Below are 127,895 nucleotides of genomic sequence, written 5' to 3'. Positions count from 1 at the left end.
TCCCATTTCCATATCAGGAATCAGATGTAGGCTGCCTGGGAGAAAAACCAAGAATCTTGACCACTAGATCAGATGAAAGACACTGGCAATGGGAGACTTCATTCTTTCAAGGCTTTAGAAATGTTTTGCTCCATGAAAATGACCTTTACTAAGGCTCCGTGGTGGGTTGTGCTGGCCCTCCATTAGCTACCGTCACTTATGTGATAACCCTACTGGCCAACACTACTGTATGTATGTGGCTCCCAATAGCCTAAGCACAGTCTTTCCTCATACTCCATTAGCTACCATGATGTAGTTTTTACCCCCATGACATGTCTGTACAGTGTCTACTAACACCCCATTAGTTTATAGCAGTTCTTATCACTGCCACTAGTCAAGAGCACAATGTCTGCTAACCTACCGTTAGCTCACAATAGCTTGTCTTCTTCCACCTTTTGTTCCAGCAGAGTCTGCTCACTCCCTTTAGGTCATTTCATCATGTCTCGCAACCTCTTTTAGCTGCCATTACAATTTTTGCTGACCCCCATTTGCTCACAGCATACCATCTTTTCACTCCTTTTGCATACAGCTTAGTGACTGATGATCTACTATCACATCTTTTTGCCCTCCTTTAGACTCAGCATGGTGGCTACTAACCTCCCTTCCATTGGCTCCCAGCAGTGTATCTTATCACCTCCTTTAGATCTATTGCAGTGGCTGTTGTCTCCATGTTGATTTTCACCGTTTTGTCTGTTCATTCCCCATCAGCCACCGTACAGTATATTTAACCCAATGAGTTCTAATTGACATGTCTGCTCATCCTACATTAGATCTCCTCACTATATCTGCTGATTTTTTTAAAATTAGCCATCAGTACAGTGTCTTTGGGGCTTCCCTGGTGGCTCAGATGGTAAAGAATCTGCCTGCAATGCAGGAGACCCAGGTTCGATCCCTGGGATGGGAAGATCCCCTGGAGAAGGGAACAGCTACCCACTCCAGTATTATTGCCTGGAGAATTCCACGGACAGAGGGCTACAATCAATGGGGTCGAAAAGAGTTTGGCAGGACTGAGCGACTAACACTTTCACTTCACTTTCACAGTGTCTTTGACCTCATGAACCCACAATGGCAGCATAGTTGCACCAATACTTATCTGCTGTTCCCTAATTAGTCACCAATAGACTTTGATCCTCTTGACCCCCAGCACAATGCCTGTAGAACTTGACCTTGTCACTCTATCTTCTGATCCCCCATTTACCAAGTTCCAAGTTCTTTACCTAAAGACCCCTAAATAGCCCCCATCATCAGTGTATCTGCCGATCACACATTAGTCTTCTTACTTGTAGACACCCATACAGAGTATGACCTCCTTGAGGACCCATTACCATGTTTTTTGTTCTTACAGTAGCCAAATCCCTGTGTTTGCTGCTGAGTCCTCCTCCCCAACCTTTAACTGCAAGTATTGTGTCTTTGGAGCTTCCCAGGTGGCTCAGTGGTAAAGAATCCACCTGCCAGTGCAGCAGACATGAGTTTGATCCCTGGGTGGGGAAGATCCCCTGGAGAAGGAAATGGCAACCAACTCCAGTTATCTTGCCTGGAAAATCCCATGGATAGAGGAGTCTGAAGAGCTTCAGTACATGGGGTTGCAAAGAGGTGGATACGACTTAGCAACCGAGCAGCCACAGCAGCATTGTGTCTTTGATCCATTGAGGCCATAGAATTTGCTGACCCCACATTAGCGCCCATCACAGTGTCTGTTGATCTTCAATTAGGCAGCAGTGCAGTTTCTTCAGTATGCATGAAGTTCCAGCAATATAGTTGCTGATCCCCAATTAGCCGTAAGATCAGAGACTAACCTCCAGGAGCTTTCAGCACGGTATCTGCTGATTCCACACTAGTCTAACCTTTCTGACCATCCATTAGCAATGAGTACAATGTCTTTGACTTTCGTAAGTCACAATCAAAAATGTTGCTGATCCTGCATTAACCATCATCATATGTGCCAGTTGATTCCCCATTAGCCATTAATATAGTATCTGAATGCAGTGATGCCCCAGTTCAGTGCATGCTGACCACACGTTACAGCCCATCTCCATATTTGCTAACCCTATACTGGCCTCAACACTGGGACAAATGATTACCAGGCACTAGTTTAGAGTCTTTGCCTCATGTTTTTTCACAGTATCTGCTGCTCATCTTATATTAATGTGTTGTCACTGTGTCTGCTAATCTTGGTCACGAGTAGAGAGCGTCTTTGAGTCCTCATAAAAAAATCTGATTAGTGTCTGCTGATCTCATATTAGTACTTTATCACCCTGCTGATTAGCCATTAGCCACCACTAAAGTGATTTTTGTCTCCGTCTAAGCATCAGCTCATTTGCTACCCTCAATCCTGTGGATGCCAGTCCAGTTCTTCATCCTCTAATACAATGTATTATCCTCATGAGCCCTGGCATGATACCTGGGCCTCATTAGAGCCTTCCCTACCATTAGACCCTTCATGGTTTCTGATGAGCTTCTATTAGTCACCAGTACAGTGTCTGACTCCCATGAGCCCCCATAATGATATCTGCTGTTGCTATATTAGCTCCCATGACTGTGTCTGTTGAATCCTCACTAGTCATTAATATACTGTATTTGATTTCTGTGATTACTCCCCACAGTTTCTGATGACCCTATGTTAGGACCAGTAATCATTTCCTGATTTCTATAAATTGGTTTGTTGACTGTTTCAATCCCTGTAACTGTTCCTTGAACTCTGGTGGTTCCCTAGTCCTGCAGACTGCTTTTTAAATTTTTTTTATTCCCTGCACTTCAGAGACTCTTCCTTGATGTTATTGGCCTGATCCTCAGGGTTTAGTCCCTGTTGCTCTGGCTGTTTTGTTTCCCTTCTGACAGTCTTCCAAATACAAGGACTGTTTTGTGGTCTCTTTAGATATTTGATGATTCCCCCCCCACCTATTTCTCAGGTCCATACACTATCCCCTTGTCTGGCTAGCTGTTTCCTTGTTTCTCTGGCTGTGCTCTCAGCTTGAGATTGTTCTCTTATCTGTCTTGCTGTCTCCTAGGTATTTCTAGCTGTTGTATGACATTTAGGGGTATTTTCTCCTTCCATTTGACTGTTCTGGAGTGTCTCTGGCTGTCCTCTAATTACAAGGACTGTTTTCTGGTTCTTTGGCCATTTGATAGTTTCTCTGACTGGTCACATCGCTGCTGTGACTGTTTACTGGTCTGTATGGCTGTTTTCTAGTGTCTGGGGATTTTTCCTCAGCCCTGACCTATTGTCTGGAACCAGAGACTGCCTCTTCTAGCAGTTCCCCAGTATATGAAATAAATTACTTTACCTTCCCTGCTCTTACCTCAATTCTAGGTTTGTTCATACTTCCTATTGCCTATTTTCTGGTTTTGCCAATTATTTCTCAGCACCAAGGACTGTTGTATACACTGGATGTGAAAGTGTTGGTCGCACAGTCTTGTCTGACACTTTGTGACCCCATGGACTGTAGCCCACCAGACTCCTCTGTCCATGGAATTCTCCAGGCAAGAATACTGGAATGGGTTGCCATTCCCTTCTCCAGGGTATCTTCCCAACCCAGGGATTGAACCTGGGTCTCCCGCATTGCAGGTAGATTCTTTAGTATCTGGTCCTTAAACAGCAAGTTGTAGTTGCAGGCTCCAGAGGGAGCACCTTCCTTTCAGTAGATCCGTTTATCTGTAGCTTCCCTGGAGAAGCAGACCCTACAGAGAGTTTTAGTTCAGAGTCCTGATGTTTCTTCTCATTACCTTTCTAGAAAATCCATTAAGATAAGTAAAGTGAGTTATCCCTCACCCCCACATTCACGTGTCTGTGTGTGAATCTCTGATTGGAAGAGACTCTGATGGCTGAGAAGAAGCACGAAGAGGGTAGAAGTCCTGTGTGGTGTGCAGCATGCGGTCCAGCTCCGTGGGTAGCCTGGGAGCTGGCCCTCCCCTCACCCAAGTCTCAGTAGCTCTCCCTAAAAGATGGGCCTCGTAGTCCCTACCCAGGTTCCTTCTGAGGTCTGTGATAGCGTTGGAGGATGATTCATGGGTGTATCCACCCATTGGGTATTTTTTTCAGGTCAAAACAAAACTCTTTTAGTAAGTTCCTGTGTAATATTACTAAAGAGTGACTTAATTGCTAGATAGGCAGTGTAGTGTTATGATGGAAGTACATGAACACTGGAGCCAAATCTATATTAAAATTTTGAGCCTTAGTGGTTTCTTAGCTGTGACACCAAAAGCACATATTATAAAGGGAGTTCTTAGTCACTCAGTCCTGTCTGACTCTTTGTGACCCTGTGGACTGTTGCCGGCCAGGCCTCTCTGTCCATGGGATTCTCCAGATAAGAATATACAGGAGTGGGTTTCCATTTCCATTTCCAGGGGATCTTCCCAACCCAGGGATCAAATCCAGGTTTCCTGCATTGCAGGCAGATTCCCTTGTGGCTCAGCTGGTAAAGAATTCACCTGCAATGCGGGAGACCTGGGTTTGATCCCTGGGTTGGGAAGATCCCTTGGAGAAGGGAAAGTACCTACTCCAGTATTCTGGCCTGGAGAATTCTATGGACTGTATAGATTGCAAAGAGTTGGACACGACTATCCAACCAGTCCATTCTAAAGGAGATCAACCCTGGGTGTTCATTGGAAGGACTGATGCTAAAGCTGAAACTCCAATACTTTGGCCACCTCATGCAACGAGTTGACTCACTGGAAAAGACTCTGATGCTGGGAAAGATTGTGGGCAGGAGGAGAAGGGGACGACAATGGCTGGATGGCATCACCGACTCAATGGACATGAGTTTGAGTGAACTCTGGGAGTTGGTGATGGACAGGGAGGCCTGGTGTGTTGTGATTCAGCGGGTCGCAAGGAGTCAGACACGACTGAGCGACTGAACTGAACTGAACTGAGCAATTTTCACTTTCATTTTCACTTTCTTTACCATCTGAGCTATTAGGGAATCCCCACATACTATAAAACAAAGGAAATAAATTGGACTTCATCAAAATTAAAAACTTTTGTTCTTCAAATAATACTGTCAAAGTAAAAGGTCAACCCACAGAAATAGGAAAAAATGTTTGTAAATCATATATCTGATAAGGGATTTATATTTAGGCTGTATAAAGGATCTTATAACCCAATAATAAAAACATAAGTAAATAATCCAACTTAAAAATCGGCAAAGGGTTTGAATGGACATTTCTCCAAATGAGATAAACAAATGGCCTAAGCACATGAAAAGCCGTACAGCATCATTAAGCATTAGGGAAATGAAAATCAAAACCACAATGAGGTAACGCTGCACAACCACTAGTATGGTTAGAATAAAAAAGAAAAAACAACAAGTATTGACAAAGATGTAGAAAAATTGGATTCGTTTTACATTGCTGGTAAAATGTAAAGTGGTACAGCTGTTTTGGAAGAAAGTTTGGAAGTTTCTCAAAATGTTAAACAGAGTTACCACCTGATCTAGGAATGCCATTCCTGGTTATCCACCCAAGAGAAAATAAAACATATATCCATACAAAAACTTACACACAAATGTTCATAGCAGCATTATTTATAGTAGCCCCAAAGTGGAAACAACCTAAATATCCATCAGTTAATGAATGGGTGATCAAAATTTGGTATATGCATACCATAAAATATTATTCAGTAATAAAAAGGGATGATGTACTGATATATGCTACAAAATGGAGGAACTTTGAAAACCTGTTATTTGAAAGAAGCCAGTCACAAAAGACCACATATTGTATGATTCTATTTATATGAAATGTGCAGAATAGGTAAAACTATGGAGACAGAGTAGATTAGTGCTTGTCTGTGGCCAGGGTTGGGGGAGGAGGTGGGAGAAGTGGACAGTGAATGCTAATGGGCTTCTTTTGGGGATGATGAAAATATTTTAAAATTCTATTGGGATGATTGCACAACTTTGTGAATATACTAAAATTAATTGTCATATTGAGTAAATTTTATTGTATGTAAATTGTATCTCAATAGAATTTAAGAAATATTATAAAAATAAAAAATATTAACTAGGTCAGTATTTCTCAATTTGATTTAAAGAAAAACAATTCCTGCTTATGATTTTGAGAAAGAAATCCTGCCTTTTCCTAACTGTGTGTCCCTGGGGATATCATATTACTTCTCTATGCCTCAGTTTCTATATCTGTAAAATGGGGGTAAAAATAATGCCTAACTCATAAAGACAGTGTGAACATTAAATGGTATTATATATGTTATATTTTATATATTATATATATATTATATATTATACACATGCTAGGCACATAGCTCTCTGTACTAGTTATTATCAGTAATAGTAACGGTAAATGTAATTTATAACAGTAGTGATAAATCTTAGTAATGACTATTTACATTATTGCAAATAATGTTTTATTAGGAATGATAATTTACAATATTGGAAATAATATATAATGCTAGTAATAATACTTTCATGCCCTCTGGCACCTTTAACTCATGATTTTGACAAATCTCTCTTTAATATGCTCATTTGTAATATTTTTCTTATGATGATGCTCATATACTAATTTCTAATGTACAAATGCCCCCACTGAGAAATACCAACATTGTCAAAGACTTCTGAGGGCAGCCACCGCCCCCTCTAAGTGATATTGTTCCTGCTTTTATTTCCAAGTAAGTTCACAGTAAGGTCTGAGATGGTGAGGGTTATGTATGTTTTTGGAAGACACAATACAACCCATAATAGTTTCCCATTATGCAGTCCTCACTATGGGCAAATCCCCATGTTTATAAATCTCTACTACTGACAAGAACCTATGACAAATCCCCAAGCCCTGTATAAACAATTCCCTGTCCTTAGTGCGGCATATCTCCCTTCACAAATACCCAAGTGGCAAATACTGTATTAATGTTCTATCACTGTGTAACAGATTACCACTAACTTAGCAGCCTGAAACAACACCTATTTATGGTCTTACAGTTCTGTAGGTCAGAAGTCCAAGTAAGCTTGACTAGCTTCTCTACTTAATGGTCTCACAAAACCAATGTCAAAGTATTAGCTATACTGGTCTCTTCTAGGAGGCTCTTAGGAAGAATCAGTTTCAATCTTATTCATGTTATTGGCACAATTTAGTTCCTTGAAGTTTTAGTAATGAGGTTCCCATTTCTGTTAGCTGTCAGCCTGTGGTGGTTGTTCTGTGCTTCTAGAGGCCAACTGTATGCCTCACCATGTGGGCCTCTTTGTCTTCAAAGTCAATTAAGATGTGCCAACTGCTTCCCATGCTTACAATTTCTCCAGCATCTGTGTCACCAGCAGGAGAAAACTCTGCATTTCTGAAGGGCTAATGTACTTAATTAGATTAGGCTCACTTGGATAATCTCCCTATTTTAAAGCAGACTGATTAGTACCCTTAATTACATTTGCAATTAATTTGCTATATAGTTATAATCGAGAAATTGTATCTCATCACCCCTACCGGTTGACCCATAATCAAGGGAAGATGTTTATATAAGCTGAGAGGGATATTGGAGGCCATTCTTAGAATTCTGCCTCCTGCAATCACATTGTGCTATTTTCTTTTTTTTAAACATAAATTTTAATTTTATCTATTAAAATTTATTTATTTGCCTGCATTGTGTCTTCTTCATTGCAGCACATGGGATCTTCCTTGTGTCATGAGGGATCTTTTGTTGTGGCACATGGACTCAGTAGTTGCAGAGCACACCCTCTCTATCTGTGGTGCATGGGTTATGGAGTGTGCAAGATCCTGAGCTCAGTAGTTGTGGTGAGGGGGCTTAGTTGCTCTGCAACATGTGGGGTCTTAGTTCCCTGATCAGGGATCGAACCTGTGTCCTCTGCATTGCAAGACAGATTCTTAACCACTGGACCATGAGGAAAAGACCTCCATTCCCTTCTTATTCCCAAATAGTCCACTGTCATTGCTCCACTGATGATCCCCACTGGCAAATCTCTCATCTCATAAATATCTGTGTGTGCTCAGTAGCCCAGTTGTGTCCGACTCTTTGCGACCCCATGGACTGTAGCCCTTCAGGCTCTTCTGTCCATAGGATCGTCCTGGCAAGAATACTGGAGTGGGTTGTCATTTCTTTCTCCACATAAATATCTACTTATTGGAAAATCTTCATTCGTAAACCTATTAGGGAAAAAAAAAATCACCCCATTTAAAAAAAGGACCCTTAAAATATCTCCTTTCATTACCCCTCTTGACAAATCTCTTCACTGAGAAATAAAAACTATTGACATATTGATAGATGTCTGCCAGTGAAAAATCTTATGCATAAACATCCATTGGATTCTTTATTTATAATCCTTATTGAAAAATATTTTTATAAATAACCTCCATAATACATACTTCATTGTTGTTTGTCCATTGAAAAATCTCTATAGTCTTAAACACCCACCTGATGGTGTAATCTATTTATGACTTTTGACGACAAATTTCCCTGTTTTTTAAACACTTGCCTATTGGCATATGTCCTATTGCCCAGCTCATTTTACAAATATACCCATCATAAATACCTCTGTTGACATATACCCCAGACAATGTCTATTGTATATCTCTCTATTTCTATTCACCTACCAAAGTATCCTTAATTGGCAGTTCCATATTTACCAGGATTATATTCATAAAAACCTCCTCTCCTCACAACCAGGTATAACTTCATTAATGATTACTGGTGACAAATTGCTTTATTCTTAAATACTCACCAAAGGCACGTCATTCATTGACAACCCAATTTACAAATCTTCTGATTTGGAAATACCTGCCCATTGGAATTTTTATACATTGAAAATACCAGTTGAACGTAAATTTTCACCTACTGGAGAATGTCTTACATTAACAGCCTACATTGACATATCTCCCCTTTCTTATTAATAATATTTTCTTAATAAATACTTCTCAATCTATCCCACACTGATGAGCACTTAATAGATAACAAGTTCCCCATTTATAGATACAGCCTCATTGGCATTCTTGTCTCAAACTCAGGTTATAATATTCCTCACTCATAAAAATCACACCAACTCAAATATATCTCTTACTGATGATGTCCATGGACAAATCTCCATATTTATAAATTCCTGCCTGTCACTTCCAGCCAACATGGAGTCCCAGGGCCTGAATTTACCCTCATGCCAGGAACAAACAGAACAAAAACCAGACAAAGTACATTGAAAAAAAAAACTGTTCAAGACACTAGATCAGTTCAGTTCAGTTCAGTCACTCAGTCGTGTCCGACTCTCCGTGACCCCATGAATCACAGCACGCCAGGCCTCCCTGTCCATCACCAACTCCCCGAGTTCACTCAAACTCATGTCCACAGAGTCGGTGATGCCATCCAGCCATCTCATTCTCTGTCGTCCCCTTCTCCTCCCGCTCCCAACCTTTCCCAGCATCAGAGTCTTTTCCAGTGAGTCAACTCGTCGCATGAGGTAGCCAACGTATTGCAGTTTCAGCTTTAGCATCAGTCCTTCCAGTGAACACCCAGGATTGATCTCCTTTAGAATGGACTGATTGGATCTCCTTGCAGTCCAAGGGACTCTCAAGAGTCTTCTTCAACACCACAGTTCAAAAGCATCAATTCTTCGGCGATCAGCTTTCTTCACAGTCCAACTCTCACATCCCTACATGACCGCGGGAAAAACCATAGCCTTGACTAGACGGACCTTTGTTGGCAAAGTAATGTCTCTGCTTTTTAATATACTATCAAAGTTGGTCATAACTTTCCTTCCAAGGAGTAAGCGTCTTTTAATTTCATGGCCGCAATCAGCATCTGCAGTGATTTTTGGAGCCCCCCAAAATAAAGTCTGACACTGTTTCCACTGTTTCCCCATCTATTTCCCATGAAGTGATGGGACCAGATGCCATGATCTTTGTTTTCTGAATGTTGAACTAGAAGCCAACCTTTTCACGCTCTTCTTTCCCTTTCATCAAGAGGCCTTTGAGTTCCTCTTCACTTTCTGCCATAAGGGTAGTGTCATCTGCATATTTGAGGTTATTGATATTTCTCCCGGCAGTCTTGATTCCAGCTTGTGCTTCTTCCAGCCCAGCATTCCTCATGATGTACTCTGCATATAAGTTAAATAAGCAAGGTGACAATATACAGCCTTGATGTACTCCTTTTCCTATTTGGAACCAGTCGGTTGTTCCATGTCCAGTTCTGACTGTTGCTTCCTGACCTGCATACAGGTTTCTCAAGAGGCAGGTCAGGTGGTCTGGTATTCCCATCTCTTTCAGAATTTTCCACAGTTTATTGTGATCCACACAGTCAAAGGCTTTGGCATAGTCAATGAAGCAGAAATAGATGTTTTTCTGGAACTCTCTTGCTTTCTCCATGATCCAGCGGATGTTGGCAATTTGATCTCTGGTTCCTCTGCCTTTTCTAAAACTTGCTTGAACATCTGGGAGTTCACGGTTCACATATTGCTGAAGCCTGGCTTGGAGAATTTTGAGCATGACTTTACTAGCGTGTGGGATGAGTGCAATTGTGCGGTAGTTTGAGCATTCTTTGGCATTGCCTTTCTTTAAGACACTAGATATCAGGCAACAAAGAATAGTGATCCCTGAGAAAAGGGAAATAAGTGAGTCCTATGATTTGTCCAATATAGTTCCTAGAGAGTTGCCAGGGCACTGCACAGAGAAGGGAAACAGAGGAAGAGACTGGTGAATTCCCTGAGTTGAGAAGGAACTGAGAATCTAGGGAGAAAAAGGCAGCTAGAATTTGTAGGACATACCACCACAGTGGAGAAAACTGCACTGAAAGAAGATCCAGGTGATCTGCCTCGGGTCCTCCTTGAGTATTCTCTATTGAGGACCAATCAGCACATGTGTGTGAGGAAACTGAGGCCAAGAAGAGAACCATCTGAAAGAATAAGAAGTAATGATGTCTAATGCTCACACAGGGCTGGAAATAGTGCCTGTTCTCAATAGCTGGACAGGAAAAATAGGGTATTGTGTAGAGAATTCAGGAAGCTATTGCCTCAGTAATGGGGAATAATTAGCCCTAGGCTGAGCACTGCTCCGGGCTTCCCTCATAGCTCAGTTGGTATAGAGTCTGCCTCCAATGCAGGAGACCCTGGTTTGATTCCTGGGTTGGGAAGATCCCCAGGAGAAGGGAAAAGCTACCCACTTCAGTATTCTGGCCTGGAGAATTCCATGGACTGTATAGGCCATGGGGTCACAAAGAGTTGGACATGACTAAGCGGTCATGTATGGATGTGAGAGTTGGACTGTGAAGAAAGCTGATCGCTGAAGAATTGATGCTTTTTAACTGTGGTGCTGGAGAAGACTCTTGAGAGTCCCTTGGACTGCAGGAGATCCAACCAGTCCATTCTAAAGGAGATCAACCCTGGGTGTTCATTGGAAGGACTGATGCTAGAGCTGAAACTGCAATACTTTGGCCACCTCATGTGACGAGTTGACTCACTGGAAAAGACTCTGATGCTGGGAAGGATTGGGGGCTGGAGGAGAAGGGGGCGACAGAGAATGAGATGGCTGGATGGTATCTCCGACTCGATGGACATGAGTTTGAGTGAACTCCGGGAGTTGGTGATGGACAGGGAGGCCTGGCGTGCTGTGATTCAGAGGGTCGCAAAGAGTCGGACATGACTGAGTGACTGAACTGAACTGAACTGAACTGAAGCAACCTTCACTTTCACTTTGAGCACTGCTCCAGTTACACGTAAAAAATTATATTAGCAAGATCTTTCAAGGATCAAACTCCTTCCAAGAAACTGTGTCCCAAAACAAAACTCCAGGTGACTTCTAGAAACGCGTAAATATCTAGTACCCAACAAAATAATATTCACACCTGGCATTCAATTAAGTATTACCAGTGATGAAAAGAATTAAGAAAATAGGAAATGTAATGAGAATAATCAAGCAATCGACCAACCCAGAACTGACACAGAGGTTAGTATTAATAGACAAGGATATTTTAAAAGTTCTTGTAAATGTATTCCACATGCTCAGAAAGTAAGTAGAGACTTGGGAAAATATTTTAAAATATCCAATTACAAGACTTCCATTTCTGGGGAAAAGGAGCAGATGTATTTTTTTCCTATTCCTCCTGCTAAGTACAATGAAAAACTTTGAAAATGATGTTTATAAAACAAACATAAGCTGACTCAGAAAGGTGGAGTGAAGGTGGTAGACTAGGAACCTCAGGACCCCAAAGAAAAGAGCATATTAGGAGTATCCTGGTTGCCTAATGGTTAGAACTCAACACTTTTACTGCTGAGGCCTCGGTTCAGTCCCTGGTTGAGGAAGTGAGATCCTGCAAGCTGCACGGTGTGGCAAAAAACAAAAAACAGAACACACACACCCACCACCACAACAAACAAAAAACATTGGTTCCATGGGTTTTCTTTTTGCCTTATATATCTGACAGTGGTGAAGAACCTGGCAACCTAGAAATACCAATGGGCCCAGACAAGAAAAAAGACCCTGCAAAACCTGTTCTCTCTAGTAAAGGAACCAGGAAATGGGTAGCTTAACAATATGATAAACTTTCAGGAAATAGTTGCTTTTCTGCATCCCAAGAGTATAGAAAAAATGTGGCCAAATTCCCACCCATGCCAACAAATGCCAAGTGAGGATCTTATATTTTCCCCTCAACAAACTGTAAGAGTCATTCCAAACCCCTCCTGAGGTGGTGTCAGAAAAAATTGACTATGAAGCCAGGACTCTTATCCCCACTGGGTGGAACAAGTCCTCCCCTATATGGTATCAGTGGAGATCATATGGATAGCCTAGACTTCTTTCACTTGTCAGCATAAAGTCACCCCAACCTTTTTCCCCAGGATGGTGTCATCAGAGGCCATGTGGAAAGAAATAAGGAGGCACTGCTACCTCTTCCAGCCAGGGAAGTATCAGTGAAGCTCTACTTGTTTGTTTGCCTAGCAGTAGCAAGGAGCCTCTACCTTCTGTTTTCAACTGAAGTTGAGTGGGGAAACAAGATTTCTCCTCATAGCTGGCATTAGCAAACTGGCATCCTCCACTCCTTTTCCATTTGGAGTGGTATCAGAAAAAGCTACCTTAGTAGGAAAGCTTAGGGAATTTCCTTGTGGTCCTGTGGTTAGGACTTGGTGCTTTCACTGCTGTGGCCTAGGTTCAATCCCTGGTCAGGAAACAAAGATCCTGCAAGTCACATGGCTATATTTAAAATGGGTAACAAACTCAGTCCTACTGTATAGCACAGGGTGTGTTAAGTCACTTCAGTTATGTCTGACTCTTTGTGACCCTATGGACTGATCCTGCCAAGCTCCTCTGTCCAGGGGATTTTCCAGGCAAGAATACTTGAGTGGGTTTCTATGCCCTCCTCCAGAAGGTCCCCACAACCCAAGGATTAAACCCACATCTCCTGCAACTGCTGCATTACAGGTGGATTCTTTACTACTGAGCCACCAGGGAAGCCCTTATAGCACAGGGAACTCTGCTCAGTGTTATGTGGCAGCCTGGATGGGAGGGGAGTTTGGGGGAGAATGGATACATGTATCTGTATGGCTGAGTCCCTTTGCTCTCTACCTGAAACTATCACAACAGTTTTAATTGGGTATTCTCCAATATAAAATAAAAAGTTTAAAAAAGCAAAATAAGAAGTTTTAAAAAAAGAGAAAAGAAAGAATGCTTAAGAAAACCAGGATCTTATAATATCGAAAATGTTCATCTTTTCTTTTTTTGGCTGTGCAGGTTGTAGAATTTTAGTTCCCCAACCAAGGATTCAACCTGGGCCACAGCAGTGAGGACACAAAGTCCTAACCAATGGACTGCCAGGGAATTCCCTGAAAATGTTTATCTTTCAGTTGAAAATCACTTGTTATACCACAAACCAGGAATGAAAAAGACAATCAATACATGTGAACACCAAGATGATAGAGTTGTTAGAGTTAACTGACAAAGATTTTAAAGTAGCCATAATAAAAATGCTTCCACTTGAAACAAATGACAAAATAGAATCACAGAAAAAAAATAGAAAGACCCAACAAAGATATAGAACATATAAAATAAAAACCAAATGGAAATTTAGAACTGAAAAATAGAATGACCATAATAAAAAAAACCTCAAATGATGACCTCAGTGGAGAAACAGATGAAAGAAGCAGTGAATTGGAAGAGAGAAGAACAGAAGTTACTCAATTCAAATAACAGAAAACAGAATTTGAATATGAATGGATCTTCAGGGACTTGTGGGATTACAATAAAATATTCAATTCTCCTGGAGGAGAGGAGAAATAGGGCATGCCTGAAGAACTACTTAAAGAAATAATTGCTGAAGACTTCCTAAATTTGGTAAAAGACAAACCTACAGATTCAAGAAGTTGAGTAATCTGTGAGTGTGTTTATTCTTCCTTCATTTTTAAAAGAAATTTTTGCTTAATGTAAGATTCTTACCTGGTAGGTCTTTTCTTTTGGTACTTTGGGTATGTCATCCCATTGCCTTCTAGCCTTTGTTGTTTTTGAAGAGAAGTCAGTTGTGAATGTTATTGGGGTTTTCTTCTATGAGTCATTTTTCTCTTGCTACTTTCAAGATTTTCTCTTTGTATTTGCCTTTCTTCATTTTTATTATGAAGTATCTGGGCATGGATCTTTTATTTTTTAAAGATTTATTTATGTATTGCTTCACTGGGTCTTTATTACTGTGTGTGGCTTTCTCTAGTTGCTTTGAGCGTGAGCTACTCTTTCGCTGTGGCTTCTCATTGCAGCAGCTTCTCCTATTGCAGACCATAGGCTCTAGGCATGTGGGCTTCAGTAGTTATGTCACATGGGCTCAGTAGTTGTGGCTTGTGGGCTCTAGAGCACTGGTTTAGTAGTTGTGGCATTTGGACTTTTAGTTGCTCCATGGCACGTGGAATCTTCCTGGACCAGGGATTGAACCCATGTCCCCTGCATTGGCAGGCAGATTCTTAACCACTGGACCACCAGGAAAGCCCTGGATCTTTTTTAATTTATCCTACTTGGAGTTTGTTGAGCCCTTGGTTATGTTCAGTTCAGTTCAGTTCAGTCTCTCAGTCGTGTCCGACTCTTTGCGACCCCATGAATCACAGCACGCCAGGCTTCCCTGTCCATCACCAACTCCTGGAGTACACTCAAACTCATGTCCATTGAGTCGGTGGTGCCATCCAACCATCTCATTCTCTGTCACCCGCTTCTCCTGCCCCCAATCCCTCCCAGCATCAGAGTCTTTTCCAGTGAGTCAACTCTTCGCCTGAGGTGGCCAAAGTATTGGAGTTTCAGCTTCAGCATCAGTCCTTCCAATGAAAACCCAGGACTGATCTTCTTTAGGATGGACTGGTTGGATCTCCTTGCAGTCCAAGGGACTCTCAAGAGTCTTCTTCAACACCACAGTTCAAAAGCATCAATTCTTTGGCGCTCAGCTTTCTTTATAGTCCAACTCTCACATCCATACATGACCACTGGAAAAACCATAGCCTTGACTAGATGGACCTTTGTTGACAAAGTAATGTCTCTGCTTTTTAATATGCTGTCTAGGTTGGTCATAGCTTTTCTTCCAAGGAGTAAGCGTCTTTTAATTTAATGGCTGCAATCAGCATCCGCAGTGATCTTGGGGCCCCCAAAAATAAAGTCTGACACTGTTTCCACTGTTTCCCCATCTATTTGCCATAAGGTGATGGGACCAGATGCCATGATCTTAGTTTTCTGAATGTTGAGCTTTCAGTTCAGTTCAGGTCTGTCGTTCAGTCATGTCCGACTCTGCGACCCCATGAATCACAACACACCAGGCCTCCCTGTCCATCACCAACTCCTGGAGTTCACTCAGACTCATGTCCATCGAGTTGGTGATGCCATCCAGTCATCTTATTCTCTGTCATCCCCTTATCCTCCTGCCCCCAACCCCTCCCAGCATCAGAGTCTTTTCCAGTGAGTCAACTCTTCACATGAGGTGGCCAAAGTATTGGAGTTTCAGCTTTAGCATCAGCCAAACAAACTTTTTCACTCTCCTCTCTTTCACTTTCATCAAGAGGCTCTTTAGTTCTTCTTTACTTTCTGCCATAAGGGTGGTGTCATCTGCATATCTGAGGTTATTGATATTTCTTCCAGCAATCTTGATTCCAGCTTGTGCTTCCTCCATCCCAGCGTTTCACATGATGTACTCTGCATAGAAGTTAAATAAGCAGCGTGACAATATATAGCCTTGATGTACTCCTTTTCCTATTTGGAACCAGTCTGTTGTTCCACGTCCAGTTCTAACTGTTGCTTCCTGACCTGCATATATGTTTCTCAAGAGGCAGGTCAGGTGGTCTGGTATTCCCATCTCTTTCAGAATTTTCCACAGTTTATTGTGATCCACACAGTCAAAGGATGACTGTGATCCACACAGTCAAAAGCAAGTGAGTTTCAGAATAACATCTATTTCTGCTTTATTGACTATGCCGAAGCCTTCGACTGTGTGGATCACAATAAACTGTGGAAAATTCTGAAAGAGATGGGAATACCAGACCACCTGACCTGCCTCTTGAGAAATCTGTATGCAGGCCAGGAAGCAAGTTAGAACTGGACATGGAACAACAGACTAGTTCCAAATAGGAAAAGGAGTACGTCAAGGCTGTATATTGTCACGCTGCTTATTTAACTTCTATGCAGAGTACATCATGAGAAATGCTGGGCTGGATGAAACACAAGCTGGAATCAAGATTGCTGGGAGAAATATCAATCACCTCAGATATGCAGATGATACCATCCTTATAGCAGTAAGTGAAGAAGAACTAAAGAGCCACTTGATGAAAGTGAAAGAGGAAAGTGAAAAAATTGGCTTAAAGCTCAACATTCACAAAACTAAGATCATGGCATCTGGTCCCATCACTTCTTGGCAAATAGATGGGGAAACAGTGGCTGACTTTATTTTTGGGGGCTCCAAAATCACTGCATATGGTGACTGCACCCATGAAATTAAAAGATGCTCACTCCTTGGAAGGAAAGTTATGACCAACCTAAACAGCATATTAAAAAGCAGGGACATTACTTTGCCAACAAAGGTCCATCTAGTCAAGGCTATGGTTTTCCAGTAGTCATGTATGGATGTGAGAGTTGGACTATAAAGAAAGCTGAGTGCTGAAGAATTGATGCTTTTGAACTGTGGTGTTGGAGAACACTCTTGAGAGTCCCTTGGACTGCAAGGAGATCCAACCAGTCCATCCTAAAGGAAATCAGTCCTGGGTGTTCACTGGAACGACTGATGCTGAAGCTGATACTCCAATACTTTGGCCACCTCATGCGAAGAGTTGACTCACTGGAAAAGACTCTGACGCTGGGAGGGATTGGGGTCAGGAGGAGAAGGGGACAACAGAAAATAAGATGGTTGGATGGCATCACCAACTCAATGGACATGAGTTTGAGTGTACTCCGGGAGTTGGTGATGGACAGGGAGGCCTGGCTTGGTGCAGTGCATGGGGTCCAAAGAGTTCAGATGACTGAGTGACTGAAATGAACTGAACTGAACCTTTATGACCTCATTTAAACTGTAATTACTTCCTTGAAATATCTATCTCCAAATATAACCACACTGAGGGTCAGAGCTTCAAAATAAAAATTTTGTGGGAACACAATTCAGTCCACAATAATAATTCATAATGTGCAACAATGAACAAAGAGAAAGAGCAGTGCTTTGATAGAGAACAGGCAATTGAAACATTTGTTGTCTAAAACTGGGGGACTGGGACTTCCCTGGTGGTCCAGTGGTAAGACCCTGTGCTCCCAATGCAGGGGTGCCAGGTTCGATCCCTGGTCAGGGAACTAGATCCCACATGCCACATCGAAGAATTTGCATGTCACAACTAAAGATCCAGTATGCCACAACTAAGACCTGGTGCAGTCAAGTAAAAAAAAAAAATGATAGATATTAAAAAATAAAACTTGGAGAGATAAAAGCATGAAGGGCTGACTTTCATGTCTTCACAAGTGTATGCTCACACTCAACATGAGGATGGCCAAGGGAAGTTCTCCAGTAGATAGATTGCTTCACTTTTTGGAAGAATCTGGGGAAAAGGAGGTGGGGGAGGATGCCACTATGACCATACAGTTCTCCCTCCCTCCCCAACAGCAGCTCAATGTTGTTTTATTCCTACCTGATGCAGTGGTCCCAGGACCAGGGCCATAATTGCAGGGGCCAGAAGCAGGGATGATTCCTAAGCAAGAAACTTTCATTGTACTTTCAAACTTTAGTGTCAGAATTTGTAATGGCCTAATGTGATAGACTGTGCCTTCACCCAACTTGGAAAATTGGGGTTGATAGTGAATACAATTATATTACCGAGTGGTTGAGACAGACCATGAGTTCCACACCTATGCAATGATACCCTATCCAAATGGGAGTGGGCTGAAGGGGAAGCATTTGCTAGATTGATATTGCCAATGACCATCTGGACCAGCACAGTGGCTGAACCTATTGTCTCTTTCAAACATGGAAAAATTTGGGTCAAATTCAATGATAAATGGAGAGAACGAGGAATATAGCTGAAAGTAAAAACATGAATAAATAAGTTATGCAACAAGGGAAATCCATTACATTGGTGCCCTGAGAGGCTCGGAATAAGATAATATTGTCGCAACTCAATTAAACCAGATGCCAGAGAGAATGAAGCCACTTGTTGCCAAGACTACTCTTACTTTTGAAACCTGAGAAGGTCAAATGCAAGTCTGCAAACCTGAGCGATATTGTTCTGGGAGATGAACTGGACTAATTGTTGATGACCTAGTGGGACTCTAGTAATATGCCAGTATCTTTTGATATATTTTATTTTGGAAAAACACTTAACAGGACATCTACTCTTTTGAAAAAATTTAAATGTAGAGTATATAATGTTGATTATAGGTACAATGTTGTATGCAGGTTACACATATTATCAGTGTTGTATGCAGGTTACACCACTATCACGGTGTAACACTGGCATTGTTGCTAAGATTATATTTGTATTGATGGTCAAATATATGAGAAAATTGAGTTAAAGGATTTTTCAGGATATAATACTGAAGGCAAATGACTAGCTTGAGGAAGAACTGGATTTAGCTAATCATAAAATGGCAACCCACTCCAGTACTCTTGCCTTGAAAATCCCATGGACAGAGGAGCCTGGTAGGTTACAGTCCATGGGTCGCAAAGGGTCAGACACGACTGAGAGACTGAACTGAACTGAAGCTAAATAGTTCCACACAAGTTTATCATAAGGTACAAATAGAGGCAGATCAGAGAGGAAGAATAATCAAATTGGTATAAAATATGAAAATGTATTTAATGGCTTGACAGGATGGATTGGAACGATTAAAATTGAGGGTGTTCTTAGAGACCCTTGAACTTGCAGTTGGTGTTGGAAGTGAGGACAGTCTTATGTAGGGACTGTTCCCTCTAACTTCTGCCCAAGATAAGCATACAAACATCAGTTGCTTTTCTGCGTGTGTGCTAAGTCGCTTCAGTTTTGTTTGACTCTTTGCAACCCTATGGACTGTAGCCCGCCAGGCTCCTCTGTCCATGGGATTCTCTAGGCAAGAATACTGGAGTGGGTTTCCATGCCCTTCTTCAGGCAATTGCTTTTCTACATACTAGTAATTAACAATAAGTAATTGAAAAAAATGAATACAATAAAGTGGAAATAAAACATCAAGTAAAATAGCATCAAAATATGAAATCCTTAGGCAACAATTTGTCAGAAGATGTGAAAGACCTGTACACTGAAAACTACAAAATACTGTTGAGAGAAATTAAATGGAGAGAGATGCCTTATTTATCGGTCAGAAAACTCAATATTGTTAACATTTCAATTCTCCCCAAATTGATCTATAGATTCAAACCAATCTCAATAAAAATCACAGCAGCTTTTTATGTTGTTGAAATGAACAAACTTATTCTACTGTTTATATGGAAATGTTAAAGACCTAGAGAGCCAAAACAACTCTGAAAAAGAAACAACTTTATTGAAGTATAATTTAGGTTCCATATTTAAATTGTACAGTTCAATAACCTTTTAAAAAATGTTTATTTTTAAATGTACAACAGGCTCCAAGACAACACTTCATTCTAGATATGGGTGGCAATAGATGTTATGGCAGGGAACCCAGATGCTTAAACAGGAATGGAATTGAGGATCACTTCAATGACCTTCATTAAACTTAGCTAGTTGTGCAACCATCACCACAGTCAAGTTCTGCAACATTCTTATCTCCCCAATAAGATTCCTCTTAATAATTAACAGTTAGTGATGATTCCTATTCTTACCCCTATGGTCAGTAGCTCAGTCGTATCTTATTTGTGACCACATGGATTCCTCTGTCTACGGAATTTTCTAGGCAAGAATACTGGAGTAGGTTGCCATTTCCTTCTCCAGGGGATCTTCCAGACAACCATTGATCTACAGAGCTTTATGGATTTTACTTTTGTGGATATTTCATATAAATGCAATATTCAAATATAATACTAGATGTTTTGCATCTCACTTCTTTCACTTAGCATATTTTTGAAGTTCATCCATACTGTAGCATTTGTTCTTTTTTTATTGCTGAATATACCATATTTTGTCTATTTGTAAGTTGTTGGATATTTAGATTGTTTCTACTTTTCTGTCTTGTGTGAATAATGCTGTTATTAATATTCAAGTGCAATGTTTGTATGAACACGTGTTATATATCTTTTAGGTAGATTATAGAAGTGGCAGTACTGGGTCCTCTGGTAAATTTATGATCAACTTTTTAAGAAACTCCCAAACTTTTCCAAAATGGCTATGTCATTTTAATACAGTCACACCAGAAATGTAGGAAAGTTCCTGATTTTCCCTATCTGTGCCAACATTTGTTATAATTGTCTTTTCTTTATACCATTTTAGTACATATAAAGTGGTATTTCATTGTGGTTTTAGTTGCTGTTGTTTAGTCACTAAGTCATGTCTGACTCTTTCATGACCCCATGGACTAGCCCACCAGGCTCCTCTGTCCATGGGATTTTCCAGGCAAGAATACTGAAATGGGTTGCCATTTCCTTATTCAAGGGATCTTCTTGACCCAGGGATTGAACTCACATCTCTTACATTGGCAGGCAGATTCTTTACCACTGAAGCCACTAGGGAAGCTTGTGGTTTTAGTTAGAATTTCTCTAATGCCTAATGATGTTGGGCATCTCTTCACATGTTTATTCATGTATGTGTGTCTATATATATATATGCTGTGCTTAGTTGCTTAGTTTTGTCTGACTCTTTGTGACCCCATGGACTGTAGCCCACCCGGATTCTCTGTCCATGGGGATTCTCCAGGCAAGAATATTGGAGTGGGTTGCTATGCCCTCCTCCAGGGGATCTTCCCAACCCAGGGACTGAACCCAGGTCTCCTGCATTGCAGGCTGATTCTTTACCATCTGAGCCACCAGGGAAGTCCAGAAATACTGGGACCCAAGAATTGAACCAGGGTCTCTGGCATTGAAGACGGATTCTTTACCAGATGAGCTACCAGGGAAGCATATATAAAATCTTCTGCCTAATTGTAAACTGGGTTGTGTGTCTTCTTTTTATTGAGTTGTAAGAGTTCTTTATATATTCCAGATACAAGTTCTTTATCAGCTAAATGTTTGCTCCCAGTCTGTGCTTTATCTTTTCATTTTCTTAATGGAATCTTTTGAAGTTTGAACCCTTTTAGTTTTGATGAAGTCTAATTTAATCATTTTTTCTTTATGGATCATGCTCTTGGTGTTGTATTTAAGAATTCTTTGCCTAATACAAGATCACAGAGATTTTTCTCCTATGTTTTCTGCTAAACCTTTTATAGTTTTAGCTCTCATATTTACATCTCTGATCCATTTTTAGTTAATTTTTAGTATGGTGTGAAGTAAGATTTAAATTCATCTTTTTGCATATGGGTATGTAATCATTCATGCACCAAATGTTGAAAAGACTTTTCTTTTCCCAATGAATTGCCTTCACATTTTTGTAAAAAACTATGTTTACCATAGGTATCAGGGTTTATTCCTGGATTCTTTTCTATTCCACTGATCTCTGTCCCCACACTAGTACCATACTGTCTTGATTACTGTAATCAAGAAATTGGGAAGTTACTGTACTTCTGTTTTGCTTTTTGGCAAATACTTATTTGCTATTTTTGGTCTTTTCTATTTCTGTATAAATTTTAGGATTAGCTAATCAATTTCTGGGGAAGAAAGCCTGCTGGAAATTTGATAAAGTTGTATTCAATATGTAGATTATGTGCTTTATGTGATTTTTCTTTTACCCTGTATATATATAATACAGTAGATTGCATTGACAGATTTTTGAATGTTGAAGCAAGCAGTCTTGTATCACTGGAATAAATCCCACTTGTTCATGATGTATAATCCTTTTATATGTTGCTGGATTCAATTTGCTAATATTTTGATGCAGATTTTTACATCTATATTCACAAGGAATGTTGCTTGTAGTTTTCTTGTGATATGTTTGTATGGCTTAAGTATCAGGGTAATCCTGGCCTCATAGAGTTGGGGAGTGTTCCTTCCTCCTCTATTTTCTGAAAGATTTCTACTCAAATGTTTATTGCACTCAACCAGTCAAACCATCAAGCTTTGGGCATTTTTGTGTGGGAATATTTAAAGTTACTAATTGCTTACTATTGTTGGTGAGATGTAAAACGGTACAGTCACGTGGGAACCATGCTAAGTTTCAGATCTGAGATATCAGGCAACTGTCTTGGGAAGATACTATGGTGGGGCTGGAGAATAAGAAAATAAAAATTAAATTACACTGAGATATCACTATACATCCAGCATAATGGCTATAGTTTAAAAAAAAAAGATGGAAAATACCAAGTATCGACAAGGAGCAACTAGAACTCATATATTGTGCTTGTGGGAGTGTACACTGGTGCAGTCACTTTGGAAAACTAGTTTCATAAACTAGCTGAGCATATGGATACAATATAATCTGGCAGTTCAACTCCTAGATATATGCCTAACAGAGTTCATAAATATGTTCACCAATAGATAGGTACTAAAATATTTATACTAGCACTATTTCCAATAGCTCTAAGCTGCAAACAACACAAATGTCCATTAACAATAGAATGGATAAATATATTGTCGAATATTCACAGAGTGTAATTTAACATGACAATAAGAATGAATTATCTACAACTACATTTAACAATATGGACAAATCTCACATTTATAATGTGAATGAAAGAAGACAGATACTTAACAGTATATTACCAAAATATGAAATATAACTACTGAGTGAATTTATATAAAATACCAAGCAGACAAAACTATTTAAGTCAAGATACTGTTTACCTAGTGGGGGAGGTGGACAATAAGACCTGGAAGGGAGCACAGGGAGTTTTTCTGGGGTGCTAGTCATGTTCTGTTTCTTGATCTGAGTGTGTTCAGTTTGTTAGAATTCATTGAACTGTATGCTTATGATATATGCATTTTCAGTATGCATTATACTTTAATTAAAAAGTTTAAAAACAAAATAAAGCTACATGATAGAAAGCCCCTTTTCTTATGAGTATTGTAAAATTTTTTTTAATTAAAAACAAGAAAGTGTTTACATATCAGTGCTTAAAAAAAGCAGTGCTCTTTTTAGAGAAGTCTTCCGGTTATTCAACTATAATTATAATCATATCTTAGGCTAAATAACTAATGCAACATGACTTTCAATTCAGTTCAGTCGCTCAGTCGTGTCCGACTCTTTGTGACCCCATGAATCACAGGACGCCAGGCCTCCCTGTCCATCACCAACTCCTGGAGTTCACTCAAACTCATGTCCATCGAGTCAGTGATGCCATCCAGCCATCTCATTCTCTGTCGTCCCCTTCTCCTCCCGCCCCCAATCCTTCCCAGCATCAGAGTCTTTTCCAGTGAGTCAACTCGTCCCATAGCAATTCACATAAAATTACTCTTAATGTGCACATAAAAATGAATATATCAAATTAACTAACTTGGAAGAAAACCCACCATTTTATGTATTGAAACCCAATTTCTTAACTGTTGTTTTTCAAACAGGAATCCCAAAGAAAGCAGAAGCTTCAGTGGAAGTTGAGAGTGCTGTGGCTCAGTTTCATTGTCTTAGGTTCAGTTACTAAGGGGAGAAGAAGGGGGATAAGAAGTTTATGGTCTGCAGCTTACTTAAATGATAGCTTTGGGAGTACAGATTAGAAGGTATGCTCACTACTTTCAAGTGTGAATCACCTGCTGCCACAGCATGGAATTGATAAGGGAACAACTGCCACCTTTAGGCATATGTAACATTTAATAACTACATTCCTGTAACATAGGCTAGAGCTATGCTTAATTTGCCAATGCATAAAGTCAGAGATTAAATTTAAAAATTTTATTTCATGTTTTAAAAATATACCATGGTGATATCTCAAAGGGAAGAAAAATAGCGTTTCCTCAGGGCAATCTTTTCCGCGTCTTAAATGTCAATTATCATAAAAACTTCTGGCTTCTACTCATAGATCTATTAATATATTCCCAAATTGGTTTTTGCCTTGACTTCAGTGCCCTAGAAGAATGAATGCTCTTCTCCCCACCCTAGAAATTTGAAAAAAAATTGGTCAGTATTGAGTAGTTTTACATTTCAGGGTGTGAAGAACAAATCAGTGCTGAATTTATAAAGCCCTTTATCCAAAAAGTGAAGCATAAGAGATTGCAAGTCATCTCCTGGGGTCTCTATTTCTACCATTTGCAGAATGAGACTGTCTGTGTGTATCATGAAACCAACCAGGGCTATTGCTCAAATGCTTTACCAAAGTGGCTCCCTACACATATAATTGCATATCAACTTGTATTCCACCTGACTGAAGAATACTTTGCTTTGTTGACCTTCTGTTCACTTAAGCTACTTGTAATCTGTCATATCTATTCCCCCTGCACAATGATTGCAGCATCAGGCACTTCTTGTCACCACTGTGAGACAGCTGATGCACATCACATTATGATTTCCAGTTGAAGGTATTTTCAGTCAAAGGATTTATAGTTTTTCTTCACTATGAGTTTTCTGATGTTTAATAAGATTTGATCTGTCCGTGAAGGCCTTCTGACATTGTGTGCAAGCATAAGCTTTCTTTCTTGTGTGAATTATCTGATGCATACTTAGTGTTGCTTTCTGGACGAAAGCTTTCCCACATTTACTGCATTCATAGCGTCTGTCTCCAGTATGAGACTTCTGATGGATCGAGAGGCGTGACTTCCAGGTGAAGGTTTTTCCACAATCACTACATTTATAGGGTTTCTCTCTAGTATGGATTTTCTGGTGTGTTATGAGATTTGACCTGTCAGTGAAAGCCTTTCCACATTCAGCACATATGTTGGGTTTCTCTCCTGTGTGAATTTTTTGATGCACTCGGAGTTGTGACTTCTTTGTGAAGCATTTCCCACAGTCACTGCATTCATAAGGCTTCTCTCCAGTATGAATTCTATGGTGTGCAATGAAGTGTGATTTTTGGATGAAGGCCTTCCCACATTCAGGGCAAGCGTAGGGTTTTTCTCCTGTATGGATTCTCTGATGCACATTGAGTGTTGATTTCTGGATAAAAGCTTTTCCACATTCATTGCATTCATAGTGTCTCTCTCCAATATGAGATTTCTGATGTATTTTGAGGCGTGACTTCCATATGAAGGCCTTTCCGCAGCCATTGCATTTATAGGGTTTCTCTCCAGTGTGAGTTTTCTGGTGTTTAATGAGATTTGACTGATCACTGAAAGCCTTCCCACATTCGGCACACATATATGGCTTCTCTCCAGTATGAGTTTTCTGATGTGTAGTGAGATTTGTCCTATGAGTAAAGACCTTTCCACATTCTGTGCATATATAAGGTTTTTCTCCTGTATGAATTCTTTGATGCACATGCAGCTGTGATTTCTTAATGAATGATTTTCCACAGTCACTGCATTCATAAGGCTTTTCTCCAGTATGAATTCTCTGATGTGTATTGAAATGGGATTTCTGGATGAAGGCCTTTCCACATTCAGTGCATATATAGGGTTTTTCTCCTGTGTGAATTCTCTGATGCATCCTGAGTGCTGATTTTCTTGTGAAGGCTTTCCCGCATTCACTGCATGCATAGTGTTTCTCTCCAGTATGAGTTTTCTGATGTATACTGAGGTCAGAGTTCTGAGAAAATCCTCTTCCACATTCATTGCATTCATAAGGTTTTTCTCCTGTATGAATTCTCATATGTCTAAAGAGATATGATCTGTGGAAAAAGGCTTTTCCACATTCACTGCATTTATAGGGTTTCTGCCCAGTATGAATTTTCTGATGTGTAATGAGGTTTGACCTGAGGGTAAAAGCCTTCCCACATTGAATACATATAAAAGGTTTCTCTCTTGTGTAAACACTTTGAGGCACCTCAATTTGTGGCTTCTGAGTGAAGATATTCTCATCCTTATTGCATTCATGGGATTTTTCTCCAGCATGAATTCTCTGATGCTCAAAAAGGTGTGACTCCTGGGTAAAGGTCTTCACATATTCAGTACATACATAAAGTTTCTCTCCAGTATGAATTTTCTGATGGTGGGCGAGAACTTGTTTGTGGTCAAGATGTTTTTCACATTGATTAAGTTCATAGGAGTTTGCGCTTATATTAGCATTCTCATTCTTAGTTAAGGAAGAGCTATGTGCAAAACTGTTACCATTTCCAAAAATCTTATCAAAGTTCTTTGTTGCATTGCTTTTATTGTGGTTATGTAAATTTAAAGTATGCTTCAAACTTTTTCCAAATGTATCAAAGTTATGGAGTCTTTTAATTGAAGGAACAAGCCTGGTACTCACGTGAATTATTTCTTCAATGTTTTTATATTCATAGTCCCTCTCCTTAGTCAATACTTTCACATGACTTAAACGGTTATTTTGGTTTTCTTGATTTCTTTCTAGCTGGTCATTATCTTGCCACAGTTCTTCTAAAATGGAACACAATGAATCTTTTCCTATGGATTGACCAATTTTCTCACAGTGGAATGAAACTTCTCCAGAAATTGTCTGTTGTTGAGTTTGACAAATGTCCTCATCTAAAAAGAAAGAAACAAATGAAAATGACTCCAGAACAGTTATCATGAAGTTTGGACAGGATGAACAAAAAAATGGAAGAGTCCATATGACAATAATGAAAATTCTTCTAGAACACTTAATATATGCAAAACAATTATATACCATTTATGATGTACCAGGTACTATTTCCAAGTGTTTTACACAAAATAGCTCATTTAGTCTTCACTAAACCCTAATGGGTAGCTATTATTATCAATCATGTTTCACAGATGAGAGAACAGAAGCACAGAGAAGTTATGTAACTTACTGAAGATCAAATAGCTAAATAAGTAAGAGATGGGGTTTGAGCCTTGGGAATCCATATCCACTATGTAGGAAGTCAGAACAGTGAGTAGGGTAATCAGAAGAAGAAACTGAAGTCTGTTATGGGTGAAGCATGAAAGGAAGAAATATTTCAGAATGCATGTCCTTATTATACATTAGCTCTAAAAACTTAATACTCTCTCTGCTTCCTTTTGTTTTTCCCTCTGAACTATTATGAGCATCTCCATTAAATTTATAGTCCTCAGATACAAATTCCTCTATATCTATAGTAAAAATATATGCTTTCAACAAGTGTCAAATAAGGCAAGCCTATCTATCTATGGTAGAAACTGCAAGCCATCCACCAGTATCTATTCACCTCTTCTTTTACAGAAATAGAACATAGCTGGGCATTACCTTTATCAGTCTCACTTTGTTCTTACCAGTAGAGTGTGAGCAGAAGTGACATTTGCTGCACCTAGGCCAGGCCTTAAGACAGTGGGCAAATCTCCATTTCTCCCTTCCCCAGCCCAGAGGACTCAACAATGATCCAACAGCAACCACCCAGCTGACAACAATGGCCTAGGAGATGGCAGAACAATAACTTGGAACATGGTTCCCAAATAACCGAACAGGATCAGAGGTGATTTGTTGAATGGACCCATTCACCTGAGAATGCTTATGTAAGAGAGGATATAGCTATATTAAGCTTGTTGCTTTGCTCTTCTGTGCATATTCAAAACGTATTGCCCTTGATATCAGCTCTAATTTCAGTACACCTCTCAGTTCAGTTCAGTTCAGTCGCTCAGTCGTGTCCAACTCTTTGCGACCGCATGAATCACAGCACGCCAGGCCTCCCTGTCCATCACCAACTCCCGGAGTTCACTCAAACTCATGTCCATCGAGTTGGTGATGCCATCCAGCCATCTCATTCTCTGTCATCCCCTTCTCCTCCCGCCCCCAATCCTTCCCAGCATCAGAGTCTTTTCCAGTGAACCTCTAGGGAGGTGTATAAATGAATGTCTGTTATTAATATATAAAGCAGATATGGTACTGATACTCAATTTGGCACAATTCTGTTATAAAGAATTAACACACAAAGGCTGAAATTATTAACATTTCATGCAGTTATCTTCCCTTTCTAAATATAATCTATGGTCTTTTGAATTCCTCTGAGCATACACTTGAAGAATCCTTTTGAAAGAGAACAAAGTACCTTCCTCTGACTATCTCTCCAAATTCAATAAATTTAAGTTTAATAAATATTCTCCATGCTTTGCTTCCAAAAATTTGAAGAATAAATGCTCCAGTTATCAATTTATTACCTTTTAACCCTGAATCACACTTCCTTGCCCACTCTATAAAAATGGATCTGAGTCTCTTTTCTTTTGGTAGCTGGCATGATGTTGAACCTTGTCAATACAGGGTGATGGAGAAACACTGGAAGAAGGGGTTTTGCTTCCTGGTTCTAGTGAGCTCACTCAGCATGCTCCTCCAGCAAGGGCAGCTTGTTTAGCACCAGGCTCCAGAAGTGTGGTGGCGTCAGCAGCATCTGGCTCCTGATGCACATGCAGTTTCCCAGGCACCCAGATCTTGAAGTGCAGGTGACTTCTTTAGCACCCAACTCCTGCTGCTCCTATGGCTTCCCCAGAACCCAGCTTTTGCAATTCTTTGCAGTCAGAAGCACCCAGCACTTCTGGCACTCCTCTCAGATGATGTGCAGTAGAATATTTCCAATGAGACACTGCCCCATGATCAGCTTTTTCTGGAACCGAAGAGGACAGATTTCCAGCAAGTTCCACCAGTGCAGCACAACAGCAACTCTTCTGTCATGCCATAAGCCATGGATATGACCTCCTTATAAAGTCTGTATTCACCTCTGGGAAGCAGAGGAGGCTCTTCTTTGGGTGTTCCTTCACAGCCCTTGAGGAACTCTCACACACTAATCTGCTATTTCTTTATTCATTAGAGTTTTCTTTACTCTTACTGGCTAATCCCTTATTACTGCAATCCCACAACAGCCAATAATTAATGTTAAACTTTTCCTGTTTAAATTAGTATGTGGTTTCTTTCCCCGATTAGGCCCTAAGTTATACAATAAGAAACTGGCTTTCTTTCTTCAGTGTAAGAATGGATTTTTTTAAATTCTTTTTTCATTATGGTTTATCACAGGATATTGACTATAGTTCCATGTACTATATATACAGGAGGACCTTGCTGTTTTTCCATCCTATATATAATAGTTTGATCTGCTAATCCCAAACTCCCAGTTCACTGCTCCTCCACCTGGCAACCACAAGTATGTTCTCTATGTCTGTGAATCTGAGAAGTAGGCTCTTAATTCTGGGAGCTTTCTAAAAACATACAAGTAAAAGCCTTAGTTGGGAGCCTACCTGGTGGCTCAGATGTAAAGAATCCACCTGCAATGCAGGAGACCCAGGTTTGATCCTTGAGTTGGGAAGATCCCCTGGAGAAGGGAATGACTACCCACTCCAGTAGTTCTTACCTAGAGAACTCCATAGACAGAGAAGATTGGCGGGCTACAGTTCATGGGTTTGCAAAAAGTCAGACATGATTGAGCAACTAACACTTCACACAAAAGCCTCAGTTACCACACGGCCTAAAATCCTGTCTTCCCTGAGTTCCTGTGGGATGGAGGATGAGAAAAAAGAAATAGCCATACATTCTGGAGTACTTATGAGCCATTTCATGAAATAGTGAAATGTGATCACAAGGTGAAAATGTATCATCTGGATAGAGAGAGCACAGAGTAGGATCATATTAGTGAAACACTATCAAATATGGCAGATATCAAGAAGACATTAAAAATGTACAGCAAAAGAAACAATTATCAAAATGAAGAGGCAACCTCTGGAATGGTAGAAGATATTTACAAATCCTATATCTGATAAGGAGTTAATAGGCAAAATATATAAATACACACAGCTCAATAGCAAAAAAGCAAAAACAAAAAACCAAACAAACCAATTAAAATGGGCAGAGAAACTGAATAGACATTTTTTCCAAAGAATCTGTGCAAATGACCAATAGCTACATGAAAAGGTGCTCAATATTAGTAATCCTCAGGGAAATGAAAGTCAAAACCGCAATGGATATCACTTCACATCTATTAGAATGGCCATTATCAAAAAGACAAGCAATAGCAAGTGTTGGCAAAGAGGCAGAGAAAAGGGAACCCTTGTGCACTGTTGGTGGGAGTGTAAACTGGTGTAGCCACTGTGAAAAACAGTATGGAGGTTCCTCAAAAAATTCAAAGTAGACCCACAATTCCACTTCTGGGCATATATTCAAAGGAATTGAAATCAGGATCTTTTAGAGATATCTGCTCCCCCATGTTCATTGCAGCATTATTCACAACAGCAAGATATGAAAACAACCCAAGTGTCTATCAACACTGAATGGATAAAGATGTAGTGTACATATACAATGGAATATTACTAATATCATACATGAAAAAGAAGGACATTGTGCCATTTGCTACAACTTGGCTGAACGTTGAGGGCATCATGCTAAGTGAAATAAGTCAGACAAAGACAAATATTGCATGGTATTATAACTTGTATATGGAATCTATAAAAGCCAGACTCAGAGCAACAGAGTAGAGTAGTGGTTCTTGAGGACTGGAGGGTGGAGAAAATGGGGAGATATTGGTCAAAGAGCACCAACTTCCAGTTATGAAATGAACAAGTTCTGGGAACCTATTGTGCAGCATGGGGACTACAGATAATGATATTGCATCATAAACCTGAATGTTACCTAGAGAGTAGATCTTAAATGTTTTTACCACAAAAAAATAGTAACTGTGATAAGATGGAAGTGGTAGCTAACCTTATGGTGGTAATCAGTTTGCAATATATAAATATATCAAATCACTTATATATCTGAATTGAAAAAGTTGATAATATTAAGATGCTAATATGCAGATGACACTACCCTTATGGCAGAAAGTGAAGAGGAACTCAAAAGCCTCTTGATGAAAGTGAAAGAGGAGAGTGAAAAGGTTGGCTTGAAGCTCAACATTCAGAAAACAAAGATCATGGCATCTGGTCCCATCACTTCATGGGAAATAGATGGGGAAACAGTGGAAACAGTGTCAGACTTTATTTTTTTGGGCTCCAAAATCACTGCGGATGCTGATTGCAGTCATGAAATTAAAAGACGCTTACTCCCTGGAAGGAAAGTTATGACCAAACTTGATAGTATATTAAAAAGCAGAGACATTACTTTGCCAACAAAGGTCCGTCTAGTCAAGGCTATGGTTTTTCCCGTGGTCATGTATGGATGTGAGAGTTGGACTGTGAAGAAAGCTGATCGCCGAAGAATTGATGCTTTTGAACTGTGGTGTTGGAGAAGACTCTTGAGAGTCCCTTGTACTGCAAGGAGATCCAACCAGTCCATTCTAAAGGAGATCAATCCTGGGTGTTCATTGGAAGGACTGATGTTAAAGCTGAAACTGCAATACGTTGGCCACCTCATGCGACGAGTTGACTCACTGAAAAAGACTCTGATGCTGGGAAAGGTTGGGGGTGGGAGGAGAAGGGGACGACCGAGAATGAGATGGCTGGATGGCATCACCGACTCTGTGGACATGAGTTTGAGTGAACTCCTGGAGTTGGTGATAGACAGGGAGGCCTGGCGTGCTGTGATTCATGGGGTCGCGGAGAGTCGGACACAACTGAGCGACTGAACTGATCTGAATTGAACTGAATTCCCTCTAAACTGATTAAATTTAATCACAATCAAAACTTACTTTCACAGCAACAAAAAAAATGACTATAAAATTCAAATGGATACACAAAGTATTTACAGTAGACAAAAGAATTTGAAAGAGAAGAACAAACTTGGAGGATTAATACTACATGATTTAAAATTTATTACATAGCTACAGTAATCAAGACTGTGTGGGAATGGTGTAAATACAGATGAATACTTCAGTGGAACAGAATGAAGAGTCTAGTAAGAGACCCACACACATATGACAACTGATTATCAATAAAAGTGCAAAGGCATTTCAGTTGAAAGGATGTTTTTTTAAATAAATGATGCTGAAATGATTTAATAGCTATGTGCAAAAACAAAAAACAAAACTTTGATCCATACTTTAAACCACATACAAAAATTAATGCAAAATGAATCATAGAAGTAAATGTAAAACCTAATTTTTCTGTGACCTTGGATTAGGTGAAGATTTCTTAGATGCAATACCAAAAGTACAATCCATAAAACAAGAAAAAAGATAAATTAGACTTTGTTAAAATTTTAAATGCCCCATGAAAGATACTGATAAGCAAATAAAAAGAAAAAATTTGCAGAACACATATCTGATAAATAACTTGTGTCCTGAATATATAATGAACTTTAAAACTCAACAATAAGGAAACAATGTTTCCTATAGAAACTAGGCAAAAGATTTATAAAAACACTTCACCATTCTTTGGTGAAGATATATTCTTCTTGATATATAGATGTCAAATATTAGATATTATGGAAATACTAATTAAAACCTCAGTAAGATACAACTATCTTACTGTTAGAATGGCTAAAATTTTTTAAATGGACAATTCCAAGTGCTGGTGAGAATGTAGATCAACTGGAACTCTCATACATAGCTGGTTAGAATTTAAAATCGTATAGTCACTTTGGAAAACAATTTGGCAGTTTTTAATAAAGTTAACATATACTTACTATACAACCCAGCAGTTTGACTCATAGATATTTACCCAAGTGAATGAAATCTCATCATCACATAAAATATGTAAACATATTTATAGCACCTTTATTCATTATCACCCAAACTGGAAACGATCCAAATATCCTTCAGATTATTGAAGATGGCAGAGTAGAAGGGTGTATGCTCATCTCCTCCTGTGAGAGCACTGAAATCACAACTAGCTGTTAAACAATCATCAACAGGAGGACACTGGAATCCACCAAAAAAGATACTCCATGTCCAAAAACAAAGAAGCCACAACAAGATGGTAGGGGGACTGCAATCATGATAAAAATAAAATCTTATACCCACCAGGTGGGCAACCCACAAACTGGAGAACAATAATACCAAAGAAGCTCTCCCACCTCTGTGAAGGTTCTGAGCCCCATGTCAGGCTTTCCAGCCTGGGTATCTGGCAAAGGGACTAGGAATCCCCAGGGAATCTCACATTGAAGGGCAGTGGGATTTGATTGCAGGGCTTCCACAGGACTGGGGGAAACACTCCACTCTTGGAAGGCACACACAAAATCCTGTATACAGCAGGACTCAGGGGAAAGGAGCAGTGACCCCACAGGAGACTGAACCAGACATACCTGCTAGTGTTGGGGGATCTCCTCTGGAGGTGTGGGTCAGCAGTGGCTTTCTACAGGGATGGGGGCACTGGAAGTAGCAGTCCTGGGAGTTGCCCCTTGGTGTGAACCCTCTTGGGAGTTTGGCATTCGCCCTACCATAGAGCCTGCAGACTCTAGGGCTGGGTCGCCACAGGCCAAACTACCAGGAGGGGAGCACAGCCCCCACCCATCAGCAGGCAATCAGATTAAAGTTTTACTGAGCACAGCCTGCCCACCAGAGCAAGACACAGTTTTTCCCACCACCAGTCCTTCCCATCAGGAAGCTCACACAAGCCTTTTAGCCTCATCCACTGGAAGGCAGACAGAAGAAACAGAACTACAGTACTGAAGCCTCCAGAATGAGAACCACAATCACAGAAAGTTAATCAAAAATGAAAAGGTAGAGGATTATCTCCCAGATGAAGGAACGAGATAAAACACCAGAAAAACAAAATGGAGATAGGCAACCTTCCAGAAAACAAATTCAGAATAATGATAGTAAAGATGATCCAGGATCATCTAGAATTTTAGAAAAAAAATGGAGAAGATGAAAGAAATGTTTACCAAAGACCTAGAAGAACTAAAGAACAAACAGAGATGAACAATACACTAGAAGGAATCAATATAGAATAACTGAGACAGAAGAATGAATAGGTGACCTGGAAGACAGAATGGTGGAAATCACTGCCACAAATATAGAAATATAGAAAAACAATACAGAAAAAGAATGAAAAGAAATGAAGACAGTCTAAGAGACCTCTGGGACAATATTAAACTCACCAACATTCACAATACAGAGTCCCAGAAAGAGGAGAGAGAGAAAGAACCCACGAAAATATTTGAAGAGATAATAACTGAAAACTTCCCTAACACGGGAAAGGAAATAGTCAACAGAGTCCAGGAAGCACAGAGAATCCCAAGCAGGATAAACCCAAGGAGGAACACACCAAGACACATACTAATCAAACTGACAAATACCCTTCAGTTGGTGAATGGATGAACTGTGGTACATCCATGCTATGGAATACTACTCAGCAATAAAAAGGAATCAAGCTATGGAAAACACAACAGTAGAAGTAAGTTTTGAATGCATTATGCTAAGTAAAAGAAGCCAGGCCCAAAAAGCTTCATACTGTATGATTCCATTTATATGACATTCTGAAAAAGGCAAAACTACAGAGACAGAAAAGAAATCAGTATTTTCCAGGTCTGTAAGCAGTGGGAAGGAGTGACACAATAAAGGACCTGAGGTAATTTTTGTTCTATATCTTGATTATTGTGGTTGTTACATGACTGTATGCATTTGTCAAAACTCATAGAATTATTATTATTATTATTATTTTGTCCACACTCTGAGGCTTGTGGGATTTTTATTCCCTGACCAGGAATCGAACTCAGGCCTTCAGCAGTGAAAGCACTGGGTCCTAGCCACCGAACTGTCAGGGAATTCCCCAAAACTCATAGAATTATTAATAAAAATAAACCTCATAGAATCATAAGATATGTTAAAAGTGGAGTTGTGCAAAGGTTATACAAAACATACAGACACACGTTTGAATTGGAAATACATGGCCATGTTGTTTGTCTTTTTGAATGAACAGTTATATGTGAATAATTTTAGGTTTTTTTCATAAAGCTAATGTCAAAATAAATAAAAACATTTTAGGCAATGAAATCTGTCATTAGCGTTTGAAGTGAACTAATAAAAAGAATGGAATCAGCAACTATAATCAGTAATAGAAAAATTATAATCCAGGCATAAGAAAATATGGAGCTGGTTTTGGATGGAACTGAGAGGGTAACAGGCAGGAAGGCTAGGGGTCTCCAAACTGAGGACATAGGCTGCAAGTGTCAGACATTTTTTATCTCTGTCTTAAGCTGCAGGAGGAAACAAACTACAAGTGTCAGGTTTTTTTCCCTTTTCTATACAAATTTAAAGGGGGGTTTCTTTAAAAATTCTGTGCTGTCATGACAACACCTGGTTCCACCTGAACTTAACTTTTCTCAATCGTTCAGATTATGGAAATGTTTTTCTTAAGCTATGTTAATGAATGTATTTACCCTAGACTCTGTCTTTCTTCAAGTCAGTTCCACCTAAGACTCAGAACCGACTTGACAAACCAGTATGTTTTACTCATGCAAATGTTCTCTTAAGCTATGTTAATGAGACTATGTCTTTGCTTGGAAAACTGCCTTTCTTCAAGATTCATGTCAATTGTTTTATGGCCTGTTTTATGGCCCAGGACAACTCACCTTGTGCCAATATTATCTCAAAATGCATGTTGTGGGGGGCCTGGTGCCAGTCTCTGAGTTTTGAGACATTTCCTTTCTCTAATTAGCAGCCTGCTCAGTTCAGTTCAGTCTCTCAGTCGTGTCCGACTCTTTGCTAGTAGCTATATAACTTTCGGCTAAAGACCAGAAGCTTTCTCTATCTCTTTTATACATTAATAAAACTTTATCACACAAAAGCTCTGAGCAGTCAAGCCTCATCACTGGTCCTGGATTGAATTCCTCTCCTCCAGAGGCCAAGAATCCTGGTATCTTTAATGGTTCAGCAACAACCTTTCAGAACTAAGAAGATGGGAACTAAGAAGATGGATTGAGAACTAAAAATGATATTTGCAAAAATGAAAAAGCAGTAGGAACTGTAGAGTGATTAATTAAAAATGACTGAAAGATTTAAGAAACACTGACAATATGACAAAAGTTGGAAGGTGAGAAGGGCTTCTGATATATGAGGTAATGATTTCAATTTCTGATATATTGAGTAGTAAGAGAAACATCTCAAGGGAACTTTCTGAGTAGCTAAATATAGTACTAAAAACTACTAGGGAAAAACAGACTTGAGATGTCAAAAGCAGAGTCATCAGAATTTCAGGATGGATGAATCCTTGCATATATATAAGACTGGTGAACAGTAGATAGTCTCCGTAGGGCAGTCTCATTTATGAGGATAATAAGGAGATGCCTGGAAAAGAGGGAAAATAAAAATCTGGATGCAAATCAGTATGAACCAGAGTAAATTTAATCAAAACAAGGGGGAGATGAGCAAGGTCACTCAAAGGAGCGAAACTCAAGAGACCACAACAGGTCAGTGATGAAATGCTCAAACTAAGTACTGGAGAAATGAGAAATAAAAAATGAGATTCCACTTTATACCCATTGTTGGCCAAAAAATGAGAAACTTTGGTGCTATTAATTGTTGGCAGAAACTCGAGGAAAACAAGAACCCTGTGCCCTACTCTGGGAGTATAGATTAGTGTAGCCAATTCAAGAAGAATATAGTGGTGCTTGGTCAAATTCAGGATGAGAATATACAATGATCAGGCAAACCCTCTTTTCTATATACATCCCTGAGAACATTTGTGTAGAAATTTATTGTAGGATTGTTTGTCTTAGATGGGCATTAATTGTTTGTCTTAGATGGGCATTAATGAAAACCTAGATTCCACCACTGGATGAATGGTTCAATAAGATGTGGTACTGGCACACTGTGGAATACTACGCAGCATAGTATTCTATGTAAAAGACTCAGATGCTGGAAAAGATTGAAGGCAAAAGGAAAAAGGGGTGGCAGAGGATGAGATGGTTAGATAGCATCACCAACTCAATGGACATGAATCTGAGCAAACTCCAGGAGATAGTAAAGGACAGGAGAGCCTGGCATGCTACAGTCTATGGGGTCGCAAAGAGTTGGACATGACTTAGCAGCTGAGCAACAACCACAAGTAAACTCATACTTTAGGCTTTAAGAGAATACCACACAAATTCAAAGATCAAATACATTAGAACTGTTACCAGTAGGAGGAGGCATAAGGGATGGATATGAGGAATTAGTATAAAAGGGAAGAAAAATTAAAATACCTGAATGTACAAGGAAAGAACCTAAGATAAGAGGGTGGGAGTGGAGTAGGAAGAATAAAAGTTCCCAGGTAAAATAGTTTCCCAGGTAGCAATAGTGATAAAGAATCCACTTGCAATGCAGGAGACATAAGAGACACGGGTTCAATCCCTGGGTTGGGAAGATCCCCCAGAGAAGGAAATGGCAACCCACTCCAGTAAGATAGGGTACTATATATGTGCTGGTACAGAGGGTACAGAGGTTAGAGACAGCTCTTTTATCAAAAAGCAAAGAAGACAGTGGATATTGGCGAGGGTCATACTTGGGAGTTGGCCCTTGGGTATTAAAGGGGCTTCTGTCAACTCTCTCCAAGTGACTGCAAAAGTTTAAAGCCTTCAAAACAGGTTATCTTCAGAGCCTTTCAAAGGTATCAGCCTCTCCTAGTAAAACAGATCTACTCCACATTCCCCATTTTCTCAGGTCACACTCACTCACCTGAGCAGCTGTGATGTGGAGTTTCTTTCTCCAATGTCCATGACCCCTCTCCTTGCTCCAGTCTGAAGATGACCTCTGGTTTGGGAACTTGGTAACCTGTGAACAGGACATGATACAGGATTGGGTCCAGTTAAATACTTTGGCCACCTCACGCGACAAGTTGACTCACTGGAAAAGACTCTGATGCTTGGAAGGATTGGGGGCGGGAGGAGAAGGGGACGACAGAGAATGAGATGGCTGGATGGCATCACAGACTCGATGGACATGAGTTTGAGTGAACTCTGGGAGTTGGTGATGGACAGGGAGGCCTGGTGTGCTGTGATTCATGGGGTCGCAAAGAGTCAGACACGACTGAGCGACTGAACTGACTGAACTGAACTGAATTGGGTTTCTAGGCCTTTCAACCATGCTTCTATTTGTTCTTCAGGAAAGTAATCCCATTCCCTGGGAATAGAGAATAATCACAGAAGTGTAAAAGGACTGAAGAATCTCAGGCAAATCAAAGATGACACCATTACACACTTTAGATGCCCCAGAGCTTTCAGCAGCAGAGAATGGAGGCAGCCTCTCTGAGGCCCCTGGAAAGTGTATAGGGCAGCTGTGCTTACCCACTGCACACAGGTGGCTGTAGGTCTCCAGTGTCACATCCCAGTACAGGCGCCGCTGAACAGGGTCCAAGTGCTGCCACTCCTCCTGGCTGAAGTCCACGGTGACATCCTCAAATGACACCTGTAAAAATAGTCCCATTCAAGATGACATGGTGAGCACTGGACGATGAGGGAAGAGGACTAGGAAGTTAGTTGTTTTTAATGATTTTTACCATAATGTATCATGTAGGGTTTTCACTCAGCACCTAGTTTTGCATTTTATTTTGTGAGAGAAAAACACACTAAAGTATCTTGACATTGGCTATGTATTACATTCATTCAGTCCCTGATTTTTCAAAAATAAGGATTAAAATAGGCTCCCTTTAAATCCTCAAGTTAATGTAGGAATTATATATATAATACATTTACTGGTTGATTATGTGTCAGCCAATGGCAATATAGAAATGACTAAAATAAAAACCAACTTGAAAAAAAAAAACTTGGACAACCAACATAAGAAGATACAAAGGGGTCTAAAAGGCATTTCAAAGAAATGTATTGAGGGGAAAAGCAAAACAATAAAACCTTTAATAGGTAACAAGAAAAAAACATAGTATAGATGAATATCTTTATGATCTTGGATTGTGAAAATAATTCTCAAACAGGATGCAAAAACACTAACCATAAATAAAAGATTGATATCTGTCTACAATAAAGTTTAAAATTTATATTTTTTAAAAAGACCATATTATAAGAGAAAAAAAAAAGAAAATCCACCAAATAGAAGATATCTCCAATAAATATTACTGACAAAGGGCTCCTATCTAGAGAAATGTAAAGAATACTTAGAAACCAATTTTAAAAAAAGAGGCCACCTAGTAGAAAAGTGAGCAAAAGATTCGAACAAGCATTTTATGAAAGAGGAAATGCAAGGCATTAATAAACACAAAAAGAGTTCAACCTCTTTAGTAACCAGAGAATGTACATTCAAGTAATGAGTTACCATTACACAACTTCTACAATGTCTTCAATGAAGAAGACTGGCAATATCAAGGATGTGGAGAAAAAGTACCCTTATACACAGTTGTTGAGAAGGTTAATTGGTACAGCCACTATGGAAAACAGTTCCTGAAAAAACTAAAAACAGAACTACCAAATGATTCAGCAGTTCCACTCCTGGGTATATATCCAAAGAAAATTAAACACTAATTTGAAAATATATGTGTGCTCCAATGTTCATAGCAGCACTATTTACAATATCCAAGGCATAGAGGCAACCCAAGTGTCCATCTGCAGAGGAATGGATAAAGAAGATGTAGTGTACACACACACACACACACACACACACACAATGGAATACTACTCAGCCATAAAAAAGAATGGAATTCTGCCATTTGCAACAACATGGATGGACTTGGAGGGTATTAGGCTAAGTGAAGTAAGTCAGACAGAGAAAGCCAAATACTGTATGATATCACTTATATGTGGAATCTAAAAAATAAAACAAACTAGTGAACATAACAAAAATAGAAACAGACTCACAAACGTAGAGAACAAACTAGTGGTTACTGCTAGGGAGAGGGAAGTGAGGAGGGGCAAAGTAATGGGCGGGGATTAAGAGGTACAAACTACTATGTATAAAATAAATAAGCAACAGGATATATTGCACAGCACAGGGAATACAGTCAATATTTTATAATAACTATAAATGGAGTATAATCTTTAGAAACTGTGAATCACTATGTTGTACACCTGAAACATTTATTATAAATCAACTACACCTCAATAAAATTTTTTAAAGACTGGCAATATGAAGTGTTGAAGAAAACATGGTTCAGTGAAAACTCTCATATGTCTGATGGAGGCATAAATTGGTACGACCACATTGGAAAGCATTTTGGCTTCACCTGGTAATGTTGAAGCATGCATACCCAAGGAAACATGATTCCATCCATGGAAATATGCTCAATTTGAATATGTGCTCATATGCAACAAGAGGCATGTTCAAGAGTATTTACAGCAGTATTATTCAAAATATATGTAATATTTCATGATAAAAGGTTTTAAGTTAACAGTAACATAATAGTATCTACTTTCTTTGTGGGAAAATATCAAGGATATTTTCTTAGTTGCTTTTATCTGTGTAATCTCTAATCATATACCACACACCCACCAACTGATCAAGACTGGTTTTTTGGTTAGGGAGATCTGTAGGATTGGGGGAGAGAACCATGTGAATGTATTACTTATTTTAAAATTAAGTTAAAAATTACAAGTGGGTCCAAAATGGAATAGACAGAAGTCTCCCTATTTCTGGTACTAAGTACAGCTATGATCTCTGGACATTACATATTAAATAAGGAAGACTGTCAGTTCGAGAGAAGGATGTTACCTGCTTAGGGACCTTGGAACCTGAGGAGTGACACAGTGGTGATTTCCCTGAGTTTTCTTTTTGTTCCATGTATCTTGGACTCAGTGATAGAGAATTTGACAATTCAGAATGCCAAATGGTGCAGATAAAAAACAGCCCCAAGAAAGTCTGCTCTCTCTAACCAAAGTACAAGGAAAGGGGCAATGTAACAAGGGAGAAAAATTTAGATAATTACTGCCCCATACCCATTTCCATCAGTAAAGGCTGAACAGGGAGTCCTGGTTTTCATCCTTGCCTGGGAATAATGAGGCCCCTCCCTGACAGTGTAAATTTGGGCCACTGTAAATTTGGGGGGTCCTGAACTTCTATCCCCAACCCAGTAATGAGGTGCCTTTTTTGTCTCCCCACCAGGGTGGTGAAAGAGATAGTCTGGTGCGGAGCATGAAATTCACATCCACACAGCAGCAGCAAGATGCTTGTCCCCTCTGGGGTGTCAAAGGAGGCCAAGTAGGGACCTGAACTTTCACCTCCACCTGGCAGTAAAAAGGAGATTCTCTTTTTTTTGGTAGAACAGTATTGGAGGGAGCGTGCTAAAAAACAGGATTTAAATAGTATCCAGAATCTCAGAGTTCCCAAAATATCCAGGACATAACTGAAAATCAGGCATCATGTGAAGAAGCAGGAAAATCTCAACTGGAATGAGAAAAGACTGAGATGACACAGATGTTAGAGTTATCAACAATTGTAAAGTAGCCACCATAAAAATGCTTCAATGTATTTAAATGCAAAAATAGTCTCATAATAAAAAAGGATATAAAGAAGAACAGAATGAAAATTTTAGAACTGAAAAATATAACTAAAATTTTAATACTCAATGGATGAGCTCAACAGCAGAATAGAGAGGACAGAGGAAAGAATTAGAGAACTTGATAAAACAATAGAAATGATCCAATCTGAAGAACAAAAAGAAAATTGATGGGGGAAAAAATGAGCAGAGCCTCAGGGAAATATGAGACTATAATAAAAGATCTGGCATTCATGTCATCAGAGTCCCAGGGGAGAGGAGAAAGTATGAGGCTGAAAAGTATTTGAAAAAATTATAGCTGAAAATTTCTCAAATTTTGTAAAAGATATAAACAGTTTCAAGATGCTGCCGTTAAGTCACTTCAGTCGTGTCCGACTCTGTGTGACCCCATAGACGGAAGCCCACCAGGATCCCCCGTCCCTGGGATTCTCCAGGCAAGAACACTGGAGTGGGTTGCCATTTCCTTCTCCAATGTGTGAAAGTGAAAAGTGAAAGTGAAGTCGCTCAGTCGTGTCCGACCCTTAGCGACCCCACGGACTGCAGAGCAAACCCCAAAAGGATAAGCCAAAGAAATTATACCAAGACCCATTATAGTCAAACTTCAGAAAACTAAAGACAAAGAAAAAATCTTGAAGTCAGCAAGAGAGAAATGATACCTTACCTATAGGGGAAAAATACATTGACAGCATCTGAAACCATGGTAGAGAGAAGTGGCACAACATTTTTCAAGTGCTGAAAGAAAAGAACTGTCCACTCTGAGTTTCATACCTGGCAAAATTATCCTTAAGAAATGAAATATCATGGCAAATAAATACATGAAAAGATGCTTAGCATCATTAATTATCAAGGAAATGCAAATCAAAACTACAATGAGATACTACCTCATACTCAGTAGGATGGCTAGATCCAAAAACTCAGATAATAACAAGTGCTGGTGAGGATGTGGAGAAATTGAAAACTACACACACTGCTGGTGGGAATGTAAACTAGTGTGGCTGCTTTAGAAAACAGTCTGGCAGTTCCTCAAATGATTAAATAGAAATTCTACTCCCAGGTGTATGTATACTTGAGATAAATGAAAATATATGTCCACATAAAAATGTTTACAGGCAGTATTACTTATAACAGCCAAAGGGTGGAAACAATCCAAATGTACATTGGCTGATAAAGGAATAAACAAAATGTGGCACACTTAAACAATGGAATAGTATTCAGCCATGAAAAGGAATGAAATAGTGATACCCGTTACAACATGTCCATGCTACACTTCTTCCCTATTTGCCTACTTACATATATACCTAATGAGCTATCATATGGACTGGTGACTTTCTACTTTATTCAGTGGGTTATAACCTATTATTATCATGATTTATTTTGATATTCAAATTGTCCCAGACTGGGCCAGAGGGAGTTCCTTGAAAACATTATGCTGAAAGATGTCAGACACAAAGATCATATGTTATATGATTCAATTAATGTGAAATGTCCAGAATAGTGAAGTCTATAGAGACAGAAAGCATATTAGTGATTGCTTAGTGTTGGAGGAGGCAGGGAGGTGAGGTGGAGGAGAGTGATGGCTAAAGGGAATGAGGTTTCTGTCTGAGGTGATGAAAATGTTCTAAAATTGATTTTAGTGATGGTTGCACATATCCAAAAGCATACAAAAAACACTGGACAATTTAAATGAGTAAATTGTATGGTAGGTGAATTATATCTCAATAAAGCTGTTACTAAGAAAGAAGACACAAAGGGGGAAATCAAGATATTCTCAGATGAAGGAGAACTAAGAAAATCTGTTGGCAGCAGATGTACCCTTAAGGGAAGCTTTTTAAATAGGAAGATGATAAAAGAAGTCCTGCAACATCAGGAAAGAAGAAAAATGGAAAAAGAAAAAATATGAATAAATACAACAGACTTTCCTTTTCCTGTTGGGTTTTCTAAATTACATTTGAAGGTCAAAGCAAAAAGTATAACATTTTTATGATATGGATCTCCATGTATATAGAGGAAATATTTAAGACATTAGTAACAGGTGAGGGTAAAAGGACTTAAAAGGGAACTAAGTTTTCTACACTTCACTCTAACTGATAAAATGTCAACACCAGTAGAGACCTATACAGTGATGGAATAATTCTGTATCCAGATTATTGTACAGGAATCTACACATGTGTAAAACGGCAGAGAATGACTAGCACACTGCAGAAATGTCAATTTCTTGCTTGTGATAATTGTACTCTAGTGACACAGAATGTAACCATTGGGAGAAACTGGGTAAAGGGTTACATGAGACCTCTGTACCATCTTCACAACTTCCTGTAAATTTATAATCATTTCCAAATAGAAAGTTTTAACAAACTACTAAATTATCCTCAGAAAGACTGGAGTAGGGGCACAGCAAAAATGATCAAGATGCTATTAAAAAGGAGCCTTCACAGGGGTTCCCTGGTTGTCTAATGGTTAGGAATCCTGGCTTTCACTGCTGTGGCCTGGGTTCAATCCCTGGTCAGAGAACTGAGATCTTACAAGTTGCGCAGCACAGCCAAAAACAAAAACAAACAAACAAAAGGAGCATTCACTTCTTTCCTGTTTATCTGCCTACCTGTGTACCTACCTACCTATTATAGGGACTGGTCACTTTCTACTTTATTCAGTAGATAATAATCTTTTACTGTTATGATTTCTTTTGCTACTCAAATTGTCCCAGATTTGACCTGAGGGAGCTCCTTAAAAGTGGCTCCTGTGATGTTCTGACATGTTCCCATCTTTTGAGTGCTTCATTACTTTCCAGCATGAGTTCTTCTATAATTATTTTGTACTTTTCTCTGTTCTAACCCCAGAGTAAGTTATTTCTCCAAGAAGTTCTAGTTCCTATTAGTGACAAATGGTAAATCAAGAGGCACTCATTGTGCCTGGCATATAATCGTTCTTTCAGCACTCAGAGCAAGGAATGTTTTTCCTTATATGAGACTGCCAACTAATCAATATAGAAGAAATGATGGAATCAGAAAAACACCATTAGGAAAATAGCACAGTTATTAATTGTTACAGGCAAGAATCATTGCTTGATGCTATAATCAATGGACAAAAGCATGAGAAACGGGATATTCACATAGCCCCAAAGTATTTTCCCACAAAATACTGGGTTGGTCAAAAAGTTCATTCAGGGTTTTCCACAAAATGTTACAGAAAAACTCGAATGAACTTTTTGGCCAACCCAATAGTTACTAATTACAAAGAGAAAGATAGTAACTTTATATAGTACCTGACAGGCAGCATCTTAGCCAGATGATCAAAGTTAACATCATCAATAAAGGACAAATTAATATTGAATGCTTGCTGATATGACACACTGAGAACACAGCATCATTTCTGTGATATTCCTGACAAAAATGAATAACCTGAATCTAATTATGAGGAAGCAAGAAACAAACCCAAATTGAGGGACATTCTTGCAAATGATCAGTGTCATGAAAGTCAAGGAAGGGCTAGAACTCTTTCAGGTAAAAGGCTAAAGGGACATGAGAACTAAAGACAATACATGTGCCTGGATTGGATCCTAAATTGGGCAGAAATGCCAAAAAGGACGTATTGTGACAATTGGGGAAACTATTTACAAATGGTATGTTAGTAGAGAATTGATGCTTTCAAACTGTGGTGCTGGAGAAGATTCTTGAGATCCCTTGGACTGCAAGGAGATAAATCAATCCTAAAGGAAATCAACCCTGAATATTCATTGGAAGGACTTATGCTGAAGCTCCAATATTTTAGACACCTGATGTGAAGAGTCGACTCATTGGAAGAGACTCTGGTGCTGGGAAAGATTGAAGGCAAAAGTAGAAGGGGGGTTGAAGAGGATGAGATGGTTAGATAGCATCACTGACTCAATGGATATGAATCTGAGCAAACTACAGGAGATAGTGGACAGAGGAGCCTTTGCGTTCATGGGGTCGCAAAGAGTCAGACACAACTTAGTGACTGAACAACAACAACATACACGTAAATACATAAATTGAGAAGAGAAAGCAAATGTGGCAAAATGTTAACAGTTAGTGATTTGGGGTGAAAGGCAAAAGAATCAGAGTTTCAAAATGATTCATTTAGGCCTTGGAGTAGGCAAGGATTTCCTAAACAAGACAGAAAATGCACTAAATATCAAGACAAGATCTAGTGATTCAGCTATGAGGAAATGAGCAGCCTTTATTCATTGAAAGACCCTTTGTTCTTTGGGGGCCCTTATTAGTTAAGTGCGCAGGGACACAAAGCAGGCACAGAACTCACAGTACCTGCTCCACCATCAGCAGCTCCAGAGGCAGATCCACAAGCACTGGGCCATGCCCAGCACTTCTCCACCCACCAGTTCTCCCGAGCACAGCCTCGAAGGTTGCCAAGAGGAAGAACTCCACAGGAGCCTCTAGCAACACACCTGACCTGCTCTCCCTCACTGCCCAAGGGCACTTACCCGGGGGAAGTACCAGGGTCAGGCTGGAGGGAAGCTCTCATTCTGCCTGCCCACCCTCCTAATTCTTGTTCTCTTGCCTGTGACCTGAGCCAGGACAGACTGGGAGATGTGTAGGTGACACTGGGGAGGAGCCTCAGATGTGGGGGAGGAGTGGCTACTTGCCGACTAGTGTGGAAAAATTAAAATATTCTACCATTTGGCATTGTTAAACATTTTTTTAAAAACTTTTTTATTGAATGATAGTTAATTTACAAGGTTGTGTTAGTTTCAGGTACACAGCAAACATATATATATATTCATATATATGTATCTATTATATATACATATATGTATTCTTTTTCAAACATTGTGAAACATTTTAACAACTCTGATAGCCCAAGCTGGCAGACAAAAAGACCATCTTCACCTGTCTCTCCCTCCCTTGGATTCACACAGGGAAAGTGTACAAAGATCTTGCCAGGCACAGATGCCCCACTTCCATCCCTTTCCCCACCAAAATAAGACACTTTTTTGGACTCTACCCTGGCTGTGGGTGGTGGGGGGAGGTTATGTGAGGTTTTGGAGCTAGCAATTAGGATACAAAGTTGCTAATACAGACCCATCCAGATTCTAGCCTCACCAGCCACATATGAAAAGGTATGGTTTTCTGGCTCATTTCCACCATGGAGGATGGCCTGTGTCTCTGCCACCACCAGAACCCCTACAAGGACTTCCTCATCCTATGTGAGGATCCCTGCTAAGTCCCTGATGGCTCGCCAGTGAACCACACAGCAATATCTCCCTTCAGGGTCATCTCTGTCCCAGAACTCTCTGCACTCTCCGCCCTGGGGCACGCTATGCTGCCAGGATCCGTCACTCACTGCCCATTTTGTCCCTGGCTATCTGCTCTGTCCCACCCTGCAGTCAGCCTGCTGGGGCTCAGTCCTCCAGCTTCAGGGCTGCTCTCACTCCTGCCCCAGCACACTTCTCCATCACCTCCTGTGAGATGATCCTGCCCTTCTAAACCCTAACCCAGCCTAGCAGACAGGTTCTCAGAGCACTTACTAGGCTGCCTGAAAAAGTGTGCAATGTAGTTCACTCTGCCCTTACTCAGGGCTCGATACCCAACTTCTCTGCATGTTCCTACTTAGCTAAGGGTGCCCTGGTCTTTCCTGCTCCTTCTGGCTGTTTCCCTTCTCATCAGATTGTTCTCTGTGTACTCCTCCCTCTGTCTTTCCCTGCTTACCCTGCCCACTCCTGTCTCCTGACTTCTCCTGCTCCTTCTACTGGTTCTTGTTTTCTCTGCATGGTCCCCATTCTGACTCTTCCTTGATCCCTGTTTACTGTTTCCTCTAAATGTTTCTTGTTATTTCTGAGTGTCCTCTGGTCTCTTTCCTGATGCCTCTGTTTATTGCTTCCTCTGATGGTCCCTTGTTTCATTGTTCCATGACTCCTGTTTCTTCTTCCCTCCGACTGATCCCTGCTGCCCCTGACTGTCCTGTGTTCCCTTTGGCAGCTGTCCCTCTAGCTGATCCTTAGTCTGTGGCACCATTCTGGTTGTGCCCAGTCCATCTGGCTGCTCCCTGGTCCTGATGAGGCTTTCTCATTCCTTCCAGTTGACACAGACTGACTGCCCTTTGAGTCTTATGACTTCTCTCTAGACTCAGTTCTTTCCTGTCCCTTGGGCTGTCCTGGAATGCATTTCTAATATGCTCTCATCTAATGCTCCTGTGTCTGGTCCATGGACCACACTCTGTGGGGCACTGGTCTACCTGGCTCCTAGTCTAGGCTCTTGATCATCAGTGTATACTACTTCTGTGTGCTCTGTGCCACTGTACTTTCATCTTCTCCATCACTTGCATTATGTCTGACCTTCGGTTCCTTTGACTGTTTCTTGGGCAAGGTGAACAACTGTCCCAGTATGCCCAGGACTTTCCCTGTTTTAGCACTGAAGCCCCACATCCCAGGAAGCCCCTGTTGCCCTATCCCTCTGGAACTCTGGATGTTCCCTGGCTTCTGCAACTCTCTATTAACCCCAGTACCCACTACATGGGGCCTCTGGCTTTGGGAATGGATACTGTGCCTTCCAGCTCTTCTCTAGTCCCTCTAGCTGTTCGCTAGTAAGTCAGGTTACTATCCAATACCAGATACACTTTTGATGCCCACTGTGCTATTCCCGTCTTCTGGTTAGGCCCCAGAACTTCTAGAGGACACCCAGCACAGCTTTGCTGTTCCCCAGCCTCAGCGACTGTTCCTTGTTGCCCCTGGTGCCCTTGGCTACTCCTCAGCTTTGGAGGCCCCTTTATGCCTCTCCAACTGTCGCATGGGTCTGTCACTTCCCTGCTCTTCCAACCTGTCTACAGCTTCAGCAGCTGGTACCAGCTTCCTCTGGCTGCTGCCTACTCCCAGGCTCGTCTTTCCCATTTCTCCCCATTTCCTGTCCCCCAGTACCTGTGCCTTTCCCCACCCGCTCAGATTTTCCATCTGATCCCAGTTATCTCTTGAAGTGGCTTATCTGGCAGGCTCTTACCCAACACACCAAACCTTTTTGTTTTTTCCATCTAGCTGAGTCTTCTGTTTCCTCATCCCTCTGGCTGGTCTCTGTTCCCTCTGGCTGCTATCTGATTCCTCTATCTCCTGGTCTCTCCTCCTATTTTGAAATCTTTCTGATTGTTCTCATACCTTCTGGCTCTTGCGTGCCCCCCACTATTACCACTTCTCCAGCTTAGACTACTGTTTATTGGTCTCTTTGCTGCTCTCTGGCCTCTGGCTCTTGTTTTTCCATTGCCTCTGTTTGTTCCACTGCACTCCCACCTGTCTGTGCCCCTTGGCTATCTTCTATCTAGAGTATGTACACCGTGGTCCCTCTAAATGTTCCCTGTGGCTATTCCCTATCTCTTTCTTTTACTGACCCCTCTTCCTGTTTTTCAGATTCAGTCACTATTTCTTAGCCCAACTGGCTGTTCCTTACCTCCAGGGACATTTTTATTGGTTCCATGGTGTCTCTGCCCATTTCCAGCTTCTTGACATCTAATGAAAAAACTAACAACTTAACAAATAAATATGTGAATAAATAACATTCACCAGGGTCTTTGTCATTTCCATTTCTTCTTGAAAAGGGGGCATAAGTCTATGGTTGGCAACAAAAACCTACTAGAAATCACAGGGAACTCTACTCAATGTTATGTGGCAGCCTGGATGGGAGGGTGGTTTGGGAGAGAATGGATACATGTATATGTATAGCTGAGTCCCTTCACTACTCACCTGAAACTATCACAACATTGTTAACTGGCTATACCCAAATGCAAAAATGTTTTTGGTGTTAAAAATATACATTAAATTAAAAATAAGTCTATGGTTGGGAAGGAAGACATAAGTCTTGTGCCTTGCAGAGACCAGAATCATTCATCCAGAAATTCCCACACATTGGCTGGGCAAGGGGCCATGTGCAGAAGGACTGGGGAGGACCACATGGCTATGACCCCAACTTGTGGGTATGTGACTGATCTGATGGAGCAGAAACCAGACAAGGACAATTTTCCAGAGTGCAGGTGCCCTACTGTTAGGCAGCAGTTTGTTTATCATTCAATGTCCCTATACCTTTTACTCAAAATATAACTTCAGTGACTTGGGAAAAAAGATTTAAATGTAAGAATTTCACCAATAGCAATTTTCATCACAATAGAAAACCTCGAATGCCCTAAGTTCACATACAGTGGATTGGTTAAATGATAGTTTATCCAAAGGATAAAAAGCTACTATGTTATGTATCATGTGAAGAAAAATACTTACTGTCTAGAAAATTATACTGAAGTGCCAAGTTAAAAAGGAAACAACCAAATACTGCAATTTCATTTTTAAACTTGAGCTGTATCGTGTATACGTGTGTGGTATGTATGAACACTCTCAGCCTCACATGTGTATATCCACATACCCACATACATGCACACACAAAGGGAAAGAACTGTAAGGCAATATAGCTAAATGTTAACAATGGTTAACTGTGACTAATGCTGAAATTACAAGTAATGTTTTATTTTCTTCTATTTGCTTACCTGCATATTCTAAATAATGAAATTATTAAATAATAAATATCAAAATAAGTTTTAAAAGCTTAATGTTATTCTAATGACCACATGATCCTGAGCCCCTGTGACAACCAGCCTGTCCCCAGAGTTGACAGTAGACTCAGGACAGTTGGAAGGAGGGAGTTGTGGGGCAGGGTCTGGCTCCCTTGTCTTCCTCTGTTTACACTATTTCCAGGGAACTTTTAGTGGGAAAGCTGGTCTTGGCTGGAGTGTGGTGAGGGTGGAGGATACAGTCAGGAGACCTGGTACCAGTCCACTGCTGTCACTCAAAACCCCAGGGGCCTGGGGAAGTCGTGTACCTTCCCAGGCCACTTTATTCATCTTTGAGAGGAGGAGGAAGAACTAGAAGGGCCCTAGAGACTGTGCTCACCCTACTACCCTGCCATCCTCTAAGCTCCAAAAAAGGGGACTTTTCTCCCTAGATCAAGATAGAGGGTGAATCAGCAAATCCCCAAGGATCAGCTGAGTGCATGCACAGAGCCAGTGGGTAGTCGAGAGTCTATGCTGGGCATCAGGGATAGTTTCTCCATGGCTGGGGCCGGTGGTCACCTCTAGCTGGATCTTACAAACAGACAGTATGCAGGGAGCTGCTTCCCCTTCCCCCAGGCTGTGCGGCTGACCTTCCATCCCACCTTTCCTCCAACGGCTGCATCATATTTTCCACTGAAACAGGAAGGGATCTGGATGCAGGACATCAGCCACGTGGTGCTCACCCTCAGCAGGGGGATGGTGATTCATTTCAGGGGCAGCAAGTCTGGAATTTGCCCCTCTTGTCCCCACACTAAGTCCCCAGCAACAGTTTAGAGCCATTTCCTCACTGAATGAACTCCTTCCCCTGAAGCCCTCTCCCTCCTCACCTCATATATGCTGCCTTGTTCCTTTGCATCCAGGTCTGGGGACCACTGGGGATAGTTCTGGTTGGCTGGCATCTTCCTCAACCCTTCGGCTCTCTTGCTCCCAACGCTGCTCTTCCTGGGACCCTGAGGCCAGGCTGGTCCGTGGACTCAATGTGAACTTCTGGGGCTGGAAGGAAGATCCTGCAGCCTTCACTATGGGGTCTGGCCCAAGGGCTCTGCAGAGACTTCAAAAGACCTGCAAAGGCAGTGTCCATGTGGTCAATCATTCAACATTCAGCATTCAACCCACAAGCATTTCCTGGGGGCACCAAAGAATAGTTAACACTGGATAGTGTGGGAAGTTCAGTAACCCAACACCTATGTAGAATGCGGACAAAATGCATGTAAAATGAGTAAGAGTTTTAATTCCAGCTCTTCTGCATTCTAGCTAGAATCTAGGGAAGTCACTTTGGTCTGAGTTTTTTCACTTTAAAACTGAGGATGAACACACCCATCTCACAGGGCTATTAGAGTTAAATGACATGATACTTCAAAAGCACTCACTCTTATTTGGCACTGGGAAAACACATCCCATTGATATTAAATATTGCTGTTATTATAAAGTGCAAGGAATGTTTTGTTAGTACTTCATTTAATTTTCAAACTCATCATATGAACTAGGTATTACTTTTTCCTATTTGTCTCTTTACCATCAGATAGAGCTGTTTGTAACTATTAAGAAATTTGTCCCTGGTCAGGGAACTAAGATCCCACAAGCCACGTGGTGCAGCTATATATATAAAAAAAGTTACCCCAAGATTACTTAGATTAGGGGACAGGGATTCAAACCCAAGTCTGCCTAACTCCAAAGTACATTTTCTTTAACTACTGGGCCATATGGTATTCTATATGTGGAAGAATCACAATAAACATTATTTCTGTTTCTTGCTGCCTTTAAAGTGCTCTGGCTGAAGGGTGACCATATCACATATGCATAAACTAATATTCTGTATAATTCAGTGTACATTCTGGGAAATTTATACAGCCCACTCTTGCCGAAGATGGAAACATAAACTCTTTGTACCCTCTCCCCCAATTCCCATCTGGCCCTGAAAGTCAACATGTCTGCACAGGCTCCTAAATTGGTAACCTACACTGCTTGACAAAAACTGTGTCCCAAATGGTGCCATCAACTGGTTTCTTTAGGCTCTTCAAATAATCACCAACACAGGCAACACAACCTCGATAGAAAATCAACTATTAATCTGTTCAATGGGTCCAACCTGACTACCTGTAGGACTCCATAACTCACAGCCCATATATAGAGTCAGTGATGCTCATAAACCCCTCAAAAATAGACCATCACATACTAAATCAAAGGTCCTGCAATTACCAATGTTCACAGGTCCCAATCAATGACTCCTATAGGGTTCCTAAAACTGACCCCCAAAGACCTGAAATCCCAGGCTTGCAATGAATCTTTTACCATCTCAGTGTCCCAATCAGTAACTCTCATGGACTGATTGATGACTTCAGATCTCCAACTCTTATAAAACCTCAAGAATTTCTACAGAGGTCCCAATTACTTACCCACATATATCTATGTTTCTTCAAGGATTTCCCAAGATTATCACTCACTGATTCAACATGAATGCAATCTATAGGCCCCAAATTATCTAATCTTCAGTTCAGTTCAGTCGCTCAGTCATGTCTCACTCTTTGCGACCCCATGGACTGCAGCATGCCAGGCCTCCCTGTCTATCACCAACTCCCAGAGTCTACCTAAACCCATGTCCATTGAGTCAGTGATGCCATCCAACCGTCTCATCCTCTGTCGTCCCCTTCTCCTCCTGCCTTCAATCTTTCCCAGCATCAGGGTCTTTTCAAATGAGTCAGCTCTTCGCATCAGGTGGCCAAATTATTGGAGTTTCAGCTTCAACATCAGTCCTTCCAATGAACACCCAGGACTGATCTCCTTTAGGAGGGACTGGTTGGATCTCCTTGCGGTGGCTGTGACGGCACAGAAGTGCGGTTGAGAGGAGCTACCCCACATCCCAGCATCAGGGTCTTTTCAAATGAGTCAGTTCTTCCCATCAGGTGGCCAAAGTATTGGAATTTCAGCATCAGTCCTTCCAATGAGTATTCAGGACTGATTTCCTTTAATATGGACTGGTTGGATCTCCTGGCTGTCCAAGGAACTCTTAAGAGTCTTCTCCAACATCACATTCAAAAAGTATCAATTCTTTGGCGCTCAGCTTACTTTATGGTCCAACTCTCACATCCATCCATGACTACTGGAAAAACCACAGCCTTGACTAGACGGACCTTTGTTGGCAAAGTAATGTTTCTGCTTTTTAATATGCTGTCTAGGTTGGTCATAGCTTTTCTTTTGAGTGAGAGAGTCAATTCCTAGGCAGATCGATAAGAAGTCCGGGGTCCCCAAGGAGGAGAAAGAGGCCTGGGGCTCTCGAAGCAGATGTAGGGGTCTGGAATTCTCAAGAAGGAAAGGACAAATGTCTTTTTTTCTCTACATTCCTTAGTCTTAGTCACATAAAACATTTTTTCTTTAAGTCTGAAACTGATGATTACACCACAAACAGCTCAGTTTAAACTCTGTACTAGTGATTATATAACAGCAGTGTATCCTGACTGAGGACAGTTTCTCCTTCCAGAAAACCTGACTAATCCTGATATCTTACAGTGTAAATTATGGGACTGGGTCTGGTAAAATTTTCACAGACTTGAAACATTCTTTTGATTTATTGTAATAATTAATTAAAAAGTATATAACTCCCTTCCTAACACTTCTGAGGGGGTGGCATTCTCCATCCCCCTTCTGATGTCTATGTCAGAAGCTTTCTCTGTTCCTTTTCTTACTTTAATAAAACTCTGCTACACAAAAGCTCTTAAGTGATCAAGCTTAGTCCCTGGTCCCGAAGCTAAATCTTCTTTGGAGATCACGAATCGGACATCGTTCACCATAAGCTATCACAAGGAGCAAGCGTCTTTTAATTTCATGGCTGCAGTCACCATCTGCAGTGATTTTGGAGTCCCCCAAAATAAAGCCTATCACTGTTTCCATTGTTTCCCTATTTATTTGCCATGAAGTGATGGGACCAGATGCCATGCTCTTAGTTTTCTGCATGTTGAGCTTTAAGCCAAATTTTTCACTCTCCTCTTTCACTTTCATCAAGAGGCTCTTTAGTTCTTCTTCACTTTCTGCCATAAGGGTGGTGTCATCTGCATATCTGAAGTTATCGATATTTCTCCTGGCAATTTTGATTCCAGCTTGGGCTTCATCCAGCCCAGAATTTTGTATGATGTACTCCGCATTTGTGCTGAGGGTGAGCCGCAAAATCCTAGGGACAGTCAGACTGAGAAGATGCGCACTGGGTTCACTGCTCCTGGAGACAGGGCTTCCGGGTTTCAGCTGGGTCCAATCTGCCGGGGACCAGCCAATGGCAAGCCACTCCAGTATTCTTGCCTAGAAAATCCCATGGATGGAGGAGCCTGGTAGGCTGCAGTCCGTGGGTCTCTAAGCGTCGGACAGGACTGAGCGACTTCACTTTCACTTTCCACTTTCATACATTGGAGAAGGAAATGGCAACCCACTCCAATGTTCTTGCCTGGAGAATCCCAGGGACGGGGGAGCCTGGTGGACTTCTGTCTATAGGGTCACACAGAGTCGGACACGACTGAAGTGACTTAGCAGCAGCAGCAGCAACTCTGCATTTAAGTTAAATAAGCAGGGTGACAATATACAGCCTTGACGTACTCCTTTCCCAATTTGGAACCAGTCTGCTGTTCCATGTCCAGTTCTAACTGTTGCTTCTTGAAATGCATACAGATTTCTCAGGAGGCAGGTCAGGTGGTCTGATATTCCTATCTCTTCCAGAATTTTCCGCAGTTTGTGGTGATCCACACAGTCAAAGGTTTTGGCATAGTCAATGAAGCAGAAGTTTTTCTGGAACTCTCACTTTTTCAATGATCGAACGGATGTTGGCAATTTGATCTCTGGTTCCTCTGCCTTTTCTTTTTTTTTTTTTGGAATAAAGACCATTTTATTTATTCTATTAACAAAATTGCATTATATAAAAGTGACCACAGTGAAAAATTAAATGGCATTATGTTTCCATCACAATTAGTATATGAGCCTGTCTCTAATTGGCTTTGTCTCTTTTTTCTTTTTTTAAATTTATTTATTTTAATTGGAGGCTAATTACTTTACATTATTGTATTGGTTTTGCCATACATTGACATGAATCTGCCCCGGGTGTACATGTGTTCCCCATCTTGAACCCCCCTCCCACCTCCCTCCCTATCCCATCCCTCTGGTTCATCCCAGTACACCAGGCCTGAGCATCTGGACTGGTGATTCGTTTCACGTATGATAATATACATGTTTCAATGCCATTCTCCCAAGTCATTCCACCCTCGCCCTCTCCCAGAGTCCAAAAGACTGTTCTATACATCTGTGTCTCTTTTGCTGTCTGTCCTCTGCCTTTTCTAAATCCAGTTCAAACATCTGGAAGTTCTTGGTTCACGTACTATTGAAGCCTGGCTTGAAGGATTTTGAGTATTACTTTGCTAACGTGTGAAATGAATGTAATTGTGCGGTAGTTTGAGGATTCTTTGGCATTGCCTTTCTTTGGGATTGGAATAAAAACTGACCTTTTCCAGCTAATCTTATTGGACTTTAACTCCATGATCCTCCCCCACAAAAATCCTTACAATCCTTCACTCCCAGAGGAACCAAAAACAACCCCAAATCTGGTTTGGCACTGAATTTAAAGGGCAAAAAGAAACCTTAAAATGCTGCCAGGGGGGACTTCCCTGGTGGTCTAGTGGCTAAGACTCCATGCTTCCAATGCAGGGAGCCTGGGTTTGATCCCTGGTCAGAGAACTAGATCTCACATGCTGGAACTAAGAGTTTGCATGCTGCAACTAAAGATCCCAATTGCTGCAACTGATACTGAAGATATCAGATGCCACAACTAAGCCCCAGTGCAACCAAATAAATTTTAGAAATAAATAAATACATAAAAATAATGTCACATGAAAAGCTTCCATTAAAAGAATAGTTGTTAAAAAAATGCTCCCAAGCAGAAACAACCTGTTATTTACAATGGAAAGGGATCACAATGGCACTAGACTTATTGGCAACAATTTAAAACCATATTAGACAAAAAACATCTAAAAATTATTGAGAGAAAGGGACTGAGATTTAAGAATTTAAAACCCACGCACACTCAATATCTTTCTTCTGTCAGAGCAAAACACAATTTTAGACATACAAACATTCACAGTATTATATGGCAATATTAGCATCTTAGGAGAATACTCAAGGGAATAGTGTAAACAATTACAAAGTAAATAGTAATATAAAACTCAAAATTGAAGGAATGTACTTTTGAGAAATGATTATTGCAATTGATACATAGTTATAACTGAGAAAAGAAAAACAATGTAATTGCAAAAAAAATAATGTAATTGGGCATTTGGAACAAATAACACTGTTACTTTGTGGCTCAGCTGGTAAAGAATCTGCCTGCAATGCAGGAGACCAGGGTTTTATCCTTGGGTTGGGAAGCTCCCCTGGAGAAGGGAAAGGCTACCCACTCCAGTATTCTGGCCTTGAGAATTCTATGGACTGTATAGTCGATGGAGTCACAAAGAGTTGGACACAACTGAATGACTTTCACTTCACTATTATTAAGTGGAAAAAAATTTAAATAACCTATCCAAGGTCACATAGATTGTAAGTCTTACTCCAGAGTCTGTTCTCTTAATCATTATGTTATACCACAAGTATTCATGTACAAATGTAAGAAAGTAAAAGTTAAGTCACTCAGTTGTGTCCAACTCTTTGCAACCCCATGGACTGTAGCCTGCCAGGCTCTTCCATCCATGGGATTTTCCAGGCAAGAGTATTGGAGTGGGTTGCCATTTCCTTCACCAACATATGTGAGAGTTGGACCATAAAGAAGGCTGAGTGCTGAAGAACTGATGCTTTCAAACTGTGGTGATGGAAAAGATACTTGAGAGTCCCTTGGACAGCAAGGAGATCAAACCAGTAAATCCTAAAGGAAATCAATCCTGAAATATTCATTGGAAGGACTGATGCTGAAGCAGAAGCTCCAATACTTTGGTCACCTGATGCAAAGAGCCGACTCACTGGAAAAGACCCTCATGTTTGGAAAGACTAAAAGCAAAAGGAGAAGGGGTCAACAGAGGATGAGATGGTTAGATAGCATCACTGACTCAATGGACATGAACTTGAGCAAACTCCGGGAGATAATGGAAAACAGAGGAGCCTGGTGCTACAGTCCATGGGATCACAAACAGTCGGACACAACTTAGTGACTGAACAAAAACAACAACAAATGCTGAAAACTATAAAATGCTGATGAGGCAAATCAACAAAGATCTAAAATGTATAGATACTGTGTTTATGGCATAAAGATACCAATTCTCCACCAGTTGATCTGCAGATTTAATACAACTTCTACCAAAATCTCGGCAAGAATTTTTTGTAGATATAGGCAAAATTATTCTAAAATCTATGTGAAAAGACAGAGGATATACAATAGAGAACAGTTAAAGCAATTCTGACAAAGAATAAAGTGGGAGAAATCAACCTGATTTCAATACTTTTTATTTACCCCAGGTGGCGCTAGTGGTAAAGTGCCCGACTGCCAATACAGAAGACTTAATAGACGAGGGTTTGATCTCTGGGTTGGGAAGATTCCCTGGAGGAGGGCACAGCAACCCATTCCAATATTCTTGCACGGAGAATCCTAGGGACAGAGGAGCCTGGCCAGCTACAGTCCATAGGGTGGCAAAGAGACAGATACGACTGAAGCAACTTAGCACGCACACATAGGAATCAAGACAATGGGGTATAGATGAATGGATAGGCATATAGACCAATGGAACAGAATCAGTTCAGTACAGTTCAGTCGCTCCATCGTGGCTGACTCTTTGCAACCCCATGGACTGCAGCACGCCAGGCCTCCCTGTCCGTCACCAACTCCCGGAGTTTACTCAAACTCACGTCTGTTGAGTCGGTGATGCCATCCAACCATCTCATTCTCTGTTGTCCCCTTCTCCTCCCACGTTCAATCTTTCCCAGTATCAGGGTCCTTTTCAATGAGTCAGTTCTTCCTATCAGGTGGCCAAAGTATTGGAGTTTCAGCTTCAGCATCAGTCCTTCCAATGAATATTCAGGACTGATTTCCTTTAGGATGGACTGGTTGATCTCCTTGCAGTCCGAGGGGACTCCAGAATCTTCTCCAACACCACAGTTCAAAAGCATCAAATCTTCAGTGCTCAGCTCTCTTTATAGTAAAACTCTCACATCCATACATGACTACTGGAAAAAACATAGCTTTGACTAGATGGACCTTTGTTGGCAAAGTAATGTCTCTACTTTTTAATATGCTGTCTAGGTTGGTCATACCTTTTCTTCCAAGGAGTAAGCGTCTTTTAATTTCATGGTTGTACTCACCATATGCAGCAATTTTGGAGCCCAAAAGAATAAAGTCTGACACTGTTTCCACTGCTTGCCCATCTATTTGCCATGAAGTGATGGGACCAGATGCCATGATCTTAGTTTTCTGAATGTTGAGCTTTAAGCCAACTTTTTCACTCTCCTCTTTCACTTTCATCAAGAGGCTCTTTAGTTTTTCTTCGCTTTCAGCCATAAGGGTGGTGTCATCTGCATATCTGAAGTTATTGATATTTCTCCCAGCAATCTTGATTCCAACATGGGCTTCATCCAGCCCAGCGTTCCTCATGATGTACTCTGCATATAAGTTAAATAAGCAGGGTGGCAATATACAACCTTGATGTACTCCTTTCCCTATCTGGTACCAGTCTGTTGTTCCATGTCCAGTTCTGACTGTTGCTTCCTGACCTGCATGCAGATTTCTCAAGAGGCAGGCCAGATAGTCTGGTATTCCCATCTCTTGAAGAATTTTCTACAGTTTGTGGTGATCCACACAGTCAAAGGCTTTGGCATAGCCAATGAAGCAGAAGTAGATGTTTTTCTTGAACCCTCTTGCTTTTTCGATGATCCAACGGATGTTGGCAATTTGATCTCTGGTTCCTCTGTCTTTTCTAAATCCAGCTTGAACACCTGGAAGTTCACGGTTCACATACTGTTGAAGCCTGACTTGAAGAATTTTGAGCATTACTTTACTAGTGTGTGAGATGAGTACAATTGTGCAATAGCTTGAGGATTCTTTGGCATTGCCTTTCTTTGGGATTGGAATGAAAACTGAACTTTTCCAGTCCTGTGGCCACAGATGAGTTTTCCAGATTCGCTGGCATATTGACTGCAGCACTTGCACAGCATCATCTTTAAGGATTTGAAATAGTTCAACTGAAATTCCATCACCTCCACTAGCTGTGTTCACAGTGATGCTTCCTAAGGCCCACTTGACTTTGTATTCCAGGATGTCTGGCTCTAGGTGAGTGATCACACCATGGTGATTATCTGGGTCATGAAGATCTTTTTTGTACAGTTCTTCTGTGTATTCTTGCCATCTCTTAATTTCTTCTGCTTCTGTTAGGTCCATACCATTTCTGTCCTTTATCAAGCCCATCTTTGCATGAAATGTTCCCTTGGTATCTCTAATTTTCTTGAAGAGATCTCTAGTCTTTCCCATTCTATTGTTTTCCTCTATTTCTTTGCAGTGATCACTGAGGAAGGTTTTCTTATCTCTCCTTGCTATTCTTTGGACCTCTGCATTCAAATGGGTATTTCTTTCCTTTTCTCCTTTGCTTTTCGCTTCTCTTCTTTTCACAGCTATTTGTAAGGCCTTCTCAGACAGCCATTTTCCCGCTGCTCTAGCCCCTACCATCTTGCTGAGGTTTCTCTGACCTTGGGCGTGGGGTATCTCCTCACAGCCACTCCAGCAAAGCACATGCAACAGAATAGAGGACACAGATATCGCCTCCTACAAATATAGCCATGTAAATTTTTTTACAAAGGTACAAAAACAATTCAATATCTTTTCAACAAGTGGTGCTAGAGTAATTGGATATTCACAAGCAAAAAACCAAACAACAACAATAAGACAAAAACAAAAACAAACAAAAAAAAACAAATTACTCTCATTCTAATTGTTACACTGGGGTTTCCATAGTGGCTCAGCAGTGAAGAATCTGCCTGTAATGCAGGAGATGCTGGTTCGATCCCTGGGTAGGGAAGATCCCTTGAAGGATGGCATGGCAATCCACTCCAGTATTCTTGCCTGGAGAATCCTATGGACAGAGGAGCCTGGTGGGCTAGGATTGCAAAGAGTTAGTCAGATATGACTGAAGCAATTGAGCATGAGAATGCATAAAAAATTAACCCAAAATGGATCATAGATTTATGTGTAAAATGTAAAATTATTGGAAGAAAACAGAAGAGAAAATTGTCAGGACTTAGGGCTTAGTGAAGAGTTCTTAGGTATGACACCAAAAACAAGATTTTTAAAAAAGAAAAAAATAGATAAGTTTATCAAAATTAAAAATTGTAGCTCTGCAAAAGACACTCTTAAGAGGATGAAATGACAAGCTTCATACTGAGAGAAAATATTCACAAACCCCTTATTTTACAAAAGACTAATATTTATAACATATAAAGAACTAAATGGACAAAAGACATGAAGAGAGAGACATTTCACCAAAGAGAACATGTGGAGGGCAAGTAAGCACATGAGAATATGTTCAACATTCACAGACAAGCAAAGACACGACCCCTAGAATAGCTAAACCAGTCTTTTTTTTTTTTTTGGCCATGCCATGTGGCAAGCAGGATCTTAGTTCCCTAACCAGGAATTGAACCCACGCCTCCTGCAGTAGACTTCAGAGTCCAGTGGACCCAGAGCTAAACCAGTCTTAATGAAGAAGAATAAAGTGGGAGAATCATCCTAATAAATATTAAAAGTTCCCTACATGGATATATTAATAAAAACTGATTTGGGCAGACGGACAGACACATATCAATGGAACAGAATAGAGGATCCAGAAATAACCCCACGTAAGTATGACCAACTGATTTTTTCTTTTACAAACATGTAAAGCAACGCAATGGTGCTAGAACAATTGTACATCCAGAGCAACCTTCCAGGTTGAATATAGATGGTCTATGGGGTCGCACAGAGTTGGACACGACTGAAGTGACTTAGCAGCAGCAGCAGCAGCATGAAGAAGGCATGTCCAGAGAGGGCATGGAAGCTCTGTACCTCTCCCCTGATAAGTTGCCCCGTGAATCCCTTCTATCTGGCTGTTCCTGAGTTGTATCTTTATAAACTGGTAAACAGTGTTTTCTTGCTATCTGAGCTATTCTAGCAAACACTAAACCTGAGGAAGAGGTCCTGGGAACCCCCAATTTATAGCCAGTAAATCAGAAGTATGGGTGGCCTGGGACTTGCAGTGACTGGCATCTGAAGTGGGGGCAGTGGGATTGACCCCTTTAATTTTGGGGATCTGATGCTAACTCCAGATGGTTGTTGTTTAGTTGCTAAGTCATGTTTGAGACTCCATGGACTGTAGCCCACCAGGCTTCTCTGCCCAAGGGATTTCCCTGGCAAGAATACAAAATAGAAAGATGGCAGTGTCAAAATATAAAGATGGTAACGATAACCCTATATGCGAGACAGCAAAAGAGACACAGATGTATAGAACAGTCTTTTGGACTCTGTGGGAGAAGGCGAGGGTGGGATGATTTGAGAGAATAGCATTGAAACATGTATATTATCATATGTGAAACAGATTGCCAGTCCAGGTTCGATGCATGAGACAGGGTGCTCAGGGCTGGTGCACTGGGATGACCCAGAGGGATGGGATGGGGAGGGAGGTGGGAGGGGGGTTCAGGATGGGGAATACATGTACACCCATGGCGGATTCATGTCAATGTATGGCAAAACCCATTTTAATTGTAATTAGCCTCCAATTAAAATAAATAAATTTTAAAAAATTGAATTGAGTTGTTGGACATTCAGTTGGTGTCAGAGAATCAGAGAATGGCAAAGTTTTTAGATTGGACACCAAAAGCATAATCCATAAAAGGAAACACTGACAAACTGGGTCTTGTCAAAAATTTAAAAACCTTTGCTCTGAAAAAGACCAGAGGATGGAAAAGATGAAGAGAATGAAAAGACAAGCTACTGACTGTGAACAATACTTGAAGATAACATATCTGACAGAAGACTGGTATGTAGAATATATAAAACACTCTCTATACATCTGTGTCTCTTTTGCTGTCTCATATACAGGGTTATCATTTGCATCTTTCTAAATTCCATATATATGCATTAGTATACTGTATTGGTGTTTTTCTTTCTGGCTTACTTCACTCTGTATAATAGGCTCCAGTTTCATCTACCTCATTAGAACTGATTCAAATGTATTCTTTTTAATGACTGAATAATACTCCATTGTGTATATGTACCAAAACTTTCTTATCCATAGTCTTTTGGACTCTGTGGGAGAGGGTGAGGGTGGGATGGTTTGGGAGAATGGCATTGAAACATGTATGTTGTCATATGTGAAACGAATCACCAGTTCAGGGTCGATGCATGTTACAGGATGCTCGGGGCTGGTGTGCGGGGATGACCCAGAGGGAGGATAAAGGAGGAGGGAGGTGGGAGAGGGGTTCAGGAGGGGGAACTCATTTTCACCCGGGGCGGATTCATGTCAATGTATGGCAAAACCAACCAATATAATATTGTAAAATAATTAGCCTCCAATAAAAAATAAATAAAAAAAAGAATATATAAAACACTCTCAAAACTCAACAGTAAAATCATCCAAACAATTCAATTAGAAAATACTAACAGACATTTCACCAAAGAGGATACATAGATGGCAAATAGGCATATGAAAATAGTTCCCATATTATCTACCAGGGAAATGCAAATGAAAACTACAATGAGATATCACTACACATATATCAGAATAGCTAAAATAAATACTGACAATGCAAAATGCTGGTGAGGATGTAGAATAACTGGATCTCTCCTACATCGTTGAAAAAATGTCAAAAGTTTATATATTATATGATTTGATCAATATAACAATTTTGAAGTGACAAAATTTTAGACATGGAGAACAGATTAGTGGTTTCCAAGGGTTAATAGAGACAACAGGTGAACAGTGTGGTTATAAAAGGGCAATGCTAGGGACTACTGTGATATTGAAACCATTCAGTATTTTGACTATGGTGATGGATACACAAAGCTTCACAGGTGATAAAATTGTATAAAACTTAGTATACACATATATGTATGAGTAAGACTGAGGAAATCTGACGAAGATGGTTGAATTGTATCAGGGTCAAAATTCTGGTTGGTATATTATACTTTAATTTTGTAAAATGTCATAACTGGAGGAAACTGAGAAAAGTGCACAAGGGATCACTTTGCATTATTTTTTTACTACAGCATGTGAATCCACAGTTATCTCAAAATATATTTCAATTAAAAATTTTTAAATGATGTTCAGTGCCAATGTTTAAAAAACTGTTCAAAGCTTTTGTAAGCAAAGGAAACCAGTGACAAAATGAAAAGACAACCTACTGGATGGGAGAAAACATTTGCAAATGATATGACTGATAAGAAATATCCAACATATTATATATAAACAGCTCATACAACTCAATATCAAAAAACAAACAACCCAATTTAAAAATGGGCAGAAATGATACTGTGTATAGTACCAAACCCTATATATGCTATATCTCTTATACACATGCATACCTATGACAAAACTAATTTACGATTTGGGTACAATAAGAGATTAACAACAACTAATAATAAAATAGAACAACTGTAACAATATATTGTGACAAAAGTTAGGTAAATGTGGCCTCTCTCTCTTAAAATATCTTATTGAATGGAAATGCAGATATGGAGAACAGACTTGTGGACACAGTGCAGGGAGGAGAGGACAGGACAAATTGAGAGTAGCACTGACATACATACACTACAATGTGTAAAATAGACAGCTAGTGGGAAGCTGCTTTATAACACAAGGAGCCCAGCCTGGTGCTCTGTGAAGATCTAGAGGGGTGGGATCGGGTGGGGGAGGCTCAAGAGGGAGGGGATTATATATATGTATAATTATGGCTGATTCACATTGTTGTACAGCAGAAACCAACACAACACTGCTAAGCAATTATCTTCCAATTAAAAACACACACAAAAAAAATGGGCAGAAGAACTAAATAGACATTTTTGCAAAGAAGAAATGAAGATGGTCAACAGGCACATGAAAAGATGCTCAGCATCATTAATCATCAGGGAAATTCAAATCAAAACCACAATGAGATATCACCACACACCTGTCAGAATGGCTATTATCAAAAAACCTACAAATAACAAATGTTGGCAAGGATGTGGAGAAAAGGGAACCCTTGTACACTGTGATGGGAACGTAAATTGGTACAGCCAGTGTGGAAAACAGAATAGAGGTTTCTCAAAAAGCTAAAAATAGAACTACCATATGACCCAGCAATCCCACTCCCTATCACTTTACTTACAGAATTTTGGCTTAAACAACAAATATTTATCTCTTACAATTCCAGAGGCTGGGAAATCCAAGCTCAAATGTCAGCAGATTTGGTGTCTGGTGAGAACCTGTTTCCTGATTCATAGACAGCCATCTTCTTGTGTCCTCACATGGCAAAAGGTGGAAAGGAGTTCTCTGAGGTTTCTTTTATAAGGACACTAATCCCATTCATGAGGGCTCTACCCTCATGACCTAATCACCTCCCAAAGGCCTTACCTCTTAATACCATCACACTGGGATTTAGGATTTTAAGGTGTGAATTTGGGTGGGAGGCGGCACATAAACATGCAGTCCACTGCATACATCAAAAGATTCTCAACACTCATTAGGGAAATAGAAATCAAAACCACAATGAGACACCACTTCACAATCATTAAGATGGCTAGAATGAAAACAGACAATAACAAGTGTTAAGAATGACACATTGGAACCTTCATATATTTCTGGTAGCATGTAAAATGGTGCGACTATTTTGAAAAACTATTTGGCAGTTCTTTAAAGGTACCGTATGACCTAGCAATTCCACTTCTGAAAGAAATGAAAATATACATCCACACAAAAACTTGTACACAAATGTTCACGGCAGCATTATTCATAGTAGCCAAAAAGTGAAAACAACCCAAATATCTATCAACTGATGAATGGATAAGCAAAATGAGGTTTATCCACACAAAGGAATATTATTCAGTAATAAAGAATGAAGTACTGATACATGGTATAGCATGGATGAATCTTGAAAACATTCTAAGTGAAAAAAGATAGTCACTGAAGAGCATATATTGTTTGATTCCATATATATGAAAAGTCTAGAGTAAGCAAATTTATAGAGACAGATAGTAAATCAGTGGCTGCTTGCAGCTGGAGGTATGGGGTGGGAATGTGGAACCAGTACAATGTTTCTTTTTGGGGGTGATGAAATGTTCTAAAATTGGATTATGAGGGTGATTTGCACAATGTGAACACACTAACAACCATTGAATTGTAAGCTTTAAATGTTGAAGTTTGTGGAAGGTGAATTATATCAATAAAGCTGTTAGAAAAAGAAAAGATCATGTAGTTAGTAAGTGGCCATGCAGGATTTCAAATCCAGTATCTGGAAAGGGGAAGGTATTTAACAAACATTTGTTGAATGAATGAATGAATGAATATCTTTCACTTCCAAATTAGCAACAAGATAGAGGTTCTCTCTATCAAGTATCATTCAACATTGTTCTGAAAGCTCTAGCTAATACAATAGAAGATGAAGTAATCAGAAGAAAATATTTGAAAGGAAGAGAGAATCATTGTTAATTGAATGTGACATGATATTATATCTAGGAGAACTAAGAGACCATAAAAGGCAACTATAATTCACATGAGAATGTGATAACTGATTGAATAAGAAATAACATACAAAAAAGAAAAATATTTAAATCAATATTTCCCCCTATGGAAATAGAGAAATGTGCTATTTATTGTGATGATGCAATCAAGTGTAAAATATCTAAGAATGAACTTTAAAAAAAGGTCCTGAATCTGTAGGAAGAAAACTATAAAATATAGTTTTAATGGTTGCTTTTGAAGTAAAATAAAATGGTTTTTAACATTCATATGAAAGAATAAATGCTAAAAAATATGAAAGAAAACAAAGAAAGGAAGAGTGAGGGGATTAGCACTATTAAATATTAAAAGTACTCCTAAAGTCACAACAGTTATTTGAAAGGGAGTAGATACATATATAGAAGAAAAAAATTGAGTTCAGAAATAGAACATTTGGGAATTTATAAGACAAAAGGGGCATTTAACTGAGTTTGAAAAGGGTATTCATTTAATGATTGGTGCTGTCAAATTTTCTAACCAAATGGAAAATACAAACTTTAATTTCATCTTATACCACACACCAGAATTTTCCAGTTGGATAAAAATTTAACCCTAAAACAATGAAAATTTAAATTTAAGTCATATATTTACTTAAGCACCAAATCAGGGAGAACTCACCACACAAGACATGATATTTAGAACTTGTAAAGAAAAATTATCTAATCAGATGACTATTTTTCTAATTATATATGAAGACACGTTTCAAAAATCAAGATATAAAGAGAGATAAAGGAGAAAATTACAATAAATGACAGAAGGTTAATATCCACAAATTAGTGAGAAAGACAAACTACATTAAGGAAAAAAAGAGCAAAGGATATAAAAAAATTTTAATACATTTCAACGGCCAATAAATATGAGACGTTTGGCCACCAGTTGTCAGGAAGATGCACATCAAAATAAGCTACATACTGTTTTGTTTGGCCCTCAGAGCAGAAATTTAAAAAGCAGCAACAATCAGTGCAGGAGATGATTTTGGAGTGAGCCCTTTTATATGCTGCTAGTGGGATATGTAGTTTTACAAAAGTTTTGGAAAATAATTTAACTGATATTTCAATACATACCATCCACTTTAAGGTACATCTATTCCTGCACCTAATGATCACTCAAGATGACAGTCTCTGGCTAGAATTCAGAAATCAGTAACAAAAATTTCAACTTTGGGGGAAATAAAAATCTCATACCTAAATAACTAAGGGATCAGAGAGAAAACCACAACAGGAATTAGAAAACATTATTAATAAACTATGGTGGAAGTGTTACATATAAAAGCTTGTGACATGAAACTAAAGTGTTCTTAGAGAAAAATTCATGAACTTAATGCCTTAATACTATGAAAGAAAAGTGTGGAATATTAATTGGGATAAGCATTCAATTTAGGAATTTAAAAACAGGAATAAAAGAAAAATTCTTAAGAAAAGAAATAATAAAATCAAGGGCAGAAACTAATGACACAGAAAACAAAGATACAGGAGGACCAAGAAGGTCAAAAGTAGGCTTTTGAAACAATCACATCTCAATGCTAAAACCACCAATCACTGATCCCATGAAGCTGCGAGGGGTCCATAGGCCCCTCTATCACTATCAACAGTTCCAAATAAATGTATCATTCATCCCACAGAGCTGCATCACTCACACCACAGAAACCTTGACTATCCACCCAGTAAACCCTATCGTATACCTTATAGACCCTGCAACACTCATCCCACGGCCCTTATCACTCACCTCAAAAACTCTCTATCACTCACTCATTCTCCAGTGCTCACCTCACAGGCTCTCCACCATTCACTCTACAGACCACCCATTACTCTCCGAATGATCCTCATCACTCACATCACTGAACCCCATCATTTACCTCACAGACCGCTCCATCACATAACCTCAGTAATCCCCATGATGCCTCACATGATTCACTGCACAGGACCTCCAAGCACTAACCTCACAGAGCTCGAATCACATCTCTGACACCGGATCACTCACACCACAGTCCCCATTCCTTACTCCATTTACCCCTGATCACTCACTCCATAGACTTCCACTGCTTATCCCACTTAGACCCAGTCACTTACCCCATCAGTGGCCTCCAAGGAGGCTCATCACTCACCCTACAGACTCCTCATCGCTCAAGTCATCAATGCCCCCTGCTCACCCTATAGACTCTGTATCACTGACCCCACAGATTTCCCAAAATTCAGCACACAGACTGCTTATTACTTTCCCTAGTGCCTCCATCATTCACCCACAAACCCCTGTGTCGCGCTATGCACCATCTCACAGACTCTAGAGAAGCCCCATTACTCACCCCACAGAGTACCATCACTGAGCAAGAAAGCCACGTCCTAACGCCCCCATAATTATGTCAAGGCTTTATTGGTGCTAAATCGCCATCTCAATTAAACTCAGTCCCAGAGCCCGAAGTGTTGCAACTGCCTCTGTGGGACGCTGACGTTTCTGGACTTCACACTGCACGTGCTCAGTGTCGGCGCCGAAGCGGCCGTCCACCCCAATTACACCTGGTGCACTCACGAGGTGTCAGTGCGTGCGCGTGTCTGTGTGCGTCGGAGGAGAGGCGGGCTTTCCAATTTTCTTTAGTGACTTTGTCAGACCACTAACATGGCTGTCCTCTTGGGAGTGTCTCTCTGGGAGTCGCCATCTTGGGAGGGTGGGCATCTCTGCGGCTGCGGAACCAGCGGTCCCTCGCCGGACCTGCCTCGGCGGGGTTTCCTGGAAGCCGATCCGGCCCAGCAGGTCGGGCTGCGGCTCCCAGACTCTTCCCTCTTGCGCCACATCCTCCACTCTTACCCCAAGCGTAGGCCCGGTGTCTTCCCTTCTCTGCGTCCTGGGGCCCCGCCCTCCGGCCGCATCCCCAGGGGCCGAGGCAGTAACTCCCCCTGCCCCCTCCCCTATCCTAGCCAGAAAGACACCTCCAAGCCACCGGCCAGACACTGGCGCCCCCTCCGCAGCTCCCACCCCCGCTCCACTTCTCCAGGTGCAGAAAGGCCCCTGATCCGTGCCGGCGCCTCGCGGCGGCAGAGCCCCGGGCGCCGCTGCGTGCCCACCTGACGGCGCCTCTGTCCACCCGTCGGCTGGGGGCATCGCCCGGCTCCGGCTGTCACCGACCCTGGGTATTTGCCACGGGGAGGGGGGGAATAGTACGTGTCAAATTTAGGCCAGGAAGCGGAAGTCGCCCGCAGCGAGAGTTTAACCACTGTGGGCGCGGGGAGCTGAGGTGGTTGAGCGCCAGAAACCAAGTATCTGTGCATGGAGCAGTGGAGGAGTTGGGGGGGCGGGCTTGTGACATTAGTAATGGGACATTTCATCCATTAAAACAAGGAAAACAAAACTCGAGTACTCAGGCGTCCCTATTTCCTTATATAAGCATGAAGGCTAAAGCTCTCTTCTAAATATCCAAGGTTTCAAGGTTTTTTGTTTGTTTTTTAAGATTTATTTATTTAATATTGGACTGCGCTGGTTTTCTTCCTTGCTGCTGCGGGTGTTCTCGAGTTGTGGCGAGTGGGCTTATCGCGGTGGCTTCTCTGGGAGCCCGGGCTCTAGGCACCAGGCTTCGCGGAGTCTTTGGCTCAATAGTTGTGGCACAGGGGCTTAGTTGTTCCTCAGCATGTCGGATCTTAGAGCCGGTTTCCGCTGCATTGGCAGGTAGATTATTAACCACTGGACCACCAGGAAAGCCCCAAGTTCTGATTTGATTCATTTTCATTAGTATTCGGTTTCAAGTGCTAATTTGTAACCCTTTCCCCCTTTTGACCCAAGGATTATTTAGAAATCCAGTGTCAAACTTGCAGAACTTCTCCAAGACTCAAACTTGCATTAGGCCTCAAGTATGGGACCCAGTTTTCGACAATGTTTCATTTCTTGATTGAAAAGATTGTATTTTCCAGCTGTTGGGTTTAGCGTGTGTTTATTGGTTTGAGCTTGTTAGTGTGTGTGTTAGTTGTGAAATGAAAATATCTGCTGCCATATTAATAAACAAGAAATGTTGAAGGAGGAAAGAGACAGAACAGGCTCCATCTTGGGCCGGACTGTGGACTTTGAGCTATATGCCCAGTTTCTATGGAAACGGCATACCAACTGGAAAACCAGACCCCTGGGATGGAAGAGCCCCAGGGCTCGTACCTAAACTCTCCCTTGCCTAAAAGAATACCCTAATTATTTGTGTAACCAAATAGAATCATAAATTCTATTATGCTTATTGGGGTATGACCACAGGCCTATTGATAATTGTCCACTGTTAACTACCTATGCTTAAGGCATATGAATCACCAGTTAACTTTGTATCTTTCTTTTCATTTGTTCAGACTAGTTTCAGAGACTTTGAGGAGGTGGGTTTGAGCATGTACACTTAGGGTATATAAGGTTTTCACAAAAACTGGTCGGAGTCCTTGGCTAAGAGGAGACTCAGCTTTGGGCCCACCGGTGTAATAAATTGCACTCCACTATCTGCATTGTCCTTCTGAGTGAGTTTGTTTCCAGGAACACGAGGCTACAACGTCACAGCCATCAGCTATTTTTGGTCTCCAAATGTGAATGATGGCTCCAAAAACTGGGATACAGTGGGCGTTGCCACCCCCCATAGTGATTGCTGAGGAGCTGGAGGAATACAAGAAGCAAGGTGAACTAGGAAACAGGATTGGCTCCAAATAGCTGAGGTGCATAAGGAATGAATTCAGTGAGCCCAGAGGCTTGCATCTTTCCATATATAGAAGGCTAAATTCCTTAACTTGATACCTGATATGTGGTGTTCAGACTACCTGCTCCCTTTGTTGCAAACTTGCATATAGCCTGACTTCCCTTCCTGCCTCCTTGGAGCAGTTTTCTTGGAGCTACTGAGATGCTCTCTCCCTGGCTCATAATCCTAAACATTCCCACCAAATAAAATAACCCTCTACTTTCAAGTTGTGACTATATTTTTTTGGTCGACATAGTGTTAGTTGCTCAGTAGTGTCTGACTCTATACGACCTCATGGACTGTGTGGCCTGCTAGGCTCCTCTATCCATGGAATTCTCCAGGCAAGGATACTGAAATGGGTAGCCATTTCCTTCTCAGGGGATCTTCTTGACGCAGGGATCGAACCGGCGTCTCCTGTGTCTCCTGCATTGGCAGGCGGATTCTTTACCACTAGCGCCACCAGGGAAGCCCTTGAACTATTTAAAATGTGTATGTTCTTCCTGATGATATATTTTTTTCTGCTTGCTCTCTGAGTTAGTGAGAGAGCTCTCCCACTGTACTGGTAAGTCAGATTTTCATTGCACCAGTCAATTTTTGCTTCTTATATTTTGTAGTTTTACTGTTAAATCCAGCCAAATCACTTCCCCCAAATATTTTAACATTTCTTACTCCCACCAGCACAGCATGAGTCCACCAAGGCAAATCTTTAGCACTGAATGTTGATGCTCTAATGTCTGCCAATCTGAGGGGTAATTTAATTGCTTTAACTTGCACTACTCTGACCACTTGTGAAACTGAGGCTCTTTTTCTGTTTGTTGACAATTTAGATTTTCTCTTTGGCAAATCTTCACATCCTTTGTTAAGTTTTCTTTGCAGTGATTTGTCTTTTTCTTATAAATTTGTAAGAGCTCTTTGCAAACTAGAGATATTTGTTGCATTGCAATATTTTCCCCCAAATCATTTTGTCCTTTGCATTTTGTAGGTGTCCTTTTATCTGTAGTTAGAAAAATGTATTCTTTCATCAAAAATAAGCTTTCTCAGACTTCCCTGGTCATCCAGTGGTTAAGAATCTGCCTGCAGGGGACATGGGTATGATCCCTGGTTCAGGAAGATTCCACATGGTATGGAGCAACTAAGCTCATGCACCACAACTACTGAGCCCTTGCACCTAGAGCCCATGCTTCACAAGAAGAGAATCCACTGCAACGAGAAGCTCACATACTGCAACAAGAGTGCCCCCCACTCACCACAACTACAGAAAGCACAGCAACAAAGACCCAGTGCACCCAAAAATAAATTTTTTTTAAAAAAAGCTTTCTTTTCTGGCTTCTGTGTTTCCTGCCTTGCACAGACCCCTTCTCCATTCTAAGTACTCCTAAAAAGATAGTCTTAATATTTATTTCATTTTTGTTTTAAAATTTTCTACTTATACCTTTAATCTAGTTGAAATTGCCTCTGATGTATGGTATGAGATTAAGATCAAGCTTCATTGTTGCTGCATCAAATAGAAACAATCCAGACTTGGATAGGGAGAGACTAGAAAGAAAGGCTATTGCAAATAGGGAGAGAATCCCCATCTCAGAAATCTCAAAACCAAACAGAAAAAGGTTTTTCTATTATAGATAGGGTAAGGAGGAGGCAAGCCAAGATAAGCAGACTCTGTGGAAGAGAACCTGCACAATCAGGGGATCTGACAGGAGAGTGTCCACTGTGGTCAGCCAGTTCTCAGGAGATGCTGAGAAAAGGGCATGTTCCACATTCTTTTAGCTTCCTCAGGCTTGAGGGCAAGCAGAGTTCAGGAACCTGTAGGAAAGAGAGAAGCTTGGCTAAAGTTTGGCTAATAAGCATTTTGTTGTGGTTAATCAATGTTTATGGGGGAAAAGAATGAGAATTTGGGGGGTATGTGTCTGGCCATGTTATCAACAAACAAGTGCTGTCTGTGAGTCCAAAGTCATACAGGGAAGGGGGGATCTTTGCCATAAGCAAAGAGTAACACAGAAAAACACAAAAGAGTAAGGGAATTTCTTAGCATTCACTATTTACCAGGATCACGGGGCTCAGGTAAAATTCAACATTATCAACTGGCACCATTTATGAAACATATTATCCAAAAGCCCCTGAATTAAATGTCATTTATATCATATAAGGTCACAAATATATTTAGCTTAGTCTGAACTCTATCATGTCTCTGTAATCTATATGATTTCAAAAGATTTTTGTTCTCACAGATTTACTTTTTCTAGAAACTTTGAGGTTTAAAATCATTTTATAAAGTTTCAAAATGACTACTACCCCTCCTCAAAAAAAAAAAACCCTCCACAAAACTATTGTAATTCTGATTGGAATTGTATTATATCAATATTATACTTCAGAAAGAGTTAACACTTTTTATTATGACTGAGGAGATACCTCACATCCAAGGGCGAAGGAGACACCCCAGCAAGATGGTAGAAGGGGCGAATTTGCATTTAGAATCAAACCCCATACCCGCCAGAGACGCTGAGAGGGCTCAAACAAACCTTGTGTGCACCAGGACCCAGAGACCCACAGAGACTGAGACAGAACTGTGTTTGAGCATCTCCTGTGGAGGTATGGCTCAGCAGTGGACTGCCGTAGGAGCAGGGGCTCTGGGTGCAGCAGACTTGGGTATGACATATGCCCTCTTGGAGGAGGTTGCCATTAACCCCACCATAGAGCTGCCAGAACTTACACAGGGCTGGGAAATAGACTCTTGGAGGGCACAAACAGAACCTTGTGAGCACCAGGATCCAGGAGAAAGGAGCAGTGACCCCACAAGAGACTGACTCAGACTTGCCCAGGAGTGTCCAGGAGTCTCCAGCTGAGGAGCGGGTCACCGGTGGCCTGCGGCAGGGTTGGGGGCACTGAGTGTAGCAGTGCACGCATGGGACCTTGTGAAGGAGGTCGCCATTATCTTCATTACGTCCACTGCAGTTTGAAATGAAAGTGAAAAAGTGAAAGTGAAGTCGCTCAGTCATGTGCGACCCCCATGGACTGTAGCTCACCAGGCTACTCTGTCCACGGGATTTTCCAGGCAAGAGTACTGGAATGGGTTGCCATTTCCTTCTCCAGAGGATCTTCCCAACCCAGGGATGAAACCTGGGTCTCCCACATTATAGGCAGACACTTTACCATCTGAGTCACCAGGGAAGTTTTAGGGGCCACCATAGTTTGGCCCCAGGTAAATAACAGGGAGGGAACACAGCTCCACCTATCAACAGAAAATTGGATTAAAGATTTACTGAGCATGGCTCTGCCCATCAGACAAGACCCAATTTCCCCTCTCAGTCAGTCTCTCCTACCAGGAAGCATCCATAAGCCTCTTATCCTTCTCCATCAGAAAGCAGACAGACTGAAACCACAGTCATAGAAAACTAGCCAATCTGATCACATGGACCACAGCCTTGTCTAACTCAATGAAACTATGAGCTATGCCATGTAGGGCCACCCAAGACAGACGGGTCATGGTGGCGAGTTCTGACAAAATGTGGTCCACTGGAGAAGGGAATGGCAAACCACATCAGTATTCTTGCCTTGAGAACCCCATCAATAATATGAAAAGGCAAAGAGATAGGACACTGAAAGATGAACTCCCCAGGTCGGTAGGTGCCCAATATGCTACTGGAGATCAGTGGAGAAATAACTTCAGAAAGAATGAAGAGACAGAGACAAAGAAAAAACAAAACCGAGTTGTGGATGTGACTGGTGATAGACACAAAGTAGGACGCTATAAAGAGCAACACTGCATAGAAACCTGGACTGTTAGGTCCATGAATCAAGGCAAATTGGAAGTGCTAAACAGGAAATATAGCAAGAGTGAACGTCGACATTTTAGGAATCAGCGAACTAAAATGGACTGGAATGGGTGAATTTAACTCAGATGACCATTATAACTACTACTGTGGGCAGGAATCCCTTAGAAGAAATGGAGTAGCCATCATGGTCAACAAAAGAGTCTGAAATGCAATACTTGGATGCAATCTCAAAAAAGACAGAATGATCTCTGTTCGTTTCCAAGGCAAACCATTCAATATTACAGTTATCCAAGTCTATGCCCCAACCAGTAATGCTGAAGAAGCTGAAGTTGAATGGTTCTATGAAGACCTACAAGATCTTCTAGAATTAACACCCAAAAAAGATGTCCTTTCATTATAAGGGACTGGAATGCAAAAGTAGGAAGTCAAGAAACACCTGGAGTAACAGGCAAATTTGGCTTTGGAGTACAGATGAAGCAGGGCAAAGGTTAACAGAGTTTTGCCAAGAGAATGCACTGTTCATAGCAAACACCTTCTTCCAACAACACAAGAGAAGACTGTACACATGGACATCACCAGATGGTCAACACCGAAATCAGACTGATTATATTCTTTGCAGCCAAAGATGAAGAAACTCTATACAGTCAGCAAAAACAAGACTGGGAGCTGACTGTGGCTCAGATCATGAACTCCTTATTGCCAAATTCAGACTTAAATTGAAGAAAGTGGGGAAAGCCACTGGTATGACCTAAATCAAATCCATAACGATTATACAGTGGAAGTGACAAATAGATTCAAGGGATTAGATTTGATAGACAGAGTGCCTGAAGAACTATGTACATTCATGACATTGTACAGGAGGCAGGGATCAAGACCATCCCCAAGAAAAAGAAATGCAAAAAAGCAAACTGGCTATCCATGGAAGCCTTACAAGTAGCTGTGAAAAGAAGAGAAGTGAAAAGCAAAGGAGAAAAGGAAAAATATAAGCATCTTAATGCAGAGTTCCAAAGAATAGCAAGGAGAGATAAGAAAGCCTTCCTCAGTGATCACTGCAAAGAAATAGAGGAAAACAATAGAATGGGAAAGACTAGAGATCTCTTCAAGAAAATTAGAGATACCAAAGGAACACTTCATGCAAACATGGGCTCAATAAAGGACAGAAATGGTATGGACCTAACAGAAGCAGATGATATTAAGAAGAGATGCAAGAATACACAGAAGAACTGTACAAAAAAGATCTTCATGACCCAGATAATCACGTTATGATCACTCACCTAGAGCCAGACATCCTGGAATGCAGTTAAGTGGGCCTTAGGAACACAGCTAGTGGAGGTGATGGAATTCCAGTTGAACTATTTCAAATCCTGAAAGATGATGCTGTGAAAGTGCTGCACTCAACATGCCAGCAAATCTGGAAAACACAGCAGTGGCCACAGGACTGGAAAAGGTCAGTCTTCATTCCAATCCCAAAGAAAGGCAATGCCAAAGAATGCTCAAACTACTGCACAGTTGCACTCATCTCACACACTAGTAAAGTAATGCTCAAAATTCTCCAAGCCAGGCTTCAACAGTATGTGAACCGTGAAATTCCAGATGTTCAAGCTGGATTTAGACAAGGCAGAGGAACCAGAGACCAAATTGCCAACATCCGTTGGATCATCGAAAAAGCAAGAGAGTTCCAGAAAAACATCTACTTCTGCTTTATTGACTATGCCAAAGCCTTTGACTGTGTGAATCACCACAAACTGTGGAAAATTGTTCAAGAGATGGGAAAACCAGACCGCCTGACCTGCCTCTTGAGAAATCTGCATGCAGGTCAGGAAGCAACAGTCAGAACTGGACATGGAACAACAGACTGGTTCCAAATTGAGAAAGGAGTATGTCAGGGCTGTATATTGTCACCCTGTTTATTTAACTTACATGCAGAGTACATCATGAGAAATGCTGTGCTGGATGAAGCACAAGCTGGAATCAAGACTTCTGGGAGAAATATGAATAACCTCAGATATGCAGATGACACCACCCTTATGGCAGAAAGTGAAGAAGAACTAAAGAACCTCTTGATGAAAGTGAAAGAGAGGGAAGTGAAAAAGTTGGCTTAAAACTCAACATTCAGAAAACTAAGATCATGGCATCAGGTCCCATCACTTCATGGCAAATAGTTGGGGAAACAATGGAAACAGTGACAGACTTTATTTTCTTGGGCTCCAAAATCACTGCAGATGGTGATTACAGCCACGAAATTAAAAGACGCTTACTCCTTGGAAGAAAAGTTATGACCAAACTAGACAGCATATTAAAAAGCAGAGACATTACTTTGCCAACAAAGGTCCATCTAGTCAAAGCTATGGTTTTTCCAGTAGTCATGTATGGATGTGAGATTTGGACTATAAATAAAGCTGAGTGCCGAAGAATTGATACTTTTGAACTGTGGTGTTGGAGAAGACTCTCAAGAGTCCCTTGAACTGTAAGGAGATCCAACCAGTCCATCCTAAAGGAGATCAGTCCCGAATATTCATTGGAAGGGCTGATGCTAAAGCTGAAACTCCAATACTTTGGCCACCTGATGCAAAGAAAAGATTTGAAAAGATGCTAATGCTGGGAAAGATTGAGGGCAGGAGGAGAAGGGGACAACAGAGGATGAGATCGTTGGATGGCATCACAGACTCAATGGACATGAGTTTACTAACTCCGGGAGTTAGTGATGGACAGGGAGGCCTGGCGTGCTGTGATTCATGGGGTCGCAAAGAGTCGGACACTACTGAGTGACTGGACTGAACTGAACTGATTATAATAAGCCTTTATATCTAAGGATTTGATGTATCTCTATTTGATTATGTCTTGTATTATATGCTGCAATGATGTTTTATGGTTTTCTTCTTGTAAGTCCATCACCTTTTTGGTTAAATTGATCTTGTCCGTGCATGTGCGCATGCTCAGTTACTTCAGTTGTGTCCAACTCTTTGCAGCCCCGTGGACTCTAGCCTGCCTGGCTCCTCTGTTCATGGGATTCTCCCGGCAAGAATACTAGAGTGGGTTGCCATACCCTCCTCCAGTGGATCGTCCCAATCGAGTGATCGAACCCACATCTCTTGTGTTGCAGGTGGATTCTTTACCTATTGAGCCACCTGGGAAGCCCAAATTGATTCTTAGATATTTATAATATTTGTATTGTCATTGTTAAGATTTATTTTTGCTCATCTTATCTGCTAACTGCTAGTATAGTAAGAAAAGACCTATTTTTATGATTTTTTCTTATATTCAGCTCCTCACCAAAACTCCCTACCAATTCTGGTAGCTTTTGGTCTTACGTTTTCTAATTGTATAATCATATAAAATTTGGATAATAGTCTCTCTTGTATCTGCTAATTGATGTGATTAGTTCTTTTTTTTTTTCACTGAATGAACTGTCCAATATGGTAACCTCTAAGTTTATGTGACTAAATTTATTGAAGCTATATAAAATTTATTAATAAAATTCAGTTTCTTAGTCACCTAGCCACATTTTAAGTGCTCTATGGCAGCACATGGCTTGTGGCTACTGTATTAGGCAGCTCTATATATAGAACACATCATCATTGTGGAAAGTTGTTTCAGACAATGCTGAGGCAGAACCTTCAAAATAATGTTGAGTGATAGATATGAGTAATAGGATAGCATTCTTATCCTGCTGTCATTTTTGATGGAAATTATTTTAACCTTTACCATTTAGTATAAAGTTTTCTGGCAATTTTTGGAAAATTGGATTTGTCAATTTTAAGTAGTTTCCTTCTGTTACTGATTTTTAGTTTTATTATTAATGTAATAACTCATGAATTGCATTGTATACATTTTTATATTAATAGTGTTACACAGCTTCTCTAAAGTGTTGGTGTAATGAAGTATGTCAATTGATTTACAAATGTTAAACCATACTCGCCTTCTTGGAATCATCTTAATGGTTATGGTGTATTGCTTTCTCAAGACATATCTGGATTTATTTGATATATTGATATTTTATTTATAAAAATTTAACCATATTCATGAACTATTGTCTCTAGTTATCTTCTTTTTCAAGCAATATATTTCAGCTTTGGTATTAAAATTATTCTCCTTTTATAAAATAAACTGGGAAACTTCCATCTTTCTCTATGAACTGGACTCTATAGACCCATTAGTCCTGATTTATTTTAGCAAATGTTTCTTAATTTCCAACTGATTAAGATGTTTTGGTAACATTTGAATTTATTTCTGTTTTTGTTGGCTTTTAACAGAGAATGTGATCTGCCAAAGTCCCACTTTAAAAAAATGTATCAATCATTTCTCTGAGGCAAAGTTAGACAATTGAATGTTTTATAATGTTGGAGAAGGAAATGGCACCCCACTCCAGTACTCTTGCCTGGAAAATCCCATGGATGGAAGAGCCTGGTAGGCTACAGTCTGTGGGGTCACAAAGAGTCGGAGATGACTGAGCGACTATAGTAGTAGTAAGGACATAAGAGTAGAGATTATATAGTCTGCTTGTAATATTCAAAATTCTTTTATGTCTTTTAAATGTGGCTTATTGATTACAATTTTCATATCTTTTCTACTTTTAATTATTTTTGTTAGCTTGATCTATCATATTCTGAAAAAGGTATAACCTCCCACTATAAATTATGAATTTAGAATTTTGTTCTTTTTCTATGAATTTTTGCTAGTGTTATTGGTGTTAGTGTAAATATTTATATACATTATTAAATATATCTTCATCTAATGTATGCTTTATTATTACACAATGTCTCTTTCTAAAAATCTGTTGAATGCTTTTGGCCTTTGAGTTTAACCTGATAAGTGTATCATTAGGCCTCCTTTATTATGCTTGCATTTACCTGATGTATCTTTACTAGTGTTTAGTTTTGCCTCTTTGTGTGAAACATGCTTTTAGGAAACAGTGCATAACTTTTGTTTTTTAAACCCATTTCACAGTTTTGTATAGGAGAACATATGAAAATTTTGTCTTCCATCAGACTATTTCCCTTTTTCTGCTTTCTTGTTGACACTCTTTTTCAATTTCATTTGCTGTGTCAAGCTCCTATTCATTCTCCTGCTCCCTCTCTTAGTAATTTGGTAATTCGATTTTGCTTATCAGTTCTGCTGGTGATTATCCTTCCATTACTTATAAACATGATTCAAATTTTCTCTATTGGTCCATGAAACACACACACACTTTCATTTATTCCTAATTTCTCAGGAGAAGGTTATCATTTAGAAACTTTTACTTCTTCATTTGACCCTCACCCAAATTTCTGTTCTTTTCTGAGATAATTTTAAAAAATGAGAATGGAAGCTGGGAACATGGTGGCAGCAGTTTTTAAATCTCTCTTCATGCCAACATGCAAACAGACAGAGCAACCACATAGCAACACCAAAACCCATAGATAATATTTACAATGAAACTAGGGGACACAGTATCTCCAGCATGGTAGATTTTCTGCAGATATGACTGCCAACAATATTTTTATCTCCGTTAGGGCTTGCCATTCCTTCCATTCAGATGTGGAGCGTATTTTTTCATTCTTTGTGTCTGGGCTGGGCTTATTTTCTGTTTCACCAATAAAATGAAGTAGAAGTGACATTCTGGGGCTTCTGAGCATAGGTGTTAAGAGGACTTGAACTTCTGCTTTAATGTGAAGGGAACCTAGACACCCTGTAAAAAAAAGTCTTTCTTTCTGAAGACCAAAGCTCTGAGACACCATTTTAAAAAATGAGTCCATGTGCATGACAACTGAGGTCCAACTGACAACTAGCACCAAGGTCCCAATCATAATAACAGCACCTTGGATCCTCCAACCCCATTCCAGTTGCCTCAGACATCTTATGGGGAAGAAATGGAGCCATCTCCACTGAGCCCTGCCCAAATTTTTGATCCATAGAATTGTGAACAATAAAATGGTTATTATTTTAAGCCACTAAGTTTTGGTGCAGTTTATTTCCACAGCAATAAATAGTTAAAATACCCATGAATCTCAAAATATGTGAAGGTGGAGACAGCTCATCAATGGCCACAAGAATTGTATAGTATAGATATCCGTGTAGGAAAAAGCAGGGAGAAATAGGGGCATTTGACAGACCTGAGAATAGGAGACTGCCAAAGCAGTCAACAGGGGTGGCATGCCAACTTGAATTCAGCAGCTGAAACTGAGAGATGTTTTACTTCATCTAGTAACAAGTGAATGTAAGGGGTCTGCAGTAAGATCTGAGGGGGCTGTGAACTCTTAAGACTGACTGTGCTTGGGAGTCCCAAGACTACCCTCCAATTCAATGATTTACCAGAAGAACTCAGAGAATTTAGCAAAGCAATTATACTCATTGTTAAGGTTTATTACAAAAAAAGGAGAGAGATTTAAATCAGCTGTGGAAAAGATCACATAGGGCAGAGAGACCAGGAGCAAGCTTCCAGTTCTCCTCTCCCAGCAGAGTCATCTAGCCCAGTGCTTAATTCTCCCAAAAAGATATGGGGTAACACACAGAAGCTCATATTGCCAACCAAGAAAGATCATTTGAACTTTGGTCAGAAATTTTATTTGGAGTTGGTTATGTGGGCAGAGCTGACCTTCGTTACTAAGTCCCTCCAAAGTTCAAGCTGATTCTGGATGGCCCAAGACCTCCACCATAAATTACAGCTTTAAAATAAACTGTATGGCATGGTTCATGGATTCAGGCAAACAAAAATACTCTTAACAGACAGGCTATTCCAAGGGCTTTGAGGCTGTCTACCAGGAGCTGGGCAAGGGCCAAATCTTTCTTTGGAATGTGCAAGGTTTGGACAACCCAGACCTGCTGAGTTAATCCTTCATTGTACACCGGTCCACTAAGGCTCTCTTCCAGAACAAGGTTCTACGCTGAGGAGAAAGTTCTGAGGGTAAAATAAAAATTGACCAGGTTAAGACAATGGAGAGTAGGTGTATTCATTTCCTATGGCTGCTGAAGCAAATTACCTCAAACTTGGTGGTTTAAAGCAGGCGGGAGGAGAAGGGGACGACAGAGAATGAGATGGCTGGATGGCATCACCGACTTTGTGGACATGAGTTTGAGTGAACTCCAGGAGTTGGTGATAGGGAGGCCTGGTATGCTGTGATTCATGGGGTCGTGGAGAGTCGGACACGACTGAGCGACTGAACTGAACTGAACTGAACTGAATTTATTCTCTCACAGTTCTAGAGGCAAGTAGTCTGAAATCAGTATCACTGGGCCAAAATCAAGGTCTCAGCAGGGTCCAGCCCCATCCAGGTTGTCAGCATTCCTCACTTCTGAGCCCTCAACAGCAGTGCTTTCAGCATCTCTGTTTCTATCAGAAGTGTATTTTAGGCAATCTAGGCTTTTTCTGTCATGTTCTTTAAGATTCTTCCAGCCTCTGCATATTATCCGACTACCCGATTCCAAAGCCACTTCCACATTTTTTAGATATTTGTTATAGCAACACCCCACTTCAAGTACCAAACTCTGCATTAGTTTCCTATTGCTACTGGAACAAAGCACCACAAACTTAGTGGCTTAAAACAACATAAATTTATTCTCTCATGGTTTTGGAAGCCATAAGTTCCAAATCAGTATCTCTTGGCCAAGACCAAGGTGTTGGCAGAGTCGTGCTCCCTATGGAAACTTTAAGGGAGAATCCGTTCCTTGCTTTTTCCAGCTCCCGGTGGCTGCTGGCATTCCTTGGCTTGTGGCCATATCACTCCAAACTCTGCCTCTGTAGTCATATATCCTTTTCCTCTTCAATTTGTGTGATCTTCCTCTTATAAAGATACTTGTCAAAGGGCCCACCTGGAGAACTCTGGATAATCTCACCTCAAAATCCTTAATCACCTCTGCAAAGTCCTTTTTTTTGGCCATATGGTAACATTCCTAGGTTTCAGGGATTCAGACATGGCTTTTTTAGGGAGCCATTATGTGGTCTACATCAGTAAGAAAAGAGAATGTCCAGGTAAAAGTAGGGGAATAGAGTTAAGAAATCTCAGAAATAACTTGCCATAATCTAGCACTACGCAAAAACAGAAGAGGGAGCTCTGACATTTGGGAAGCTGCTCTGAACCTCTGCCTCCTTCCAAAAGTTAAGGAAAGCTAATTTCATATAAAGAAGAGGAAAAAATGCACAGAAGGCAAAAAAGAAGTACAGAAAGCAAGTCTCATACAATGTGCTGTAAAATAAAAGAATAAGAAGGCAGAATATCAACCTTAGAGACAATGAAAGCATAATTCAAACTCATGCTCATAGAACACATCAAAGTTATAGCCAGCTTTTGTTTTGTTTTGGTGTTTTTTGGCCGCACCACTTCTCAGCTCCAATCAGGGATTGAACCCCAAGGCCCTTGGCAGTGAGAGCATGGAGTCCTAACCACCGAACCCCCAAAGATACCTGAGGCAGCTATTTGGAACAAGCTAAAAGACATTAAGAAAATGGTACAAAGTACTAGAAAAACAAGTACTAGAAAAATTCAGCAATAACTTGTATGTTGGGAAATACTGGGGAAAAAAGAAAAAGTAATTTCAGAATAGAAGATTAAATTATAAGGAGCACAAAGCAAATAAACACAATACATGATGGCTTAAGGGAAATAGAAGGCAAAAAGGAGGAACGTTTAAAAAATATTTTATTTATTTCTTTGAGTGCATTGGGTCTTAGTTGAGGCACAAGGGCTTAGTTGCTCCACAGCCTGTGGGATCCAGTCAGAGACTGAACCTATGTCCCCTGCTTTGCAAGGTGGATTCTTAACCACTGAGCTACCAGGGAAACCCTGGAACATGTTTCTTTAAGAAGAAAGAAAGAAAAAGATTTGAGGACAAATGATCAATATTGGAGGTAGAAAAAGAATATCCAATTCATACTTTATAGAAGTCCCTGAAAAAGAAAACCAGATAGAGGGAGCAAAACAAATATTAAAATTTATAGCTCCAGAAAACTTCCCTAGAATAATTTTAAAAGATTAAAGCAGCATATTAAGAGAGAACACCTGACTTCCTTCTGCTTCTGGCCAAGATGGAGTAACAGGGACCAGATTTTCCCTCCAATCTGAAACAACTAAAACAATGATAAAAAGTATATGAAACAATAGATGGGAAAGTAGAAGCAGTGACAGATTTTATTTCTTTGGCTCCAAAATCACTGTGGATGGTGACTGCAGTCATGAAATTAAAAGACACTTGCTCTTTGGAAGGAAAGCCATGACAAACCTAGACAGCATATTAAAAAGCAGAGACATTGCCAACAAAGGTCTGTATAGTCAAAGTTATGGTTTTTTCAGCAGTCATGTATGGATGTGAGAATTGGACTATAAAGAAGGCTGAGCACTGAAGAATGTGGTGTTGGAGAACACTCCTGAGAGTCCCTTGGACTGTAAGTAGATCAAAACAGTCAATCCTAAAGGAAATCAACCCTGAATATTCATTGGAAAGACTGATGCTGAAGCTGAAGCCCCAATACTTTGGCCACCTGATGCAAAAACTAACTCATTGGAAAAGACCCTAATGCTGGGAAAGATTGAAGGCAAAAGGAGAAGGCGGGTGGCAGAGGATGAGATGGTTAGATAGCATCACCGACTCAATGGAAATGAACGTGAGCAAACTCCAGGAGACAGTGAAGGACAGGGAAGCCTAGCGTGCTGCAGTCCATGGGGTCACAAACAGACAGATACAACCTAGTGACTGAACAATAACAATATGAAACAATGGTCTTCAAGTTGGACATCTGGCAATGAAGAATAGTGATCCATGAGAAAGGGGAAATGAAATGGGTCCTACAGATGCCTCAGCCTGGATAGAGTTTCCCGTCATAGCACTGACAATGGAAAATTCAGGCTAAGCCCAGTACTCTCCTTGAGTTAAGGAGATGGACTTGGGAGTCCAAGGAGACCAAGGAAGCTAGAGTTCACAGGTTAGGGTGCTGAAGAGAAGAGAGATACATAGAAATGGAAAGAACTCCAGAGATCTGCAGAGTGTCCTGCTTGAGTCTTTGCCTGAGTACTCCTCAGCTCATGCAAGTGATGAAACAACACAAGGCTGGGTAAAGAACCACCAGAAAGGATTAAAGAGAATTATCTTTAGAGTTCAAAGAAGACTGTGAATAGTTCCTAATCTCATCAGATAGAGTAGAAAACGTCATAATCCTCAGGGAATCAAGTAGAGTACTTAGAAGGCCAATGCTGCTGCTGCTAAGTCACTTCAGTCATGTCCGACTCTGTGTGACCCCATAGACGGAAGCCCACTAGGCTCCCCCATCCCTGGGATTCTCCGGGCAAGAACACTGGAGTGGGTTGCCATTTCCTTCTCCAATGTGTGAAAGTGAAGTCGCTCAGTCGTGTCCGACCCTTAGCGACCCCACGGACTGCAGCTCCTCCATCCATGGGATCTTCTAGGCAATAGTACTGGAGTGGCTTGCCATTGCCTTCTCCGAGAAGGCCAATAGTGGGGGCAAAATATGCCCTAGGATATATGTCACTCTGGTCTTCCTTGGTGGCTCAGACAGTAAAGAATCTGCCTGCTATGTGGGAGGCCCACTTTGGATCCTTAGTTGGGAATATCCCCTGGAGAAGGGAATGGCAACACACTTCAGTATTCTTGCCTGGAGAATTCCATGGACAGAGGAGCCTGGCGGGCTACAGTCCATGGGGTCACAGAGTTGGACACGGCTGAGCGACTAACACCTGACCTTGATATGCTGCTCTGGCCCTGCCTGCATGTGTGCATGCTAAGTCACTCAGTCATGTCCAACTCTGTTGTTGTTGTTGTTTACCACTAGTGCCATCTGGGAAGCCCTCTGGGCCTGTCTAATAAAGCCTAAAAGCAAGATCTGAAAAAATGCAACTTTCCCCAATAAATTAATTGTGTCCCAGAATAAACCTTTTAATGATAAGAATAAAAAAACATCCATTCCCAAGCAAGATAAAATTCACAATGTCTTTCATCTCCTAAAAAAATAACCATGCATGGGGAATTCCCTGGTTGTCCAGTGGTTAGGGCTCCATACTCCCACTGCAGAGTGCATGGGTTTGATTCCTGGTCAGGGAACGAAGATCCCAAATACTGTGTGGCCAAAAATAAATAAATAAACACAAAGCATTAAAAAGAAAAAATGAGACATGCAATGAAGCAGGCAAACGTAGGACACAAAATTTGGAGAAAAATAAACTGACCAGATTGATCCAGAAATGACATAGATTATGAATCAAAAGTGAAGAACATTAAAACAGTCATTATAACTCTACTACAAATGTTCAAAAGCCTAGATTGTGCATATTAAGTAGAGACATGGAATTTTTTTGAAAATCATGGTCTGGTGGGATTTATTCTAAGAATGCAAGATCAGTTACATATTCAAAGTCCAATGAATATAATTCACCATATTAACAGAATAAAGAATGAAAACCATGATCATGTTAACAGATATATTTTTAAACAATTTTACAAAATCACACATTTATGATATAAAAACACCCAGTAAACTAAAAATGATGAAAGCTAGCTCAACTTGCTAATGGGCATCCACAGAAAAATCTATTCTTAATGTGATAGTGGTGAATGCTTTCCTCCTAAGGTTGGCAAAGGTGTAGGAATGCCCATTCTCACTGCTTTTATGGAAGCTTTTCTTTAAAGGCCCAAATAAAACTTCTGGAGGTGAAAAACTACAATATGTGAAATGAAAAATGAATGGATAGAATTAACAGCAGATTAGATATAGCAGAAAAAATGATTAGTGAATTTGAAGGCATAGAGATAGAAACTATCCAAACTGAAAAGTAGGAGGAAAGAAGACTGAAAAATGAACAGGTAAAATCAAGCTTCCTAATATATATACAAGACGAGGAGCTGACTGTGGCTCAAATCATGAATTGCCAAATTCAGACTTAAATTGAAGAAAGTAGGGAAAACCACTAGACCATTCAGGTATGACCTAAATCAAATCCCTTACGATTATACAGTGGAAGTGACAAATAGATTAAAGGGACTAGATCTGATAGACAGAGTGCCTGATGAACTACAGACAGAAGTTCTTGACATTATACAGTGATCAAGGAGGCAGTGATCAAGACCATTCCCAAGAAAAAGAAATGCAAAAAGGCAAAATGGTTGTCTGAGGAGGCCTTACAAATAGCTGAGAAGAGAAGAGAAGCTAAAGGCAAAGGAGAAAAGTAAAGATATACCTATCTGAATGTGGAGTTCCAAAGAATAACAAGGAGAGATAAGTAAAGCCTTCCTCAGTGACCAATGCAAAGAAATAGAAGGAAACAATAGAATGGGAAAGACTAGAGATCTCTTCAAGAAAATTAGAGATACAAAGAGAACATTTCATGCAAAGATGGGCACAATAAAGGACAGAAATGGTGTGGACCTAACAGAAGCAGAAGATATTAAGAAGAGGTGGCAAGAACTATACAAAAAAGATCTTCACGACTCGGATAACCACAGTGGTGTGATCATTCACCTAGAGACAGACATCCTGGAGCCCAAAGTCAAGCGGGCCATCACTACAAACAAAGCTAGTGGAGGTGATGGGATTCCAGTTGAGCTATTTCAAATCCTAAAAGATGATGCTGTAAAAGTGCTTCACTCAATATGCTAGCAAATTTGGAAAACTCAGCAGTGGCCACAGGAATGGAAAGGGTCAGTTTTCATTCCAATCCCAAAGAAAGGCAATGCCAAAGAATGCTCAAACTACCACACAATTGCACTCATCTCACATGCCAGCAAAATAATGCTCAAAATTCTCCAAGCCAGGCTTCAACAGTACGTGAACCGAGAACTTCCAGATGTTTGAGCTGGATTTAGAAAAGGCAGAGGAACCAGAGATCAAATTGCCAACATACGCTGGCTCATAGAGAAAGCAAAAGAGTTCCAGAAAAACATCTACTTCTGCTTCATTGACTATGCCAAACCCTTTGTGTGGATCACCACAAACTCTGGAAAATTCTTAAAAAGATGGGAATACTGACCACCTTACCTGCCTCCTGAGAAATCTGTATGCAAGTCAAGAAGCAACAGTTAGAACTGGACATGCAGGTCAAGAAACAACAGTTAGATCTGGACATGGAACAAAAACTGGTCTGGTTCCAAATTGGGAAAGGAGTATGTCAATGCTGTATATTGTCACCATGCTTATTTAACTTATATGCAGAGTACATCATGCAAAATTATGGGCTGGATGAAGCCCAAGCTGGAATCAAGACTTCCAGGAGAAATATCAATAACCTTAGATATGCAGATGACACCACCATTATGGCAGAAAGCGAAGAAGAACTAAAGAGCCTCTTGATGAAAGTGAAAGAGGAGAGTGAGAAAGCTGGCTTAAAACTCAACTTTCAAAAAATGAAGATCATGGTATCTGATCCCATCACTTCATGGCAAATAGATGGAGAAACAATGGAAACAGTAACAGACTTTATTTTCTTGGGCTCCAAAATCACTGCAGATGGTGACTGCAGCCATGGAATTAAAAGGTGCTTGCTCCTTGGGAGAAAAGCTGTGACCAATCTAGACAGCATATTAAAAAGCAGAGACATTACTTTGCCAACAAAGAAAAGGTCAGTCTTCATTCCAATCCCAAAGAAAGGGAATGCCAAAGAATGCTCAAACTACCACACAATTGCACTCATCTCACACGCTAGTAAAGTCATGCTCAAAATTCTCCAAGCTAGGCTTCAGCAATATGTGAATCGTGAACTTCCAGATGTTCAAGCAGGTTTTAGAAAAGGTAGAGGAACCAGAGATCAAGTTGCCAACATCCGCTGGATAATGGAGAAAGCAAGAGAGTTCCAGGAAAACATCTATTTCTGCTTCATTGACTATGCCAAAGCCTTTGACTGTGTGGATCACAATAGACTGTGGAACATTCTGAAAGAGATGGGAATACCAGACCACCTGACCTGCCTCTTGAGAAACCTGTATGCAGGTCAGGAAGCAACAGTTAGAACTGGACATGGAACAACAGACTGGTTCCAAATAGGAAAAGGAGTACGTCAAGGTTGTATATTGTCACCCTGCTTATTTAACTTATATGCAGAGTACATCATGAGGAACGTTGGGCTGGAAGAAGCACAAGCTGGAATCAAGATTGCCGGGAGAAATATCAATCACCTCAGATATGCAGATGACACCACCCTTATGGCAGAAAGTGAAGAGGAACTCAAAGGCCTCTTGATGAAAGTGAAAGAGGAGAGTGAAAAGGTTGGCTTCATGCTCAACATTCAGAAAACAAAGATCATGGCATCTGGTCCCATCACTTCATGGGAAATAGATGGGGAAACAGTGGAAACAGTGTCAGACTTTATTTTTTTGGACTCCAAAATCACTGCAGATGCTGATTGCAGCCATGAAATTAAAAGACGCTTGCTCCTTTGAAGGAAAGTTATGACCAGCCTAGATAGCATATTAAAAAGCAGAGACATTACTTTGCCAACCAAGGTCTGTGTAGTCAAGGCTATGGTTTTTCCCGTGGTCATGTATGGATGTGAGAGTTGGACTGTGAAGAAAGCTGATCGCCGAAGAATTGATGCTTTTGAACTGTGGTTCTGGAGAAGACTCTTGAGAGTCCCTTGGACTGCAAGGAGATCCAACCAGTCCATTCTAAAGGAGATCAATCCTGGGTGTTCATTGGAAGGACTGATGCTAAAGTTGAAACTGCAATACTTTGGCCACCTCATGCGACGAGTTGACTCACTAGAAAAGACTCAGATGCTGGGAAAGGTTGGGGGCGGGAGGAGAAGGGGAAGACAGCGAATGAGATGGCTGGATGGCATCACCGACTCTGTGGACATGAGTTTGAGTGAACTCCGGGAGTTGGTGATGGACAGGGAGGCCTGGCGTGCTGTGATTCATGGGGTCGTGGAGAGTTGGACACGACTGAGCGACTGAACTGAACTGAGTCAAAGCTATGTTTTTTCCAGTAGTCATGTATGGATGTGAGTGTTGGACTATAAAGAAAGCTGAGTGACGAAGAATTGTTGCTTTTGAACTGTGATGTTGGAGAAGACCCTTGAGAGTCCCTTGGCATGCAAGGATATCCAACCAGTCCAGCCTAAAGGAAATCAGTCCTGAATATTCATTGGGAGGACTGATGCTGAAGCTGAAGCTGTAATACTTTGGCCACCTGATGGGAAGAACTGACTCGTTTGAAAAGACCTTGATGCTGGGAAAGTCTGAAGGCAGGAGCTAAAGTGGCTGACAGGATGAGATGGTTGGATGGTATCACCGACTTGATGGACATGAATTTGAGCAAGCTCCGGGAGTTGGTGATGGACCAGGAAGCCTGGTGTGCTGCAGTCCATGGTGTTGCAAAGAGTTGGACATGACTGAGTGACTGAACTGAATAGATATGTAGTTGGTATCTCTGGGAGGTGGGAGCTACAGAAAAATATATTTGAAACAATAACATGTACCTGAGGATATCTACCCAAAATGACCACCGCTAAAGTTGGACACGATGAGCGACTGAACTGAACTGAACTGAACTGAAGTCATAGTCTCATAAATTATTTAAAGATAAAGATATTTGTATCATCTAGACAAAAATAGCAAGTGACTTATGAAGGTAAGAAAATTCAATAGTCATCAGACTTTACTAGAAACCCTTTATGCCAGAATAAAGTAGAGTAACATTTAAGCTAGAATAAGAAAAGAAAATATGATCCAAGAATTTATACCAAGAAAAACTGTCTTTCAACCATAACTGACATGGACAAAATGTTATTGACACGCACGAGCTCAAGGAATGTTGTCCATATATGTCCTTCATAAGGAATCTATTAAAGAACAAGCTTTGGAAAACCAAAATGATTAGCATCTTTAACCCAAAGACAGGTGGTAAGCACTGAACTAAGAATTAAGACCAAATAACATTCCAAAGGAGCATTTAGAATGTAATGACTTGGGAAATACAATATTTTTCTCATGAAAAATATGAGAGAGAATGGGGAGACCCTATTTAAAATTTTTAACTATTCTTGGTAATTATATCAGTGGTGGAAATATTATTGGTGGTATTATTGTTATCCTGAGACTGAATAACATGTGTGCCTAGAGAGGGATTAACATGGCAATCCTGAGACTGCTGTCCCTTGAAAGACCTGCTCATAATATTTGCCCTTGGCTGGAGTCTAGGAACTTGGATTTCAAGAAAGTTCCCACTATTACCTAACTGAAAAGTGTGGCCCACTATGCCTGTACTGTTTGTGCAATGTGGTTTATGCCAAACTTCTGCTTTCTTTCTGGGAATCTGGAATTTCGGTACATACTCAGCTGAGGGTGCCTGGTGACTAACTAAGTCCCAGGAAAGATCTTGTGTGGTGAGTGTAATTGGCTTCGCCAGGCAGAACCATCACACACGCACGTAATGCTGTGTTTTTATCGCTGAGGGAACAGCAAGCTCTGTGTGACCCCTTATGGGAGAGAGACAGCATAAGGAAATCCGTGTAGGGCATCCTCCTGTGTATTTCTCCTTTACTGATTCTACCACATATCTATTTGCTGTTGTAAACCTTGACTGCAAACACAATTATGTCCCTGTGGTATGAGTCGCAGTGAATCACCGGATGTGGTGGCAGTAGTGGCAGTAGGGACTCAATAGAGAGACACTGACTCACTGAAATATGGCTACAGCATAACTTAGGAAGAGAGAGAAAAAGGGAGGTGGGTGGTGGGTGGTGACAAAACCCTGGTGACTGGATGGCTATGGGGTTACCTACAGCAACTGAGTTGCCATTTCTTGTGAGAGGCAAATTCCCTCTTGAATTTGAAAAATGGTAAATCCAACCATAGGAGTTGCCTTGCTCCATCCCTTGGCTCTTTTTGGCTAGGCTAGCTAAAAGGAGGAAAAAGAGCAACTCAGCTGATGACTCTGGTTTTTGTTTTCTCCTCCAAGTGGGAGGAGAAAGGACCCAAATATCCTTCCCAAATTAGCTTCATATGAACTAAAGGCAATAAAAATGAGTTTGTAGCTGCTCTCTCCTCCAGGTAGGAGGGGAAGGGTCCCCAAATTCCTGAAGGCTTTGGGTGGACCAAAAATGTTAAAAGGTTGTATTGCTCTCTCCTCCAAGTGGAAGGGAAATAGTTAAATCAGGTCCCAGGACTGGAGTAAGGTTTTAGATAAGCCAGAAGGGAAAAAGATGAGTGAAATAAACAACAAAAAGCTACCCTGCTTTTCTTCAGCTTAGCAGCTGCCTCAGCTCCACTACATCCCCACCTTAAGTTGCAGCCTGGATCTCTAGGCAGCTGTAATGTTAACCCCATAAATGCTGATTTTATAGCTAGGGGTTTGAGGAAAAAAAGGGAGATTTGTGCTTTTATATGGTCTGATCATATCCTTTGCCTACCTTTTAAAATACTGAGGTATACTTGATTTATAATATTATATTATTTCAGGTATACAACATAGTGATTCAAAACTTTTATAGATTATACTTCACTTAGTTATTATAAAATATTGGCTGTATTTCCTGTGCTGTACAATATGTCTTTGTAGTTTATTTTATACATAGTAATTTGTGCCTCTTAATCCCTTATTCCTATCTTGCCCTCCTTCCTTCTCCCCACTGGTGACCACGAGTTGTTTGTTCTCTGTGAATCTTTCTCTTTTTTGTTATATTTACTAGTTTGTTTTATTCTTTAGATTCCACATATAAGCGATAACATACAATATTTGTCTTTTTTTGTCTGATTTATTAAGCGTAATACATTCCAGGTCCAAGTGAGGAATTTTTAAAAGACTTTGTATTTATGTATATAACATCCAGGCATATGATAAAAGGTTATATAAAATGCTATATGCCTTATTCATCAGTGCTAGACAGATCATCCTGATCTGATCTCTGTAGGGAAAGCTACAAAGGAAAAAAAAGTGTTCATGGATCATAGTTCCCTTGTTTTTTCGTGATTACAATTTAAACTATTTCAGTATTGTAAACAGAACAAGACCCCAAAATGAATGCTTTTTCCCTATTTAAAACCTCTGGAAAAAGAGAGACAACTTGAAAATAGAGGCAGTCTCCATATGGAAATGTGCTTTTGGAGATTTGAAATCCAGCTTTTAGTTTGTTAGTGTACTCTTGTTGAATGAACTGCCTGGCCTGCAGAGACTGCTGGTTTTCTAGCCCAATATACATATTTTTGAGTGAGTCTGTTTGGACTCTAAAACTGACAAGATATAAAGAGCTTTTAGAAATAACAGAAATGAATCTAATTCAAAACAGGTACAGACTCACAGACATAGAAAACAACTTACAGTTACCAAACGGTGGGAGAGATAAATTAGGAATATGAGATTAGCAGATACAAATTACTACAAGTATAATAGATAAGCAACAAAGATGTACTATACAGCATGGGGAACTATAATATCTTAAAATAACCTAAAATGGAAAATAATCTGAAAAATCTATTTTTATATATGGGCTTCCCTGGTGGCTCAGACAGTAAAGGATCTGCCTGCAATGCAGGAAACCTGGGTTCGATCCCTGGATCAAGAAGATACCCTGAAGAAGGGAATGGCAACCCACTCCAGTATTCTTGCCTGGAGAATTTCATGGACAGAGGAGCCTGGTGGGCTACAGTCAATGGGGTCACGAAGAGTGGGACACGACTGAGCGACTAACACACACACACACACACACACACACACACACACAACTGAATCACTTTGCTGCAAACCTGAAACTAACACAATAGTATAGATCAACTGTACTTCAATAAAAAAAGAAGGGCTTTTAGGAAACCATTGCTTGTCACTCGGACTGAGAACACAGTTGTCTGGCCCTTCCTGCTCGTGGCTTTGCTGCTACCTAAGAAAAGCCGCTGGCTTTTAAAAAATCCTGGATTCACAGATCCTAATGGCCTGGGCCTGACTAAGCTGAAACCTGAAACTGTCTTCTGCAGCTGTCTCAGCCTCACTGTGAGCTGTGCTGAACTGAAATTGCATCTCAAAGAACAGAACTCAGATTCTGAAACGGTTGCTTATTTCAGACAGTCTCTGTGGGGCCATAAACTATGAAAATATGGACACTGACTGAATATGATATTTGATCATCATACACATGCTGAGGGGAAAGGGCTTGTTCTTTGAAACTGAGCTGTTAATAGGCTCTATATCTCTGGTACAGAGACTAAGTGAGTGAGTGCAAGTTGCTCAGTTGTGTCCGACTCTTTGTGTCCCCCATGGACTGTAGTCCATGGAATTCTCCAGGTCAGAATACTGGAGTGGGTAGCCTTACCCTTCTCTAGGGGATCTTCCCAACCCAGGGATAGAACCCAGGTCTCCCGCATTGCAGGTGGATTCTTTACCAGCTGAGCCACCAGGGAAGCCCAAGAATACTGGAGTGGGTAGCCTATCTCTTCTTCAGCAGATCTTCCCGACCCGGGAATCAAACCTGGTCTCCTGCATTGCAGGCAGATTCTTTACCAACTGAGCTATCAGGGAAGCCCAACAGAGACTAACTGTAGGGCTAATTTGTGGTTACTGTTGAAGTCTGCAAGGACATCACAGGGAGTGTGACCTCTCCCCACTCAACTCCATGCAGATGGGACTTGTGATTCCCCGCCAGTGGTGTCTCACTGCTGTTGAGTTGCTGTGTTCCACTTTCCAAAAGATTTGTAGTTTTTACCATGAATTGATAGCCTGACTCTACTTGTCTCATCTCTCTCCTGCTGCACACACTCGTAACAAAGCTTTTGATTATTAAATACAGCTGTTCCCAGCAAGGGATTGCTTTTTTTCCCCCTAGGTTACTCACTGGAGAGATAATCAAGGTTAAATGAGTGGGAGGTTATGTGACCCCATTTTTAAAAATGATTGAAAGTTGAGGATTCTTCCTGACCAATTCCTGAACGTGATGTGTCTTTCTGGTTAAATTGTATAAAAATATTTCCCTGGGAAAATGGGTTTCCTTCTTGCATAGAGCCCTTCCAGACAAAAGGTCTGGAGGAGGGTGATTGGGAAATGTCAGGCTATGATTACTGAATGAGACACTCTGATGTCGCAACCCTGGAGAAAAACAAGCTGGGGAGTAGAAAGGGCCTTAATGTGCTTCTTTTTTCTGAATTGCTCCTGGAAACTTTCCCTTCTTCTTGAACACAGATGCCCTGTGGTGTTTCCTTTCCAAGCTGGTGTGAGCACTTTGAATGCAAACTGTCTGCTGAGGCACCTGTCACACCTGACAGAGCTCAGACTATAAGACTACAGGAGTGACCCCAGATCCCCACACTTTGTCTGCAGAGCACTTCGAACTGTAGTCCACAGGAGGAATGAACAGGACAAGCCAAATGGTGGAAACTGGTTGCCTTCAGGCAGTCCCTCTAAAACCAAGGACTAGACTGGATTATTTGGATTGGACTGGGTGGGAGGCCGCACTGGGAAACCTGTTAGCTCATTCTTACTAATGTCTGTCCTGAGACCAAGACCTCAAATGAATTATTCTAATTGGACGGGGAGACCCAGAGGGGCAGGTCCCTGGGTGGGAGGCCACATGGGAGCTCTGGGGAGCTGTCCTGCCTGCCCAATGTATGTCCTGCTTGGTGCGCCCTAACAATTGTGAGCTTTGTTTCCAGGGGTGTCACGTGACCCTCTGGGACTGCACTTCCTGTACATGTGCCCTGAATATCCCCTGCCCTCAGCATGGAAGACTTTCAGCTCAGCTTCTGCTTACTTAGTGGTGTGCCTGAATGGATGCCATGAGTCAGGCAAAAAAGAGTTCATATGGAAATTTAAGGAGGTAGCCACCTGGCTTTCTAAGATAGAGCTTTGTGGTCAGTGGGATTTATTTTAACTGGTGAAATCTAAAGCCTCTAGGGGGTATAAGTGAGGTTACACTGGAGGTTGGTCTCACCCTGCAGCATGGGGTCCTACTGATAATTTTGTTGTAAAGTTGTCTTGGCTAAGGACCAAGGGGTGTACTAGCCAGAAAGGGATTAACAGAGTAGGCCTGAGACTGGTATCTTTCGAAAGGCCTGCTTGGAAGGTTAGCCCTTGGCTGGGAACTTGCATTTGGGGAGCATTTCCATTATTGATGAATTGATAAGGATAGCTCACTAGCCCAGGTTGTTATACAAACAGCATGGTTTATATTACCTGTTTTCCTGCCAAGACTCTGGCATTTTGGTATGTGCTAGGCAGAGAGTGCCTAGCAACAGCCCCTAATATAAACCTTGGGCACTGAGTCTCTAATGGCTTCATGTTGCTGTGTGTTCATTGCTAAGGAACAGCGAGCTCTACAGGACCCATTGTGGGAGGAAGACAGCATAAGGAAGCCTGTTCCATGGCATTCTTGAGACTGCCTGTGTCTCTTCCCCTTGTCCATTCATTCTCTCACATATCCTTGTGCTGTAATAAAGCTTAACTGTGAATACAATTATATGCTCGATCCTGTCAGTCTTTCTAGCAAGTTATCAAATGTGAGGTGATCCTGGGTTGAACCGTTAACACAGCGGGGTAGAGTGCATGAATAATTATGAGCTATTATAATTCTATCATCCTCTATATCTTTCAGAATCTGTATTTTTGGTATAGAAGAAAGGAAAGACAAATACAATAGAAGAGATTTAGTAAAAAACAAACAAACAAAACCCACCAAGAAACCAATCTATATTCCTGAATTTGAATTACAGGTATCGGTATGATCTCAGAAGATGGTTTATTAAAAGAAAAAGAATGCTGTGTGTTTGTATGTATGTACTTTCTAGTATCTGTTGACTGATGAAGCCTAGAAACAGTGACCAACTCAGTAGTAATGAGCAACCCTGCCATCCAGATTGTGGCCTTGAAATGCCATTTCCCATGAAAAGGAACCAGAATTTCTCAGAGAAATGATTGGGACTGGAAATGCACAAGATGAATCTGGAATCTTGTCATCAATGGTGAGGAAATGTTCAAGGTCTACTAGGGTCATGGTCTCAGATGAGACAATCTGAGAAGATACTAGTTGCGATTTGACTGAAACCCATCTAATATGTTTAAATGAGTGAGTTCAGAATGATCTTTAATAAAGTCGTAACCTGTGAAGGATGATAGGGAACCAAATCATTCTCTTGAAAACTGATAAATAAAAGGAAAAGAATAAAACATTTGTCCTGCCTTTCCTTTATGAACTGTAGCATTGGTAAACAAGTGACAGATGAATAAAAGCAACTCTGTAAAAAGTATTGCAACTAATAAATGAAAAAGAAGCTTCAGAATTTGAATGTCACCGTTTTTCAACCACTATTGAATGAATCAAGGCTTTCAGCATCTTGATTGCTAACATCACAAAAAGAATGACAACTGGACATTAGGTGCCCCTGATGAGAGTACATGCAGCTACCTGAAATCTTGCTAAAGAGATCAAACCTGAACTACATCTGGTTCTCTGCATTCACTTGACAATTTGCAGGATACAGAATATGGAGAAGTATACTGAACTACATGTGAAATAACAGAATATATATATATATATTATATATAACAGAATATAATATATATATATATTTGGTCTTTGACCCTGGTTCCTGACACAGAGATCCTAAATCCTTTAGAATTTTCTTGGTGACAGTAGTACCTTTTGCTTTAAGTAGGCTCCTGGATGAGGGCTGATCACCAGAAAGACCAAGTCATGATTAGAAGCTTGGAATTCTCAGCTCTACCCTGCATTCTCTAGATAGGGGAAAGGGCTTGAAAATGGAGTTAATCATGCCTATATTATGAAGGCTCCATAAAAAAGTCCCCAAAGTACAGGATTCAGAGAGCTTCCAGGTTGATGAACACGTGTAGGTGCAGGGAGAGGACAGGGAAGCGCCCCTTCACACATACTTTGCCCTATACATCTCTTCCATCTGGCTGTTCATTTGTTTCTTTTATCATATCCTTTTAAAATAAACTGGTATGCAGTGAGTAAACTGGCAAATTAACTCTAGCAAATTAATCAAATCCAAGGAGGGCATCATGGGAACTTCTGAGCTATAGCTGGTTGGTAGGAAGCACAGAGACTTGCACATGTGACTAGCATCTGAAGAATCCTGGGACTGAGCCCTTAACCTGTGGGATCTGACACTCTATCCAAGTCGATACTGTCAGAATTGAGTTAAACTGTAGGACATCTGGCTGGTGTTACAGAAAATTGCTTGGTGTGGGAGAAAAAAAAAAAAACCACGTATCTGATGTCAGAAATGTGAGTGTGCTAGTAGTGTGAGAGTACAGGAGGCATATGTAGGAGGAGTATGGTAGGTTTTCTACACACTGCACCACATGTGTGAAAGTGAAATATGTGCTATCACTCAAATCATGGCTGTGGAAAATCTAGACTTGAGTGAGAAACTTGACAGTAAAAGATTTTAAAAGTTTAACAGTGTTTTTTAATGGGCAAGACTAAACTACAATGTTTAGGATGTATACTTGTGGGATATAATGATAAAGAAATGTCAGAAAGTAATTGTTATAAGGTCAGGGTAATGGTTAGTAGGTTGAAATTGGATGGGGCTTCTGGAGTGAGTGACAAAGTTCTTCTTGAATTCAGCAGTTACAAAGTTCATAAGAACTCATTAACTATACTTTTGTGTCAAATGGCCTTCTGTATATTTAGGTGTGTTTGTGTGTGTATATATACATATATATATATATAATGTTACTTTAATAAAAAATCTTTGAGTCCAGAGCTATTACTGGTTTTCCTTTATAGTGTTGTTCAGTCACTAAGTTGGGCTGGATGAAGCACAAGTTGGAATCAAGATTGCCAGGAGAAATATCAATAACCTCAGATATGTGGATGACACCACCTTTATGGCAGAAAGTGAAGAAGAACTAAAGAGCCTCTTGATGAAAGTGAAAGAAGAGAGTGGAAAAGTTGGCTTAAAGCTCAACATTCAGAAAACTAAGATCATGGCATCTGGTCCCATCACTTCATGGCAAATAGATGGGCAAACAGTGGAAACAGTGACAGACTTTATTTTTTGGGCTCTAAAATCACTGCAGATGGTGATTGCGGCCATGAAATTAAAAGATGCTCACTCCTTGGAAGGAAAGTTATGACCAACCTTGATAGCATATTAAAAAGCAGAGACATTACTTTGCCAACAAAGGTCCATCTAGTCAATGCTATGGTTTTTCCAGTAGTCATGTATGGATGTGAGAGTTGGACTATAAAGAAGGCTGAGTGCTGAAGAATTGATGCTTCTGAACTATGGTATTGGAGAAGACTCTTGAGAGTCCCTTGGACTGCAAGGAGATCCAACCAGTCCATTCTAAAGGAGATCAGTCCTGGGTGTTCATTGGAAGGACTGATGTTGAAGCTGCAACTCCAATCCTTTGGCCACCTGATGCGAAGAGCTGACTCATTTGAAAAGACCCTGATGCTGGGAAAGATTGAAGGCGGGAGGAGAAGGGGATGACAGAGGATGAAATGGTTGGATGGCATCACCGACTCAATGGACATGAGTTTGGGTAAACTCCGGGAGTTGGTGCTGGACAGGGAGGCTTGGCGTGCTGCAGTTCATGGGGTCGCAAAAAGTCGGACACGACTGAGCGACTGAACTGACTGATTGAAGTTTTGTCTGACTCTTTGGCCAAAGTTTTGGAGCTTCAGCTTCAGCATCAGTCCTTCCAATGAATATTCAGGACTGATTTCCTTTAGGATTGACTGGTTTTATCTCCTTGCAGTCCAAGAGACTCTCGAGAGTCTTCTCCAGCACCAAAATTTCAAAAGTACCCCTTAGAGATTGAAAATGTTTATCCTAAATGCCCAGTCATCTTCCGTTTTATGCATATGTTGCAAGAGTCATTACTTGATACTGTTTTCCTCCTATGCTGAGATTTCTATCGTAAGGTTAGAGAATTTTGTTAAATATTTTCCTCAAGTCCAGAGCACTGATGGTAAATTTTCTACTCTTTGTATAGAAATGTCTTTGACTTAGTGAGAAGAATTTTCATACTTATCTTTAAGATATGTAAAAAGAAAGCAACTTCTTACTAGTCTTACACATAAAAAGAACTGGAATCGAAACTTGTTAATTTTACTCAGAATTTCGTGGTATTTCCAGTATTTCATAATGACTAAAAATCTAGAGTTGATATTCACTGAACTTTGCTTATTGTATCTAGCACTGTCACCAGATCAGATGCCCCCACAATATAGTTGCCCAGTAAATGGAAACTTTAAAAAAATTTAATTGTGGTAAAATACACACAACATTTACCATCTTAATAATTTTCAAGTGTACATAGTAATATTAAGTATTTTCACATCTTTGTGCAGCCAGTCTCCAGAACTTTTTCATCTTTCAAAATTAGAGCTTTGTACACATTAAACACTAGAACCCCATCTCCCCACCCCCCATCACTACCAACCCCTGGCAACCACCCTTCTACTGTCTGTCTCTATGAATTTTTCTACTCTAGGTATCTCATATAAGTGGAATCATGCACTATTTTTTTTTTGACTGGGTTATTTCACTTAGCATAATGTCCTCAAGTTTCATCCCAGGAAAATTTTTAAAAATCCTTGTAGTTTGGAAAATTTCAACCGTACACAAAATAGAGAGAATGGTATAAAGAGTGCCTCTGAACTGTTACCCAGCTCTAACAAATGTTAACCATTTGCTGTTTCTGTTTCATATATTCTGTGATATCTTTTTTGTTGGCATTTCCCCCCCAACATTTTATTATGACAAATTTCAAATATCTACAAAAGTTCAAAGAACTGTACAGCGAATACCCATGTGCCTATTGTCTAGATTCTATAATTAACATTTTAATATATTTACTTTATCAATAGTCTGCTTTATCTGAATAACATTTTGCTATATATTTTTTTCATTTTGCTATATTTTTAAAGAAATTTCTGCTCCATTTTGACTGGGCTTTAATGCTTTTTAATATATAATTTATTTACTTAATTTATACTTTTGGTTGCACTGGGTCTTCATTTCTTCAAGTGGGCTTTTCTCTAGTTTTGGTGAGCAGGGGCTATTGTTCGTTTCAGTGTGCGGGCTTCTTATTTCAATGGCTTCCCTTGTTGGGGAGCATTGACTCTATGGCACACGTGTTGGGCTTCAGTAGTTGTGGCTCACGGGCTTAGTTGCTCCATGGCATGTGGAATCTTCCTGTACCAGGGATCGAACCCCATGTGCCCTTCATTGGCAGGTGGATTCTTATCCACTTTTCCAACAGGGAAGTCCAACATTTTCCTATATTTGCTTAGATGTCTGCATCCCTCTACCCACCAATCTTTTTTTTTTTTTTCTTGAGACTGGTTAGGAATTTAATACTTGTAAATATCGCAAACTGTAGATGCAAATTGTAAATGACCCTATGTCATTGGGAGTGGGAGAAGAGACCCAAGTCAGATGTCTCAGCAGATGGTGGCAGCAGAAAACACACAATGAAGGCACACCTGGGAATGCCAGGTGCTGTGGGAGTTGGTTCATTTCAGTCTCGGGGTGGCCCCAATAGGTAGGTGTGTTATATCATCTTGGTGGTGGTTTAGTCGCTGAGTCATGTCTAACTCTTGCAATCCCATGGACTGTAGCCTGCCAGGCTCCTCTGTCCATGGGATTTTCCAGGCAAGAATACTGGAACTGGTTGCCATTTCCTTCTCCAGGGGATCTTCCCAACCCAGGAATCGAACCCAGGTCCCCTGCATCGCAGGCAGTTTCCTCACCGACTTATGTCATCTTACACATGGGGAAATAGACCCAGAGACATCAGCACAGCAAGGAGCTCACATGTGGCCAAGTGGCAGAGCCAGGATTCGAACCCAAGCCCTACTGTGTGCACTGATCCCCTGGACCCAGCTCTCTTCTGCTCACAGGGTCTTGTGAGGCTGAGGCCCTGGGTTGAGTACCAGAACTGCCTGGAGAGCCTGGTAACAGACTCCAACCTCTGCCCAGGATGGAGGAAGCTAAGTGGAGTGAGTCATCCCACCCCAAGCACAGAGAGCACAACAGGAAGGCCACAGGAAGAGTGGTGGAAAGAGCTGAGAAGCCAGGTCATGAGGCCTCCAAGCCACAAGTCCTGAACTTCACATTCCCATGCCCAGGTGTGGCCGTCAGACCTGCACCTGCCAGCATCAGACATTACCAGAAGGTGGGTTTTGATGGTGACATGGGTAAGTGCCTGTCCACCCCCAGGCTCTGTCTCATTGAGCCACTCTTCCTGAGCCTGCCCACTGGCAGGGTGGGCTGTTCCTCATAGGGACTTCGGTGGGGTGAATGGAGGCGGAGGCCTGCCCTGCAGACCCCATCTCTCTGCTCCCTCTCATCCAGGAGCCTCACATATCCCAGGGATGGGTGAAACCCACAGCTGTGCTCCCATCATAGCACTGTCCTGTCACCTTGATCGTCTCTCTCTCTCTAGTCCACGAGTTTCACCGGGACTCATGAAACATCTTACTCCCCTTCGCATTCCTAGTGTTAGGGCTCAGCATGGCTCCCCTAACCAGGGCACAACCTGAAATCCCTGTGCTCCAGCCCAGAAAGAATCAAGAGGACAGATAAGTGGCAAAGTGAGGGGTCCAACTGGTGCTGTGATTATCCTCGCTGGCACCACATCTGCTTGCCCCAGGTAGACCTGGATTCTGCCATAGGTCTTGCCCAGTCAGGAGAACAGCGGGGCATGTAAACGAGGTGGGCCATTCACCGCCTGGGACAAGGAAGGCACAGGCTCATTTTCATCTGCTCTGAAGCTGATCTATCTGGAAAGGGTATGAAGAAATAGCACCCCTGCAGAATGCCAGCTGGCCTCCCTTTCAGGCCACACTTGCCAGCGGGTCGAGAGGCACTTTCTTTAAAAAGGATTCATCACTCCTCCTTTGCTGGGCTCCATCTAGGATCTGCTGGAAGCCTGGGAAAGCTGCCCAAGTTTGGGGGTTGGGGATGCTGCAGAACTCACTTGCTTTCCACCACTTCAGCATCAGCCGAGGAGACCAAGGAGGCCAAGGAGTAGGAGCAGGCCCAAAGTCTGAGGCAATAAAAGGCAGAGCCTGGCACTGCTTGCCCACCTGCCACAGCTGCCCCCTTTTCAGTGCAGCAGGTGGACTCTGGATCCTGACAGTGGTTACACTGTCCTTCAGTCCTGGTTAGGGGGCCCAGATCTAACATTACCTTTTGGTACCCACAGGAAGAGTGTTGGGGAAGGAGATGGAGCCATTCCCCTGACCATCTCTACCACCCCAGAAGCCGGCCCTTGGCACATGGCATCAGGGCCAGGAACCAACAAACCACAGGTACACTTAATTTCTCAAATCTGATAAAGGCTGAGTGTGGGGAGATTCCGCAAACCTGGATTTAAAGGCTCTAGCTCTCATCTGCCTGCTCCATCTGGGGTCCAACCCCAGGCCCATCCATCCTATCTACTAATGCATTGCAACATGAATTGCAGACACCAGTACACCTTGCCCTTGCTAGAGTGCTTTTAAGGAAAATCCAAGACGTTATTATTTCAGCCATAAGTGTTGGGTGGGCCAAAAAGTTCATTCAAGGTTTTCCTATTATTTGTTTAACATAAACACAAAACGATTGTGAAAACTAACAAAGTTAGTAATTCCTTGACACCATCTGCTATCTAGTTCATGGTTAAATTCTGTGGGGTGAATGCTGAATGGCTGACCATATGGACACTATCTCTCCAGGCTCCTCTGAATGTCTGTGGAGCCCCTGGGCCAGACACCATACTGAAGGCTGTAGGACCCTCCTTCTGGCTCCAGAAACTCTGGTTGAATTCACAGGTGGCTACCTGATCTCTTTTGCATTACCTCCCATCTCTAAATTATACACATACGTTGCTAGTTCTTTCTCTTGAAGGCGTTATCTTCTGTCTTTCCACCATGGAAGATAAGAAGCTAGCCTTCTTTTGTGCATCACACCCTCACTTCCCAAGTTCCACACTTCTACATGTTTGTGTCATTTGGTTAGACCTATGGTCAGTATTTATTATTTTGACTATGTAAACTAGTCAGAACTGAGCCATGTTGTAATTTTTCTTTCCTGCTCATCTTCTGGTTTTTCCTACAGCTAGTAATTGTCTGACTAAGCGTTTGCTTAGTTTTCCATATGCTTCCCTGGTGGCTCAGATGGTAAAGAATCCACCTGCAATGCGGGAGGCCTGGGTTTGATCCCTGGGTTGGGAAGATGCCCTGGAGAAGGGAAAGGCTACACACTCCAATATTCTTGCCTGGAGAATCCCATGGACTATACAGTCCGGGGTCACAAAGAGTTGGACATGACTGAGCGACTAAGCTCACAGCAGACCAGTAATGGAACTGAGAGCCCTTTTCCAAATGTGTAAATTTTATCAGCATATTTCACATATTCAGTTCAGTTCAGTTGCTCAGTCATGTCCGACTCTTTGCTACCCCATGGACTATAGCACACCAGGCCTCCCTGTCGATCACCAATTCCTGGAGTTTACTCAAACTCATGTCCATTGAGTTGGTGATGCCATCCAACCATCTCATCCTGTGTCCCTTCTCCTCCCGCCTTCAATCTTTCTCAGCATCAGGGTCTTTCAAATAAGTCAGCTCTTCACATCAGGTGGCCAAAGTATTGAAGTTTCAGCTTCAGCATCAGTCCTTCCAATGAATATTCAGGACTGATTTCCTTTAGGATGGACTGGTTGGATCTCCTTACAGTCCAAGGGACTCTCAAGAGTCTTCTTCTCCAACACCACAGTTCAAAAGCATCAATTCTTCAGCACTCAGGTTTCTTTATAGTCCAACTCTCACATCCCTACATGACTACTGGAAAAACCATAGCTTTACTAGATGGACCTTTGTTGGCAAAGTAATGTCTCTGCTTTTCAATATGCTGTCTAGGTTGGTCATAACTTTTCTTCCAAGGAGGAAGCATCTTTTAATTTCATGGCTGTAATCACCATCTGCTGTGATTTTGGAGCCCAGAAAAATAAAGTCTGTCACTGTTTCCACTGTTTGCCCATCTATTTCCCATGAAGTGATGGGACCAGATGCCATGATCTTAGTTTTCTGAATGTTGAGTTTTAAGCCAACTTTTTCACTCTCCTATTTCACTTTCATCAAGAGGCCCTTTAGTTCTTCACTTTCTGCCATAAGGGTGGTGTCATCTGCATATCTGAGGTTATTCATATTTCTCCTGTCAGTCTTGATTCTGGCTTGAGCTTCATCCAGCCCGGCATTTTGCAGGATGTACTCTGCATAAAAGTTAAATAAGCAGAGTGACAAAATACAGCCTTGGCATACTCCTTTCTCAATTTGAAACCAGTCTGTTTTCCATGTCCAGTTCTAACTGCTGCTTCCTGACCTGCATACAGATTTCTCAAGAGGCAGGTCAGGCAGTCTGGTTTTCCCATCTCTTGAACAGTTTATTGTGATCCACACAGTCAAAGGCTTTGGCATAGTCAATAAAGCAGAAGTAGATGTTTTGCTGGAACTCTCTTGCTTTTTCAATGATCCACTGGTTGTTGGCAATTTGATCTCTGGTTCCTCTGTCTTTTCTAAAACCAGCTTGAGTATCTGGAAGTTCTCGGTTCATGAACTGTTGAAGCCTGGCTTGGAGAATTTTGAGCATTACTTTACTAGTGTGTGAGATGAGTGCGATTGTGCGGTAGTTTAGGATTCTTTGACATTGCCTTTCTTTGGGATTGGAATGATAACTGACCTTTTCCAGTCCTGTGGCCACTGCTGAGTTTTCCAGATTTGCTGGCATATTGAGTGCAGCACTTTCACAGATCTTTTAGGATCTGAAATAGCTCAACTGGAATTCCATCACCTACACTAGCTGTGTTCACAGTGATGCTTCCTAAGGCCCACTTTGACTTTGCATTCCAGGATGTCTGGCTCTAGATGAGTGATCACACCATGGTGATTATCTGGGTCGTGAAGATCTTTTTTGTACAGTTCTTCTGTGTATTCTTGCCACCTCTTCTTAATATCTTTTGCTTCTGTTAGGTCCATGCCATTTCTGTCCTTTATTGAGCCCATCTTTGCATGAAATGTTCTCTTGGTATCTCTAACAATAAAAATAACAGCAACAGCCCATTGCTTCATGGCAAACAGGTGGGGAAACAGTGGAAACAGTGAGAGACTATTTTTTGGGCCTCCAAAATCACTGCAGATGATTTTTCACTGTGAGTACAGCCATGAAATTAAAAGATGCTTGCTCCTTGGAAGGAAAGCTATGACAAACCTAGACAGCATATTAAAAAGCAGAGACATTACTTTGCCGACAAAGGTCCCTATAGTCAAAGCTATGGTTTTTCCAGTAGCCATGTGTGGATGTGAGAGTTGGACTATAAATAAAACTGAGTGCTGAAGAATTGATGCTTTTGAACTGTGGTGTTGGAGAAGACCCTTGAGAGTCCCTTGGACCTCTAGGAGCTCGAACCAGTCAAGCCTAAAGGAATCAACACTGAATATTCATTGGAAGGACTGATACTGAAGCTCCAATTCTTTGGCCAGCTGACGTGAAGAGCTGACTCACTGGAAAAGACCCTGATGCTAGGAAAGAATGAGGACCAAAAGAGAAGGGAGAGCAGAGGATGAGATGGTTACATAGCATCACCGACTCAATGGACATGATTCTGAGCAAACTACAGGAGATAGTGGAGGACAGAGAAGCCTGCTGTGCTGCAGTCCATGGAGTTACAGAGTTGGACACGACTTAGCGACTGAACAGCACAATGCAAGGCATTAATAACAGAGGTGATGAGATTAAATTGATATTTTAAGGCAGGACAAGAAAAATTAAATATCAAATTCTCTGTTTGTTCAGTGCTCCTCCTTCCCTCCTTAATGTTCAGTGTACACCTACATTATGCGTTAGTCAGAGCACCTAAAAGATAGAAGTGCCTGTTTAACTATAAAGATCAATTTTTTTCCTTTATTCTGATGCTAGCAATGTAACTTTTTTTTAAAGAATAACATTCTTTCCCAACTCTGTAAGGGGTCATTAGTGACTTGCTGTTCGCTTAGTACATGTTTACCTGGACTATGTAACCTCAGTGAATACACTTTATGTAAAATATTAAAATGTCATTTTGATGTACAATCCTTTGTCTCAAAACTTTGACTCCTAACAGGTAGAATTCAGAGCTTTCTGAGAATCTAAGAAGCAAATTCTTCTTGGGTTATAATCTTGTTTGGCTTGAATAAAATTTCCTTTTTTTCTTCTTAACTTGATTATTAACTGAATTTTTGTCAACAGGGGAAACTGTGAGCCATGGAGAGACAAGGTATATAGGAACTCTGTATAATCTGATCAATCTTCCACAAACCTAAAACTGCAAAAGAAGTTTATTAATTAAAAGATTAATGCAAATGGTGTTGGTCATACAGTTACTTGGATTCTTTCTCTTTTGTGAAGTTTGTATTTTCAAGATACATCCATATACTACTTAATCTTTCACAGTGCTTGTCCACCAGTGTCAGACACCCAGGCTGCCTCCAAACAAATAGATGTCCTCATCTATGTTCACTGTGAGGACAAGATTTGCTCAGGGATATTTGCTTAGGATTCAGATTTCTAAATTGTAGTATTAACTTATATTTAAATAAATAGTGCCAGATGGCACTCTCAAAAGACTGCTGTCACCCACTGGGAATGGATCTCCTCTGTCTCTCATTTTTGCCAAAACTTGTCATGACTGAGGTCTTCAATGTATGATAATCTTGTGGGTATAAATATCAGAGTTGTTTTACCTTGCATTTCTCAAAATATCAATAAGTTTAATATCTCTTCATATGTTTCTTAGCATCTCATTTGTGAACAGCTTGTTAACTATCTTTTGTTGTGGTTATTGATTTGCAGGAGTCCTTGTATATAGTCCTGGAGAAGGAAACGGCTATCCACTCCAGTAGAATTCCCTGAAGAATTCCATGGACAGAGGAACCTGGCAGGCTACAATCCATGGAATCGTGAAGAGTCGGACATGACTAAGTGACTTTCACTTTCATTTGTGTATACTAGGTAAATACCCTGCTTGGTGTTAGACATTTAAAATATCTTCTCCCAATTTTTTTTTAATGTCTATTGACTTTGTCTACGGCTTCCTTCGTTGAGCAAGAATACTCCTGAAATATAATGACATTCATCAAAGTTTTGCTGTATAAATTGCATTGTGATTTTCTTTAAGCCTTTCTTCACCTATCCTAGGCAGGATTTTCCCCTCAGCTTTATTGGGATATATTGACACATAACATTGTATACATTCAAGGTGTACAATATGTTGATTTGATACATTCGTATACTGGGAAATGGAACTGATTACCACCATAGGTTAGCTACCACTTCCATCCTGTCACATAGTTTCCATTTCCTTTTTGTGGTGAGAACATTTAAAATTGACTCTCTAGGCAGCTTTTAAGTATAGGATACAGTAACAGTAGCTGTAATCACTGTGCTGTACTGTAGATCCCCAGAACCTATTCATCTTATAACTGGAAGTTTGTTGCCTTTGAACAATATCTCCCCATTTTCCCCACCTTCAGTCCCTGGTAAACACTACTCTACTTTTTGTTTCTCTGAGTTTGACTTTTTTAGATTTCATGTATAAGTGATACTATGCAGTATTTATCCTTTTCTGTCTAACTTATTTCACTAAGCATAGTATCATCCAGGTTCATTCATGTTGTTGCAAATGGCAAGTCTCCATTCTTTTTTAATGGCTAAGTAATATGTCTGTACACACACACAAAAGGATATACCACATCTAATTTATGCTTTCATCTGGTGATGGTGGACACTTAGGTTGCTTCCATATCTAGCCTATTGTAGGTAACATGCACATGGGAGTGTAGATATCTATATGAGATCCTGATTACCATTTCTTTGGATATATACCCAGAAGTGGGATTGCTGGGTCATATGGTAGTTTTATTCTTAATTTTTGAGGAAACTCCACACTGTTTTCCATAATGGCTGTACCAATTTACATTCCCATCAACAGTGCACTGTGGTTCCCTTCTCTCCACATCCTCACCAACGCTTGTTATCTCTTCTTGTCTTTTGATAATAGCCATTCTAACAGGTGTGAGGTGCTATCTCACTGTGGTTTTAATTTGTATCGATTGTATTTGATTTGTATTTGATGTTGAGCATCTTTTCATACACCTGTTGGCCATTTGTACGTCTTTGGAAAACTGTCTATTCATTTTCTCTCTCCCATATTAAAATCTGATTATTTGTCTTTTATTGTTGTTGTTTTGCTATTGAGTTTTATGCATTATTTATATATTTTAGGTATTAACCCCTTATCATATATGTGATTTGAAAATATTTTCTCCCATTCCATAGGTGACTTTCTCATTTAGTTGATGGTTTTCTTTGCTATGCAGAAGCTTTTCAGTTTGATGTAGACTCATTTATTTTTGCTTCTATTATTTGTGCTTTTGCTGTCATACCCAGAAAGTCACTGCCAAGACCAATGGCAAAGGGCTCCTCCCCTAAGTTTTCCTTGAGGAGCTTTATGGTTTCAAGTCTTGTATTTAAGCCTTTAATCTTAACATTTTGAGTTAATTTTTGTGAGTAGTGTAAGCTTGAAGTGAGTGCTGAAGAATTGACACTTTCAAATTGTGGTGCTGGCAACTGAGAGTCCCGTGGACAGTAAGGAGATGATATCAGTCAATCCTAAAAGAAATCAACCCTAAATATTCACTGGGTGGGCTGATGCAACGCTGAAGCTGAAGCTCCAATACTTTGGCCACCTGATGCGAAGTGTTGACTCATTGATAAACACCATGATGTTGAGAAAGATTGAGGGCAGGAGGAGAAGAGGGAGACAGAGGGTGAGATGCTTGGATGATATTGCTGACTCAATAGACATGAGTTTGAGCAAACTCTGGGAAATAGTGAAGGACAGGGAAGCCTGGCATGCTTCAGTTCATGGGGTCACAAAAAGTCGGACACGACTTAGTGACTGAACAACGAGTGTAAGGTAGGGGTCCAATTTCATTCTTTCATAATTTGTTGAAGAGACCATCCTTTCTCCATTGAATGTTCTTTGCTCCTTTGTCAAGTATTAGTTGAGTGTGCATATGAGGGGTTATTTCTGGTCTCCCTCTTCTGTTCCAGTAGTCTACATTTTTCCAGTAGTCTGTTTTTATGCCAGTAACATACTGCCTTAATTACTGTAGCTTTGTAATCAGCAAGTGCGATGCCTCTAGCTTTATCCTCCCTTCTCAGAATTACCTTGGCTATTTGGGGTCTTTTGTATCTCCATACACATTTTAGGATTGTTTTTTCTATTTCTGTGAAAAATGCCATTGGAATTTTTATAGGGATTTTGTTGAATCTACACATGGCTTTGGGTAATATGCGCATTTTAACAATATTAATTCTTTCAATCTGTGAACATAAGATATCTTTCCATTTGTTTGTGTCTTCTTCAGTCTCTCTCATAAAGTCTTGTAGTTTTCAGTGTACAGATTTTCACCTCCTTGGTCAAATTTATTCATAAGTATTTTACTGTTTTTGATGTTATTGTGATTGGGATTATTTTCTTTATTCCTTTTTCAGATGTTTTGTTGTTAGTGTATATAAATTCAATTGTTTTCTGTATGTTGATTTTATATCCTGGAACTTTACTGAATTTGTTGATCTAGTGGGGTGTTTTTTTTGCTGGAGTTTAGGGTTTTCTATATATTAGATTGTATTATCTGCAAACAGAAAATCTTACCTCATCCTTAATGATTTGGATGACTTTTATTTCTTTGCTTGCCTGATTGCTCTGTCCAGGACTTCCAGTGCTTTGTTGAATGGAAGTGGTGAGAGTGGGCACCTCTATGTTGCTCCTGATCTTACAGGAAAAGCTTTCAACCTTTTACCATTGAGTATGCTGTTTGGCTGTGGGTTTGTTATATATAGATATAGATATGAAATTCATCAAGACCCATACTTTTAAATGACTGCATACTATTCTGTTGTGACACATTAAGTCTGTACCATACTTTGTTGAATCTCTTCCCCCCACTTACCATTGCAAAAGGCTGAACTAGATATTCTTGGGAATATCTCAATTTACTTCTTTTGATATTTCTAATGATAAAAAGTAATATCCAATCATTGCAAACAATTAAAATACAGAAAAAACATTTATAATGCAATCTTCCAGACTGTATCATTGTTGATGTTATTTGCACATATCTTCTGATCCTACAGTTGTTCCAAAACACCCTAACAATTCCCCCCAAATTTTTAGCATTATGCATTATCACAAAGCCTACGCTTAAATATATCTATTTCATTAATAAATAAATAAATGTTATTTTTATTATAGAGATTTTCAATCCTATATAAAAGAAAAATACCATATTTCTATCACCCAACTTCAACAATTATCAAAATATAACTAAATTTTCTTTTTCTGTACTTCAACTCCCCAGTGGAATATTTGAAAATCCCAGACACCATATCAATTTTTAGGTAAATAGTATATTATGTGTTTTTTAAGCATAAAAACTCTTTATTCTAATAACATAATCATAATACGAATGTGAATGTGAAAGTCACTCAGTTGTGTCCGACTCTTTGCGACCCCATGGACTATACAGTCCATGGAATTCTCCAGGCCAGAATACTGGAGTGGGTAGCCTTTCCCTTCTCCAGGGGATCTTCCCAACCCAGGGATCTAACCCAGGTCTCCCACATTGCAGGCAGATTCTTTACCAGTTGAGCCACAAGGGAAGCCCATAATACCATTATCATACTTAAAGATTTACCAAAAGTTCCTTAATATTATCAATGTTCAAATTTCTGATTGTCTCTGAAGTCTCTTATTTACAACTGGATTATTCAAATGAGTCTAATGTTGTCCACACTGTGTTTGGTTGATAAGACTCAAGTATCTTTTCATCATTAACACTTCCTCTCCCTCTTTTTTTATTATATTTTACTTGTCAAAGCATCCTTGTCACTTGTCCTAGAATTTCATGTTGTGGATTTAGCCTCCTATGTTTTCACTGTGTCCTACAATATAAACCTCTATCAACTGAATTTCCTGTAAACAGGTATTAGAGGCTTGAGCAGATTCCAGTGTGATATTTTGAAAAGAATATTTTATAGGAGATGCTGTGCACTTTTAATTGCATCTATTGATGCACACATGATATTGCATTGTGTCTCTTTTTGCGATGCAAATATTGGCAAGTGGCCTTGAGTATTGAAACTTTTTTGTTTTGTTTTCCTTATCAATATAATGTAGATACCTTTCACTGTCAGAATCTACCAGCTTATCTAGTCAGTCTGTAAGGAAGACATGCTGGAGTTCTCTTCTGGGTCCTTATACAGTACAAACTGCTGGTACAATTGTGGTTTATAACAAGAGGTTGCAAATTTTGGAATTGTTCCCTGCCACTCATAAGTTTCACAGTTATATTAGTGAATTATGTCAAATCTCTGAGATGCAGGTTAATTATATGTTTGAGAATAAACTGCCTGAAATTTACTTTGGAAAGATCTTATTATGCCTTTTAGATATCTAAGAATAAATATTCAACTGCAATGTTTTATCTTTATTCTATTGTTTGGTTCCAAAGTTGGACATTTACTCTGACATCCTAAATGCTTGACAAGCCAGACTTCTTCTAGAAAAAAAATATAAAGAAAAAGAAGCAAAGGAGACTGTATGCTGATTATACTCATAAGGATATTTTTAAAACATGTTTTAGAACAATTTGACAATCTTTATCATTCACCATACCAATGTTCATAGCATTTAGCATGTCAACCCCATGTCTCAGAATTTTTCTTTTAAGGGTTACTCAATATCACTAAAAACTATAGGTATAAAATTTAATGAAAATATTATTTGCAATAGACCCTGTACACATGGAAAACCCTGTATATATACAGGGTAAATTATGTTATAGCAATATACTCTAATATTGTTTAACTGAAAAGAACAGTGTTTATTTTTTATTCAAAGTTCATCAAATTTGTATTGAGCAACTACTGTAAGTGTTGACTGTACAGGAGTAAAACAACAAGCAAACAAAACAAAGATCCTGCCCCTGGGGTTAACATCCTAGTTGCTACATGAGGTTAATGTTGCTATAAAAACAGCAAAAACATTTAAATAACCATATCAAAGAGACTGAAGATGAGAAAAAAAAGAATGAGTGGAAACTATAAATCTTGTGATGGCTGGTATAGAGATGCCGATTAAAACATGGAAGCTGATGATGTCATCTCATTTTCACACCGAAATTCTCAACTGTTTGCCCAAAGCTAGTCTGAACACAAGTGGCCATAATCTTTTTTTTCTGACTGCCCTTTGTGGCATGTGAGATCTTAGTTCCCCAACCAGGGATCGAACCCACACATCCTGCAGTGGGAACACAGAGTTTTCGCTGGACCTCCAGGGAAGTTCCAAAAGGCCATAATCTTGTTTTTCTCCTATGAAATGTCCCACTATAGTCTCAAGATGATGGAGTGGAAGGATATGAGCTCACCCCTTCTTATGAAAACACCAAAATCACAACTAACTGTTGAATGTGTGTGTGTGCCATCATATCCAACTCTTTGCGACCCTTTGGACTGCAGCCTGCCAGGCTTCTCCATCCATGGGACTTTTCAAGCAAGAATACTGCAAGGGGTTGCCCTTTTCCTTCTCCAAGGGATCTTCCCATCCCAGGGATCAAATCTGCATCTCCTGTGGCGCCTGTGTTTCAGGCAGATTCTTTAGCCCTGAGCCATCAGGGAAGCCATCAACAACAACAACAAAAAGCTGTAACCTACCAAAAAAGACTCCCTTCATCCAAAGACAGGGATGCTGCTGCCGCTGCTGCTGCTGCTAAGTCACTTCAATCGTGTCCGACTCTGTGCGACCCCACAGACGGCAGCCCACGAGGCTCCTCTGTCCCTGGCAATCATGATAAAATCAAGTCCCATACCTGCTGGGTAGGCAATCCACAAACTGGAAAATAATTATACTGCACAGGAGTGAAAGTCTGGGAATCCAGCAACAGGAGGAGGAGGCCCCAGAGAGTCTGGCTTTGAAGGCCAGCTAGGTTTGATTGCAGGACTTCCATAGTACTGGGGGAAACAGAAACTCCTCTAAGATGTCCCAGCAAAAACGCCCTCTACTCATGTCAGCTGCTCTCACATGTCAGGACTCGGGTACATCCTCCAAGGCTAAGTCCATGAGGATGGTCCAGATATTTAAATATCTACACACACACACAGTCTTTTCAGTTCCATACCTATATGAACTGTCTCTGTTGGTCTGCTTCTCTGTTGTCAGTCTACAAAGTCTGGTGATTTTATCAGGATAATGAGAATACAGATGCCCTTTTAAAAGACTTTATGTTGTTCTGTTTACTCCAACTGTTTTATAATCAATTGACATCAATCTACAAACAGAAAAAATTATACATTCATTCACATTTAAAAAAAGTATCCAAAAGTCCTGCCAATAAAAATTACATAAAATTGTTCTATTTATGGAGTCATTTGCTCCCCAAAGTTTCTGCCATTATGTATTTATCTTCAGCTTTTATATTAAAAAGTTTGTAAAGAAGCGTCTGTATTGGATGGACCCCAAATCATATGTAACTAGTTCCTCAGTTTACGTAGCTCATGAGGAGAATTGAGGTGAGAGCGTATGTATCATGTAAGTTAAAACCCTGGATTCTGGATCAGGGTAGTTGCTAACATGCGTGCTAACATGATTCAGTCATGTCAGACTCTGAACCCTATGGACTGTAGCTCGTCAGCCTCCTCTGTCCATGGGATTCTCCAGGCAAGAATACTGGAGTGGGTTGCCATGCCCTCCTTCAGGGGATCTTCCCGACCCAGGGATTGAACCCAGGTCCCCTGTGGCTCCTGTACATGTATATACATATAGTGGAATATTACTCAGCCATAAAAATGAAATAATTCCATTTCCAGAAATGTGGATAGACCTCGAGATTATCTAAGTGACTAAGTGAAGTAAGTCAGACGAAGACAAATATCATATGATATCACTTATATGTGGAACCTGAAAAAAGAGGTAGAAATGAATTTATTTACAAAACAGAAGCAGACCCACAGACATAGGAAACAAACTTATGGTTTGTTGTTGCTGTTTAGTCGCTCAGTTGTGTCTGACTCTTTGCGACCCCGTGGATTGTAGTCCGCTTACCAAAGCGGGGGAAAGGAGGGGGAGGGATAAGTTAGGAGTTTGGGATTAACATATACATGCTGCTGCTGCTGCTGCTGCTGCTGAGTCACTTCAGTCGTGTCCGACTCTGTGTGACCCCTTAGACGGAAGCCCACCAGGCTCCCCTGTCCCTGGGATTCTCCAGGCAAGAACACTGGAGTGGGTTGCCATTTCCTTCTCCAATGTGTGAAAGTGAAAAGTGAAAGTGAAGTCGCTCAGTCGTGTCCGACCCTTAGCGATCCCACGGACTGCAGCCTACCAGGCTCCTCCATCCATGGGATTTTCTAAGCAAGAGTACTGGAGTGGCTTGCCAGTGCCTTCTCCGAACATATACATACTACCATATATAAAATAGAAAATCCATAAGGACCTAATGTGTAGCATAAGGAACTAAATTCAGTATTTTGTAATAACCTATGAGAAAAGAATCTGAAAAAGAATAAATATATATTCAGTTTTATAAATATATATATATATAACTGAATCACTTTGCTGTACACCTGAAACTAATGCATTGTAAATCAACTATGCTTCAATAAAAGATTAATCCACAGGCAGTCTGCCTCCAGAGCCACGTGTTAACAATGTGCTTCCAGAAATCCCATAAAACACACATAAGCTGGTATGAAGTGAATGCTTAATAAGTGGCTGTTGTTATTAAGATGTGTAATACAAAGATTAGATATAGTTGACATAGTTCATAAATGGTGGCTATTCTGTTTCAACACACTGCATGAAAGAAAAACTGCAACTATCTTGGCTCTATGACATGCTTATTCTCTAAGAGGTCATAGTTGAAAATAGTGTGCCAGTGCTTCATCTTCAAATTACATTAATGCAAGATTCCTCACTCCGCTTATGAAAGAATGGAGAATTCACAGACTTGCACTGTTGTATACAGTAGCCACTAGTTACAGGAATTGAGAAATGCAAACTACACACAGGATTTCAATGATTCTAGTAAAAAAAAAGAATGTACATATCTCATTAATAACTTCAGATTCTTTATATGCTAAAATGATATAACTTAGGACATACTGGGTTAAATGAAATGTATTCTTAAAATTAATTTCACTTGTTTCTTTTTACTTTTTATAAAGTGGCTACAAGAAATTTTATTTTTAAGTGTCTTGCAAAATCTTTCTACAGAAGAGTGCTGTTACTGGCAGGTTCTGGCAATGAAGCCTGAAGCAGGTTAGACATAATCATGGTTTATGAAATTCTAAACCCAATTAAAAACCAAACGCCAAAATATGATTGAAAGATTATTATACAAAATTGTTACATAGCATGTTGATAACTGTATGAACCATAAACCCTAGATTATGTTTAAAATTATAACAAACAGGGTTGGGAAAGGACACAACAATGATCAGATCTATGTTAGATTCCTTCTTTTAAAAAGATTCGTGCATGCTAAGTCACTTCAATTGTGTCTGACTCCTTGCGGGCCCATGAACTGTAGCCTTCCAGGCTCCTCTATCCATGGAATTTTCCAGGCAAGAATACTGGAGTGGGTTGCTGTGTCTTCCTCCAGGGATCGAACCCATGTCTCATGTTTCCTGCATTGGCAAGAGTGCCACTAGCGCCACCTGGGAAGCCCCTTTAAACGGATGGGCCTCAAAAGCACCATTTCAATCTTAACTTCGACAATTCGCCATGTGTTGTAGATTCTGAGATACATGTTTCACATCCTAATAATATTCTGGATCAGAATTTAGCATGCAGTGGATAGGGTGGGGTCAGAGGTCCTGGTGGGGCTGCGACATTGGGACTCAGTGTCAGGTCAGCCTGGGACATAGTGCAGAAATATCAGCCAAAGAAACGTGAGGGGAGGAGAAAAAATGACCAATGTTGATTCTCGACCACTGGGTCCCCTCCTCCCAGCCACCTATCTAGCCGTTGAAGGCAGGGGTCGAATTGGTAACAGGACATGTTAGTGCCAGAGACCTAGCCCCTCCCTTCCAGCTCCTTGGGCACTGCCAGGTCCTGACTCATGCCTCCATTTATTCCAGTCACAGTGACAAGCTGGAAGAGAAGGACACGTCAGGTGCAGAGAACATGAGGGAGAGGATCTGATTAGGGAAAAGGGGAATGAGGGCAATGGAATAGGAATGGCTTCTGTTTCTCACTGCCACTCCCCCAGTTTATTTTGGGGTCACTTTCACCCCATTCCCCAGGAAGCGCAGGTGTGCTTGGGGAAAAAGGAGGCTCTTCCAGAAGTTCAGTAGTTCAGTCAGGAGCTCTGTCTCTGCCTTACTGCAGCCAGAGCTTTAAATAAGGTTCCAGGCATAGCCTTTGCCAGCTCCAGTAGTCTAGAAGGGTTAAGACAGAGCACTCCTTCATATCTGGACAGAAGATGCTGTTTGTCTTTCTGTACTCTTGTGGGGAGCATTGAGCCAGGACTGAATCCAAATTCCTTATCTGCCATCCTAGGCCTGATATACTCAAATGGAATTTACTTTTAGGTGCTATAGCCTCGGCAGTGCCAGAAAATGACGATAAAGTGGATTGTACACTTTGATATTCAATGTGTATTTTAAAACCTTGCTGATCACTTTGCTGACATTTTAACATACTGGTGGCCATTTAATGTATATTGTATTCCACAAAGATGTATAGTTGACTCTCCATATCTGCAGATTCCACGCCCCAAAACTGACAATATTTGAGGGAATTCCCTGATGGTCCAGTGGTTAGGAATCATTGCTTCCACTGCAGAGGGCACAGGTTCAATTCCTAGTCCGGGAACTAAGATCCCACATGTTGCAGAGTGCGGCCAATGTGTGTGTGTGTGTGTGTGTCTGTGTTTTTGGTAAAATATTCCAGAAAGTTACAAATAGCAAAACTTGAATTTGCCACTTAGGCAACTAGTTACATATCATTTACTTGTCTTTTAACTTCAGTCCCATCTATTACACTGAAGGCCTCTGTTAACACACGCAGGTGCTCTGTACTGCCCATTAGGGCTCAGGGCTCAAGGCCCAGGGGCATGGATTGCTGAGCACCATCAGTGAGGCGAGGAGGAATTAAGGGATGGAAAGCTGACCCCCTCTTTGTCTAATACACATACGGATGGAGAAGCAGCAGAAAACTCTAAATCAGGGCCAAAATGTGAGCATTTTAAAAGCCAGGCATGGATAAATTTCTTCAACTCAGTAGATCAATTGAGAGATTCTTAAATATTTTGAACTGAGAAATGTTAACAGGAGATTATTTCAAGAAGCCTACAGAGTAAGATTTTCAGTTTGGGGTGTGTGTGGTTGGGGTGTGTAGGAGGGGGATCTTAAGGTAGGGATTCCTGGGCACAGTGGAAGGGGAGCAGAAAACTGTGGTTGCAGAGATGGGTAGGGGAAGATCCAAGGAACTGTTGGGGTGGGGGAGCTGACAAGGAGACACTGAGAAGCCCTCATACCCAACTCAAGCCTTGCCCAGGCTCCCCCTCCTGCCCAGCCACAGAGCCAGATGCAGTTTACTTCCTTTATTTGTAAAAAGAGAAGGCTTCATTTTCTTTTTGTGTGAATTTATACGTACTGTAGGAATGTGAAAGATCTGTAAAAGCATTACTGTACCTGTAGAAAACCATTATTCGTATTTTTGGGGAGTGTTGGTTGCCATTCCCTTTCTGTGTATAGTTAACATTTTAACATGGTGAAAATGGTAATTTTTTTCACCTTACTATTATATGTAAGTCATTTTTCCATGATGTTACATGGTACTGATAGACGACTGTTTCAGCGTTTCAGGAATATTTTTAGAGAGACCGTCTACCCTTGGTTTCCTTAATTGATTATTCGGCAACTGTGATTCCAAATGTTTCCCTTTTTACAAATAATGCTTGGATAAATATCTCCACACATACACATCTCTATCTATACATGCATCATCTATATAACAAAAGAAGATAAATACAGAGAAGATGGAAGAGGCCGGGGTGGGGAGGAGGGGAAGAGCAAGGGAGGAGGGTTATTCCTTCTCCTTAAGAACCGTGGTCCCGGGGAGCGGAGACCGCAGTGCGCACGAGTCACCAGGGCAGCTGCTGCAGATTGGGGCGGAGCGACCAGGAGTCTGAAAGCCCAGGCCAGACCCCGGTACTGCGCAGAGCCGGGCGGGGGCCTTGAGGCAGTAGCACTTAGCTTTGGCCTTGGGCGGTCTCTGGCGCCCCCTGCCGTCCGCATTGTGAGCCTGCAAACGGCTGCTGTTCTTGGCGCTCTTTCCCTTAGCCCGTGCCTCCTCCATTTTGCTTCTACATCCCTTTTCTTTCATCCCTTCCTTTCGTGTCCCTCTCCAGTCTTCCGCTTATTAATTTAAGGCTCCCAACTGGAGGAGCCCCTTGCGGAACTAGCTACCGTCGTTAGACCCAAAGGAGCAGGCAGAGATGGTGCCCGGGTGGGAGGGGACCGCTGGCAACGGGGCCCAAGCCCCTCCCAGCTCGGGAGAGGACAGATCTTGAGCGGAGGCTGCTTGCCCCAGGGTTCGGGGCGCCTCCTAGCGGTTCCTGGTTTCTCGCTCTCTGTGGTCCCCGGAGAAGATGTTGTAAAGGGTCAAACCTGGGGTATAATGGAGACTGCACCGCCCTGGCCCCAACAGGCCTTCCTGCGGACACAGGAAGTGGGACACAAGGGCCAGAGGCATGGGGTCTCTGAGGTGGGACCTGCCATTGTCAAAAATAAAGCAGAGCTGGACAGCAGTCGGACTTCCCTGGTGGCTCAGCAGTAAAGAATCTGTCTGCAATGGAGGAGATCCAAGTTCGATCCCTGGGTAGGGAAGATCCCCTGGAGAAGGGCACGGCAACCCACTCCAGTATTCTTGCCTGGATAATTCCATGGACAGAGGAGCCTGGCGGGCTACAGTCCCTGGGGTTGCAAGAGTTGGACACGACTGAGCGACTAAGCACAGTGGACAGTAGTTAAAGTAGTAAAGTGTTAGTTGCTCTTTGAGACCCCTTGGACAGTAGCCCATCAGGCTCCTCTGCCCATGGAATTCTCCAAGCAAGAATAACTGGAGTGGGTAGCCATTCCCTGCCCCGGGGGATCTTTTCCACTCAGGGATTGAACCCGGGTCTCCTGCATTACGGTGTATTCTTTAACCTCTGAGCCAACAGGGGCTTCAGTTAAAGCTGTAAAAACAGATTAATTCAGGACTATTACAAGAGGGGGAAAAGAGAACTCTATATAGTATCAGATTTAATTTTCGATATAGAATGCTGCTGCTGCTGCTAAGTCGCTTCAGCCGTGTCCGACTCTGTGCAACCCCATAGACGGCAGCCCACCAGGCTCCTCTGTCCCTGGGGTTCTCCAGGCAAGAACACTGGAGTGGGTTGCCGTTTCCTTCTCCAGTGCATGCATGCATACTAAGTCGCTTCAGTCGTATTAGACTCTGTGCGACCCCATGGACAGCAGCCCATCAGGCTCCTCTTGTCCATGGGATTCTCTAGGCAAGAATACTGGAGTGGGTTGCCATTTCCTTCTCTGGAATATAGAATGAGCAAGTGAAAATTTATCGCCAAGGAGCAGTGGGAGTACAGGTGTATCTGGGTGGAAAATTACTAAAATGAGATATCTCAGGGTAAGGTGGGATTCTAGCTAAATCCATCTATCGGGATTCTTGGTGAGGGCAGCAAGGGTGATCAGACATCACCTGGGAGATAGTGGAGGATGGGGAACCACATTAGCTATCTGGAGTGATCAGATACAAAGAATGGGGGATTCTGACTAAATTGACTTAGCAGGACTCTTGCGAAAATTGGACAATGCAGAGATGATCACAGAAGCCCAAAAGTCGATGGTTAGTCATGGGTTAAGATTTATGTCAAAGTATTTGACCTGAGTCAGGTGTGAAGCAAGTTGCTGTTCTTTCTTGAATGACTTCTTCCCCCAGAAGAAGATGGTAACCACCCAGAGTTCCACCTGTTAGTTTGGGAGTCTCATGGCGTCAGTGATTCACAGTCTCTCCAGCTTCCCAGTATGGCGGAGTGGAGAGTGCCCTCCTGGTTTTTCCTCTGTTTCAAGTCCCAGCCAGGACCTGGGTGACTGTGGAACTGTGGATGGAGCAGGCCAAGGGCAGGGAGCAGTTTGGCTTCTCCAATTTCTGTTTTTCTTCAGAAGCCGAAGGACTTCTTGGCAATGAGGCGGAGCCCAGCTTTCTTGAAAGTGATTTTGTTCCCTGCCTGTGTTTAACCGCTGTCAAAAGTGACAGCCAGGTGTAAGGAGGAAGAAGGGGCAGGGACTGGCAGGCTCTCTCAAGCTTGCTCCTGGCCTTTGATCCTGACATTAGCAATAGTACCTGTCACTTGTTGGTGCTCTTTGTCACCATAGATGTGTTTGAACAAAGTTTGAAATATTGTAACTTTCTCTGTAAAGACAAAGCAAACCAAAAGTCTGGAAGCAAAGAGAATGGTTTAGGAAATGAAAACTGTAATACAGGTGAGGGGGGATGATGATCTGAATTAAGGCAAGAGCTGTGGGGAGGCAGGTACACCCATTCCGCGTAAACTTCCTGTGAATTTGAAGTTAGGCTAGAGAAAAGCAGCCAGTATGGTGTCCGGTATACTGCTGCCAATGCTGCTGCTGCTGCTGCTAATTCACTTCAGTCGTGTCCGACTCTGTGCGACTCTACTTGGTGTCAAACAAGTGCTTTGTTGCCACTTTTCCCTCTCCCTGAGATAAATTCTGTCAGAAAGCAGGGCCATGGGTGCTGTCTGTGGGTATAGGCCAGGAGTCTTGTTCTGACTCCTAATACTGTGGCAAGTTTCCCAAGGGATGTCATGCCCTTTTCAGCTCTGGAAAGGGCTTCTAGAAATGAAGGAGCATAGGAGGTGACCAAATGAGTCAGGCCAACACACTCTCCTGTCATTCAAGGGCTCTTTTCAAGGGTGAAGATTAGTGTGGGGGCCTCTGCTTGTTCTCTGAGAGATTCTCAGGCCCTCACCCTCCTGCCCCAGTAGTCCCTCGCCTTACTTTGGCAGCCTCCAAACCCCCTGTGTCCAGCTCAAATTCAGCCAACTACCTCCCCTTCCCAGAAAATTTCTCACTCTGGCATGAGGTTTTCCAACACAAGGAGTGAAGTGGATGTCGGGAAACAGGAGGCAGAGACTGCAGAATCCCCCGGCTCAAGCTTTGTCCTCCCAACCTGACTGTGCTCTTTCACACAACAATGCAACCCTGAGCTATCCAGGGGGCCTAAGGAGCGCTGACCTCTTCACTTATGTCAGAAGGAGGGAGGGAAGGAAGACGGGTGCATGGATGGGAGGAAAGAAGAAAGGGGGAGAGAAGGAGAAAGGCTGGGGTCTAGAAACAGAGTTTGAAAGGGGTGGAGGAGGGAAAGAGAGAGAGAGACAGAGAAGAAAGAGAGAAGGAAAGAGAAAGAGGGAGAGGAGGAACCAGAACAGGAGGAGGAAAATGTAGAGAGGGGAGGTCTTGCAGATAGTAGCTGGAGAAGAGGGAGGTCGAGTGGGGTTCTTAGGTCTCTAGTCCAGCTCTTCCTCTGGATTTACCCACAATGCCTCAGTAACCTCAGCATCTCTCTTTTTTTAATTTTAAAATTTTTATTGCGATATATTATTATACAATATTATGTAAGTTACAGGTTTGTAAAGGTTATACTCCATTTTATTTAGTGTAACATATTGGCCATATTCTCCCTGTTGTACAATATATCCTTAAAACTTATTTTATACCTAATAGTGTGCACTGTTTAATCTTTATCCCCTACCATGTATTGCCCCTCCCCACTGGTAGCCACTAGCTTATTCTCTACGTCTTTGAGTGTGGTTCTTTTTGGTTATATTCACTAGTCTGCTCTATTTTTTAGATTCTGCGTATAAGTGACATCATACAGTATGTGTCTTTCTCTGTCTGACTTATTTCACTTAGCATAATGCCCTCCAAGTCCATCCATGGTGCTGCAAATGGCAAAATTTCATTCTTTTTTATGGCTGAACAGTATTCCATTGTATATGTGTATGTATCTTCTTTATCCATTAATCTGTTGATGAATATTAAGGTTGCTTCCATGTCTTGATTACTGGCAGTAGTGCTGCTGTTAAAACTGGGGTGCATGTATCTTTTTCAATTAGTGTCTTTGTTTTCATTTTGGATCTATAGACCCAGGAGTGGAATTAACCTCAGCATATCTTCAGTGAAGTGTAAGTGTGAGAAGTACCAGAGAGTGAGATCTGCCATAATCCCCCCACACACACTGTCCAGTCTGGGGAATCTTCCACTCCCAAATCATGTCTTACAGTGCAAGAGGGAGTGTTTGAAGGTGAAGATCTATATATCCCAGAGACGTTTCTTTTGCATCATATGCTCAGTGTCTGCTGCATACTAACCCCCTGTGACTTGTTCCAGAAGTACATGCCAGGCAAAAGATCAGGAGCTGGAGGCCCAGTGGGCCCTGCTGACAGTCTGATGGAGTCAGTGCCTTGTGCCCCAGGCAACCATGGCCTCATCTGAGGAGAATATGGGTGAGAAGTGCATGGGAAGAAGGAGGTCTTGTCTGCGGGGAGCCAGGGGGATTAAGGCCCCCAAGTCAGCACCTGCCCACTCTGAGAGCCCACTCCTGGAAGCCATGTGTCTCTGTCAGGAGAAGAAATGTGTCCATAGGTTGGTTGCTTCCTTCTCCAATGGTCCAGCAGATTGTTCCAGGCTGATAGGGGAGGGAATCTTGCCTAACTGGAAGCTTCTGGGGCTGCTATGCCCAGAGTTCAGAGCCCTGCCTGGCTTGGAAGAGAGCTGGTCTGACTTTCCAACCCTGCCTGGAGGGCCTCCATTGTAACTAGCTCTGGGCTTTCCTGATCCCCTTGTGAGCAACCTCCACAGCCCAGTGCCAGGCTAGTACATGGGGCCCCTCCCTAGCTCTCACTAGGGGAGTTCCTTCAGGGTAGCAACATAAGCTACTGCATCCTAGGCCTCACTCCTTGGTTCTTTCCTGCTCACCCTCCCAGAAGCACAAAAAAAGGTCCCCCTTTCCTACGGTATAGCCCAGGGAACTATAATCAATATACTGTAATAAACCATAATGGAAAAGAATATGAAAAAAGCATGTATAAATAACTGAGTCACTTTGCTCTATAGCAGAAATTAACACAACATTGTAACAACTATACTTCAGGGACTTCCCTGGTGGCACAATGGATGAGAATCCATCTGCCAATGCAGGGGACATGGATTTGATCCCTGGGCCACATGCTGTGAAGCAGCTAAGCCTGTGTGCCACAACTACTGAGACTGCATGCCACAACTTTTGAAGCCTGTGTGCTCTAGAGCCAGTGCTCCACAAGAGAAGCCACCACAATGAGAAATCCGGGCATCCCAATGAAGAATAGCCCTCCTTGCTGCAACTAGAGAAAGCCCGTGCACAGCGATGAACACCTGCTGCTGCTGCTGCTGCTAAGTCACTTAAGTCGTGTCCGACTCTGTGTGACCCCATAGACGGAAGCCCACCGGGCTCCCCCGTCCCTGGGATTCTCCAGGCAAGAACACTGGAGTGGGTTGCCATTTCCTTCTCCAATGTGTGAAAGTGGAAAGTGAAAAGTGAAAGTGAAGTCGCTCAGTCGTGTCTGACCCTTAACGACCCCACAGACTGCAGCCTACCAGGCTCCTCCATCCATGGGATTTTCTAGGCAATAGTACTGGAGTGACTTGCCATTGCCTTCTCCGGTGATGAACACCTAGTGGAGCCAAAAATAAATACTTTTTTAAAAACAATACTTCAATAAAATTTTTCAAAAAAAGAGAACAGAAGAACGGTCCCCGCACCTACTTCACATAACTTCCCTGACTCATTGTATAACAGAGAAGACTGAGTGTCACGTTGGGGTAATTCTCATTATAGGTGTTCTCTTCTTGGCCTACAGACAAGACAGTCCTGTCTCCACACCATCAGCTATGCAGCGGTCACCAATGCAGGAAGTGTGGTCAAGCTCTTCCTGACCCAGGGCTCAGTTCCATGATTGCCATCTGGGGCTCTGCCCTCCAGCTCTCAGAAGCACAGAGAAGAAATGGTTGTTTCTCTGTGACTGTGGCCCCATGTCAGGGTGGCCCAGGGCCAGACTAGGACATGAGCAATGATGAGGCAGTAAAGAGTAGAAGTTAATCACTTTCATCTGGAAAGATTTTCCTGTTTTTCCATTTTATCCTTTAGTTCTATAACCACAGAAGGATTACTAAGCCCAAGGGCATTACTCTCCTTAAGGTTTCTTATTCATCTGCTAAGTGAATGTTCATTTCTTTCCAAGTGAGTTATTTTCTACTCCCACCTGCACTTTGCTCCATCTTCAGTGCTGAGTATCATCATTTCTCATTAATGCTACTTCAATATTGGAAAATGATTTCTGATTGTGTTCATTTTTGTTTCTTTTTTCCCCAAGTAAAGTGAATATTTTCCCATAGCTTTAAATCACCTTAATACTTGTTTGTCCAGGCCCTTTGCAACTTTATCCTTGGAGTATCTACTGTGTTTTTTTTTAAAGTTAGTTCTGTTCAATTAATTTTTAATGAATTCCTACTTGGTATCATGCAGGAACTGTGCAGGGCCACAACAATATGGAGATGAAGCCAACACATGCCTTACCCTTCAGATGAAACTCTTCATGGGAAAGCAGAGCTCCTAATGAGATCATTTCAATACTGTAGTAAGATAGGGGTTTGTATCAGACATGGGGAAAGGGAGCATTTTCCCCTGAAAGAAAATACCAAGTACAAGGAATAAGACTGAACCATCAGAAGGAAACTGAAGAATTCACAGGCAGAAAGAACCACAGGAATAAAGGGCCAGGGCAGGAACCAGCACTAGGTGGTGAAGAACTTGAAAAGCAGATGCATAAGGCTGAAGTGGGAGAGCTGGAGGGCTCGAAAGCAGTTGGGTCTAGGGGAAAAGTCAGAGTATGAATAACCTTGAACTCCACTGGAAGAACTTTGGGCTACTTTTTGGAGATGAGAAAAGTTAGTGAATGACTTTTAGCAGGAGAATGACATGGGAATACTTGTCTTCAGATTTGATTCACCCCCCACCCCCGACCATGCCCTGGCTGCAGTGTTGGTTTGTATCCAAAATAGAAGGGTGTATTAGTTTGCTAGGACTGCTGTAACCAAGTACCACAGACTGGGTGGCTTCCCAGAAGAAGTTTACTGTCTCAGAGGCTAGAAGTCTAAGATCAAGGTGTTATTAGGGTTGGTTCCTTCTGAGGGCTGTGAGGGAGAATCTGTTCCCTGACTCTTGCCCAACTTCCAGTAGTTTGCTGGCAATCTTTGTTATTCCTTAGTTTGTAGAAGCATCACCTTGATCTCTGGCTTTACCTTCACACGGCATTCTCCCTATGTACATGTCTCTGTGTTCAAATCTCCCCTTTTAATGAGGACATCATATTAGATTAGAGCCCACCATAATGATCTCATTTAAACTTGACTACCAGACCTCCTGACCTGCCTCTTGAGAAACCTGTATGCAGGTCAAGAAGCAACAGTTAGAACTGGACATGGAACAATGGACTGGTTCCAAATAGGAAAAGGAGTACGTCAAGGTTGTATATTGTCACCCTGCTTATTTAACTTATATGCAGAGTACATCATGAGGAATGCTGGGCTGGAAGAAGCACAGGCTGGAATCAAGATTGCTGGGAGAAATATCAATAACCTCAGATATGCAGATGACACCACCCTTATGGCAAAAAGTGCAGAGGAACTAAAAAGCCTCTTGATGAAAGTGAAAGAGGAGAGTGAAAGAGTTGGCTTGAAGCTCAACATTCAGAAAACTAAGATCATGGCATCTGATCCCATCACTTCATGGGAAATAGATGGGGAAACAGTGGAAACAGTGTCAGACTTTATTTTTGGGGGGCTCCAAAATCACTGAAAATGCTGATTGCAGCCATGAAATTAAAAGATGCTTACTCCTTGGAAGGAAAGTTATGACCAACCTAGATAGCATATTAAAAAGCAGAGACATTACTTTGCCAACAAAGGTCCGTCTAGTCAAGGCTATGGTTTTTCTAGTGGTCATGTATGGATGTGAGAGTTGGACTGTGAAGAAAGCTGATCGCCGAAGAATTGATGCTTTTGAACTGTGGTGTTGAAGAAGACTCTTGAGAGTCCCTTGGACTGCAAGGAGATCCAACCAGTCCATTCTAAAGGAGCTCAGTCCTGGGTGTTCATTGGAAGGACTGATGCTAAAGCTGAAGCTCCAATACTTTGGCCACCTCATGCGAAAAGTTGACTCACTGGAAAAGACCCTGATGCTGGGAAAGATTGAAGGCAGGAGAAGGGGACGACAGAGAATGAGATGGTTGGATGGCATCACCGACTCGATGGACATGAGTTTGAGTGAACTCCGGGAGTTGGTGATGGACAGGGAGGCCTGGTGTGCTGTGATTCATGGGGTCACAAAGAGTCAGACACAACTGAGTGACTGAACTGAACCTCTGTAAAAACCCCATCTCCAAATAAGATCACATCCCGAGGTACTGGGGGGTTAGGGCTTCAACATATGAATTTTACAAGGGAACTATTCAGCTCATAATAAAGGGGGAGAATAGATTAGGAGCCCAGGACTTAAGCAAGGGCTGTGGAGGGACAGACAAAATGGAGGGACTAGGACAGAATTCATTTGGGTGTGTAAAATCCACAAGTCTTGCTCTTTCATGAAATGTAGGGGAAGGAGAGTTCGTTCAACTTCCAGGTTTGGAGTACTCCACTATTTCTTGTTTAGTCACTAAGTCATGTCCGATTCTTTGTGACCCTATGGACTGTAGCCTGCCAGGCTCCTCTGTCCATGGGGTTCTCCAGGCAAGAATACTGGAGTGGGTTGCCATTTCCGTCTCCAAGGGATCTTCCCGACCCAGGGACACGTCTTCTGCTTGGCAGGCAGATTCTTTACCACTGAGTCATGGGAAGCCCTTGGAGTACTTCCATTCCAGGGTTATTTGTGTATTAATACCAAAGGAGGAGTATGGGTAAGGGAAATAAAGAAGATTGGACTATAAGATGACAAGATTATCCTAGATATTGTATGTTAAGCTTGAAAGACCTGCGAGATGTTCCCATCGATCAGGCAGGAGAAAGATCAGAGCTGGAAACATACATTTGGTAGTGAGAACATGTAGGTAGAAGTTTAAAGTGATGAGCAAGGAGGTGATTGTCCTAGGAAAGCAAAGGAAAGGTCAAGAACGAGAGGGTAGGGAACACCATATATAAAGACAGTGCTTAGTGTGAGAAGTTGATTTTAAAAATTCCAAGGCGGGAGTGGAGAGAGATAAATTAGGAATTTTAGATTAACATATAGACAATCAGTTCAGTTCAGTTCAGTTCAGTCGCTCAGTCGTGTCCGACTCTTTGCGACCCCATGAATCACAGCACGC

At 41.1% G+C, this 127,895-nt stretch overlaps 1 protein-coding gene and 1 long non-coding RNA gene across 4 annotated transcripts; one reads left to right on the top strand and one right to left on the bottom strand.

Annotated features, from left to right (window-relative positions):
• Positions 1 to 19,353: 19,353 nt before the first annotated feature.
• On the bottom strand, positions 19,354 to 69,175 carry ZNF41 (zinc finger protein 41). 3 transcript variants are annotated; one of them, XM_055438141.2, is made up of 5 exons: positions 69,066 to 69,175; positions 51,109 to 51,343; positions 38,571 to 38,691; positions 37,963 to 38,058; positions 19,354 to 27,001 (listed from the first exon to the last, which is right to left on the bottom strand). In XM_055438141.2, exons 2-5 carry the CDS (start codon positions 51,178 to 51,180, stop codon positions 24,963 to 24,965), a joined length of 2,328 nt encoding a protein of 775 aa, XP_055294116.1. In that variant the 5' UTR covers positions 51,181 to 51,343; positions 69,066 to 69,175; the 3' UTR covers positions 19,354 to 24,962. The 3 variants fall into 3 exon arrangements, with proteins under 3 accessions (XP_055294116.1, XP_055294115.1, XP_055294118.1); XM_055438140.2 differs by lacking the exon at positions 69,066 to 69,175 and adding an exon at positions 68,309 to 68,997; XM_055438143.2 differs by lacking the exon at positions 69,066 to 69,175 and adding an exon at positions 68,533 to 68,997.
• Positions 69,176 to 101,378: 32,203 nt separating this feature from the next.
• On the top strand, positions 101,379 to 108,557 carry LOC129534850 (uncharacterized). The gene is made up of 3 exons (XR_008681503.1): positions 101,379 to 101,515; positions 102,548 to 102,653; positions 107,209 to 108,557. It is a non-coding gene; the product is annotated as an uncharacterized LOC129534850 (long non-coding RNA).
• Positions 108,558 to 127,895: the final 19,338 nt, after the last annotated feature.

The sequence above is a fragment of the Moschus berezovskii genome, chromosome X, assembly GCF_049115385.1.
Source record: "Moschus berezovskii isolate FMDL1 chromosome X, NW_MosBer_1.0, whole genome shotgun sequence".
Taxonomy (NCBI): Eukaryota; Metazoa; Chordata; class Mammalia; order Artiodactyla; family Moschidae; genus Moschus; species Moschus berezovskii.
Note: the sequence above shows the minus strand (reverse complement) of the source record. Positions and strands in the feature narration are given on the sequence as shown.

Excerpts from the sequence above, each read along its gene's own strand:
- ZNF41 (XM_055438141.2), bottom strand. The coding sequence starts at position 51,180 with ATGCCAGCCAACCAGAACTATCCCCAGTGGTCCCCAGACCTGGATGCA. Across the intron at positions 38,692-51,108 it reads AACAAGGCAGCATATATGAG|GTGTCATTTGAGGATGTCAC; the intron begins GTGAGGAGGGAG and ends CTATTTTTACAG. Across the intron at positions 27,002-37,962 it reads TCCACATCACAGCTGCTCAG|ATGAGGACATTTGTCAAACT; the intron begins GTGAGTGAGTGT and ends CTTTCTTTTTAG.